Source organism: Eretmochelys imbricata, chromosome 8 (genome assembly GCF_965152235.1).
Source record: "Eretmochelys imbricata isolate rEreImb1 chromosome 8, rEreImb1.hap1, whole genome shotgun sequence".
NCBI classification, from domain to species: domain Eukaryota; kingdom Metazoa; phylum Chordata; order Testudines; family Cheloniidae; genus Eretmochelys; species Eretmochelys imbricata.
The window spans coordinates 80,119,694-80,263,872 of NC_135579.1; the positions used below are offsets into that span (position 1 = coordinate 80,119,694).

General features: G+C 41.4%; 1 protein-coding gene across 1 annotated transcript; it reads left to right on the forward strand.

Annotated features, from left to right (window-relative positions):
- Positions 1-210: 210 nt before the first annotated feature.
- TTLL7 (tubulin tyrosine ligase like 7) lies at positions 211-73,446 on the forward strand. Its single transcript, XM_077825366.1, is given in 20 exon segments — positions 211-235; positions 444-575; positions 4,139-4,260; positions 4,960-5,027; positions 10,616-10,774; positions 11,938-12,154; positions 13,680-13,844; positions 14,568-14,726; positions 36,763-36,857; positions 37,916-38,063; positions 38,151-38,224; positions 44,026-44,161; positions 44,942-45,028; positions 48,094-48,289; positions 49,377-49,585; positions 53,672-53,809; positions 57,699-57,779; positions 63,956-64,116; positions 69,163-69,336; positions 73,329-73,446. Coding segments are annotated over 20 exon segments (2,664 nt in total).
- Positions 73,447-144,179: the final 70,733 nt, after the last annotated feature.

Genomic DNA, 144,179 nt, shown 5'->3' on the forward strand with positions numbered 1-144,179 from the left:
TATACAAGTTACGCTTTATCAGTTATTATTTTATAACGAAATCCTTTTCTAATGCAGATACCTGTCTCTTCCATAATTGAGAGTCAATATAATCAGAGATTGAAATGGTATGACACAAGCTTTGAATCATTTGACTTTGAAGGCCTTCATGGTTTTCTGAGAACTTGGAACAGAATTTGGACACCTGGTTCTGCGCAGCCCCATGTTATAATGCCATCCTTGCCTAATGAGGGAGGTATGTAAATTGATTATAGAACTCTTGTATTTTTAATATGGCTCATTAATGATAATCTTTCAACATGCTTGTAACTGTTAATAAATCTGAATCAAAGTTTACTAATGCCTAACTGACTAGCAACTCACATTGCTTTTGTACTGTGGTTCTTTTAGTTATGTGCATTATTTTATGTATTGTTGATTGTTACAAACATTATTTTTCAAAGATAACCAAGGAACCTCTTGTCTGACTTTGAGTTCAGAACTGCCTTACCAAAGTACAATTAAAAGAAAAGTCAGAAAGAAGAAAAAGAATGGAATCATCACTGCGAACGTTGCTGGCACAAAATACGAAATTGGTAGGAGGCTACAGATTCTGCTTATTTTTAATAGCTACTGGGGTGTGTGAAAAGGGTTGAAATCAGACTGCTGGGGTAAAATAAAGAGTGGTATCAGGAAGGAAGCAAACTTTCACTGTTGTAGGGCCTGATCCAAAACCTATTGAAGTTAATGGAAAGACCCCAGTGACTTTAATGGAGTTTGGGCCAGGCCCATAGTGAATTAATGCCATTGGTTTTCTTTTTGAACATAGGAAACTTTATATGTTGTGTTATAATATATATCTGCTGGTCTTGCATGCTCTGTGCACCCATAAATCCTGTTCTGTTACTCAGGAAAGCATTTCCTTGCCAGTGGAGGTCTCCTTAGTGAATGGCTGAGGAAGGAAACCCCTGTCTCCTTATGCCTCCATCAAGCTATATCAGCGTTTCAGGGAATGTTCTCGGGGAATAGAAAATTGTTTCTGAACCTTATAGTGATATCTGTGAGGCCTGCTATGCTTGTTACCGAGGTGGACTGTTGGTTCAGGATCTTCTACAGGCCCAGCGTTTGAATGGGAAGACAAAAGGTATTAGTGGAATTCTTCTGAAATCTGTCTGCAAAATAAGGTCCATCCAAAGATGATGGTGCATATGATCAAAATATATATGCTCTGCTGGGCTCTGTAGGTTTATTTTCCCTTCATTTGGGGTTCAGATACATCCAAGTTCCTCTGCATTCCTTGGGCTTGATTTTCCCCCTTGGTAGGGCTTTGGTGCTCTGCTAAATGTATCTCCTTGTTTAGGAAAAGTAAGAGGAGGTATCCAGCCAGGATGCGAAAATGAACTGTGACTCAGACTGTAAAATCTTCATAGCATGATTCTCCCTCTCCTTTCTAGGATGCTTTGGTTAGCATTGAAACAGTTGACAAATTTAATTTAGATGCCCAGCATTCATACTTAACACCCCACTGCAGCTGCACAGTTATGAGGGCTAAAGACTGAGGGCTCGGTGCACAGTTGGAATGTAGGTGCCTAAGTCCAACATTTAGGCACAATTGGCATTCACAAAACCACCACTCAGCTTCTGCCTATCCCTGTAGGTGCTTAAAGTCTCTAGATACCCACATTTTCACTGGTAAAATGTTCTAGGTGCCTAAATTTCAGCAGTGACCATGTGTGCAGCTACCTAAGTCCTGAGTACCTAAGTATCTACCGCCCAGCAGCTCAGCACCTTACTTATGCTTAAGCCCTAGCGGGATTCACAAACTAGGTGTTTCCCTACTTAACTTGCCTTTGAGGCCTGATCTGAGTACCCGTTAACCTGTAAAAAAGATGCCAGTGGTGGAGCCCCTTTTATCTGTGAATCCCCTTTTTAGGTGCCTGACTCTCCCCATGCATTGTATAGGGAGTCTGGGAGCCTAACTCAGGGTAGGTGGCTGGGTGCCTAAAAGTTAGGTGCTGCCAGACTGAGTATTGCAGCCCTTCTGTCCCTCTTGTGAATCTAGCTCTTCATTTAAAAAAATGCAACTCTGACTCTAGAGTACAACATGGCAGCTTGCATAGGCAATGTCTCCACATTCCATCAGTTTGATTCTTGCCTTTGCCCTGGGAAAGGAGGCCTCTCAGCTCCTGAAGGAATGGTAATAGTCAGTCCTGTTTCTTCACTCCCCTGCTAATTTCTCCTTACTCTCACCTGGCACGATGGAGCCAGTTTCCCCAGCTCCCTTCTCACTCTTTCACCTTCTAGCACAAGCAGAGACAAACCTGGGTCCCACGGTTCCCTGAGTTCTGGCACACTGCCTTCAGCTCTTCTTCTTCAGTCTGGGCAGGCAGACTGATAAAGTCTTTGGACAGAACAGTCCTCCCCACCAGATACAAGAATTTCAACAGCAAGTAGCCCTACTAGCACATAACAGCATATCCTCTTCCATTCATAGTGACTGCTCTTCAGTGGGAAGGAATTGAAGTGCTGCCAAATTTAGATGCCAAAGGCCCAGACTGCAGTTCAATAAGCGTGTTTCTCTTCTTTTATCCTTGGGGTTTATCATAAATCTAGAATACTCTAAAACCAGCCTAGGACCTAGTCCTTCTTTTAATTGTGGTCTTCATTGTGTAAGCAGACCCTAATCCAGCCGGATGGATGGGAGCTGTCCCATTCTTCAGTCAAGACTATTTGCAACAGTTGGGAAAACTCTAGTGATGGACTTGTTCACCATGAGCCAACAGGAGGGTTCTCATGTTAAACAGCTAATCCAAAGAAAGAGGAGGACTAACAGTCATGGATGCACCCTGTATCTCTAGTCGTGATTCTTGGAGACATTTACTATGAGTCAATGGGAAGAGGAAAAATAGCAGTACTCTTCCAAACTTGGCCTACTGACCAAGCTCTGCTTACATCTCATACCAGAATGAGTTGTCACTCACAGTAGTTTATGTTGATGTTCAAAATAGCTGCTTCTGAGCTCTGGTAGGCTTCCTGGTCTTGACTCCCCGCAGTGGGGCTTGTGTGTACTGTGCATCTCTTCATATTATGACTGCCACTTTTCTTTCTTACATGTTTTTGATCAACAATAAGATCATTTAAATTTCAGTATTTTAAATGTTCTTCACTGGGATTCAGTGTTAACACCCAGTGAGGTCAGTAGGGATATTGTATACCTCTCAGAGCTATTGCTGAGAGACAGTTATGGCAATTGCTGAATGAATATGAGCAGGAAGCTCTTTAAAGCTCCCTGCCTGTAAATCCAGTCTCTGTAAAATGTTCATATAGTAATACACAACCTTCTATAGAATTTTGTATAGATTAGTTTGTATGGTTTTAATTAGTTAAGGTCTTTGACTGTTGAAATGATCAAATGTTTCTAATCTCAAGTAAGTTTTATAGACTTTTGATGGCCATGGAAATATTCAGCTGGAGCTTTGTCCACTAGGCCAAGTTTTGTCATATGGGGAAAGCTTCAAATCCAGAAACTGGACAGTCCCCTTCTGGAGAGATGATATCAGAGCAAGTCTATTATGCAGATTGCTGAATGAACAGTTTTTAAAGAAATCGTACTTATACTCAGGGAAAACAAATCTTGCAAATTCTTCCGGAAAATCTCTTCTCCTGCAACATTACTTATGACTGGCACATCATCATACTTATTTTTTTTACATTAGAACAATGCATCAATTTGCATTTGTAAGTATTAGACCGTTGACTTAAGGGGCATCCTTGTCTGTTGGCTTCAGTGGCACCTATAGTCATTGTTGCTGTAAAATTAAAATATGTAATAACAAAGATAGACTCAGATGGATTTTAGACTAAGTGGGTTGTTATTAAACCATTTTTTGGACAATTTAGAAGCTCTTTGCAGTTCCCACTGCAGATTGTACTTTGCTCCCAGCCACAGTACAAGCAGTAACGACTCTATAATTAGTTATGCAATAGACAGATGTAGACTGTCCAATTAAATATCATAAATTGAACAATATGAACTCCATTAGCTTGTATGCTAATATTGTTCTGTGGCCAGAGGTGAATTTATACTGAAAATAGAATATTAATTTTACATTTGAAGGTTCATTTCAAAATATCATTTAAATGTATCACTTTTGTGTAGTTCGTCTAGTAATAGATGAAATGGGGTTTGTGAAGACAAGAGACGAAGATGAGACTGCTAATCTCATATGGAGTGATTCTGCTGTGCAACAAGACAAGATTGCTGAGCTCCGAAACTACCAGGTAACATGCAGCATACTTTGTTTCTGAATCAGTTTTTTTAAAAAATCTATTTCATTCTGAAGTCATGAATTAATCACTGTGGTACTCTTGGGTCAGTTGCACCCATCACAAGACTAGAAGGCAGAAACATCAGCTGCACCAAATATTTTGATACTAAGGAGTCTTAATTTCTATTTTGTTTTCCCTGCAGTTTCTGTATCACTTGGCCTTCAGTGTCAACATCTTTGGTGTTCTATGAGTGCTTCTGCTTGCCAGTGGTCTGTTGTGAGTGAATGATCAGAGACTGAGTGTTTTATTCAAGTTACAGAAACATTTATAGGATAAATTGGCTATGAGCTTGCATATTGTTAGCTAATCAGAGCCCTTCTCCCTAGTATTTGTCTGTAAGTCATCTCCTTCCTTTTTAACATTAGTTTGTGACAACAGTATTTGTTTACATATAACTCTCTGAGTAAAAGGATCTGATTCTCCTCTCACTTGCCCTGAAGTCAGTGGAGATACATAGGAGTAAATCTGGTGGGAAAGGAGAATGCGGTCAATAACATCTAGAGTACTCTCTAGGATATCGAGCATAATTTAGAATAGTCTTTACCAATTAATGTATAATCAAACTAATTTAATTGACTGTTTGAAATGTTTGTCTATAATATTTGTGCTAGAAATGCATTAAAATACCAACATTCTTTTTCTTTTCTCCAGAGAATCAACCATTTTCCAGGAATGGGAGAGATCTGTAGGAAGGATTTCTTAGCAAGAAACATGACCAAGTAATTTACTTCTTACTAATCTAGGAATGGCATTTGGAATGCAGATTTAAGTTCAGTCACTTTTCAAACATGTGTTTTTGATGTGGTACAATACTGAGTTGTCTTTTATGAGAACTAATTTATTTCTACAGGGTACAGTAACAGAGCCGTGAAATCATTTCTGAGGTTCTCAGTAGTGTTGGCCCCAATCCTGCATGGTATAGCATACAGCTGGACTTCTGTGCCTGTCCTGTTGACTTCATTGGGGCTCCACAAATGCACAGCAGTCTGTCCACACACTACACAAGGCAAGATTGGGGCCTTACATGTATTATAACATGTGCTTTAAGCACACTTGCACATACATGATTTAGCAACAGAAACAGGAGTAGTGGGGACAAAGTATTCAAATATATTGATGTATAATACCTTAGTAACATATTATCTATTTAGAATAACTAGCAGTTGTCTGTATCATGTTATATATATCAAATACATAAATGTAAAGTATCTTATTGTTAAGAAACTAGTCCTTCCCTTTTGTGGGCTATCTTCTAAAATGTCAGTTGTGATTTTTTTTCATTATTGAAAAACATACAAGGTACTCAGCAGAGATTCAGTGTAAATTGACACTGCTCCATTGAAATCAGTGAAGCTACAATGATTTATGCTGTCTGAGGATCTGGGCCAATGAGTATAACCTATAAGAAAAGAATATTAAATGGTGATTAATCAGCCTGTTACTAAGATAAAGAAGAGCTTTCCAAATGTGTACAGAAAGGTTTGTGAATATATTGATATATGTGCAGTAAATTAATTCAAAGTAATTTTAAAATACAGTGTACAGTTAATCTTTAGACCTAAAATTTGACCTACACTATGTCTCTTTTCTTCATGGAAATTTACACGTGTATCCCTATTTTCACATGCACGTACACACAGCATACCATTTATTTATTTATTTATTTATATTACCAAAGCACCTAGGAGCCCTAGTCATGGACCAGGACCCACTGGACTAGAGGCTAGACCATCACAGAACAAAAAGATGGTCTCTGCTTTGAAGGGTTTACAATCTAAGTATAAAACAAAAAGCAGACAGAATACAATGAAGCAGCATTGGCCAGCATGATGGGCAATGTTATGTTAGTCATACTACTTCATGTCTGAGATTTTTTAAAAAATGTGCAGAACAATAAAGTGCTCAGGTTATCATGTATATTACCAGGTTCAACCTGGTATTATCAGGTTCTCAATCTGCTGAAGCCCAAGTGTGGGATGCAATCTCAAAATTATATCTGTGACAATGCTACAAGGAACTGTAAATAACGTGGGCTCAATTTCTTAAGCAGAAATATTTTTGGGTCAAATATATCTCTGGTGTAACTTTACTGAAATAAATGGAATTACAGCAGGGATTAATCTAGTCTATTTTCCATAACCTCAGTATTGTGAGTTAACGTTTAACCTTAATAATTTACAGTAATCAAAGTGCCATGCCTCAAGACCGCTTTGTGAAAGAGGCAAATTTGGATCTAAAGTTAAAGGGAGTTGGGAGATATGGCTGGGAACACTACAGTATGTAGAGTGCAGGCTTTGGTTCGTGATTACTATTCTTCTGTGTTAATATTTGTGACTATGTATATAATAGTACAGAATTCTTATTTCTGGCCTCTTGCTTTTCTGCTGCATACAGTCTCTTCTAGTCCCTTGTTTCCTTATTTGTAGCCTGGAATGATGCACAGCTGCTTTTGTTCATGATCTTACCTCTCAGCTCTGCTTACCTTTTTTCAAGAGTGCGCTGGAATGTTGCACAGGGTTTTCTTTTTGCTCTGTTATGCAGGTCTTTCAGTGATACTCACGCTTGCAATACAATACACATACAGCTCTTGTATTCTGTTGAGACAATGGGGCACCAGGTCAAGCAGAAATAGAGGCCTGTATTTTGCAAATAGAAGCAGCAAATGTCTAGAACACGATGTTATCTCTAAATCCTTTCTCTAAAGGAAACAAGCAAGCAAGTAAATAAAGCAGAGGAGAAAAGCTTTAGAATAAAACTTTATCCTCACAATAACAGAAAGGCCTGGAGCTTAGCCACAAATAGTAAAAGCAACATATTAATCTGGTAGCATGTTTTGCTAAATGTGTTGCTCATAAACACCAGAGAAAAAAGACGGTAATTATACATTCAGGTTCAGAAGAGCATAGTGCATTGTTTAGGGATTTAATCACGTTATTCTCTCAAACACCATTGTGAGTTATATGCAGTTGAGTGTATCCCAGGCAATTCTCTGAAAAGGTTCCTATGTACAGTCTCCTGAAGGTTTCTATTCTAAGCTCAGTTACTAACTTTGAGCAAATCACTTAACCTCTTGCTTCAGTTTGCCCATCTGTAAAATCAGTATAATACCTCCCATGAGGAAAGTACTGATAGTTAGACCTCATAAAACCTAATTAATGGGCCAAACTTTCATAGTATATGTACTAGCGCTTTAACATGTTCAGATGAAATTCCCTATAGGAGCGCAAACTTTTTATGACAAATATTCTTTTATTAAATTCTGTAGGGGTTCTGTACTTATTGGCAATGCACAATTAAAGAAAAAAAGATGAAGATTTTAAAGTTCTAAACTGTTGCGCGTAGCATCATATATTTGAAATTGGTTCACTTCTAACAATTGTATTTATTTTAGTAGATGTGTGATCAAAGAAAAATGGGATCCAAAATATATCTTTGTGCATATAGTCACAGTTCAAAGTATGGGGGGACCTTTGTTTATAAAAAGACTTAGGGATTTGTTTATGTGCCCCCTAGAGAGACAAGGTGGGTGACATCTTTTAGGGTATGTCTACACAGCAAAGAAAAACTTGCTGCTGGCTCGTGCAGCCGAGTTGGGCTCATGGGGCTCGGGCTGCAGGGCTGTTCCATTGCTGTGTAGACATCTGGACTCAGGCTGGAGCTCGGCTCTAGGACCCTGCAAGGTGGGAGGTTCCCAGAGCTTAGGCTCCAGCTCGAGCCCGGAAATCTACACAGCAATGAACCAGTCCCACAGCATGAGCCCCATGACCCTGAGTCAGTTGGTACGGGCCAACTGCAGGTTTTTCTTTGCTGTGTAGACATACCCTTGGTGGACCAACTTCTGTTAGTGAAAGAGACAAGCTTTTTGAGCTACACAGAGTTCTTTTTCCCCTGGTTTCTCTAATCAACAAGGACCAATATGGCTACAACAACATTGCAAACAATGGAAGATGTCTGTGCCTATGACAGTCAAAATGAATAAACATATCATAATATTGAGAAGAGGCTCAGGGGAGAGACGAATTGAACAGATGGGAAGAGGAGATAGAATTAAGAGCAAAACTTTCCTAATTTTTCATGCTAACTGTTCTGTTCTAAGCACCTATGATTTCTTTAGCAGAGAGCACACTCTGAGAATAATACAAATGCATACAGTCTGACTGGATAACCACATGCGTTAGTTAGAATAGCACTCAAAGAACAATAGCTTGTTTTTCCACTGTGCTGTATTCTTCAGTCCTCTTAGTAAGGACTATAGAGAAGCTGAAGGGGAGAACAGAGCAAGAAGAATGGCACAAAAGTAGGTACCAGAACTGGGATATGTAGGAAAAACAGGCCTACTATGAAATAGGCTTGATTCAGGAAAGCACTTGAGCATGTGCTTAAAGCTAAGCTCCTGCTTGCATGCTTCCCTGAATAGGGGCCATAACAAGGGGAAAAGATCAAAGAAAATTTTACATTTTTGTTAAACATCAGTGGGTACCAAAACCTAAAAAAGACGAACCCTGAAGTTCTCAGATATTTAAGTAGATGTGTGATATTTAAGTAGATATATTCATTACATGCTGACAGTTTGCGCAATGGTATAAAAGGCACAAAAAAGGTACAGTCCCTGCTCTGAGAAATGTGTAGTTCTAAAGTAGCACCTTCATTATAATGTCCTGAAACTGTATCCAGCCAGTGAGAAAGCTGAATGTTTAAATCTGTAGGTTAGTTAAATGCCAAGATGCAATACTGTGTTTTCTTCAGTCTGTCATGTACCACACCTTGTGATGTATATACCTTGTGCCCTTTTGATGGTGAAGGAAAATGTAGCACAAGAAATCCTTTTGTGGGTTAAAATAAATCAAAACCCAATAGTGGTTAGATGAGGTATTCACCCAGTAAGGCAGGAATATGTTTAGATGTATAGAGTAAAGCAGCATAGCTTAAATATTAGTGCTTAATTGGTGATTGTGGATGATATGGCACTCTGTGCATGGTGTTCCCCAACTCAAATTTCTAAATGTTAGTTTCAATTAAGGCTGCAAAAATGTTGAGCATGTAAAAACTATAGTGGCTATTGTGGTTTCTGTAATGTTTGTTGCATACTTAGCCAATGGATTCAGTGACAGTGTATCTATTGTACCAATCTTTTTAGTCTTTTGGCTCCCGTCCTTGTCTTGCAGATGTGCTTGGTAATTCTGTCATTTCTGTTACCAAGAGGCAATTAGAAGTCTCTCATGTTCTCATATAGTTGGACTGAAATGATACTTTGAGTCCACATCCAAGTCATCCTGTCCTTATTGTTTTCATTGGCAGAGTAAGAGTATAACTAAATCTGCAATCTGTTAGAGAATTCACTGCACAATGTTATATTTATTTAAAAAAAACCAACCCATTTTGGGTCATATACTGCTGCTAATTTACTTTTGAAACACCCAAATCTTCTTTGAGTGGCCTCTGCACATTCATACTTTTCAGATGTGTCAACTTGCAGTGTGAACTGGTGGAACCTTCTAGTGGTAGCTTTCTTGTATTTTCTTCTTTTCCCTTCATTTTCCCCCAGTGTCGCATGACTTCCTGACACCATTTTGTATCCTCTTTTGGGTGTCATAATTTCCAGTTTGGGAAATGCTGCCATATTCTTGTGGTCTGGGTCCTCTTTCTTCCCTGTCACTACCCACATTTCTTCTTTCTCCATCCTGGAGACTTGAATTTAGGTCTTTTGGTTCCTCCTGACCTTTATTTCACTCTCTCTCTCTCTCTCTCTCTCTATATATATGAACTCTCCCTCCTTCCCCTCTTTGCCACCCAAACGCACACAATTGTCAATATGTATTCTTATGAGTATCTTCAGTATAAACATGCCATGATAGCATCCCAGACTGGCACAAAAATTAAATTAAACCAATGAACTGGGGATAAAATATGGTCAAAATTTTGCCGGCAAAATGTGATAATTAGGAGGATGTCTCTGGCGAACTGCTATATATCTTAATCACATTGTACGCTTTAATATAGGAAGGATAGCATATCACCAAGGACTTTTATTAATTGAGCCACATCTTTTGGAGAAATGAATCCATGCATGAGGATATGCAAAAATGCAATATAGCCCTTTTTATAGTTCTGATTATTTGCATATTAATGCATCATAGACTACTATTGTTAACTGTTTTGGACTTGTTTTCCTGTTACTCTATTATGTCAATAAACTTGCTTTTCAGAGTCCCCATTCAAAATACAATTTAGTCCTGTAGACTGAAGTGTAACAGGTCTAAACTTGAAGGTTGAAAAAGATTTCTAAACTCAGTTTTCCTTTTTGCAGAATGATCAAGTCTCAGCCTCAGGATTATAGTTTTATTCCTCGAACATGGATCTTCCCTGCAGAATATATGCAATTTCAGAACTATGTAAAGGAACTGAAGAAGAAGCGAAGACAGAAAACTTTTATAGTCAAACCAGCTAATGGTGCAATGGGGCATGGGTAGGTCGATTTGAATAGATTATTCATGTTATCTAAACAAAAGTGAAATGTTAAAATATTTTTTTCCAAATAATGGGTGGCTTTTGAGATTAAATCTTAACTTTTGTGTGTCTTATCCCAAGCGACTGTCATTACCTGGAAATTGTGTTAGCAAAAGGTTTAATATGTGAATAGTAGTGTCAGTATAAGAAGGCTCACATTTTGACAAAGGCCTATAGACCAATAACAGCTGAGATATAAGGCGAAATGGAAAGGGTAAAAGGGGAGCTTTGTTCTCTGTGTTACAGAAAGCTTTTGCTGATAAGGGGCTCAAATAGGACTTGAGATCAGGATTCCTTTTGTGAAAATACATATAGGCCATATACTCTTTCATCTACGGGATGGGATGTTACAGGAACAACCAGGTGAGATAAGTATACCAGGTTCAGTCTCAACTCAGAATTTTCACAGCTTTGTTACCTTAACTCCAAACTTCAGTATTTTAAACATAGATTTTAATGTCCTGGAGTTCATTATATCAGTTAGCTCAGCCACTTAGTTATGTGAAACATATGAAATGAAACATGAAAAATCCGTATATTTAGGGCCTAATGTTTTCCAATCTGTTGGGTGTGTGTGTGTGTGTGAGAGAGAGAGATAGAGTGAGAGTGAGTGAGGGGGGTAAAAAAAGAAAAAGAAAACTGGAATATGGAAAAACAGGGGTTTATTCTGCCACCTGTACTCATGTTACTCCCCATTGAAATCAGTTTGGCAGAGAAGTGGCACTGAATCCTGGGTCTGGGGCAGAAGATGAGCTGAAGAAAGTATAGGAGCCAGTCTTTAAATAATAGAAATAATCTTAAAAGCCAGTGACTGGTCACTCTGCCTAGCATTTCTGAACAGCAGAGGGAAACCTATTATGCCAACTTGTTGCTTGAATAGGAGCAGAAAGTTATTTTTAAATGGTGCACTGATTTTCTTCATCCCATTGTAGCACTGTCAAGTACAGGAAGCAATAAAAGCATGTAAGTGAATGGCATGTTTCTGTACCATGCAAATAAGATACACAAATATCTACATAGATAATGGAATTCAGATGGTTCTTTGGCTGGTCAGCTATGAAAATGTACTTCAAAGAGTTGTGTCAAATTTCAGTGTTTTAAATTAACCTTTGTTTTAAACAGAATCTCTCTGATAAGAAATGGAGAAAAACTACAAGCTCAGGATCACTTGATTGTCCAGGAATACCTTGACAAACCATTTCTTATGGAAGGTTACAAGTTTGATTTACGAGTGTACATTCTGGTGACATCCTGTGATCCATTAAAAATATTTTTATATCACGATGGACTTGTGAGAATGGGCACAGAGAAGTACCATCCTCCCAATGACTCTAATTTGGTAAGTGGATACTAGTCCCAATGTATCACTTGCAACAATAGCACTAAATATTTTATAAGGGGATGACTGAATAAATGTCAGATACATAGCAAGATTAGCATTTGGAGAAGGGAAAACAAATGTCCACATTAACCTATAATTTACGTTAGCTTTTCAAATCCAGAATTAGTTTTATATTTGCCAAGCAGGACCTTTCTGTTGTCAGCTTAAAGTTCAGAATGTAAATGAGAAGTTAAAATAAAAAACCGTCTTCAAGACATTTGACTCATTATTGGCTCTGCAGTGCTAGAACATGATGACATATCATTGCTTTTATAATAATCTTCAAACTACTCTACTTCTTCTGTTGTCTCCAAAAGACTTATTTCTAAAAAGAGAGAAAAAGGCAGCAATTATTAACCTTCAAACCTAGACCAGGGAGAACTAAAGTGGATCCCATCAATGACTGTTATATTGAATTTATATTTATTCAATACTTTGTCTTTGGTGGTGAGAAAGGGGAATCTCTTGCCTTATCCTGCATCAGCGAATACTCAGGAAACAAGTTCTGTAAACCATCAAAAATGTTACCTTGAAAATACCATTGAATTTGTGTCCTTCTTCTGAAAGCAGGTTTTGCTTTCATTCAATATTTTAACTCCTTGTTAATCTTCTGTGTGCCTAGTATCCCCTTCAAGCTCTGTCTGATCAGTTCAATTCCATTTTCAATGGCAAAACACAATGGAAAACATAAATCAACTCCTGTTTGCATTTTTCCATTTAAAATAAAAACAAACATTATTGGGCTACATGTCATTGATGTTCTGCCTTGGAACTTCCGTGCCTCTAATGTCTGGTTGCCGGCAGCCAATCCTGAGCCTTACTGACAACTGCAAGGGTGAGGGAATAGAGCTCGCAAGTAGTAGATATTTTTAAGGAGATAAACCGGATCTTCATCATGAGAACATTTCTCATAAACAGAGAACAGTGAAAACTGAAAGGGGGATTGTCTTAGAATGAGACAGGTAGCCAAGTACTTAATAGCATTTTCCTGGTCTACAGACACCTCTGATAGTGGGGATGTAACCGTTCTGTATGTTAACTGCTCTGTAGATACTTTTCTCTAGTTATTGTTTATGTATGGACATATAAAGATTGGCAACACACATAGGCCCCAGCAAAGTACATAGGCATATACCAAGTAGTCCCACTGACTTCAATTGGCTTAAATTTAAGCATATGCTTAAATTCTTTGCTTTATCAGGGCTGTAACATTCAGTATATAATATCTTCCCAAGAGCTAATTATACTTGAGCTTCATGTAATGATAGATGTGCTGTGGGTTTATTTCAATAAATGTCATATGAAACTCAAAATATGAATTCATATATTTAATAGAAATAAAATAAATATTACAGTATGTCAAGGTTTATATAATATTAAAAGGCTTTTATTTCAATTTCTTTAATTTTCTTTTTAAATTATTTTGAACCACATATTCTGGATCCATATTTATGAGATATCTGTTACCTTTCCCTGCTTGCAGAGCCAGTTGTATATGCATCTAACCAACTACTCTGTGAATAAACATAATGAGCATTTTGAACGGGATGAAACAGAAGATAAAGGCAGTAAACGCTCCATAAAATGGTTTACTGAGTTTCTACAAACAAATCACCTTGATGTTTCCAAATTCTGGAGTGATATTTCAGTAAGATAAAACGAATGTGCAATTAATGATTTATGTATATACAGCATATCAATTTAGAAAATTAATGTTACCTGTCATCTCTAGACTTTGCTCGGAAATCACCACGTGTATTGCAGCGTTATTAATCTGAGCTCTCAATAATGCACATCACACAGGACGTACTGTAAATTGGTGCTAAGGGCAAACTGTTGTTTTAATTTTTTTTTTAAGGTTTAGAAGTAGGACAGCTTTCAGACTGAATTAGCCTTCCTCATGGAGAGGCATTTTTCTGCGAGGTTAGCATTGAAGTCATTTTGCTAGACAATGTAGGACAGAGTGAATTATTTGCAATAAGAATAGCAGGGGAGATTTTAATAAATCTGGAGAAAACTCTGCCCTGACCTATATGTCATGTAACCTTTAATAAGACTAGAGTTTCCCAAGATATAAGGCAGGGCAAAATTAGATGTAATGCTATTTTCAATAGTTGCTTAAACAAAGTGCTAAATTTATGCATAAATCCCTTAAAATGGATTTGTTTATATAATTCCCTCAGACTGCTTTAAAAATAGAGCAATCATTTGTTCAATCTTTTTGTAACCACATATGACAGATCTAGACAATTCCTCTTGTCATGAATGTGTTAGAAGACTTGAATATGAAAACCTTGGTTATGATTTATCTCAAAATATGCTGATATCATTCCCTGCGGTTCTAATGCAACTTTGTGAAAAATCCCCACAGGAACTAGTGGTGAAGACTCTCATAGTAGCAGAGCCACATGTCCTTCATGCTTATCGTATGTGCAGACCAGGCCAAGCTCCCGGAAGTGACAGTGTCTGTTTCGAAGTACTGGGATTTGATATTCTGCTGGACAGAAAACTAAAACCCTGGCTCCTGGAGGTAAAGCACTTTTGTTAGACTGTAAAGTGTGCTTATATAAAACTAAGTACAGTCATGCCTAGCCCATACCTTCCTGGGAAAACTCCCAAGGAAAATCCAAGCGTTGTAGGGAGGGGTACTGGTGATTTAAATAGCTGGCACTCATTCTTCTGAGAGTATGTGTTCACTGCATGCTTCTTTCAGCAGCAAGCAGCAAATATACATGGGTAGCCCCCCTAGCACAAGGTAAGTTATAAGTAGAGTGAGTACAAACCCTAAACAGCTTTCTACTTGCCCAAACTGTGCCTCCCCATCTACTCTGCTATTTTTAGCAGGATAGTGTCCCACTGTCTCCTGCTGTTGGAGCCTTTCCCTGTCACAGGAAAAGACTCTGACAGTGGAGAGGGGAGCAGCAGGAAAAGAATGCTCAGACTCAGCCTTTCTCCACTTACTTCCCACTGCCAGAGCCTTTACCTGACACATGTAGCTACACACTGCAGCATGGATGCAGCTTGCTTTTTACTGTGGCATGTAGTCTGGGCTATTACTGAATCGGTGCCCTTGAATGATCCTGAGGTTGGGAAGTTTGGGATAAGGGAAGGATATTGTTTTGCCGCAGATGATGTATTTCACAAGCGATGTAAAACTGAGGTCCTGACCACTTTAAAGTTCACATACAACTTTTTGTGAGAAGAAAGGTGTAACCCTGGCTTCCTGAACACATGCCAGTCTGAGAACCACCCTCACTCAAATGGAGTACTGTTTTCCTCCATTGGCTTCAGGGCAACTGCTCAGTGTGAGTCAAGGTGGCAGAATCAGCCCTCCATTAATTAATTACATTTTGGCCAATTAAGTACAAGTATTTGATAAGTCTGAATGGCGTCTAGTGCAGTCCTCCCTAGCTGGAAGGATGGTGGCTGTGAATGAGTTCAGGCGGAGGTGAAGATACTGCCTTCCATAGGGTGATGTGAAGAACATCCTCAAGGCTTTTGCACCTTCTCCGCAAAAACCAATTGACATATCTCAGCATTTTAAACATTAGCGTTAGTCTGTGGAGGAGGAGACCTATAAATTGCTTTGGAAAGATTTATTTTCCATTTCTAGTTTAGAAACTAGCTTTTTATTTTGACAAAATATTGTCATCTTTTCTCAGTTAAGATAGAGAACAAGCTTGTCACTTTTAACATACAATATAACGCCATGAATCCATTATTTTGGAGATGGCATTTACAGCTTTTGGACTTGATCCTACCAGGTGCTGAGCACTCTGATGTGATCCAGCAAAGTGCGTAAGCATATGCTAACTTCAAGCATGTGAGTAATCCCATTGATTTCAGTAGAATTATTCAAGTACTTAAAACTAAACCCTTGTTTAAGTGTTTTGCTAGATCATGCCATAATGCTTGGAGCCTTGCAGGATCAAGCCCTTTAGTGAATGAACCTTTTCCCCAAGATATGGCTTCAGCTTGTCAGTTCAGAAAAGAAGATGCCCACCCTGCCCACCAGATGCAGCAGGAATTTTTTTTTAATTTTTGACTTGTAATCTTTTATTCTGTATCAGTTTTTAACAAACTGTTTGACACAGAAGTGATGCATTTTCCAGACCAACGCCAGTTCACTTAACATTTTGTTTGACTTTAAAAGTTACTTTAACTCTACACATCTTTTCTATCACTCTTTGCAACTTTTGTTTGACAAACTTCTTTGAAGTACATAAAGCAGCTTTAGGCTATTACCACTTCCAGTTCTGCGGATGGAAAAAAGGAGTCCTACTGAACAGAACTTTAGATGTCTTTGGTAACCCACAAGGCAAACACCAAAGCAAGAATCCCTTGCACACACATTGTTACTAACTACTTGATTCGCTATTTGGGCATACACAAATCAATTGCTGCTTGAACAAAGTAACTGTAATGAGCGTAACTGAGAAGCATAGAGACAGAATGTAGGCACCAGCATGAAAACAATTTTTCACTCCACAGTGTGGATTAGTAAGACACTTTATTAGTAGCGCTTGGTCTACACCTAAAATTTAGGTCAACCTAGCTATGTTGCTCAAGAATATGAAAAATTCACATCTATGCAAAATGTAATTAAGCCTATCTAAGCCCCTGTCTGGACACTGCTAGGTCGATGGAAGAAGTTTTTCATTGGCCAAGCTACCGCCTGTCAGGGGAGGATTAATTACAGTGATGGAAAAACCCCTTCCGGTGCTGTAGCAAGTGTCTGCACTACAGCGGTGTAGCAGCAGCTATGCTGCTGTAGCACTTGTAGTGTAGACATAGTTTAGGTTTACAAATGGATTACTTCTAATCTTGAAACCTAATCTGTTTACACCCAGTCAAAATGTGTTGCTGGTACGGTACTGCCTGTGGCCTTGCCAATATTTTATGAATTTACAATCACAATTACCTATTTTTGAAACACACATTTTCCCCTTCCCTTCATGAAAGACCCACATAAACAACAGATGAAGCTGTTTGACTGATTGAAGTGGGGAAACTGTGAAACTGACTATATAAAGAGTGCTGTCAAGTGAACAAACTTAGTTTCTTCCTCTAATCTCTCTTCTACAATAATGTTACTTGTAAAAATAGTAGGTAACATGTCTCAGAAGCAGGTGTGTGTGTGTGTGTGTTTTTGTTTTCCTTTTACTGGACTCTTTTTAAATTTACTGTTAATGCATGTTTGGGGCTTTGTCTTTTTCAAACCAACTGGGTGATGTCATTATGGCAACTGCTTGCAGTGCTTGTATAGCTTGAGGAATAAACAAAGCATTTTTTAAAAGTTTGTCTACTGACAGTAAAACACGATGATGATGGTATTGATGAGCAAAACATCCATAATTAATATGCCAAATTATAGCCTTATTCTCCAACCATTGACTGTCATTGAGTAGTTTAGCAGGCATATTTCTCACAAGGGTTTGGCATAACTTTAATTAGAAAAACACATGTTCCTTCCCTCTCTTCCCTGTAGAGAGACTAATTTGCTGGCATTGATGCCTTGACCAGAAACAGCACATGACATACAATGCTGTATCTGCATTTTAGAAATGGAAATGTCTATGTTCATACAAGTCACCAGCTCCTAAGCACTAGTAACATATATGCAATTTCCATCATCCTAGCCTGCTATCAAATGCAGGAGAATGTGAAGATGAGGGTTCTGGAGGCTGCCACCTATGATAATAGTTGTAAGGCTAGAATCACACCGCTCCTGGGTTCTGTGTGTGGGGTGTGCACATATGGGATGTCTGGCGAGGTGGTTACTTGCTCCTGCCTGGTGGGGCTTCAAAGCCAGCCCTGAGAGAGAGCCAGGGCTGAGGGCAAGAAAAGTTAGGCTGATTGGGGAAATGACCGCAGCTGGGCCATGCCCCAATCAGGCCGCAGCTGGGACTATAAAGGAGCTGCTAGACTGAAGCTTAGAGTCTCTCTGCATTCAGAGAGGGAAGGGGCTGGTTGCAGGGACATGAGGGAATACCGAGATTGGAGCAGGCTGAGGTGGAAAGGCCTTGGGAGCAGGGGAGCTCTGGCCTGGAAACCCCCAGGCTACAAGGCCTAGATTAGGGCCTATTAGGTACTGGGGTTGCAAGGGGGCAGCCCACGGGTAGACAGAGGCAACAGGTCCAAACCCTCTTGTCTGTGATGAGTGGCTGATACACTGCAGTCTGCCCTGGGGAGCGGGGCTAAGCGATGACTGGCAGTAGCCAAGACTGAGGCGAGGTGGGGGTAGTGGGTGGGGGTTCCCCGGGGAGGGAAGACCATCAGGAATTGTTGGGGGTTTACTGCCAGGGGGCAGCACCCCAGTGGGAGGAGGCACCGGAGCCGACGGTAAGGCGGGTCACCAGACGGCAGAGGGTGCTCCAGAGGCTGAAAAGCTAATTCCCAAGGACAATCAGCAGGAGGCACTGCCCGGTGAGTCTGGCTCTATTACAGGTGGTATTAAGAAACACTGCCGTGGTGCTGGGATTATTGGAGCAGTATTACATATGGGCACGGGGAGTCGTATACTCTTTATTTTATCACATTTTCATATTTAGTTTCAGTTCTTTCCCATTTTGCTAGAGGAAAGAGACATGACTAACCTTAAATCTTGTTTGCCAGACACATTGAGCTAATTTAATGTAGGTTCACTCTTTGCAGTAGATACAAACATCATACTTCACATCCACACCTCCTTTGTGAACACTCACTCTGCTTGTTCAGCTGTTTGCTTGCGGTACTCTCAAGTCAACATCTACTGCTGCCTTTATCCTTCTATAATAATTTTGGTTCCTTCTCCAGATTCACACTCTTGTCCCTTTCCACCCATTTTCCTCCTGCCAAGAACTCCTTAAAAGGAGCAAATCACACTGTAGCACTGGGGACAAGCACAAACCTCGCAAGACCATGAGATTTCCCAGTGTATTGGGAGTGCTGCCAAGATGGCATTGTGATGAGGGATGCAGCCTCTACATGTTTCCTTGGCTTATGCGGTTTATTTTACAAAGGCAGCTGCACACATTATTACAAGAAAACTATTGTGATCGTTTCTGTCTTGGGGAGACCTGTCTCTGTATGCCCCTTTCACTGCTGGTCTTGATTGGGCCGAACATTTGGGGACACCTCAGCTTGCCTCTCCTCTGGCATCAAGCATAAGGCTTTGAGGAGGCAGAGAGTAAGACAGGGCCTTTGTGATGGCGGTCCCGGGGTCTTACCAGGAAAGAGGAAACATTAACCCAAATTCAGGGAATATGGGGGCAAATCTACAGTCTTGGCTCTGAGAGGGCTCCTATGTTGCCAATCCCCAGGACGCTCTCTGGATCTCCCTTTTGGGGATGACATAGGTCCTGTGGTGCTGATGTACTTCTGCTTTCCACATGGCTCCCAAGCCTGCCAGAGGGATCCAGTGAGCAGGAGGAATTGAGGTGTTTGGGACTGCGATTCTTCTTACAACCTCATCTCTGAACAATTGACTCTGGATTTTTTCAATAGTCAGCCCTGCAAAATTACCTTTGATTATTCAAATAGGTGCCCTAAAACATAGATTTAAATAGCAAAGTTAATGCTGTGCAAGCTTACAAAAACAAACTCAAATCCGTGGTTTCTGAGGCTACATCTACACTTGGAGCTAGGGATGTGATTTCCAGCTTGCCTAGACATACTTGAGCTAGCATGCTAAAAAATAGTGTAGCCTCATTAGCATGGAGAGCAGCAGCATAGGCTAGTTGCCCTGAGTATGTACACATCGGATCCAGGTGGGCTGTATTTGGGGCAGCTAGCCCATGCTACTGCTCACAGCTGCCTGTGCTACCATGGCTACACTACTATTTTTAGTATGCTAGCTCAATGAGAGTTAGCTTGTATAGACAAACTTGTGCAAGGGAATTGCACTCCAGGAGCCAAGTTTAGCTGTCGTCTCAATGGTAATTGTTATCCATGCACATCATGCTGGGCTTTCTGGTGTCTTTCTGTTTTGAGAGTAGGCAAGATACTGACATTCATATAAATCCCACTCTCTCTGAGGCACTCCACTTCAGAGGGCAAGTGTGTTGTAAATGTGGATATCCTGCTGTCTTAACAATGCATACTGAGCAGAGGATTGTTTCTGGCTTTGTTCTAATCCTGAGGGCCTATGAACCAAAACAGAGTGGGTTTTAGGTTCACTAGTGCTCTTTTAAAAAAGAGAGAACTCAATCTACTATGAAATGAAGCATCAACATTCTTTACATGTACCAAAAGGTAGAAAATACAATCTCTAAAAGACCTAGAAAATTTAGGTATGCTTTTAAAAGCAAATTGTTGGAAGCTATCTGAATGAAGAAGAGGACCGTAAATACCTGTGGAAATTCTGGATGGTCTGGCATTTCTGTGATTGTTTTGAAATGGAAAAATGAGTTCCTCTTCAAGTGACTGTACATGTCCCTTCCATGCCCAGTGCATAAGAATCTGAGACTTTCCCCTTTACCCATTAGGGCTGTACTTCAGCCACCGCTGCTTCATGATGGTAGAAATCACGTAGCCTCCCCAACCCCCACCTCGGTTCCTTTTTACCACCTACGATCAGTTGTCTAAGCCTTCCCTCTTGGGGCAGACACTGTGTACTTTTGCATCGGTGAGGAGTGCCCTTTGGAACATTGCTTCTGGATGTCAGCACTGATCCCGCTTTTCTGGGGCCAAGAAAGAAGCACAGAAGATCAGATCATTTATGGAAGGAGCTGAATCTTTGTGTCTGCTCAAAGATCAAGGTCCCTAGTACTGTCCACCAGTAAACAAAAATAAGAAGGACCGGGTAGAGCATCCTCCGGGAAGAGACACTCCTTGGTACTGACTTCTCATCAAGGGTCATCTATTATGGCACTGGTGCCTGGCCTGGTGAGACTGATGTCTGTCTGCTATGGTGCCAACTCCTTTAAGGCAACAGCAGCACCAAAAAAAAATCACCCCATACCAACAATGCTGGAGGCCTATGGAGCAGCACAGTACCTACTCTGCCCCTCAGTGCCAGACTCTGATCAGGGAGACAAGCCTGGATCCTCAGACCAATACTTGAACTTACCTCAAAGACGAGATCAGCCCTTGGTACTGGGGGAGGAGCTAGATCTTTGGTGTGTCCAGTGCTTTCTCTCTGGTGAAGTGCAGGGGTAAACCCAGTATGCTGATCCTGGTGTCAACGTCTCCTAGGGTGACCAGATGTCCCCATTTTGTAGGGAGGGTCCCAGTATTTGGGGACTATCCCTACATATCTTCCCAGCATTCATTTTGTCTTACATAGATGCCTGTTACCGCCCCCCATCCCAATTTTTACACTTGCTGTCTGGTCACCCTAACATCTCCAGAGAGATGTCCCTGAACTTCAGCACTACCTGGCACAGCACCACCATGGTCAGGCAACTCAGGGTCCTCCCAGAGTCTAAGGTTGGTTTTTATGCCCTTTTCTCCCAGAATAGATGTCAGTACCATCCTTCCCATTGAGGGAATTCTGTTACTGGTACTCAGCAGATTTCCAGAGACATGGGTGCTTGGAGCAGTTGTGGCCCAATGCTATAACCAATGGGGCATGCTCTTCCTTCCATATCCTCACCCTTTCCTGAGCCCCTGGCTTGAACTGCTTGTGAGTCACCTGAAGTAGCGTGGACGTATGTATGGAACGTACACTGTCTCCTCCTGAGCACTCCTTGTAGCTGAGTGTGGCTATGCAGTGGCCTGCCTCAGTTGCCCCTCCTTAATGAGGTGGTAATGAGGTCACTTAAACAACCTGGTCAAGGAGAAGACACACACTACAGGAGTATATCTCCCTTTAATACAGCCTCTTCTACAGGCATTTAAAGGCTCCTACCTCAGAGGCCAGATAAAACTCGTAAGTCCCAAAGCAAATGTTTCTAGGTCCCAGCAGCAGCTGCTTCTGCTATAAGGCCTTGGGTTTCTCCACAGCCCAGGGAGCTTCTGCAGTTTTTTCCTTGATTGTTTAGGGTCTTTCCCAGGACTCCTGCAGTGGAGAACTTTTTGCCTAGTTCAGGCTCCATAGGAACTCCCCTCCTCTGGAGCTTTCCTTTAACTGAGCTCTCCAGCCCTTTAGACCTATTAGACTGAGGTGTGTGTTACTTTAATTAACAGCCTTCCATCTACTTAAGCAGTTAATTATCCCCTGGTGGATCTGGGTTTGCTCATTCCCTTCAGTATAGTCTGTCACAGGCAGGCTGGGTACTGACTCCCTTAAAGGGACAGCCCTGTGACACTGTGCAGTCCTTCAAAGAAGGAAAAAATGTTTACTAGCCTGTTCTATACCTGTTGTTCAAGTTGTGTTGCGCACCTCCATGCCGTGACCCAACTTCCTTCTCCTCCTAGCCTCTGGGATTCTGCACCCACCGCAATGGTCTATAGGATGCATTACAGTTAGTCTGTCAGGTAAGAAGGAATTGAGGTGGGTCTGGAGTGGCCATGCTCTTCACATCACCATGCAGGAGGAGAAAGTAGCTGAGGGAGGATGTGCTGCCCTGATAGGTACCACTAAGGGAAAAATCTCAGACTATGACCCACTGGAAACATGCACACACCTGAAGTGGACTGGATATGTGCAACACACCTTGAACAAGTTTACAGAACAGGTTAGTAACTGTTTTTATGCACTTAGTTTCTTCCTTGGTGCTCTGGAAAGGCAAATAGTTGAATTATGGGAGCTCAATTCACCTCATGCTATTCATTACCTTCATTTCAAATAAGGAACAGAGCATGCAGTTCTCTTCACAAAAGTGGCTGAAGTGGCATGATGGGGATCCAGGTGTTTTGTGCCTCAATGATTTCCATATGCAGTGTGCTGAATTTACAAGGCTAGAGGTTTTTGGTTTTTGTGAGCCCTGCCAACTGATTTTTGGGGTTGGAGGAATAAGCTGGGTCATCTTCCAGCTCATCTTTAAATCTTTCCCTTAGTTACACTTATGCTGCCCTAGTGGGTCCGATTCATGTTTGCCCTGCAGCCAGCTGCACCAGAAAAAAGGGGCTACAAAGCAGCTGCATAGGTTCCTGGGATTCTGGTTCTCCTATCACAGGGGGCCTTCTGATTGGCATGAAGGAGTGGTGTAGTCTCTGGGATTCTGCACCTCCACAATGGTCTATAGGATGCATTGCAGTTAGAGCACATCTTAAGGCAGCCCTGACCTAACCGTAACCTGTGCTAAAGGTGAGCCCCTAAGTACCCTGCACTCTTGCTAATGCTGGCATAGGGATGCCTTTCCTTCATTACCTTCAAATTATGCTCTTAATAAAGATTTTGCAACTCTATTGCTGTCAGGAGATTTGGACGGGTAACTGATTAGAATTCATTGAACAAATTCTGTTGAAGATGTAGTAGATGGATTCTATTCCTTCTAATCTTTTCTCTGCTGTAATGGCTCTGCAGAGCTAATGGGAGTGAAAAGTAATAAACTTTAATGACTAAAGTTACCAAGTCAGATCCTTAATACACAGGGACCATAGTTCAACAAGGTGCTTAAAATGTGCTTAACTTTAAGCATCTAAATCAGGGGGATTACTCATGTTCTTAAAGCTAGGGACATGCTTAAGTAACTTGCTGAATTGGAGTCTGAGCGCAGACCTGTAAGTAACAAGGTGCCACTTTTGTATAGTGACTTTTCAAAGTAGAATTATACTTCAAATGGTTAAACAGAAACAAATGACAAAAGGTATGCAAGTATTGTAGAAAATCTTGGGCACTGATAGATGAAGATACTCTGTACGGTCCAGCAAAATACTTACTAAAAACTGCTTTGCTTAACTTAATTCTTTTAAATAACAAAATACACTTGGCTCTTAAAATAAAAAAGCAGTATTCTCAACAGTAGAGAGATACACAAGGTAGAAAGGATACAGCTGATGTACAATCAGAAATATATTCTAGCCATATGCCATGTATGGTAGTGATTATTTAGTTGCATTTGGAGGTCCCAAGGAATATTGGGGGCCCATTGTGCTAGGCACTGTTCCTAAATACAGTAGGAGACGTTCCTGGGCCCTGAGAACTTAGGCCAGATCTTCAAAGGTATTAGACACCAAACTCCTATTGAAGTCAAGGGTGTTAGTGCCTAAAGGCCTTTGAGGATCTTATAGTCTAAGCAGCAGTTCTCAAACAGTGTGTCAAAGTGGGTTGTGACCCACTTTGAATGTGGTCGCCGGGGCTGGCTGAGACTTGCTCAGGCCCGGGGCTGAAGCCCAAGCCCCACTGCCCAGGGCCAAAGCCAGAGCCCAAGGGCTTCAGCCCTGGGCAGCGTGGCTCATGTTACAGGCCCCCTGCTGGGGCGGAAGCCCTTGAGCTTCAGGTTTGGGGCCCCCCACACCCGGGGCAGTAAGGATCAGGCAGGCTCAGGCTTTGGTTCCCCCTTCCAAGGGTCGTGAAGTAATTTTTGTTGTCAAAGGGAGTCACGGTGCAAAGAAGTTTGAGAATCCCTGGTAGACAAGACAGATAAAAGGTATAAGGGGAAAGAGGTGATTTGTCTAGGGTCCCACAGCTGGTCAGTGGCAGAGCCAGGAATAGAATGCAGATTTTCTGAGTCCCCTTATTCATGGCTTGTCTAGTTGGTTCACTTCTGTGAACATAGACAAATATACCTTCATTTCTGGTTAGGTCTACATGAAGATAAACATAGATTCAGTCATGAACACTATTTTAAATGTAACTTTAAAAGGATCTTTAAACCTACAAAACTCAAATTAAGCGATACACTAAGATCGTCTCCATTTCATCCCCCATTAGTTATTAGAAATATTCTTGAGCAGCAATGTCTAATCAGGAATATCTTCCCAGCATTCATTAGTCTAAAAATAAACAGAAATCACAGCCTCCTGTCTAAACTTGACTAATGTGAGCTTTGCAAAATTCACAAAAATTGCATGTGGAAGAGTGCTGACTCCTTCAGACTGCTTTAAAGCAAGCTACATTGCGCCACCTAGAGGATGACAATCAGGAACATCTTTTTCAGATTCTCTCCCTGATGTATTTGAACCAATCCCTTTTGCAGAAAAGGATAAATATTACAATATACTTCATGATCTATTGATATACTGGTATAATTTAGAAAGAAATTCTCTTTTGGGCATGAACCGTACATCAGCTTTGTCTGTTGCCATATATTACACTCCAACATTTGAGAGAGCATTTGAAGAGTGATCTTGTAGGATACTTGACTGCTCCCTGCAATATGCAGATTGCTCTCAACTTCCACAGAAGTTAAGGGGGATTTAAAGGTACAAAGCAGTTTGTAGGTTGAGTTTGGAACTTCTTAGCAAGTAACACTAGGGAGCAAGCATTTCTGGGGGGAGATGGCTACATTAAGGAAATACTTCAAAGGGGGACCATAAGGCTTTCTCCCCCTGAAAGTATAAAAACCTCAAATATTTGATTTCTTGCAATCAAGAAAGCATGTTTTAAAATACACACGCAGAGAACCATGCCAATCCATACTTCAGCATGTTGCTATTACACTGTGAAACGGATGGTTGGGTTTGCTCTTCACTGAAGCACAGGCCAGCAAGCTTTCCTGCCATGTCCAGGTGAGTGGGCAAGTGGAAGAGCAGTATGTTGTCCCCTCACCTAGCCCTTTGCACACAGCAACACCCCGAACAGGATTATGATGTTTACTGTTACCTGTTGGTTCTTCCTCCCTTGTGCTGCTAATCTGAGAAGATGGGCAGGGCCAGGCTCTCGTTGCTCCTGTACAACTCTTCTGGGGTGCTGTTGGACAGAAAGAAAATTCATGGGAAGGTGCCTTAGAAATTGGTCCCATTGGAGGGAAGAGGTAATTAGGCTGTTGCTTTGCTTCTCTCCTCTTCAGCTCTTAAAAGGGGCACTGCAGCCATTGCCAGTGGGCTTCTGTGATACTGAAGCCAGCCATTGGAAGTGAATAAACATGGATGCTGAGACTTTGTCGCTGTATGGGAGCGATCTGTGATGCAAAGTATTCTGTGTTAGCCCAGAAAAACTAGTACAATCCCAGCAGAATTGTGCAGTGGGCAGGTATAACATACTCATGCATGTTTAGCAAAAATATTAACAGAAAGCTGTATTTCCCCATGGCTTCTGTAGTTTGTGAGCTCAAGAGAACCTCTGCTTTATATTCCAACATAAAAATGCATTAACTTGGTGTAAATTCCATCCAATTTGTGAAAAACAAGTACTAATGAAACACAAAATCCTAAACTTTAGAATGCATTGTTGCAGGTTTTCACTTCTTATTTATGCTTTTTAAAAATACAGATAATTGATATATTGTGTAAGGAACATAAATGGTTTCCAGAGTTTATGGAAAACTCTTAACTTGGGATTTCCTGTATTTTAATGTGTTCTATTATTGAAGAATGGATTTAAACAATCTTAGTCCTAGGGTAATGCATTATTTATGCTGGAATTTACATGGCTTTTTTGGAGCATAATGGCAGAGTTGAGACATTGAACATATGGACACCCACCAAAAAACCCCCTTAAGGTACTGTCAAATTTTTGAACCTTTTTTACAGCTGTAACGCATTGCTAGTAAGGTAAAAACCTCACATTTATATGAGAAAATGGCTGGGCTCCAGCCGGGAGCCTGATAGCATAGGGCCCTGCTGCAGCATCTTGTTCTGGTTCTATAAAATGCATATTTTCCAACCATAAAGGGCTTCTTGTGATCAAAATAAGAACAGTTATGCTGAGTAATGAGGCATGATTGCCAAAGAGCATAAAATATATTTTATCACCAGCCTGTTATCAATAACTCTCTAAATATGGGCATTTTGAGGTTTTGTAAATTTGTCAATGTTCAGCTAGAGGGATTTTAAACCCTTTTCCCCCACCCCAGAAAATTATTGTAAAACCAGTATGGAATCTGAAAAATGGGCAATTTTTAAATGCCTCTAACTTAAAATATTCACTGATCCATTTAATGTTCTTTTCAATCTCATCAGGAGTCCTTTAGTAAGAGTTGTGAGTTTGGGAAAGAAGTATTTTTGTTCCACTTCTAAAATTCATGGAGGACAGTCCACATAACTGTCCTTTTCAATGCAAACTTACCTGTGATGTTGTGCTCAGCACCTCCATAATAGTTAATGAAGCAATGGCAATAGAGGCATAAACCATGAGCATGAATGATGAGCTAGTGAATGCAGCAGGCCACTAATCTATTACTCAGGTTAATCCTCTGGAAACAGCCTGAGAAATGTCAGCATTTCAATTACATGATGAATGTTTGGGGATTTTTTAAAAAATTAATTTAGAATTATTGTTGCCCGTTGGCCTGAGCAGTTCACCACCAATATTTGGGACCTGGCCTGATTGTGTCTAATAAGAAGAGAATATGATCAAGTTCTTTGATACCAAAATCAGGCCATTTGTCCTATTTGCTCCCTCTGAGGGACACTTCTTCTCACAAATATTTCTCTTTGGTTTTGCTAGCTTTCTCCTTCTCTCTTTTTTTTTTAAACACTCATAGAATCTGAGAATATCAGAGTTGGAAGAGACCTCAGGAGGTCATCTAGTCCAACCCCCTGCTCAAAGCAGGACCAATCCCCAACTAAATCATCCCAGCCAGGGCTTTGTCAAGCCTGACCTTAAAAACTTCTAAGGAAGGAGATTCTACCACTTCCCTAGGTAACGCATTCCAGTGTTTCACCACCCTCCGAGTGAAAAAGTTTTTCCTAATATCCAACCTAAACCTCCCCCACTGCAACTTGAGACCATTACTCCTTGTCCTGTCCTCTTCTACCACTGAGAATAGTCTAGAACCATCCTCTTTGGAACCACCTCTCAGGTAGTTGAAAGCAGCTATCAAATCTCTCCCCCCGCCATTCTTCTCTTCCGCAGACTAAACAATCCCAGTTCCCTCAGCCTCTCCTCATAAGTCATGTGTTCCAGACCCCTAATCATTTTTGTTGCCCTTCGCTGGACTCTCTCCAATTTATCCACATCCTTCTTGTAGTGTGGGGCCCAAAACTGGACACAGTACCCCAGCTGAGGCCTCACCAATGTCTAATAGAGGGGAATGATCATGTCCCTCAATCTGCTGGCAATGCCCTACTTATACATCCCAAAATCCATTGACTGCCTTGGCAACAAGGGCACACTGCTGACTCATATCCAGCTTCTCATCCACTGTCACCCCTAGGTCCTTTTCCTCAGAACTGCTGCCTAGCCATTCGGTCCCTAGTCTGTAGAGTGCATGGGATTCTTCTGTCCTAAGTGCAGGACTCTGCACTTGTCCTTGTTGAACCTCATCAGATTTCTTTTGGCCCAATCCTCTAATTTGTCTAGGTCCCTCTGTATCCTATCCCTACCCTCCAGCGTATCTACCTCTCCTCCCAGTTTAGTGTCATCTGAAAACTTGCTGAGGGTGCAATCCACACCATCCTCCAGATCATTATTGAAGATATTGAACAAAACTGACCCTTGGGACACTCCACTTGATACCGGCTGCCAACTAGACATGGAGCCATTGATCACTACCCTTTGAGACCAACAATCTAGCCAGCTTTCTATCCACCTTATAGTCCATTCATCCAGCCCATGCTCCTTTAACTTGCTGACAAGAATACTGTGGGAGACCATGTCAAAAGCTTGCTTTCACTCACACTCTTTCCCCCCCCCCCCATGTCCTCCAACCCCGCATTTAAACCAATCCCAGGGAAACTCCACAAAGTCACAAACTACATGGTGTCTTTCCCTGCTCAGGCTTTGCAATGTGACCAGTGGTCTTGGGTGGTAGTTGCTATTATCTCCAGCTATGTCACACCAGAAAGTGGCTTAATTGCTCCCTCTTTAGCCTGAAAGAAGAGTGGTTAGCATGCCCATCCGCTTTAATGAGGTCTGTGATTGTCTGTCTGTACATCAGTGGCTGCGAACACCTTCCAGTACAGTATAACAGTATATTTTTGGTGGTTGGTCTTTTTCTTATGACTTTTAAACTCAAGCCATTATTTGGGGAAAGTTCAGCACACATTAATACAGAATGAAGTCCTGTCTAAAATATTTATACCAACTTATGGACTTAATGGAGAATGAAATCCCTGCTATAAAAAGGATATCATTCTCTAATCAATTCTATAGATTTGCAAAGCACTTTACATAGGTTTTAAGCTCTATTAAGTTTGATGGGTGAGTCTACAAAGCATTTTGGAGAATGCAGGAGGAGCCTCCCAGCCTGGAGTGACAGACCTGGGATAGCAGGGCTCGCCCAAGCACTCTACAAATAGCTGCATGAGACAGGGCATTGAAGTTGAGACTTGAACTGGAGTTCAGGCTCTGAAGCCCACCCGCTTCCCTAGGCTACAGAGCCTGAGCCGCAACTTCAAAGTGCTGTCTACACAGCTACTTTCAGAGCTCTTACTCAGGCCTGCTACCCCAAGTCTGGCAACCTGGGCTGGGAGGCCTGCTCCCACTCACTCCAAAATGGTATGTAGATATATTGGCCTATGGGGCTTTTCCCTTAGGGATATCACTGACTTCAGCATTGTGAGAGCTGCGTGTTTTGACCCTCTGCCAGCTCCACAGTAATGGGCTCCAGGAAGAGGAGAGCAGGAGTCTGCTGTTGAATCTTTTGACAAGGATGCTGTCACCAAGCCCCATAGGTCATAAGTGAGAATACCAAATTCAGGACAAGCTCCTGGGGAAAAGGGTAGACACCCCCATCCCCCAAAACTAGTGGTTATTCTTCCATGAGATATACCAAACCAGCCACAAAAGTTAACTTCTGTCTCAACACACTGGCTAATGGGAAGTCCAAACTGCAGCCTCCTTAGGTATTCCAGTCTTGGATTCAATAACCAGACACTAGACTTAATAATTTGGTTATTTAAAACCAATTTCATCAAACAAAGGTTCTTCTGATCCCAAAGGACCAGCCACGTACCCAGGTCAATAATAACACTGTTGTCAGATCTTTAGTATCTAACACCTAAAGGTTTATTTATACAGAAAGAAAAAGGTGAGCGTTAAAATTGGTTAAAGGAATTAAATACATACAACAATTGCAAATTTGTTGGATCAGGCTTGTAGCAGAGACGGAATGAATAAACTGCTGTCTTGTTAAGTCTCTGGCAGCTTCCAAATCATTGGAAGATCCTCAGTCACTTCGCTAGAATGCTCCCCTTAGTACAGAGGTCTCCAAGTCCCAGCCCGGAGGCCAGCGGGGGCCCAAGAACCTCCCCACTGTGGCCCGCAGAGGAGAGACCTAGGCAAACACACTGCCAGCAATGTCTGCAACAGGTGCCGCTCCCATTGGCTGGGGGAGAGGGATAGAGATTCAGCCATGGAGGCAGCATCATTAGTTGCCGGGCAGAGTCAGCCATGGAGGCAGTGTCACTTTTTTCCACAATGAATATAAATACCGAACACAACTATCTGATGGCCACCTTGCTGCAATCCTGAAGGTTTCAACTTTTCAGTCACTAGGGCGAAACATCAACAAACTGACACAACTGAAGTGTTGCCAGGTGTCTAGAAAACACTAAAAACTCTCTAGCAGGCAAAGAATTGTATAAAGTTGTATGACAGTTTTATTATTTCTAAGAAATTCAAAATAAAAACTACACTCAAAACGTTTTTTCTTTTCTGAACCCATCTTCAGTGACATTATTGCCCCACTGGGAGGATTTGAGGACTGACAGTGGCTAGTTTACTAAGGTAAATTGAGTTTGAGACCCCTTCATTAGTACACATTCATAGTCCAGAGGTTTGAGAAAGAAAGAGGCAAAATGCAGATGCTTTCAGGGCCTTTTGTATCTTCTGCCAAGTGAAGGGAAATCCATTGTTCTAGTTTGTGTAAAATTACAGGTAGCAAGATGGGGTTTGGAGTCACTTGGGCAAGTCACATGTCCATACATGCTTTGCTTAGTCATAGCAGAGGCCATTACCCATGTTCTAAACAGAACGTTCACATGAAAGTCCATCAGTTGTGGATGGACGTCTTCCATGGTCCATTGTGAGTTAAGTTTTCCTTAGTGAGCCATTTCACTTGAATAGTTGCTTCAGGATGTGCAGGCTAAATACCTTGTGGGTGTTACCACAGGAGCAAATATTTGAAATACAGGTACATAGTTATAACTTCAGATACAAAAATGATACATTCATACAAATAGCATAATCATATTTGGCAAATCATAACCTTTCCATAGACCAGTTATTTGACATACTTTGTACAAGATTTGTTGCAATTATGTAACTCTGGTAGCAACAATGATCTACATGGTCCTATTTTAATCACATATCATCACAGTTGCTAAATCCTAACCCCAGTGTTTTCATTTTGTGGGTGATATGGTTTCATTTGACTTACTGACTTCTAGACAATTAGTGTTTTATGCATTAGCCAGAAGTTTAAAAACTATTCCTTTCATCTTATAAAATCAGATCCCCTTGCAAATGAAAACATAGATAAGATCTTTAGATAGCATAAATAGCTATAAACTTGTATAGCTATTTATGCTAAGAATTACAGATTTGGCAATTGTGCCATTCTTTCAAATTTAACACCAAGTATAAAATTACATAAAAAGCATGGCAATAAAACTACCATCTAACTGTGTATGCCTGACTTGCGCAAATGTATGCACAACATTTGTGCAACTTTTAATTGTAGGAACAAAGTTTGAGGACTTCAGCTGGCTGATTTACAAACTCTCACTGGAATAAAATAATTAATTCAGTAACTGTTTAAAATTCAGAGCAACTAAAAAATCATGAATATTAAACAAGTTCTTCAGGGGAAAGGAGGGTGAGATTATAAAAAATATAATCTACACCAGGGATTTCAAACTCAAATCACCACGAGGGCCGCATGAATACTAGTACATTGGCCCTAGGGCCGCATCACTGAAACCTTTTCATAGAACGATACAAAAGTATAGTCAAAAATGAAGAGTAATACATTGACTTTTAATAGCATACTATATTAACTTTTTAAGAACAATAATGCGAAGAGGGGTTTTAAGGAATAGTTACAGGTGTTTATATTTATTATGTGGTCAGTAACACCAATGATGATCTATACTAACTGTCTATCAACATAGCTGTAATGGCAGGAACTTTTTAAAGTAACTATTCATACAAAATACGTTGCCACTTTTAACAAACATTCTTCCCAACTACTCACAACAAAGAATCATGCATGCTCAACTTCGTACCTCAGACTGCTCATCTAGTCCATGAGGCCCTGCCCTTTCCAACCCCTTCCCCATATCCCGGCCCCAGCTCCGCCTCTTCTCCACCTCCTCCCCTGAGCGCGCTGTGTCCCCGCTCGTCTCCCCTCCCTCCTGGAAAGTCCTAAGTGCCGCCAAACAGCTGTTCGGTGGTGGGAAGTGCTGGGAGGTAGGCGGAGGAGCGGGGACATGGTGTTCTTGGGGGGGGGGGGGGGGGCTTGGGGGAAGGAGAGCTTGGCTGCTAATGGAATCGGTGCCTATGGCGGGCCACAGGAAATAACTCTGCAGGCTGCATGTGGCCCACAGGCCATGTGTTTGAGACCCCTGATCTACACAATGTCTCAACATACTGGACTGTTGTAAGCAATAATGTGTGTGTACGCATCTGTTATTTACCCAGTAGTTTTCCTCTTCTGTGTGTTATCCCATGTGCTAAGTGACTATAAACTAGCTTGGATGTTGATTGTTCAAATCTGTTTTGGTGATGGTCTGCCCCAGGAAATCTGGAGTATGACAAAGCTAGTATCTTTGTGGGATGAATCCATTTATAAATTAGCACTAATACATTTATTGTATAAATGATCCACCAACAAAAGTGCTAATAGAAGCAGATACCAGCACAGATTAGGCAGGTGGAAGAAAGGTGAAGGAAAAACAGGATAAAAGTTTTAGTTAGAGGGTTTGTTCAAAGTAGACCAAAAGGGCTTTTGTGGCCAAATGGCTCATCAATCCATCCAAATGCAGAGTCTGTCAAACTCTTTCTCTGTTCCCTCTTGGCGAAGAATTCATTCCAACTGAGCTCAGCCACTTCGCTGCCTGGTTAGGTTCCCTGGCAATCTCTGCCTTGGTATTAGTTTGTTCTTGCCAGCTATTGGATGGAGCCTGGAAAAGATATTGTCATGGGTTCTAAAGGCCTGTTAATTCATTGGTAGAGGCTTAAGTACTACTTAAGCAGGGAGGTTTTCTTCCTCAGGACTTGCCTATACTTACAGTACAGACGTAGTACTTAGTAAAGACGCTATCTATGCCAATGGGAGAGCTTATCCCATTAGTGTAGGTGCTCCACCACCCTGAGAGGCAGTAGCTATGGCAATGGGAGAAGTCCTTCCTTCGACAATACTGTTTACACTGGGGGTTAGTTTGGTATAACTATGTTGCTCAGGGGTGTGGATAATCAACGTACTTGTATTGACATAAGTTACTAGTGTAAAACAAGCCTCAGGCTCCTGTTTCCACTCCTTTCCCCCTCTGTGTGCTCAACATCATGAGGCAAACAGCAGGGCCTCTGAAATGTTACATTCACGTGTAGAAGCTAAATTGAGAGCGGCTTCCAAATCCGTTTCTGGCGTAAAACGGGAAAAGAAGCCCAGCCATCAGCAAAGTGGCGCTGAGTGTAGCGGCCAGGCTGGAGGAAGAACTTGGCATCCTGCCTTTGCTGCCACCAAACTTCAGTCAGCCGCAGATCTGAACTGTCTGTTCACAAATCACTATAGCAGGCCTCTTGCATCTTAGGGGTTGTCTACACTGGCGCTTTACAGCTCTGCAACTTTCTCGCTCGGGGGTGTGAAAAACACCCCCGATTGCAGCAAGTTTCAGCGCTGTAAAGCGCCAGTGTGGACAGTGCACCAGTGCTGGGAGCCGTGCTCCTGTGCTGGGAGCCGTGCACCAGTGCTGGGAGCTACACCCCTCCTGGGGGTATTTTTAGAGCACTGGGAGAGCTCTCTGCCGCGACCATACAAGCCATGTTAAAGCGCTGCTGTGGCAGCGCTTTAACGTGGCCAGTGTAGACTAGCCCTCAACTACATAAAGTAACAAAACTTATGAAAATAAATAGGTGCAATATCCTAGACCAGTAACAGATCAGGTATTCAACTATAAACTGATAAAATGAATAATACAAAAAAAAAATCATTTCCTTCTTCATTTTCGTACTAAGTCAGGGAATTAGAGTGACATCTCAAACCCCTAAAGCAGGCAGTTCAGCAGGCATCTGAGATGGCATCAGCGTTGTAATGGAAACCCAGAACCCTCCGCCTGATTTCAGGACTTGGTGCATAAATGAAGACGGAAATGATTTTCCAATCTTTAATTTTTTTTAATGTAGCTGTTTATAATTATGAAGTCTGTACTAATCTTCTGTCACTTAGTGTGAATCTTTAAATAAAAGGTTTTGCAGATCATCTTTACTGCTTCTTTCTAAAACATTATTTGAATGCTGCATACGGTTGCTTTTTGTTAGCTGTTGTTTGTGTCACAGCCATCGTGTGTGTATCTATAACTAAAAAAAACCTTACTACAGTAAATAGGTTTCACAAGTTTCCTTTTTGTTAAAATGAATTTAATAGTCACCTTGATCACCTTGAGTGATCGGTCCTTCAGCCCTCATATAGATTTCATCGATCACAAAACTTCTTCCATTCGTCTCTTATCCTGGCCTTCCTTCTCCATGTGCGGCCTTGCCTTTTCACAGTAAAAACTTCCCATCTCTTTGGAAGTTGGCAGAGTGGTCATTTCAGTTCTCGTGGGTACCACTGCGAGACTGGCAATCCATTGATTGTCAGTGAGCCTAGATGCCCGGCCCATCGCATTTTACTGTACCTGCTTTCAACAACTACATCCTACACTCCAGTCTGCTGTCTGATTGCTTCATTGGGGACTCAGTGGTCGATAGAAATCCCCAGAATTCTTCTTTCCATTGCCCTCTCTGTGACAAGCAGTTGTTGCTCCTTTATCTTTGTCAGCGCCCATGTTTCGCCACCATACAACATTTCATAGTAGCATTAAGATACTGTACTTTAAGCAGTGCATTTCAAACTGACTAGTGCACTTCTCAAGTAGTTGGTCTCTCGACTTTTGACCTTGTGTCTCTTAATTTTGGAGGCTTCTTGGGTTGTTGACTGCTTCTGAATATCTATCCAGTGGTCAGAAAAAGTCAAAGAAGCAATTTTCCACCCCCTCCCTAAGTTTTGTCTATACAGATATTTTTTGAGGGCTAGAGTGAGCCCCACTAGCCCCCATCTCTTGTCCTGGGCTGGGAGTCTCAGTCCAAAATGCTGTGAAAACATACCCACAGAAATCTTACGGTAGCATTTTTTACACTGTGTGTTTTATAATAACAAAACCACCTTCTTCATAAAACACAACTAACATGGTTATGTTTGTTCAGGTTTGCTGCAAACCTTTTTTTTTTCCATATCACCACTTTGTAAGAAATAAAAGGTCATTTAAATCAAGAGTTAGTTTTTGGTGTAATTGAATTTTCCTTTCTATCTTAGATGAATAGCACAGATCCTTTTTATAATAATGTCTGTTAATATATATTAACATATTAAATATATCCATGTGTAACTATATTATTCACTTGTATTACATTATTCTCGTAAAATGACAGGATATAAGATATTAAATAGTACAATGTGCTGTAATTACTTCTCACGTTCACTGCAGGAATGCTGCTGTTAATGCTGCAGCTGTAATCTAAAATGTTAACAATACAGGGATATTTTGAAGGCCCACAATTTCAAAAATCAGCATGAACTTCTGCATGCCATGTTCCCTATTTGCACATGTGCAATCCTGTGTGTGTGTGGGCTCACGGGCTCTGGCTATTTCTATGTGCTATGGGTGCATGCAATTGTGACTTAAAAATTTGGGCCAAAATAGCATTTCAGAAGTCCCAAAAATTACACTATATCTAACTACAGTTTCACTGGTATTTAGACATGCAGTACATAGATAACTTATTGGAAAAATTAATAAAACTACCTGGTGTTTACCTTTAACTTATCCAAACACATCTAATCAATGTAGTTTTACTTTAAATATTTTACATACATAAAATCTTATTTAAAATGCATCTGTCCTGTCGAGTGACAGTTTTCTGTAATATGATGTATGTGAGTAGGGTTTGAGTTCTTGCCCCCAGAGGCCCAGAAATTAAATGCTCCACTTCTTCTTTCAACATTTATCTATATGATTGATTTTAAGCATGGACTACCAACATGCTTAAAGTTAACCATGTGTGTAAGTGTTTGTACTATCAGGGAGCTGAACAACAAAAACTCTTTGGCCTGCGTGCTGCCAGAGGAGACAAGTCTATCAGATTATCTAAGAAAGATTCAGCCTGGTAAATCCTTGGATGGGAGACCTCCCAAGAAGAAAGTAGCCAGTCTTCTCCCACCGTATTTTTAATGACTTTTCATGGTTTTTCTTTTAATTCTGATTGAATGGTATCTCTTCTGTATAATGATAACTTTCATTTCAAATGTTCACTCTTTCAGTTTTCATGATATTGGCTTCCTAACATTTATTTTATTAATCAAATTATTTTTATGTCAGTAAATTTTTAAAAAAGTCTTTATGACAAATGTGTGTATATTTCATATACTGAAATATTTTCTGTTTCAATTTTTCAGATTAATCGAGCCCCAAGCTTTGGAACTGACCAAAAAATAGACTATGATGTAAAAAAAGGTGTTCTACTAAATGCACTAAAGCTTCTCAATATAAGGTAAACTTGCATTTTAATCCTCACCCTACTTTTTTTTTTTTATAGGAGTGTGACGTTTACTGCCCTTTTTTTTCTATTGAATGTGGGAAAATCATGGGATATGCGCAGGATGGAAAATTTGTTACCAGTCTTAAATTGTGTGAATGGCAAAGTTTTCTTATTTACCATTTTTACTATGTGTACGTGACTCAACGTTAACTTTACTCCTCATTAGTGTGCATTATAAAAAAAAAAGTATTGATTACCATTCCTGATTCTTGTTTTAATAATTTTTCACTTGGGTCTCAGTGTGTGGATGGTAAGTGCTGGCATGGGTTCACTGTCACTTTGGTAGTTTGTTCTGACGGCAGCAGCCTCCACAATTGCAATCCATTTCTACTAACACCAGAATGCAGAGGTGGGGTAAAGTGGAGGAAATGGTGCAGTTTTCAGTTGTAAACCTAATAGAAAATAATTAAGTTAAGGTCAATGTGGCACATTGGGTGGTAGCACAAAGTCAGTACAGTACACTTAAAAGCACAGAGTTATCATAGCCGTAAAAACTGATACTACAAGAATTCATTCTTAAGCAGTATTTATTTTTTCATCTTATCTATTTATCTATAAGATTTATAGCATAAAGTGTTTGACAGGAAAAAACAGAGGTTTTCTTTTACAGTCAAAGCATCTCTCAGCTCAAATGTGCTATGAAATGACAACCTGTACACAGTGGTTAATACATTAGGCCCTTGTCCTGGAATTGGATCTGGGAGGACAGACCCCTATGCCTGTGCAGTACCCCATTGATTTTAGTGGGATTCTGTACAGCTATAGCGGTCTGCCTACATGGAGTCCCATTAAAATTACTGGGGGGTTCCACACCTGTGCAGACCTGATTGCATGTTGGGACAGTATCCTGTGACTGTGCCAGATAAATATGAACAAAAGATTTCATTATAAAAAAAACTAAGAATTCAGCTATGTTTATAACAATGTAATGCAGTCTTCTCCTAATCCTGATTAAAAGATATTACTTTCCAGATTAACTGAGTCATATCTGAATGTAATCTGTATTTTAGGACAAGTGATAAAAGGAGAAACTTAGCCCAACAAAAAGCTGAGGCTCAAAAGAGACTTTATGGTCAAGGCTCAATGAAAAGACTGTCACCAGGATCCTCTGACTGGGAAAAACAGCGCCACACGCTAGAGAGGAGAAGAGAAGAACTGGTATAAAGGAATTTTACAAAGCTACTCCTCCTTCCCTCCCAAGGCTCGTACTCAATCAGTTTTAATTCTTTCTTACTTGATTTCTAGAAAGAAAGACTTGCACAAGTTCGTAAACAGATTTCCAAAGAAGAGCATGAAAACAGACACATGGGGAACTACAGGTAACCGTGCCCTCCATCTTTCTGCTTGAGTGGGATGAATCAGTCTAGAATTGAATGATTTATTTAAGGATAATGGAAATGTGAGGCAATGATAGATTTTCTGCAGAAAAATTATTTACAGGAATGTATTTTAAGTATTGATGTGCACCAGATGCTGTCTTTTTTCCCAGGTAATAGAACTTGTAATCCAAGGTGTGTGTTTGCATCTGGCATTTATAAGGCATCAGTTATGTGGTCTATAGGCACTAACATAATTACCTGAAAGACTTGGACATAAATGTTGAGTGCACGTAGAAGCATGGCTGCAGATAAAGGGCCTGTTCCTGCAGCCAGGCAATAATCCTATTGCTAGCAAGTTGTAGGCAGAAAGGGGGTGATGATGATGATGCCTATCTACGGTATGTCTTTAGGTATCTTTGCCTTGAAAATAACAAACAACAATTTTAATGAAGCAAAGATCACATTACTTAATAATATGCTGATTTTGTTATGTTCTAGACAAAGCACACTGTATTGATTTAATATTTGAAAAGACAAATTTAAGTACACAACAATGAGTAAGTATCTATGGTAAATATTATATTTGAAAGTAACACCCTAAGAAATAAAGGGTGTTTTTAACATCAACTCCAGGACTGAGGGAGTACATAGGTGAGCATTATGCCACCGTGCACTCTGTATAATTCGGTCAGATACCAGGATCTGACTCTGTACTTTTAAGATACAAGTAAATTATTGTTTTAAAATGTTAATGAAAAAATCTAAATTTAAAAAAAAAAGCTGCCTTACAATATGGAAAGATGAACAATCCATTACTATTGTTGCATGGGATGACATGAGTGTTTTAAATGAGAACCGCAAGAAACTTGTATGTCTGCAAGTTGACAGACCTGTTTTAGACCTTTGAGTGTAATTGTTTTGTGAACAAATGGTCTCTTATATTAGTCAGAAAGGCATATTTTCTTCTGCCTTTGTCTTGCACTGAAATAGAAAACACTTTGGATCAGATTCTTCCCTCATTTTCACTGATCTAAATGCACAGTAACACTATTGGCGTCATATAATACCTGTATAATTGAGAGCAGAATGTGGCCTATTATCTTCTCAATGTATAAATATAGGGCAGTATCCTGAGAAGTACAGAGGATCTATTAGGCAACTATAATTCCCATTGATTTTAGGACCAACTCCATAATTTTTACTGAAGAGGATATTGATGTGAAATTCAGATTTATTATAGAAGTTATTTTCCAGAAATCAATTATCTGAGGTTTTGTGCATGACAATATCTGGGCAGTAGAATATAGTCTCAATGCTTTCTTTTTTTTATGGGAGAAAACTTACCAACAGATTCATACTGGCTCAGGATGCCTTTTTCATAAAATGAGACTTCACACCTTATATTCACTCACTCTCCCTTACAGTCCTCTTAAAACTTTGGAGATCCCTCAAGAAAAGTGAAATTAATGTTTGTGACAGAGTGGGGAAGCTTCTACTAGCTATTTCCCTTGCCTTCTCTGATGCACTTCTGGCTCCTACTAAGGGCACCCTGGCCCTCTCTAATTCTCCCTTGCTGTCTGTGGAACTTCTATGGTTGCTCCTGATTTCTCCATTGGCACAGCCTTGTCTGTAATGCACACAAAGCATAGCTGCTGAATGGTTATGAATTATGCTAGGTTTTAATTTGTTTTAGACCAGTGAAAAATTTTCCATTGGCCTGAGATCACTGAATATTCACCATAGCATTCAATAGAAAACTGTATGTAACCCTTCTGCCAGATGGAGCCAGCAGCAACAAGGGCCAGGTTCAGTATCTAGGGGTTCCTTTTCAACAATACAACACAAAACTGGCTCAAGCCCCCACCCAGTGACCTGGGACAATTACACACCACCCCCTGGGTGCCTCTAAGAGGCAATACTTCCCCTCTCGCAAGCACAGAGTCTGGGTGTAGCAAAAGCTTTTAATAAAAGGATGGAAGTAACTCAGCATTAATTTGGGAAAACACCGCAACTAGGGTTCATAAACACAAACCATGAGCAAAAGACCCACCCCCAAGTAAGTTGGGCAGTGTCCTTTTCCCCTCAGGTTCTTAAGTCCAGCAACCCAAAAGTCCCTTTAATGTGTCCACCCCTTCTCTGTATCCCACTCACAGCTGCTGTCCTTGGCCAGTGCAGCCCCAAAGTTCAGAGGTTCATCTGCAGAGTTCACTTTCCACCCAGTGTGGAGGTGGGGGTAAGGAGGCACCTTACATGTTTCATTGCTTGGGCACTTGCTCATCACCCCAACGGCCGACTGCTGCTCCTCTGCGTGGCTCTGCTCTGGCCCTGGCTCTCCGCCAGCCATGCTACTGGCCACTCACCAAGACATCTTTTGCTCCCCCCTTGTAACACAGCTCTCAGTGATTTCAGCTGTTAGTGATGGAGCCTCACTGCTGGTGCATACTGGGCAGTGTCTTGCAATAGAGACACTGTCCGAAAGTAGGTATAATATGTAGACTTAGGTATCAGTGATTTCAGCTCTGCAGCGTGTAACAAGACTCTCACTTGAATCTAAATTACTTCTTTTATTATACCATGGAGAGAGGAAGGATCAAATGGTGTTTAGGACCCTTAAATAGGGCCCACACCCTGTATCAACTCATTGGATTTTGGAACCCAAGTCCCCTGCCTAGCGAGTGCTGTTCAGTTGAGTGAGTGTCCCTCCATTGGGGTATGCCAGGTACAGTTCTGCTGCTCTCGGTTCTCACAACAAGGATAACAACCCTTTTGTACTCCTGCCCCAATAACAAGGAGACTGGGGATCTGACACCAGCCACAAGTGATCATTTGGGCAAGCAATCCGATCATGCTGAGCACCTAGGCAGGGTGGGTGTGTCCATGCAAACGAGATCACCTTCTGAAGTCTTTTTCCACAGTTCACCACTAGATATCAGGGGAGAACTCATTAGGACCCTGCTTACATGTACAAAAGTATATCTGAACCAAAGCTAATATGTTTATTTTAAACCAATGTGTGTGAATCTAGACTAATGCAATTTTATGAAAACTGAAAACCAAAAGTTTTTTTCACATACAGTGGGGAAAAAAGACCGTTTGTCCAACCACTGGATAAGGGAGTGCTACATATCGCTCTCCAGCAATCTTCTCTGGCAGATGCCTGGATTATATTAAGTCTAGCGAGAACATGACCACTCTTCTCCATCTGAGTGAAGGTCACTGCAAGAGGTAGCTTTTCAAGGAGCCAAACGTGAGCAGGCAAAAGGGGAGCGATTCTTTTTCAAAATTCACAAGACTTAGTGTATGTCTACACTGCACTGCGAAACCTGCACTTGTGGACTTGGGGTTTCCAAGTCTACGGTTGAGCATGCACACTGCATTGTAAACCCAGGTTTACAGTTGCTGGAACTGAATCTCTCAACTATGCTAACGCATCTACAATGCACTATGCAAATCTTCTGACCTGGGTCTATGGCTTGAGCTGCGTCCACACTTCAAAATGACAGGGTTTGGACCAGAGCCACAGTGGGACTGGGCCTTTGACCCACACCCTGCTCCTGTGTGCTTGTGTAACCTTTGGGTGGGCTAGAGTTCACTTCGTTATCTTTCTCCAGTGCCTAAAAAAAACCTTCCAGCTCCCTTAGAAGAGTAGCTGGAGACCCAGAGTTTAGTCTCTAAGGATTTTCAGCAAGGATTGCATAGGGTCAGCCTCCTCCCCCCATTTAAGTCTCAAAAGGAAATAAGAAATAAATTTAAATAAAAAACTTTATAAAATCTTATGATAAAGAAACAAATAATAATCTAATTTTTACAGCATGACATGACTATTTTATAATCCACAGACATTACCTTCACATTTATACATAAATGTGAATAAAGAAAACAAATTAAAATCTGAACAGTTCAGTCCCCACAGAAATACAGTGAGAAGAACCTGAAAGTTCCCAAAAGCTTAGGTTTTGTTCACCTAAGTCTCAGTTAGCGTCTTTGATCACCAAATGTATACAATCTGCTGAGTCTAAAACCTCTTACTCCACTTGCTTGTAGGAATCTTCGGTTGGAATCCATGCAGACTCTTCCTCTGCTGAAATCACTGCTAGCCAGTCAGCTAACTGATTAACCAACCACTCAGTTAAGTGTATAGATTTGAAGAAAAAAAACACGTTACCAGAAAATACAAAACTGAGAATAGCAAAATAGAAATGTCTCTTTCCCCGTTACTACATTTAAAGAAAAGCTGGTGACTCAGACTAGTTGAGACAATTTAACTAGAACAGTTTGGCTAAAATCAAAACCACATTCAAAGCATACAATTAAAATAGAAGAAATTATTTGTCCCTCCCAATTTCCCCTTGCTATAATTAGCATTGCCCAGGCTTCCCTGTTAGAGGGTTAACAATATCACTAACCTGCTGCAACATGCTTCAGAGTTAGGGACAACAGCCTGCTTCTTGCTCCTGGGCTCAGCTTTTCCCAACTCACACAGGACACATGGCCTTCTGCAAAGCAGGTGCCCTGACTGCTCGCCCTCCTGGAGTCTGACCCCAGCAACAGGGAACCTATTGGAGCAGACCCAAAACTATCACACCCAATGCCAGAAGCGTCTGGATGTGGAGTGCTTAATCTGCCTAGCAACAATGACCCGGACACAGCTCAGTCCTACCTCCCCCAAAATGGGTCTCTCAAAGAGTTATCTCCCTATTAAGCACATGGTTACACTTGCTTACCCAAGTCAGAAAGGCGTGTGTGTGGACAGTAAGGGGGCTTGGGCTCAAACCTGAATCTGAGCCTGGGTTTACAATGAAGTATAGACATACCCTTAGAGACCCACTAAAATACACCAGTTAATGATGCTGACTGATTATAATCTAAAGGAGTACTTGTGGCACCTTAGAGACTAACCAGTTTATTTGAGCATGAACTGTAGCTCACGAAAGCTTATGCTCAAATAAATTGGTTAGTCTCTAAGGTGCCACAAGTACTCCTTTTCTTTTTGCGAAAACAGACTAACACGGCTGTTACTCTGAAACCTGATTATAATCTATTTGCCCACTTAATGTAGATTAGAAATCAGTCACCAGATTTTACAGTCTCTGGCTATGCTTCAGTTTTTCCTGAAAAGTAGATTAGGGATGATTCTCTTCAGAGCCAATTGTTTCTTTGTAAATGTACATAAATCACTCAGTCCTATTTTTGCATTGTCATAATCTTCCTACCCACAGTTGTAAAGAATAATGGTCATAGCTGCTGTAATGGAAAATTGGAGCCACTCTCCATCTTTGTTAGATAATGTTTTTCTAATAGTGAATGTTCCTGTCCATTATGTTAAAAGGGTTACTGGGGTAGTGCAGTATGTCTCTAAGCTTTAATGTATAGCATGCCCATAAAAGCGTAGTAGTTAATCAGTAAGATTTTCAATCCTTTTGTATTGCTTTGTTCCAAAACAAAATATTTCATGCCTCTGAATTCAGCATTTTGTTAATGTTTCATGCCTCATTCACATCTGAAGTTGAAATTTCAGTGAGTATTCCAAGACTCAGTCATGATATTTCTGTAGAAGAACCTGCACTGTCTTCTTTCTTTCCTTCTTTCTTTCGCCAATTGCTGGCTAAAGCATGTGTGTGTCCACTGAGCTAAAGTTAGGTGAGAGAGTCTTATTCACAGTATGCATTTAATAGTAATTACAGACTGCCTAAATCTCCTACATGAGTTTTGTGAATTAGTTACTTTAGTTGTATTCCTTGTGTGGTCAGTAGCTCAACTTTATGTTCTACTTGTCTCCATTTCATTTTTTCTAATTGTAGGCGAATTTACCCTCCTGATGATAAGCTGTTACTTGAAAAATATGAGAGTTTGTTAGCCATTGCTTTCCAGACGTTCCTTGCTGGGAGAGCAGCTTCCCTTCAGCGGGAGTTGAATAACCCTTTGAAACGAATGAAGGTACTAGTGTGCAGAAGTATTGGCTTTAAAGTTATGTATCTTGGAATTCCATGACCCAGCATGAAGTTTTGAATCAGGTTTGAATCATCTTTGCTCATGTGTCATTAATAACAACACCTTATAATTTTTCTGTAGTTTTATTGTTGTTCTTCATGTAGCTTATTGGCCAAATTCCTGAGTCTGGATGAACTGCACTGGACATAAGACCCAGGGTGGAGATAGGAAAAGTGGCTTTAAGCCACTTTTCCATTTTCTTGATCCTCAGCCTGACCTGTGGCCAAACGAAACCCTAGCATAAACCCCCATAAAGACAACTCTGCCTACTGATAATTGCCTTCTTTCTCCCCCAGTAATGGTCCCAGGCTACTCCGGGATGCCCGCTATAGCTGGATGGGACAACAGCTGTCATAATGCCAGCTCCACTATCTTTATGGCCCTCAGTGGAAATTCCTAGAGATAGCCACTTGAAGAATGGATATATTTGAAATGGCCAAATTATCATGATTTAGAAGTCATTGTTCAAATCATTGATTTCCACTGGAGTGGCATACATCAGAGGAAAGAATTTAATAGCAAGATTTTATTATTTTATCAAAATAGTCTTTGGAAGCATGTGAATACACGTATGTGCACACACAAGTGTTTAGTGATTATTTGATCAGAAAATCACTTTTAAATCTCAATCCAAACTGCCACTTTACTCTTGGAGGAAAGGTGGGATGTGTTTTGAGTTGTCGTTTTTATTTACATCGCTTTGCATTAATTAATTCACATTTTCAGGAGGAAGATATTTTGGATCTTCTGGAGCAATGTGAACTAGATGATGAAAAACTGATGGGAAAATCCACTAGGCAACCAGGACCCAAGGTGTGTGACTGATTTTTAAATTAATTTGTGCCAAAGATGATTAGGCTAGCCAAGCTGCAGGCAGCAATGGATGGGTTGGTTACAAGGCACATGCATATTCTTCCTCTACAGCCTTGTGGAGCTTAAGCTGATTTGAAGATGAGCTCCTTGGCCCATCTGTGAGGGGGCAAACCATGACTTTAAATGGAATTATAAAGGAGGAGCTATGCGTGGGGAATTTTCTTCCTCAGAGCTCCCTTATATAGTTTTTTTTTGGGTTGCAGCAGGGGCGAAGATCTGGGCCCAGGAAATTGCCATCTGCCCAACTAAATTTCCAGGGACGTGCTGGCCACCACTTCCTGCAGCTGCCATTGGCCGGGAATGGCGAACCGTGGCCACTGGGAGCTGCGGGTGGCCGTGCAAGTGTAAACAAACCCACCAGTGGATTACCGTGATGGGCCGTGTTCGGGCCACAGGTTGCCCGTCACTGCTTTATATCCTTCGCCTATCTCAAAGGGGTGTTGTGAGCCTTAATTTATTAATGTCTTTAAAGAACTTTGAGGTCATGGGATGAAAGGCACTCTGGAAGTTCAAAGTATTAATTATGATTATGATATGTGTGTGTGACTTGATGTACTGCTAAAAGTGTCATCCTGCTATAGAGGATGTTTCATGTCCAGAATCAGATTTTAATTGAAATGTGTATTAGTTTTAGCGTCGTTCCTGTGGATAGTGCACATAGTTCATATGAAGCCCATTGCATTAAATTCATCTTCTCACCCATCAGCAAAGATTAATTACTGTATTATCAAGCCTAAATTATTTATTTGCCTACATTTTTCAATCCTTTTAACTCAGTTTAGAAAAGCTCACATTTTAGGTGTTTGCATTCACCTGAATTTGTGTGTGTGTAAAGGAATAGAAAAGTTTCACCGCATTTTCTGTTGCTCAAAACATTACCCTCATGTACAAATCTGGGACTGCACTTCCTGATCAAAACAAATGCTAACTATAGACCTGATCTTGTAGTGGAACCTTACACCCATATGGACTCTTACTCTTGTATATCTGTATGCAGGATTGGGACCTAAAAAAGAATTTGTGTATACCCAATTGATATTAAAGGGATTTCTGCAAGAAATCATTAAACTTAAAGGGAGTCTGTAAGCCAATGGGTTAACTCTCTGTTCCATGCACCAAAGAACGCTCTCTAGCCCCAAGATTTCAATTCCTTTTTCTAACTGGGGGGTGGATAATTTTAAAGCCTCCAGAAGGTGCTTCACACACACTGGAAGGTTTATTTCCTCATGTTCAATATGTTGTACTGTTCTTTGTACAGTGTGTTCACAAGAATAAAAAAATTGTAACCTGCAAAATAACAGGTTTTTAGAGGAGATTAGTAACTGTCATTTTCCTGTGGAACAAAACAGAATGGATTTACACTGGGACAATTTAGATTTAACAATTAGGAAACATTTTCTAATAATTAGAATTACTAAGCAATGGAATAAGTTGTCAAGGAAGGTTGGTAAATCACATTTACTGCAGCCTTTAAAACTGTTGTTCATTTATCATAGATGATTTAGAGATGTTGGAATCAATCTTGCCACGATGCAGAGAAAAGGTCCAAATGATCCATAAGAGATCACTTTCCGTGCAAATGCGTTTCTGTCATCTGTGTGTTTTCTCAATTTATTTGAAATCCTTTTTGTTTTTACATTTTTGTCTTCAACTTTTATTTGTATTGCTGAAAATTCTTCTTAGTTAATTGATCCAGGGAAGGTACTTTCTGTTTTTGAAAAAGTACCAACCCAATAATGCACCTAAATTGGTCCTTGTGGCAAGGGAGTGTTACCCTCAAAACATACTTCATTTAACTTGAATAATTACCAAGACCATACAATGGCAATACACTTCTTCCACAGTCTCTTAGCTGGTTTGGATTAAGATAAGCATACTGTGCCTGACAGGTTGCTATTAAAATTTTTTCGCCTTACCTTTACGGAGAAAAGTCTTTGAAAAGAGGTGTCTATTTTTAAAGTTCATGCTACCTAAGTACTATCTAAGGAGGTTTGTACTGCTGCCCATCACCATAGTATCTGAGCACAGTAAGGCACATAACATTTTAAATTCATGCTGAAATATTTTCCAGCATGACTCTGACCTTCCCCAAAACAAATTCAGTTATGTTAACTTTTGCTTTATAAACTTAATTTGCTATCAAATATTCAAATAGGAAGATGAGATGGTGACAATATGGTATAAGCCTTACAGTTAGTAGTCATTGGAAAACAGACATATAGACATCATATGGCTGTTCAACTGGGAAAATGGTTAATTACCAGAAAAAAAAATAACAATACGAGACTTCTTGTGGTGACAAATATAACAGAGGGGATTATTAGCACTGATGTTCCTGCTTTCTGTCTGCTTCATGGTTGGTGGAAGAAGGCGAATTCTCAACCTATGCTTACTGTTTCTACAGCTGTTTCTCAGTCTCCTGCTGTTTTTTTCTCATCTTCCAATTCTTTTTATGATGGTGCAAGATTAATTATCTAATGGTATATGATCCCATGTGCATATGGAGCACCAGAGTGATACCTAGCAGAGCATGCTCTCTTCTCTCTGCTTCTGTTTTCTGCACCATTTATTTTTATTTTCTCTTTCAAAACTGTATTGACCAGAGTTGTCTGCTGTGCTTATTGTCTGCATGTTACTGTCCTTGGTAAGGTATAGCTCCAGCTATTATAAACATATGTAGTGACTAAAATCTATAAAAAATATTACATCATTGACTTATATCACCTTATAGAAATTAGATGTGTGAACTGTACAATTAAAAATCCTTTCATAACATACTGTGGTATTGTGGGAAATAATAAAGCAATTACCATAACAAACATCCCTGCCATCAGTGAGTGAATGAGAGAAAGAGCATTAAGTCCCCAGTTCCGGAAAGCACATACTGAAGTAAACTTGAAATAAAACCTAAAGCATTTGCTTATGTGCTTTCCTAAATAAAGGCCTAAGTATGCTCCTTTTGGGCAACGGAGGAATTTACTATACATTTTATTTTTTTATATTAGCCCCTGTCTTCTATGCCAGAAAGTTCACAGACCTTAAAAAAACAGAGGAACTACAGTAGTGAGAGTAGCTGTGACAGCAGCAGCAACACATCAGAATGGGAGGAGGAAACTGAAATGGAAGATCACAATGAGAAAAAAGAGATGAAAGAGTCATATGAGCTTGAAGAAAATAAGTATAAATTATTAGAGCGATCCAGTAAGTGAATGATCATAATTTTGTTTAAATCTAATGTGCGCAAAAAATCATATAAGATACTTCTGTGCTGCAGAACTTAACAGTGACAAAGTTTTTATTCCTGAAAATTGACTGACTGTACCTTGACACTAGATCACCTGGAGTCACAAATTAGCTTGTTTGATTCTTCTTCTTTAAAACCCAGTTCCAGCTTGATAGAAGAGCTGTATCAAAATAACCTACGCAGGGCTTGCTGCCAGGTTACTACTTATTAAAGAAAAGGATGAACATTAGCTACCATTGGGTGTGTTGTGTATGCTTCTCTTTGTTTTCATTACTTCTGGCAAAGTTGCCAATCAAATTTATTCTTTGTTGTTGTTTTTAATTTCCGTTGAACATGATTTTGTTGGGAAATTAAAAAAACGATCTAGGGAAGTGCAGAAGGTAAGATTTACAGATGGGTCACACTCCAGGTAAATAAGTGGAACAATAACTAAACAGTGTAAGATTGAATATTAAAGTGCTGACATGGTTTGTACAATATATTATTTGTGTTTTTGTAGTTTGCAGTTTAGGAGTATTGCATTGAAATTGTCATCATATAGCTATGTAGTTATGTTTGCATATGGTACTGCTGCCAAAAATTGTTTTGTAACAGAATCTTATTTTTATTATGGGCTGCAGAAGGCCTAAAATGTAGAGGATCAGTGTAGTTCTGCTGTCCAGAAAAGCCAAAGTCCCTACTCCCTTCCCCCCCAATTCTCTGCCCACATAGAGGAAGTCCACATTCCATCTTACTGAACCACAAGATGCAAACACCCTTCGACAAATTTATTTGTACATGGGAGAGGATTTGAGCCTAACTGAGGAAGGCTGATTTGGGAACAGGAATGGGTACTTTTATGGGTTGCATAAAGCATTTATTACTGGAGAACCTTATGATTTCCAATAGACCTATTCTCTAGTCAGTAATGACAGAGGGACGTAGAGTAAATGGATGGAAAGTAATTATATCCTGCATTGTCTTTGTCTTCAGGCAGATTACACTGGAAACCTTTAATTAAAAATATAAAAACTCCATCATATTCACCCTCCACATCATCCACAGGTCCTATAAGGCGTTCTGTAAGCTGTCCCCGTTCAATATCAGTCTTCGCTATACAGTCACAAGCAGCTGAGCAACGTCCCTTTTCAGCCAAACCTGCAGTGCAAATGCCACGTCCGTCGTCAATGAATAGGTCCCATTCTTTAACTCGTAATTCATCTTCAGTTGGAATGTGTAATACTGCTAGTCTGGGCACAGTACACTCTTCAGGGGTAAGTTGTTAAAAACATCACCCTGTATTTTATTTATCTAAAACATGTATTGCAGTGTTGCTTTGTGTATTACTGCTTCAATAAGATTTTGAATTTCTTTCAACACAGTACCGCTGTCATCTTGGTGTATAATAGTAGTTTTCCTTCTACATTACTTGTTTTCTTGATACAATGTCAGAGATCCTGAGGTACTGAAATAGCTTATGTTTTAATAGAATCTCAGGAGTATTGGACTGCTACACCTTTATGCTCCTTAAAATTAGCTCTTGCAGTGATTCTTTCATGTTTCCAGTGCATCCATTAGATTGCAGCCCTGCAAACACCACAACTTATGGGAAAGGACTTCTTAGTCTGTGCCCTTGTGACTGAGAATCTTGAGTTTCAAACACCCTTCCTGCACCATGTCTAAAAGATGGAAGGTTTTTCTCTTCTCCAGGACAGTCTGTGTGAATGATTTGGGAATTATTGATTTCCCAAACAATATAAAGGCTTATCTGCCTAAGGATTTTTACACTGGCAGAACTATGCTGGTGTTTCAACATCAATATAAATCCCCTGTATAGATATGTTGCATTAGAGTAAAGCAGGGCTTGCATTATAAGACTTAGGCTATATCTTCCCTGCAACAAGAGGTGTGCGTATACATTGAGAAACCTATTTTGGTGTAGAAACCTAGTTGACAAGGTAAAGCTAGTTTTGAACTCGATGTAGCTAGCTGAGGTAAAATCTATACCATCCACTCCTGGGATTTAGCTCATCCAGCTATATAAAGTTAAAAATTACAGGATCTTGTCTCCGTTAGGATTTTACATTGAGATAACTAATTTCAATTAGCTGTCTCAGAGTAAAAACACACATTTTCCCCCAAATGAAGACAAAGCTTTTCTCCCATTTTGAAATGCATCCCTAAGGTAGACAAGCCTTAAAGCCCAAGTGGCCTAATTTAAAACAAGATGTATTTAAGAATAAATGGAAGATCAGATTTAAAAAGTTTTCACCACATATCTAGTTTTACACGTGACAGGAATTAAGATAGTTAGGTTTATTGTTGTGGTTAGCTGCAGTGTAGTAACTGCCTTACAGTTCTAGAGTTGGATTTCTCCCCTCTCTGTCCAGCCTATCTGAGATCATCCTCTTTGGTTTCCCCTTTTGTAGTTCCGTTATCCTTTACAGGTTTCTGTGATGTTCCTCATGCCCCACTTATGCCAAAGTGGTGTTCCCTGGGATCTGTCCCAAAATTAATTCAGGAATATGTTAAGTGCTGTAACTAAACTATTTCAATTCCTGTTTTCCAGTCCCCTTTATATCTTATCACCCTCAAATAATCCTTTGGAGATAGGTCAATTAAAATGGGCACTTTCAGTCCACATATGCAATCCCTCTCCCCATCAGAGGAATGTCTGTTGTGAGAAATTATTTTGGGATGCTTATTAACCTTTCTAACTTTTACTCACCCTAACCAAAATTTTTAATGTGGCAAAAAGCTCATTGTCTGCTGCCTCTGAGGCTCTGTCTTGAAGATGAAAAAAGGTTCTTTTTTAAACTGAGTTAGTTGATGTGATGTAAAACATCCCTGACCATCTTTTGTACATACACTTTAACAACTTTAAATTCCGCTAACAGGATTATAAAGATATTAACCTGTGTCTACAGACAGTGTTAAGGATGTTTCCCTTCACATTAGCTAACTCAAGGTTAAAAAAGCTCCTTTTTATCATGAAGACATACCCTGAGAATTTATTGATACAGAGCTAGTATGGACTTCTCTCTTCAAATTAATGCTGATCTATATCAAATACAAATTATTGAGACATTAAAATGAGTCTGTCACAGTGTGCCACTGAAAATGATCTACTCACTTAAATAAACATGAGTAAGAAACCAGATTTACTTTTTCGTTGAGAAAGCTTCAACTACTGGCAGAGATCTTGTATTACAGAATATCCTTGCTTCTGTGACAAAACCGGGGTCGTATTCCTTAAAATAATGCAAATAAAGTTACTTATAGAATAGCAGTGGGAAAGATTTAATGATAACTTTATGGACTGAGTTCCATGCACAGTACTGTATGATTGTTTTTGCAACCAAGCATAATATACTGTATATTGCTGATAGAGTAAAAATTAAAATGGATAATCCATAATTTTTTAGCATGCTCAAAATAAAGTATTTGGAAAGTGTATGTTTATCAGCCCTTCGAGTAGTGAGAAGAAAGTATGTTTTTAGTGTCTTGTATTACCATTAATTAGATTGATTTAAAAACCAAATACATAAAATATGGAAAAACAACCTATACTTGAGCTACAAACTCAGAATTATAAATAGAAATAAACGAGGCATTAGATGCCTCTTTATTTCAGAGCCAAATTATTATATATTATATGGCAACATTATTTTGTTAAGATTTAAAGTAGCTATCACTTAATTCGGCCAAAACAAGCCCTTAAGAGACTAAGGGCTGTACTTCTCCCAAAATCCACAGATGTTAGGCTGTAAATGCTAAGTTAATGTTCAACTTTTAACAAATATAAAATCAAGCCCCATCCCAAGCCTCCAGACATTCTGAAGTATGCGAAAGTGGAGTTATAATCTAATCTAATCTATCTATCATCACAAACAACCTTAATTCTGCCCCCATAGCACCATCCTGAGGGAACTAGAACATCTTAGACAATCTTAACCATCTGTCACATAGGCTCATCTCAATATTGATCAAAAACATTCATAACTTGAGTTTGAAATCCTGGCCCCTTGAAGTCAATGGCAACACTTTTATTGACAAGGATAAGTGCAGGGTCCTGCACTTAGGATGGAAGAATCCAATGCACCGCTACAGACTAGGGACCAAATGGCTAGGCAACAGTTCTGCGGAAAAGGACCTAGGGGTGACAGTGGACGAGAAGCTGGATATGAGTCAACAGTGTGCCCTTGTTGCCAAGAAGGCCAATGGCATTTTGGTATGTATAAGTAGGGGCATAGCCAGCAGATCGAGGGATGTGATCGGTCCCCTCTATTCGACATTGGTGAGGCCTCATCTGGAGTACTGTGTCCAATTTTGGGCCCCACACTACAAGAAGGATGTGGATAAATTGGAGAGAGTGCAGTGAAGGGCAACAAAAGTGATTAGGGGTCTGGAACACATGACTTATGAGGAGAGGCTGAGGGAACTGGGATTGTTTAGTCTGCAGAAGAGAAGAATGAGGGGGGATTTGATAGCTGCTTTCAAATACCTGAGAGGTGGTTCCAAAGAGGATGGTTCTAGACTATTCTCAGTGGTAGAAGATGACAGGACAAGGAGTAATGGTCTCAAGTTTCAGTGGGGGAGGTTTAGGTTGGATATTAGGAAAAACTTTTTCACTAGGAGGGTGATGAAACACTGGAATGCGTTACCTAGGGAGGTGGTAGAATCTCCTTCCTTAGAAGTTTTTAAGGTCAGGCTTGACAAAGCCCTGGCTGGGATGATTTAGTTGGGGATTGGTCCTGCTTTGAGCAGGGGGTTGGACTAGATGACCTCTTGAGGTCCCTTCCAACCCTGATATTCTATGATTCTGTGACTTTAGCAGGATTTCACCCTTTCATTTACTGAACCTGTGCATGGAAGTTTGGTATGATTTCATATGATTGGCAACTTGTGCTAAATTGAGATGCAGGACTGGAAAGCAATGGATGCCTCAGCTCACGTTGGAGGTGCAGTGGTAGAGTTCTGTGAGTTGTTTGTTAGTGGCTGCATAGAGAATCCTCTTTGCTCATAAAATAGTCTTTAAATTTAAGTTTGTGTTTCAACTGCATATTTTAAATGGGGTATATCATAAATCTATAGCAGATTTTTCTCATCTGTCTGAAACAAATTTACCTTCAGACTTCACTTCTCTTGCAGTGTTTTACAAGTTCTAGTCAATACTTATATGTTAATGTACACATACAGTGTATGTATTATGTACATATACTGTTTCTACATTATTTTTAAAAAATCTATTTATTTTCCTCTGTTTGGGAATAAATGTTTTTTTACCATGGAAATATCTTTCACATAAAAGATACACATGAAATCACGAATTCTTTACTAAATCAAATCCATATCCATTTTTGAATGAGTCTTTGCTTCAATAGAGAACAAAAGAGCAAGAAGAGGCATTGACAAGAGAGACACTGTTCATTTTCAATGATATGAGGATCAAGTTCCCAGGAAAAACAGATGAAGAGGCAGAATTAATCATAGAAAATGTAAGTATCTATCAATGAGAAAGGTGCATCACAAGACACTTATTGTTTTATATTCAGTCCCTATGAACTTGGGAAAATAAAAAGTGCATCTAATGATTCATGAGCTCCTATGGCCTTCAGCTCATGGAACTCATAAATCAAAGGATTCCAAAAGCTCAGATTTCTACATTCTACCTGACCTTAAAAGAACAACACTGAAATCATTCTTAGGACTTTCTAAAATGTGACAAACATTTATAATTAGGAAGATTAAGTAACTTAAGTTTATAATTGTGGAGGTTTGTCCTGTTAAAGTTCAAACTTTTAAGTAAGCAAAGAAAAATGTTACAATTAATTAATAGTTATGTTTCACAGAATGTGACTATGGATTATGACATGTTTATCACTACCCCTGAATAGGCATGCTAACGAACTCAGAAAGGTATGCAATAAGGTGAAGTAGAAGCCTGAGTACCAGTTCCGGGAATACCATTTGCATTCTTGCTGGCTCCTTCAGTTTGCCAGCTTGGCTTTTCCTTTTATCTAACATTCTTCTGAGCCTTAGTGGTTGGCGTGAAACAAAGAAGGATATGAAAGAATAAGAGATGAATATTGTGCTTGATGCTAAACAGTAAAGGGGAATCTTAAAAGAAAATAACACCAAATATGAAGAGATGCTGGGAGAGACAAAGTGCAGATGGGAAAAACATTGAAAATGCTGAAGAACAAAGAAATAAACATCAGTTTAAGAAAGGAAAAAAGTAAATAGCGACGTTGTGTTATGCTCTTTCTCTGGCAGAGGTGTAACATACGCATGTTAACATGTCGCAGGTTAAACCAACTGTATCCTGGCTCAGTCAGGGGTCCACTTGCAGGGGAACTGAGCAGCTTTCATTGTTATTGTTAGGGGCTGCCCAGGCTGTTTTCTTTGTTATGATGAAGATATATGCAAAGCTCTTCCTGACTCCAGACACTATCCATGTGGAAATGTCCACTGCCTTCTGGGCCATGCAAATCCTGAATGGCCATTGATACTGGCTTCATATAGGCCACGTCTATGCTACCCACCGGATCAGTGGGTAGTGATCGATCTATTGGGGATCGATTTATCTTGTCTAGTATAGATGCGATAAATCGATCCCTGATCGCTCTGCTGTCGACTCCGGAACTCCTCCACCGCAAGAGGCGGAAGCGGAGTCGACGGGGGGGCAGTGGCCGTCGATCCCGCGCCGCGAGGATGCGAACTAAGTGATTCTAAGTTGATCTAAACTAGTCTTGTAGCTGAAGTTGCGTATCTTAGATCGATCCCCACCCCCAGTGTAGACCAGGCCATAGTAATCCAGCCTCTCTGAGAGGGCAAAGATACCCCACAAATGTGCATACCAGAGAGAGATTTCTGAAACAATTTTTTTTAAACTTTTTTTTGGTGGGAAATTTCAAAATTTCCAGTTTTCCTGCTGAAAACAAAAACTTTTTCAAAATTTCTGAATTTCAAACAGAATGGAAATTCTGAGTTTGAACCAGCTCTACTGACTATAGCTCTAGGACTTAATTCCTGTGTGTGACCCAGAAGCACAGGCATGAGACAATCCTTGGTCAGTCTATGGGTAGGGTCCTACCAAATTCACGGCCATGAAAAACATGTCACGGACCGTGAAATCTGGCCTCCCCCCGTGAAATCTAGTCTTTTGTGTGTTTTTACCCTGTATTATACAGATTTCATGGGGAGACCAATGTTTCCCAAACTGGGGGTCCTGGCCCAAAAGGGAGTTGCAAGGTTATTTGGGGTGGGTGGGAGGGTTGTGTTATTGCCACCCTTACTTCTGCACTGCCTTCAGAGCTGGGCTGCCAGAGAGCAGCAGCTGATGGCTGGGTGCCCAATTCTGAAGGCAGCGCCCCACCAGCAGCAACGCAGAAGTCAGGGTGGCAATACCACACCATGCCACCCTTACTTCTGTGCTGCTGCCTTCAGAGCTGGGCAGCCAGAGAGTGGTGGCCGCTGACTGAGGGCCCAGCTCTGCAGGCAGCAGTGCAGAAGTCAGGGTGGCAATACCATACCATGCCAGCGTGACTTCTGCGCTGCTGCCGGCGGCAACACTGCCTTCAGAGCTGGGCTCCCAGCCAGCAGTCGCCGCCACGCTCCAGCTGCCCAGCTCTGAAGGCACTGCTGCCACCAGCAGCAGTCCAGAAGTAAGGGTAGCAGTACCGCAACCCCCCTACAATAACCTTCCGACCCCGCCACAACTTCTTTTTGGGCCAGGATCCCTACAACTACAACACTGTGAAATTTCAGATTTAAATAGGTGAAATCATGAAATTTACTATTTAAAAAATGCTATGACCATAAAATTGACCAAAATGGACCATGAATTTGGTAGGGCTCTATCTACGGGCCATCTGAAAAACCAAATTCCCTGGTATGTGTGGGGCCTGGCCTAATTCTTGATCACTGAAGAGGAGTGCAAGGCCTGCTACGCCAATTGCTCCCTTTATAGTCTAATTTGAGAGCTCCCTTTGCTGTTTGTGGTGTGTGTGAGTAAGAATGCAAATATTCAGCTTAATAGGCTCCTCTTTTTTTCCTCCTTGGATAAGCTGTGGAATACGGCTGTGAGCCTGAGAGACTTTTTGAGCCATACGGTTCCTTTAAAACACCGTCACTGACTGTACAGCATAGCTAGCGAAGCACTTGCCTTTCACTTTAAGTGAATCCCTAAACATGGTTGCCATGAGCCTGGTGTCAAATAGGCTGGGCAGAATCTCTGGCTTTGCACCTGGGAAATTGATTGACTTGGGTGATGATACTGGGAAAATTTTTCAAAAGCACTTCAGTGATTTCGGAGCCTGAGTCCTATTGAAAGTCAATGGGACTTAGGCTCCCAAGTGACTTAGATGCTTTTGAAAATGGGTCTCAGGCTCCTATGTTTTTGAAAATTTTACCTATAATGCCTAAACCAGCTTTGAGCCACACTGGCTTTCAGTTGTTCCCAAAGCCTTGTCCAGCGGTCAGTGATTACCAAGGTAAAGGAGTGCCACGTAACTGCCTCCATTCCCCTGGGAGCACCCTTATAATGCGGGTTCAGAAGAGGGTGACATAAGGGCTGCAACAGTGGCTCTGCATCACTGGATTCTCTGGTAGCCAAATCCACCAGCTTTGGGTCTGTTCTAGCTGACCACAGAATCTGGCCCTTCAAAGGGAGTTTTGCCTGGATAGGAACTGAGGCATTTGAATGAACTCATAGGTTTCTCCCCCTAGGCTATTCGTTTTCTAGACTTTGAACTAAAGTAAAATGCTTCTTCAATATTTTTTTCAAAATGTACTCCATCTCGTGGCATGTCCTGATATAACATTAAGCATGACAATATGCTTCCTGATTACAAAGTCCCCTGTAAAGCCACTTAGCGAACTTCTATTGGAAAATAAGAATCTCGGGGTTGGAACAGGTCAGATCACAAAGTGATGGTGTGTTAGATGACTTTGAGGCAAAATTGTTAATAGATATTGATCTGGAATACAGGCAAAGGAGCAGAATAGCAAAAAATTAAAAAGATATGTTAATAGTTCATTAATATTTAGATGTAACCAAGGAAAAATAAAAATACATTTTGTATGATTATTAGGAAGAGTATTTTAAAGTTACCTTTAATGACCTGTATGAAGCACAAAACTTCATATTTACTCAAATAAACAATGGTTATATAATATTGAACACTGTGCCCATCCCAGTGCTTTTGCTTGCAGTGCTAGAATGGCATGATCAGGTAGAACAGAGAATTAATTATTTTTTGCACAAAATGCTGGGATTGTTTTTAAACAATTAAGTATTTTACCAATGTAATATTGTTGCTGGAAATGTCAGATTCCACTCTTTATAGATGTTTGTTTTTATCTTTCGTTTTTCAACTAATTCAGATTATGGATAATTGGAAATACCATAAGACAAATGTGGCTTCATATTGGCTGATAAAACTGGACTCTGTAAAGCAACGAAAGGTGAGTGATGCACACGTCAACCTTTGAAAATACTATTAAGTAGTAAACATGCATTTAGGAGCCTACATATGGATTGAGGTGCCTAATTTTGGGTACCCATTTTTGAGTATCTTAGTGTAGAATTGTATGCATAGTGCCAGGTGTTATTTGGAGTATACCTTGGACAGCTCATGTGTGGTTGCAAGTCAACATGTGGGGGAGAGAGAGGTCTTGCAACTGGAGGGTCAATAATGTGAGCTTGTGGAAAAAATGACTGTTAGAACAGTAAACAGTGGAGAATTATCACTTCTAGTACAAAGACGCGTATGCAGCAAACTCCTTCTCCCACCCACCAAAAGAAAAGTAGTAAATATAGCTATCAGGTGTCTGAGTTGTCTGAGTCTGAATTTGTCCCTTTGAGTGTAGTATCTTAGCAGATGGCTTGTTAATGACATGGCAGTGAATTGGAGGTAGAGCTACAAAGATTGTAAACTCAATTGAAGATTACAACATTGTTAACAAAGTGCATGGTAGTTATTCCTCTTCTTTTGCCAAATAGTTTATTCCTACGAAAGATTAGTATTGCTTGTCATGCTTTCTCCAGTTCACAGAAGTAGTCAGTGCTGCTATTGTTTATAGTGTGCTAATGGCTTCATTCTTAATCTCCATTTTTAAAAAATGAACATATTTTAGTCAGTCTCGGCTTTGTAATCCAGTGTCCCTTTTCCTTAAAATAGCTGAAATTTGATTTGGGAATAGGTGAGCTGGTGTCAATATATCACTGGACTGGGAGTCAGGAGATTTGGATTCTCTTTCTGCCCTCGAAAAGAACTTGCTGTCTGACTTTGGGCAAGTCACTTAACCTGCTATGTGCCTCAGTTTCCCAATCTATTTTTTTAAAAAAGAAAACAGTGGAAAGCACTTTGCGCAAAATGCTTAATATATAATATGTATTGTTGTTAGGAAGGGTGAAACATCATTATAAAGGAACAGGAAAAATACGTTGTAACCCCGTTTCAAATTGCCCCTACAAAATCTGCCGTCTCATGTTCAATTGTTTTAATCTCTGTAGTTCTGAATACTGCATTAAACTACCTGCTCTGTGTTTGGAACTGGGTACAGACAAGCTGCTATTTGACCTCAAGTTCATACGTTAGATGGAAGATTTATGCATACAGTTTTATAAAACTGGTGTAGCTGTATAGAGACACAGACATGATGAGAACTTGATGATGCAGGTTAGCTGTGAACTTAATTACAGGTCTTTTGGAATTATATAAAGTGGCAGCATAAATCCACACTTCTGCAGAGATTTTTTTAAAAAGCATAGAGTGAATGTATTGTAGTAGTAGCAGTCATTGATTGAGACTGAATTATTTTATTATCTGACAGCCACTGGTCCCTCTGCTGAGTGCCCTTTGCCAATGATGATCTCTTACATGTTTGTAATGCACTGGGGAGGGTCGTTACCCCAAGATCCAGTGCATAGACCTGTTCCATCCTTCGCAGCAGGGGAGCTTGGCTGCCTCACCAGCACTCTTCTCCATCTTTCACCAAACCTGCATAGGCCTCTCTGCTGGTGTGCGGATCTACACAGTTGGAGTGGTGGGTTATAGGAAGAGCAGGAAGATTTGTCATGACCCACAGGTCTCAAACCTGGGCCTGCCAGATTTATGGGAGCAGCCACGCTCCAACCCTCCACCTTGCAGCCTGCTAGTAATAGCTTACCTGAGACTTACAAAGCCCAGCCCCTGCGTGAGGCTCCACCCATGAGGTCCAGTTTGTGGAGTCCCAGACTGGCTGATTGGTCTGCTGGCCATATGTAAGCCAGCAGCAGGAACACGAAGCTGTCCAAACAACTGGCTCCACCCTGTTCTGAACTGTGGGGCTTGTGCTTCCTGCACCTGCTTAGGGTTGCTAGTCATCCGGTTTTCGACTGGAACACCTGGTCAAAAAGGGACACTGGTGGCTCCGATCAGCACCGCTGACTGGGCCATTAAGAGTCCGTTTAGCAGCACAGCAGGGATAAGTCTAAGGGACACTGCCCAGCTCCATGCGGCTCCCAGGCTCCCATGTCCTGCCTCTGGCTCCTAGGTGCAAAGGTGGCCAGGGGGCTCTGCATGCTGCCCCCACCCCAAGTGACAGCTCCGCAGCTCCCATTGGCTGTGGTTTCTGGACAATGGGAGCTGTGGGGGCAGCGCCTGCAGACGGGGCAGTGCATGGAGGTCCCTGGCCCCTCCCCCTAGGAGCCGGACATGCCAGCCACTTCTGGGAACCGCCTGAGGTAAGTGCTGCCCGAAGCTTGCACCCCCTCCCGCACCCCAACCCTGTGTCCCAGCCCTGAGCCCTGTCCCGCACTCAAAGTCCCTCCCAGAGACTGCACCCTCTCCCACACTCTGAACTCCTTGACCCCAGCCCAGAGCCCCCTCCTGCATCCCAAACCCACTCATTCCCAGCCCCGTACCGGAGCTCGCACCTCCAGCCAGAGCCCTCACTCCTCCTTGCATCCCAATCCCCAGCCCTGAGCCTCCTTCCGCACTATGAACTCTTCATTTCTGGCCCCACCCTGGAGCCCTCACCCCCTCCCGCACTCCAACCCCCTCTCCCAACCCGGTGAAAGTGAGCGAGGGTGGGGGAGAGAGAGTGACAGAGGGAGGGGGGGATCGAGTGAGTGGGGTTAGGGCCTTGGAGAAGGGGTGGGGGTGTGACAGCAAGTGGGGCAAAGGTGTTTAGTTTTCCGCAATCAGAAAGTTGGCAACCCTAACCCTGCTCCTGCTTGATTTTTCTGGCATTCCAACCTGGCTTGACTCCTGACATCTGACTTGTGGTTCCTGACTTCATTTGTTTCCTGCCCGTGACTCCCTGATATCCTCACCTGCCCTGACTCTGGTTTCTGACTCATGGTTCTGATCTTCAGTTTGTCTCTTGCTTCTGATCTTCCTGTATCCTAACCCAGCTGACTCTTGACTCCTGTCTCATGAGTGCAGACTCTGGCTCTGACTACTAGGTCTGGCTGCGTATGACCTGGTCATGACAAGATTGCACATTATCCCCCCTTCAGTGGAGTTTACAAGAAAAAGATAATGGAACGCAGACCCCAAACTTTGCAGTCTTCTCTGAAGTGGAGATCCCTTTGGGGGGAAAAGGTCAGGGTCCCCGGGGCAACTGTAGCTAGGAGGAGTCCTTGATAGCACAGATCTTTTGCACCTAGGCTGCTAGGAGTAGGGGGAGGGGAAATCTGCTGGGGGTCAAAGCTGCAGCAGAGATGTGGGTCCCCTGTACGGAACCTTGGGGAGTCTCTTTCATCTATTCCAACAAGGTTATCCCTTTAGAAAAGAAAAAAGGGCAGGGGGAGGAATCTCCATGAAGGGAAACACTGGCAGAGGGCACAACCCCCTCTTGTGGGCTGAAGGGGGTACTTAGACCTGATATGGCGTCACCACTCCAATATGTTAACAGGTATCTCAGATTGGGAATACTATTTCATTGACCACACAGTTTTCAATTGCCCCTGTTTTTTTTTTTTTTTTTCTTCTACTACAAGAGTTTCAGCCATCCTGTTTAATTTTAGCTGTGGCTTTATCACTCCAGCTGGTGTTTCCCCTGTAACCGGTGTTTTAAAAAGCATGCTAGTGGGTCCTGTGCTTTCTTTGACTGACGCTTGTGTGGCACCCAGGGCATGTACAGTATGTCAGGATAAGACACTAGGTCATTATTATAAAATGCAGTACTGAAAATGTGGATTTCTTCATGTGAAGACACCTTTGATGACTCAGGAGAATAATACTACCTGAAGCATTGATGTGCTCTTGATATTTTGGCAGCAGGGGAAATGATTTGCTGTACGTTTTTGTACCTTTTTAACCTCAACCCCTTCAAGCAATCAGATAGTTAGTTATTCTTAGGGATGTAGTTATACAAATGGCTTCCCTTGGAGATTGACATTGCAGCTAAGGATTTCCAAATGTGACATATGAGCACAAAGCTTTAGTGGAGCTGAGAGCAGAGTGTTTTATATTCTAGCAGGGTGGAGATGGGAGGGAAAAGCAGAAAAAGAATGAGTGTTAGAGAATATTTCTGAAAGTATAAGTATGTAGTTCAAAAGCAGCTCTGCAATTGTATGAAGTTTTAAAACAGAAACTTGGACTCTCTGGCACACGCTCTGGGGTTACTAGGAAATTCCAGAATACGGGAAGGAAATATCCGTCAAATATGCTAGGTTTTCAGTATGTCTATCCCCAACAGGTATATCTTCTTAATGATTTTTCCACCCTTGCTCTGGTTAAATACAAACACCTGTATATAGCCATAATCTCTAACATCAAACAGTGATGCGTTGCAAGGACCGTTTAGCAACTGTATTACCTCAGCTTGCACAATTTCTACTGTATCCACTGCTGCCACACTCTCTGTCTTTGACTGCTCAGTTTATTCACCACCTTGTTCTGTTATATCTAGATGATTTGTTGTGTTAGTGCGAAAGAAAAGGACATTCTCATTCTGCACAGGGAAATTAATTTGGTTGGAGCTAAATGGCTGTGCCCTTGTGCAATGCCTGAAAGTTCTTTAGTTCTTTTTTGGGTACTGATCCGTAGAGGTATTCTCTGTGCGTCTACATGCACTCCATGTGCCCAAAACCAGAGGACTCTTCAATAGCAATATTCATTGGTGTAGTAAAAAGACAACGCTCATCTTACCATGGATAAATTCTCTGCTTGGTCACTCCCTTGTCAGGTATCTTAGGGTTTGGATACCATCTTACTTGCTGAGCAGTAGGGGCAGCTCCTTTCAGAAAATCACTTTAACAGGCTTTATTCTATGTGATGCTGTAAGCATTTTGGGGTCTGATGAACTGCAATATGCTTTTTGGGGTGAAATTTGCCTCTGTTCAGCACAAAGCCTATATAAGTGGTGGGCCACCTGTGGCCCTTCAGGGTAATCTGATTGCGAGCTGTGAGACATTTTGCTGACGTTGACCATCCACAGGCACGCCCCCTCCTGCAGCTCCCAGTGGCCGTGGTTTGCCATTCCCAGCCAATGGGAGCTGCAGGAAGTGGCGGGCCGCAGGGACATGCTGACTGCCATTTCCCGCAGCTCCCATTGGCCAGGAACAGTGAACCACGGCTACTGGGAGCCTTGGGGGCCATGCCTGCAGACGGTCAACATCAGCAACATGTCTTGCAGTCTGCAATCAGATTACCCTGATGGGCCACATGAGGCCCACGGGCAGCAGGTTGCCCACCACTGGCCTATCTGGTACTTAAATTACGTTCTCAGAAAACATGTTACAGGCAGTATTTAAATGGCCATGATTTAGCCCAGATTCTGTGCTGCAATTCTGCATCAATATATCCACACACAACTCCCAGTTAATTCAAGTGTATCGGAGAGCAGAATTGGTCATGTTCTAATGAGGTACTTCCTACTCCATAGTCTACTGGTGTATGTATGCATGGAAGAAAAACCACATGAGACATTGAGCTAAGATGTATACTAGACAGAGGACCAACTTATACACTGTGCAAAAACGTCCAGTTTTCTTCTTTCTCCCCACAAACAATATATGTCCATTACATTTTTAAAAAGCATTTCCTTTTCAAATGTCTCTTAATGCTGATTTTTCTTCAATGCTATGACATACTATTTCCTGCATAAAAGCCAGTCTTACTAAAATAGTGTCTTATGGTTTGATTCTGAGTAGGGCTAAGCACCTGCAACACACACTGAAGTCAGTGTAGACTGTGGGAGCTCAGCTCCTCTCAGGATCATTCTTTTATGAAGTAGATGGTATTCTAAACACGGTAACCCATTTTAAAAGTACTCAGTATTTCTTAAGATGGTATTAATAATAAGGCTCCTTATCAGCTCTGTGTGTGTGTGTGTCTCTCCTTTTCTGTTTTTACTTGTTTTTAACAATCTTTTTTACTTGCTAATACTGGAAAAGGTGGGGGGAGAAATACTAATGCAATAAATATGAAAACTTGTTTTGTTTTTGCAAAATGGGTTTGATGGAAAATGATGCCATAGCAAAGTTAGTAAATGAAACCGCTTGTTGAAATTTAGAAGTGATGATGCTATATGATAATTCTCCGTTACCATTTTTTCTGTGTAATGAAAGGACAGATGTTTGATTTTGAGATTTTGTTATATATGCCTATTTTTTAATGCTTTGATTTGCTTGAAATATTCTTTTCTAGGTTTTGGACATAGTGAGGACAAGTGTTCGTGCTGTTCTGCAACGTGTCTGGAGGGTTTCTGATGCTGAATGTTTACATTTGTACCGTATTTTTAACCGTTTGTTTAATCGCTTACTCTGGAGCCATGGCCAAGGCCTGTGGAACTGTTTCTGTAATTCAGGGTAGGCCTAATAAATGTATTATTGTAATCCTTTTAATAATTTCACAGCTGGCCTAATTTAATGTTTACTTTCATTCAAGAAATTATTATAATAAATAGAACTGTTTTAAAAACCATTAATCAAAAACGTACCATGTAATTACCTATTAACATAGACCAAGCATTTCAATAATAGGCTAGTACAGTTAGGATCTTAGATCCATATGAAGGTATCTAAAGTAAATGATTTGATTTTTCAGGAATGCTGAGCATCCTGCAGCTCCCATTGATTTCTCTCATTGAGAGACCCTTCTGGCTCAGCACTTTTGAAAATCAGGCCAACTATTTAAGTGACTCTGACGGGGTCTCTGGGGTGCTATCTGGATTGTGGGACCACGGAGCCTCCAAAACCCGCCAGCCTGGGGTTTCCCTCACTCTACAAAGCTACTGCACTTACACAGACATCCCCAGGCAGGGACACACCCAACTGAGTTACATGAATGCTTCTCCCACCCACTCATGAAGCTGCAGCCTTGCACCCCAGAACTGTACTCTGTGGCACTGGTCAGAAGCCTGGCCCGTGTCAGCTCCTGACCTAGTTGGCCACTCTGACAAAAGGGTAGTGGATGTGCAACAGCCCTTGATAACCTGAGTTGAGATTGCCTGGGCTCTTCAACCAAACAGGCTTTATATTAGGTAAAATATAAAACAGATTTATTAATTACAGAAAGATGGATTTTAAGTGATTATAAGTGGTAGGCATAAAGGTCAGATATAGTTACCTTAAGAAATAAAAATAGAAACATTCTAAATCCTAAACTTTTAATCTAAACAAGCATTGAATCAAATAGCTTTTCTCACCCTGACAGATGGTACAGGAGGTTACAGTTCCTCAATACATAGACTGGACCATTTTCTAGCCTGTGACCAAACTCCCCAGTTCAAATTCTGTGTCTTGCAGACATGCTTCCAGGTGTTGAGATGTGGGGGGAGAGAGGCCAAGTCATGATGTCACTTCCCCCCTTTTATACTTTCTTCCAGTTTGCTGGAAAGATCCTTGCTGTGAGGAGGGGATCAGGCAGTCGCCATTGATAAAAGCACTCCATTGCAAACATACCTTCTCTAAGGAATCTCTGGGATAGTGGATTCTGTTGTTGATGAGCTATTAATGCTGTCTGGCTATTGGTAGCTACTATTTTGTTGTAACTGAAAGGCTGGTTGTGGGTGTTCCCAACCTCACAACATATTTCAGGAACAGAGCTAGCAATACTTCATAACTTCACATACAATGATAGCACATACAATCCAGTAGGATAGTCATGTTCAACAGATCAAGACTTTTAAAATACCTCCTCACAAGGTATACTTTGTACAAAACATATCATAATTATATCACCATGGTGAATATGAGGTTCCAGGGTGCCACTTTGAGGTACAGAGAGTCACAGTGACTTAATCTTAACTTTAGTTGGCCTCTGACAAAAATCCTGGCCTTATCTGTTTGATTCCTAGAATAAAGAAAAGGAGAGTCAAGTAAAGAGTCCTGCTGACATTTTATACCCCAAGTATTCAGCTTCTGTTGTGTGGTTTAGAAATACAGCAGAATTTCTGAGTTGAACTGTATTTGCTCTTCATTACATATCTGAAACAATTATGAGAATGTGAGCATATGAAAAGTACGAAATTGTGACTCTGATAGGTAAAGAAATGTGTTTTTTGCTTGAAAATTAAGGATGGTTACTGGAAAAGATGCCATGTTTTTAAAATTAAATTAGCCCATTCCCTAGCCCCTGATGCTCATGCAGTTGAAGTCAAAGGACTATTCATGTGAGGAAAGGTCTGCAGGATCAGGTCCTATTTATATAACAGAGCAAAATAGGTCAAAGATCTTTTACAGTTTTTTCCCCATAAGGAAGACTATATGTATGAATATGTACCATATATGCTCTCCAGATAAATTTCTTCGTAAGTATATAGCATGAGGTGACTAATGGGATGTTTTTGAGTAGCTTGCAAAAGAGGATTGAAAAAAGATTTATTGAAAATGAGCTTCAACAAATATACACATGATGATGATGATGGGTTTCATATGTACAAAAAGAAATAACTCATTTGTCACTTGTAGGGAATGCTTGCACTACATTTACAAATGTAATAAACCTTACCTGTATTCAACACAATGACAAGAAAAGGGAGGTGGGAAAAAAATAGGATATTAAAAGCAACAGTCCGAGAGTGAGAGATCCTCTGCTGGCATAAATTGGCATAGCTCCATTGATTTCAATTGACTTTAATGGTTTGATGTCAATTTATACCAGCTGAGGATCTGACCCATAATATGATTGATTCTTCTATAAGTGCTTGCATATGTCCATTACACTGTATGGGTATGATCAAAATCTTAGCATTGTACCTAGTGGTACTTTTTTCCACTTCATTGTTTTAAAAATATTTTATTTCAGAATTTTCAATAATCCCTTAATTTTAGTGTTACAGTTAGCATCGCTTTACACAACATATATGTGAACCTCTTGCTTTTAATATTGAATTTTTTAATATTTAATATTGTTTTGGAAGCCTCAATTTGTAATGATTCTTATTTTCAGAAATCAAACATTTTTCTACAAAAATGTTTTTTGTTCAAAAGTTGATCAGCTCTCCTGTTCAACTGATTCAGGAATGCCGCTCTTGAGCCTGCTGAATAAATCAGTGAAGAGCAGGATCTTTGATATAGCAAAAGCTCCTTTCACGCAGAACAGTGCCTTTGTCAGGGAGCCCAGCTGGCTCAGTAGGGTTGTAAACTATCCAGGAGTCTCCTGAAATTAAAGATTATTTCATGTGATAAAATCTCCAGAAATTCTTCCAACCAAAGTTGGTAAACCTATGCCTCAGGAGTCAAGATGAACTCTGACAAAATTCCTGTTCCTTGTTAAAGGAGTTATTGCTTTGTCAAACATCTTTTTTTAAAAAACCTAAGAAACTAATATATACAAACACTGTGGGGTGTTGAGCTTGCCCTACATGCAATATACCTAATACAAAACCTACAAAGCAAGGAAATAGAAAGTTATGGCTGTCAGCAGTACATATCCTGTTTCTCCAGCCAGAGACATACTTTACCACTAGCCCAATCACCATACCCCCAAGAGAACATGCTGGAGCCTTAACTCTGCCCTAGAGGGTGTGTGCAATTTTACAGAAGTGAATAGTAGGGACACTGGGGGAGTGAAGTTTGGTGTGTTTGTGGTAGAGGTGGAATTTGGGGAAGATTATGCTGGTTTCCCTCCTAAGGCAGAGTTAAAGTTGTGGTGCATTCTCTGTGGTGTAGGGTGGCTGGGCTAGTGGTAAGGTATGTGTCTCTGCGGGAAGAATAGAGGATATTTATTGTTAGTAGTTTTAACTCGTTATTCCCTTGCTGTTTAGGTTGTGTTATATTAGGTGTAGAATGACTAACAGATGCATAAAAAACACTTGTGTATTAATATATGGTGTCTGTATGGCATAATCTAGATGTAACTAATTAATGATAAATTTGCTTTAATCGCCTGCACAAAATCAAAAGGAGTACTCGAAAAGTGATCGTACCAGTTTGATTAAAAATCAAGGTTCAAATAAAGGCTCACACATGATTTAGAATATAGCATACTCCAGCATGGCCTTCCCTTGTTGTATTCCTGTATCCCCTTTCCACGGTGGTGTGCCATGCCAAAAGCAAATTAGATATACCCAAAATTACCTCAGATTTTACTTGTCACATTTCCTGTTCATGCACTGTTATAGCATCAGCCCTGAATTGTCACTAAGCCCTAACAGACATCCTAGTTTATGACTCTTATTCAAAACCCCTATGTGGAGGATAAAATCCTGGCTCCACTGAAGTTTTTAGGAAAAAAACTACCATTGACATCAGTGAGCCCAAGACTTCATTCTGGATGCTTAGAACCTGGAAGAGGGATGCAAGGAACCCTCCCCCCACACCTCTCCCACACATATACTGATTTGTTTTTTTAATAAAACAAACACAAACCCAAGCTTGCCACCCATCTAAGCCATCATAGAGGGCTTTCATTTTTTTTTAAATAGGGAAAGGGGTTTCAAGTATGAATTTTGCCTTTGGATACCCACATAGTTCTCTGTATTCATATCTGAATATTGGACCTATAGTAAGTTGTGAATAAACACAAATGCTGAGTTAGCCCTGTGCACAGGACTAATTCCTCCTTGCTGTGGTGAAACGCACCAGGTTAGACTAGCGTGGGTAGCCTTAAAATTCTGTGCACTGAAAAGCTGAAGGGACTAAACCTTTTTTGGATATACAAGGTTAATGGAAACAAAAGTACCTTGTGTATGGTTATTTCAGAGGGAAAAATTTACCAGACACAAACTGAAAGTTTTAATTATACTTCTCTGACTTGATAAAGAGCAGTCTCCCCTGCCCAGTTAGAGCAATGTGCTAATATTCAAATGGTCTAGACAGAGAAACTCCCATCCCATGACTTTTTGAATAGTTCTGATAGAGAAATGAAATGCTTCCATTTATCTATTTTTTGGAAATGTGAAACAGAGCACAGTATTTTGAACATTTATATTCGACTGTCATATGTATCATTTGTTATTCTCTTCATGCTTAATATCATGGACTTCTGAATATGACTGACTAATGAAAGTATTAGCATGCTATATAATTGCTATTCAGATAGTAGCTTGTTAAAAATAAATCAGTATTTTGTGCATCTCATGATGTAGAACACCATTTAAAATTGCATGGCAGTAAATCTTTACGTGCTAAACCTAAACAATGGTCCTATAAATGCTTTAGGGGACATACTGAATGAAAAATGGGTTGTGATCATTTTGAAATATGAAGATTAACTTCTTAATTTGTATTTTATATTCCCACCATCTGTCAGTATACAGGTTAAATAGCATAGGACTTTCCTGTAAACAGGCAAGGTCACACTTTATTTCTCTTACTCCTCCACTGCTAAATCTGATGTGCAGTAGTAAAGCTTTTAGATTGCCATTTGTAACAGAAAACACGAGGTCATGTCTGTTTCCATGCCAACAGAAGTTCTTGGGAGACCATATTCAGTAAAAGGACAGAGGTGGTGACTCCTGAACAACTCCAGTGTTGTCAACGACTAGTACAACTTTGTAAACACTGCCTGCTAGTGGCTTACAAATATTCAGCAGATTCAAGAGGATCTGTTACTGGAATTAGCCCTGACTGGGATGATACAAGGTATATACTTTCATATTTCTAATTATGAGACATATTGGAATGTATGATCAGATTTTAAATTATATGTGTATACTTTCCTCTAGGCTAGTGGTCTCACCCTGCGGCCCATGAGCTGCTTGTGGCCCAACCAGCACACAGCTATGGCCCATGTGACATCTTCGGGGCCATACAAGTGTATATATATATTGTGTGGATGTGGCCCACATAACACAGAGAGAGCTGTATATGCAGCCCACAATGGTAAACAGGTAGAGAACCACTGCTCTAGGCCTAGGAAAAAGCAACACGAACTAGTTCACTGTCTGCAACATAAAGGATGAGCATTTCCTTCCAGCCCTACTTCCTGTCATTATGATTTCTATAGTGTGGTAGTGAACGCAACAGAAATTATCCTTGCTGGGTTAAGAGGAGACTTACCATATTCCTTTTATTTGAAACTAACTTATTAAAAGTTGTTTGCTTAATGCCCAAATAGCCAGAGTAAGAAAGGCATTCTGTACTTAACTGAATTGAAACTTGCCTTTCTTCCTTTTCCTCAGATTCCTGAGAGTAATTGATTCCTGGTTTGCATTCCTAGGAGTGCCCTAACATGTATTACTCAGCTGGCTTCACAACCACTGTGGGATCCCACAAGAGCATAGCTCCAGGCCATGGTCAGGTAAGTGCCATCTGACTTACTGTGTTGTACAGTTTTGCAAAGTTTACTTCTAAAAACTGCAGACATAACAGTTTTTCTTATTGTATTTCCAAAAGTGTATAAACATTTTGTTAAAACCTTGCAAAACAGCACAATATAGTAAAAACAATAAAAAATAAAAAAAAATTTGGCACTTACCTGACTCTCCATGCGCAGGGTCAGTTCTTCAGCAGAGTTATAATATTGTCAGCATGCTGACTTTTACTGAAACATCACTAGGAGTGGAGAGCCAGTGATCTGTGACGCAATGGTCCTGAATTGCAGAATTAAAGGTAAGTTTCAGATTTATGTTCTGAATGCTTCTCTTACCCTAGTAATTTGGATCATTCAGTACATAAACCTACAAATGGGTTGTTCATTTTAAAAGTCATGCAGTTCTGTGCAAGGGCAGTGTTTATTCCTTAAAATAGCAAATACATTTAGAATGTCCTATAGAAAATAAACGCAATATATATTATCAGTTAAACCTACTGTATGACTTAATTGCTTAAGCAATATGTCTTTAACTAGTTATTTGATATATTAAACTTTCTGCTATTGTCATGTGAATGTTTCAGGGGCTCTAACATAATTTAATACCAGCTGGAAACAGAAGCTGATTGTTCACAGCAAAAGTAGAGGTAATTTAGCCACAAAATGAACCATATGCAATATTCATATACAAATGAGCTTATAATGGTAAAGTGGTAAAATAAAAAAAGATGAAACAAAGTAATTCTTACTTCCACCATTAATACATGGTCATTTTTTTCAATTAAAAACCAGCCATAACTGTTCAGACCAATCAAATCACTGTAGTGTATTGCCTAGCTAACAGGCCTGCATTGGCCATTTTCTGTGACTCTGTTGAAGTCCAATGGAAGTGTAATCATGGATTTCAAATGTGAGCAGAATCAGGCTCTCTGTTTTAGATAAGTGCATAGCAGTTACAAAACAGTAACTTTTACTTCTATATCTGTAGTACCATAGTTGTCAGGGTAACTTTGATTAAAAGCTACAACCAGTCTGCATTTATCTCAAAAAACATTACATTTATATTATGGCTACAACTAACCGTTATGTTCTGGCTAAAAAAGGGGCTTCCTATTTTCTTTACGGGAAAGAAACTTTTATATCAGCTGGGTTTGCTTGTATTTGTCCAGCCAGCCCTAATATGTACAAGGTAACAGTGACGTTATTTCCCTTGAGTAACCACTGCACAGTTTCACATTGCACCTGGGTTTGTATTTTTAAGCTATCAAGGAAATTATATTAAAGGATTTTCACTGATGATAATTTTGTTCACTATTATTGTGATATAGTATAAGTAAGACCCTGTAAACTGCAGCATATGGGCAGAGAGTGATTTAAAGCTATTTTTTTTCATAACTGTAAAGTTTCATTTGTATAGCTCTGTTGGGCTTTCTTGAGAGGGAAACGATTTTCAGGCTACTTTTATGTGCACTTTTTTGGCAGCTTTGTCAGATGCATCTCCAGTTTCAATTGGCTATTTGTACATTTTTGGCACTTTACACATTACTGTACATCTAATTCCCAGTGATACTGTTCCTGATGGAAAACCAGTCATTATTTTAACTTTATTGCATAGGAAAAGCTCAAATTGTTAAACATATTTCCAAAATAATTTTCACTGTACAGTTCAGTGGTCCCAGAGCTCTTGTTATCAGACATTAGTGGGAATACCAAGGTAAATGATGAATTATGTTTTCTTCACAAAATAAAAATAAGAGTAAATGCTGTGAAAACACAGCCAGACTTCTTTTCCAGTCAGGATACTCAAATCTCGTAACACATGCTTTTTTAAAAAACAGCCTCTGACCTTTTGAATCCTATCAAAATTCACTTCAAAAGAAACTTGAAGGAAAGTGGTCATCCCCAACCCCAATTCCCCCTGCTAGTTAGATCCTCAGACAAGCATAGTAGATGTCACATCTCACACCTCATCTGCACTGCTCAGATGTTCTTGCTCCCAAATCTTGTGAGATACTGAGCACCTCTGCACAAAAGGTTTCAGAGTAACAGCCGTGTTAGTCTGTATTTGCAAAAAGAAAAGGAGTACTTGTGGCACCTTAGAGACTAACCAATTTATTTGAGCATGAGCTTTCGTGAGCTACATGCTCAAATAAATTGGTTGGTCTCTAAGGTGCCACAAGTACTCCTTTTCTTTCTGCACAAAAGGTGCTTGCCTCCCATAAGATCAGGCCCTTTGTTTGTAGCAAATTGATTAGCCTTTGGCAATAATGGCCTTCCTCAGGGCTTAAACAAACCAAACATTTACACTTCCTTATAGAGCAGATGTTTCCCATTAACAGTCATGACATTGCCCCTTTCCCTGTGATTAGTAGGATTAATCCTCAGAACTCTTTCAATGCACTCGCTCAGCATCAATCAATATGATTCCCTAGAATGCTGCTACACTTCTTAAAACAATACATTATATAATCTGTGGTGTATGTAATCTGTTCTAGCATTGCCCATCACTCATGAAATTTTGATTTAATGTGGATGTTTTGTATTGTTTTTTGTGCTCATCTAATGACTCCGGCAATTAATTATAAGAACTGTTAATAAACAGATTTAAAAATTAAATATTAAGCAACAGATGATGAATGTTTGTAATGTTGTCTAAAACGTATCCTATAGCTAGTCTGATTTAAAAAAAAAGATAACTGAGTCACTGATTAATGAATGACGAATTAGTAGATTGCAGAAATCTGGGGTGTTTGCATTACTTGGATGGTGGTGGTGGCATGCCAATATTTAAAACAACTAGGGATAGTCCAATGATTAGAGAAGAAAACTGGGATTCAAAACTACATGTTTTTTTATTGCCTGGCTTTGCCACTGAATTTCTGTTTCACTTTTTACAGGTCAGTTAATCTGTGTCTCAGTTTTTAACCCATTTTTAATCTGGGAAAAATAATACTATTCTAATTGAGATCCTTAGGAAACAGATTAGAAATAGCTTTGCATAAGTGACTGTTTTCTCGTTTTTTTCCCTATAAAGGGCTGGCTATTGCAAGCATTTAACATCTTTACCATTAAGAAATCAGTGGCAAATCAGTATGACCCAAAGTAGGCTGCAGTTTTGCTATGGCTGTCTATAGGTTGTAATAAATAATATTTATTTATTAAACCTTTTCCTTTGTCTGAGACAAAGGCCTGCCACACGGTACTCTATGTGAATGTACATAAAGTCTGACATACCAAGATTATAATGTGAGGCACATGCATGACTAATGCCTTTGAATGTTATCTTTGCAGTTAAATTCCACTTTTTTAAAATCATTTTTAGGTATTTACTGCCAGGACCTTCACAGTTAATCATGAAAACATCCTCCAACTTTATCTGCACTTCATCTGGAATGCCTCGCTCTAACATATTGTTTGCACCCAGGTATAGCCACTTGTGAAACAAAGAGAAGAGTGCCACACTTGATAAATAATGGCATTCCATTTTTCCACTTTAAATTTGTGAGGGAGCTGAGTATAAGCACTGTTATATATTTGCTACAGTACATAAAATTTAGCTGAAATCCTACTGTAAAAGCATAACCTTTCTGGAAATGTAATAAACATTGTTAAGTTGTTTACACAAATATGTGAATGTCCAGATCTTGCTAAGTTTATAAGTAATTCCTTCCTACTAGAAATGTTATTTTTGCTGCAACATATAAAATTGAGTTAATCTTGAAGATCCTATTACAGTGTTTAATTAGGTACAATATCTTTTAACTTGAAATATATTTATTGTAAATCATACTGTTCATTCTCTCCTAGATAAGCCTGTTGTAGAACAGTAATGGTAATTAAATATAAGTCGTCTGATCATTTCTATAGCACATTTTAAAATATTGTAAAAGCAAGATCTAATATACAGACGTTTGTATTTCTCCTATGAAATTACAAGGTATGTGTAATATTGTTTTTCAGTAAGGACATAAAGTATCTTTTAGTCTAAATGAAGACAATCCAGAGGGTAAATATTCAAATATGCCAGTTCTGGCAAATAGCTTCTAGTTGGATCCTTGTAATAAAACAGAAGGCAACGGTTATTGTCAGATCTTCCTTCAACCTTCTTGTGTCTTGTGCCTTTCAGTTTCATTTGGGATCAAGTAGTAACCTACAACTCATAAAAGAGCCATGCATATTTTCTTCCATTCTGCTGCACAAGTGATGAAGCAGACATTTTTCAGAATTACTGCAGTGCAACAGTATCCTCTCTAAATCTTAAAATAGTATGATTTGGTTTGGCTTTCACTGTAGGGTGCATTATATATTGTAGAATGTATACTCTAATGTATACTCACAGTATTTTCTAGACTTGCTGAAATCCTAACAAAATGGTTGAAGGTACAATTAATTAGATTTGTTACTCAAATTCAGCTTTGCAGACCTGGCTGAGTGACACAATAAGAACTTGATATGTTCATGAGCCAGATCCTGAAGGCAGAGGTGATTTGAAGTGTGATCTACAAAACATAATTTTAAGAGTCTCCCAATATCCACACTTGTCCCTATACATCGGAGGTCCACAAACTGTGGGGCATGCTCCCCTAGGGTGGGGTACCAAGGAACATTTGGAGAGGGGTGTGGCAGGCTGGGTCACCTCCCACAGGGGGCAGGGAGGAAGGGTCACTGAGCCCTATTGATAGCTTTGTTCCAGCCATGGCCCCAGCTCCGTGCCTGATCCCGTCACAGCCTTGGCACTGCTCTGCATTTGGCTGGGGGCTTGGCTTCCAGCCCGCACCGTGGCCCAGCTGTGGCCCTGCTCCCAATTCCACCCCAGCCTCGGACCCTGGCCATGGCTCCATCCCCAGACCCACCCCCAGCTGCAGCTCCAGCCTCAGACCCTTACCCTGTCAGCGTCCCCTTCCCCTAACCATGACCCCACTCCTGGCCATGGTTCCAGGGGGGTGCAGACAGAGGGAAGGGGGCACAATCCTCAAAAGTTTGGGGACTACTGCTGTACATGTACATCCTAATAAGTAATTTTTAAAAATGAATCCAGTTTGTAACCAATTAACTGCCTTGTTCCTGTTTGGTGTCAAATGCCTGTTCACTCACTAGTGAAAGTGGTCTTCACAAAAACATTTTTATAGTTATTTTCCAGAGACAATGTACTAAATAGGGTGGTAGCCTAATGGTCTTTCTACCAGAGCATTACATGCTTTTTCCTAGTCACTGACTAGGGAGATGAAAATTTCTCTGGGATTGATTTTTGAAACCTTGGCCAGAGCCTACCAAATAGGGAATTTTGACATCTATGCTTTTGCCTATCCAAGTTCCATACCTGTAGGATGACCATTCATAATAGTATGACTGTTTCCTAGATTTTTTAAATGTATTATGCATTTACAATTTGACTCCGAGGCTGATTAGATACAGACAATCTACTAGTCTGACAGAATCTCTTCCTCTTCCATGGTAATGCTGGTTTGCTCACACAGCATGCTCCCATCAGTCCACTTGATGTATCGCTGTGGGCCATACAGTGGTGACAGCCGATAATGCAAATTACATAGGTTTTACAGGTAATCACAACAAAATCCGTAAATCCGTCCCTCCAGGGAGTGCTAATGTACAGTGGTCTCCACAGTATTCTGCTTTTGGCCATAGGGGAAATTTGGATCAGCGTCCAAAGGTGCTGAGCAAGGGGACTGGGCAGTCTCTCTGGCTAATTTTGCCAGCAGTAGAATTTTTAAATATAGGGCATTAAGTACAAATATGCAAGCTACGTAGAACTAGAGAAATCAAGGATATGTGTGGGATGTACACAAATGTATCAAGTGATTGGTTTGTTTTCAAAAATGATTTTAGCTGATATTTCATTGTGTTCTTATTTCTGATGAGCCATGCTGGAGTGGTATATAGTTATTAAATCAATATCTCAACAGAATACAATAATCCTAAATACTTTTAATCTCTGCCAAGTGTACGGGCTGTCTACTCTATAGTTAAAGAGGACTGTGTCAGGGACAGTTAGAATCAGGTTCTATATGGTAATATAAACCAATTCACCAGTCAGTGCATCAAAGCTCCCAACAGCAGCAAAATTTCAGTTCCTTTCTTCAAGGATAGGTTTATAAGTCAAAACCAAGACAGTCTAACTTAAACAAGTAAACCACATCCTGCTGGTTAGCCCATTTCAAAGTCCTTTTCCTTCACCCAGGGCCTCCTGCAGATCTCTCTGTAACTGGGCTGCTTGCTGTTCTTTTATCTGATGAGGAGGTAATCTGCAGGCTATCACCTGATTCCTGACCTCAAACCCGTCACCTGATAGGCAGCTAATTAATCATAGGTGGAGCTAAGCCTATCCCCCTTAAAGGGCCAGCCCAACCTGTGAGCAGGTCCACAACTATATTTCCAAATTGTATTAGAGTCTGAGACATGTTTTAACCAAAAGAGGGGGGATGTGGTGGTAATTGCACTATATGTACAACAAATGACTAAAATAAAACTAGTTGTATATAACTTATAATAAATTATCACAAAGAAAATGCCAAATGATATAAAAATAAGATTTTTGCATAGCTTTAGCATATGAATTCTATACATTTTAGATTAATATGATGTTTCCAAACCTGTAGGATAGACCTCCACTATAGCCCTTAGGGAGGCTTGAGAAGAGACCCACGGGAGGCAGGGAAAACTGTATTAGCCTGGATCTATTCTAACCGGGATTGCAACTCTGAAAGGATAATGAACAGTAGCAGCCCAGATTCTCCTTCTTCTAAATAAAAGTACTCATTTTGCTCAGCCCACTGTGTAAGAGAGTTCACAGGATAAGATACACTAATTACTACAAATAAACTGCAGGTTTCATTTTTTGAAAGTCCTGGAGACAGCCACCTTGCGAAAACAATAAATCCCTTGTTGAGGGACAGACTAAGCCTTCTGCTTTAGTAACTTTACAATCTTGAAAAATTGTCGATATTTAGACAAATTATACATTTTTACAGTGTGTGGGGCAGCAAATGTAGGATTTTCCCATTCAGTGTTATAGCAGATGCTCAGTGAACCAGTGTCCTGCCATCCATTTGAAAACATAACTTATAACCATAGTCCCCTACCCGCCCTGCCAAAACCTAGCCCATTATGTGGATTTTGTGCATTGATAGGAGAGCAGATTTTTTAAAAGTCTGAAACTGTCTGCTTATTCTCTCTCTCTCTCCCCCTGTTCCTCCTCCCACTCACCCTTAATTTACCAGAAAGCAGACACAATCCTCAGGTATCTGGACGTTTATAGCTGTCATATACCTGGGAGCTGACTCTGCACATGTGTTTAGCTCCCATTCTAGACCATCACAGTTACATGTGCTTCCGGCTTCTTTGGAGAATTGTTCCTAGAAATAGCTTCTAAATATTGAAACTAATTTAGAAACTGGTTTGCTGTCTCTTATACTGTGTGCTAGTGTAAAAATGACTATACTTTAAGGCAGGATTGACACTTCTAGGACCACACTGAGAAATACCAATTGCAAAAACTTAAGAAGACTTCACACTTTATTTGTGATGACAAGCAATTCTTACCTTATGAACATTTATGATGATGATACTTGCTCTTACCGCCTTTACTGGGAGAAAATTCCTATTGAAATCTGTAGGTGTTTTGTCTGTATGGACTGCAGACTTGGCTTCTAGGAGCGAGCAAAATGGGTGCCATTTTCCTTTATGGAAAAGCTAGTGGTGCAAATATGTTAATAGTTTGAGTGTTTTAAACAAAGCACTAGGCCCAGTAATTTCCCACCCTAAAAAAAGTGCAATATAAAACTGCTTTTGCAGTTCTTGGTAACAAGCTCAGGAATCCAAATATAAAGGCAGAACAGCATAGAAGGCACTATACGTTAAGCATTACTTTTCCAAGGTAATGTAAGAAAAGAACCTAATAGCCCACTTGGTGGACTTTGGCCTTCAGGGTAAAGTTCTGTCTGAAAATGAATTTCTTGTCTTCATTATAGAAAAATCAGTCTACACTATGGCAGTTACTTTACTGTGTAGGAAAATGTACAGCTAAAATCTGACGAGTAAGTCAGATTGAGTGGGGGGAGGGATAGGTCAGTGGTTTGAGCATTAGCTTGCTAAACCCAGGGTTGTGAGTTCAATCTTTGAGGGGCTCATTTAGGGATCTGGGGCAAAAATTGGGGATTGGTCCTGTTTTGAGCAGGGGGTTGGACTAGATGATCTCCTGAGATCCCTTCCAACCCTGATAGTCTATGATTTCTTAGTCATGACAAGGACTTCTAGGAAAGTTTTTGTTTTTGAATAATAAGGTACAGATTGAGTTTACATTTTATCTCTCTTTCCATATCTTCTAAATGTAAAGACGGAACTGTATTGGAGTTACATAACATCTAATTTAGGTATATCATATGAAATACTGAAAAAGAGCTAACTTGGAGCTCTTTGATTTATTCCTGTTTTCAGATAAAGTTCATTTTTAAGAGCTCTATTAACTTGAATATTTGTCACTTTTCTGACTTGCTACTGTTTTTGTTGCATTTTTTCTGTAAGAAAGTTTTCCTGCATTAATTGTTGTTCTTCATCTAAGTTCTTTGCTCTGTAGGGGGTCACCCCTAGGCAGAAGGCCAATACAAATCTCTGCACCATCTAAATTCCTTATAAGCCCTCAAATAGTGCCTTTAGTGGGACTTAATGGACCATGAGCTTATGCTAATTCTCAGCTCAGGCGTGAGTTTCAACGTAATTCAAGTGAAAGGGGCTGTTAAAGGAGAGTGTTCCCTCAAAGGTAAACAGTCTGATCCTTTTCTCCTGAAGGCATATCCTAAAGGGTGCTGAGTTCCTAAAACGCTAATTGATGCCAGTGGAACTTACAAGTACTCAGCACCTCCACGGAGGTAGTTTATTGAATTCAGTGGTAATTTTGTCACTTATGTCAGCGGGAGCAGGAGTAGGCTTTAATTGTGAGGCTGTGTGGCTGGAACTCTTTTTTTTTTTTTTTTTTCGTCCACTGTTCCTACTTTCAGAAAAAAAGACAACATTCTGTGTTGAAGAGCAACGTAGAAATATTTTAGTCCATGCTGCTAACGTTTGTATTTATATTTATTAAAATTTTCTGATAGGACATACTGAGAATGGTTTCAGGGTCCTGCTTAGTATCGTGTTACATGGGTATAAGCACTGTGGATACTAGACAATATTCTGATTAATGATTTGGATAATGGAACATAGAGTGTGTTTATAAAATCTGCAGATGGCACCAAGCTGGGAAGGAATGCTAACATTCTGGAAGACAGGATTAGAATTCAAAACAACCTCGCCAAATTAGAGAATTGTTCTGAAATCAACAAGATGAAATTCAGTAAAGACAAGTGCAAAGTCCTTTACTTAGGGAAAGAAAATTCCAATGCACAACTACAAAATAGGGAATAACTGGCTAGGTGGAAGTACAGCTGAAAAGGATCTGGTGCTTACAGTGGATCACAAATTGAATATGAGTTAACAATGTGATGCAGGTGCAGAAAAGGGTAATATTCTGTGGTATGTTTAGTCTTGAGAAAAGAAGATTGAGAAAAGAAGATTGAAGTCTTCAGATGTGTTAAGGGATGCTATAAAGAGGATGATGATCAATTGTTCTCCATGTCCAGTGAAAGAAGGATGAGAAGTAATAGATAAAGAAGCAAGGAGATTTAGGTTAGATATTAGGAAAAACTTTCTAACTGTAAATGTAGTTAAGCTCTGGAATAGGCTTCCCAGTGAGGTTATGTAATCCCCATCATTGGAAGTTTTTAAGAACAGGCTTGGCAAACCTGTCAGGGATAGTTTATGTTTACTTGGTCCTGCCTCAGCGTAGAGGGCTACACTGGATGACCACTTGAGATCCCTTCCAGCTGTACATTTCTATGATTCTATGGATTCCTGGATGCAGCTCAGACTCTCATAGGCTCTCTTGCACAGAGCAAAAGTCAACTCCACCTTTTAGACTGTAAGCTCTTTGGAAGGGACTGTCATTTTCTATTTTTGTTAAGTGACACAATAGGGCCTCACCCTGTTTGAGGTCTGTAAGTGGTTCTCACAGTACGAATGATAAATAACAGTTGAAACTAGTTTGTATAGCTCCTTAAACACCCCTGATTATTTCTAATGTATTTACAGCTGTGTGGAGCAAAAAAGGAACATAGTGTTGAGTGAAATGGGGTCTGGCAGCTCCCAGAGCCATTATTTAATATTTTATAGTGGATCAAATGGCTGCATAGCAGTCTTAATCACCCAGAAAACTTACCCAGCCAAGAGCTAGACTAACAGCCACTGTTGTGAAGAAGTGGAGGCCTGTAATTGAGTGACACACACATGCCTTCTCCTTTCCAGTGCATTAGTCAAATAGCTGAGCATTGTTGTTGCAGTAGAAACAACACAGGATCATGGGGACTGCTAGACATGCAGCATGTTGCTGAGCATGGTTTTGTACAACTCATAGCTGCAGATTTGTGTTATAGCAGCATATGCACTGATGTAATAGTAGTAAGTGCAGTGATGTTGCTATGAGGCACTGACTTCAATGAATATTGAGGGTGTTTAGCACCTCCCAGGATCAGGTCCTAAGTGGACAAGAGCTGTCTGATGTGCCAGGCGCATCTTCATTGATCTGCGTATAGCATTTTCACTTAGGTCTATTCTTGTTCTGGCCACATGTATTGCCCAGGGTGAAAGTCCCTCAGTAGGGCATGGAAGACACTGTATTTCTTAAAGCCCTGCTTCCCCACATAATGCAAACAAGGAGCGGGAATACAACTAATAAAACTAAGACCACCTAGTAATGGTCAGGGGAGTATGATTTTCTTCCACACCCAACTGCCCGCTCTCTTAGCTCTGATTCTTGCTTCAGACTGGCATGCTGCAGAGCAGGATGACTACTTCCTCATGCAGGGCTTTCCCTGGGAACTGGAGTAAATTCTTGCCCCACACTACTGTAGGGTGGGCCTCTTGCTTTCTATCCTACTCACTCAGAGTGTCAGAGTACCTCCAGCCTGACTGAAACAACAGAATATAGGAAAGTGGGACAACCATCCCATGGTTTAAGGTCAGCCAGATTGTTACCAGTTGCTGCTGTTTTTAACGCAGTACAAAACCAAAGACACCCCAGAAAACATAGGCCAGTTTGGGAGCAGATCTGAAGACTAAGATGATCTGATATTTGTAACAATTGTTTTGTACCAGTGATGGTATTCTAAGCCTGTTTGCACATCCTCCTGGTCTTTTTTTGTTGACTTGTTTCATTAGTGGTAAGGTTAGCCATGGTGATATCATCAAAACAATGTATTTGGGTAACATTCAACATGAACCAAAGCCTGCATTTGGCATGTGCCAAGTGTGGAGTAGCATAGAAACCCACACGTGGTCAGCAGCCCTTCCAGCACACTCTAGTGTCTTGCTGTTGTCACCCCCATATCCTCCTTTCATCTTGAAAGCAGAACCCCCTAAAGTCAAACACACTGACTCAAATCTGTTGGCAGCTGTTGACTTCCTATCTCCTCCTCCTTGTTAACACCAATGTCCCAGGCCTGCTGATGACAAGCAACTATTCCTCCTTCGCTCCACAGATATGCTTCTGAGGGTCATTAGAGTCCGGCCATGCACCAGGTGTCTTTTCTTTGCTCCATAGAAGCTAGCACCAGTTATAACTATGTATTTCTGAAAAAACAATGTAAGAACTAATATTCTTTATACTTACTAGCTTACAAGCTACTGACATCTTATTTGCTCAAGTTGTTACAACTTTCAGAGTACTGTGGCTGTCTGGCATGATACAGGAAGGCAAAGATACCACTGAACTTTCTTTTGGAAGTGCAAATATTTTCAGACCTCGTTTTTCAGCCCAGTCAACACATGCAAACAGTAAATATTGCATATGCTGTAACCTCCAAATATTAACTGGATTGATACAAATTTGGGGTTTGAGGATAAGGTTAATAATAATGAATTTGCTAACATGATTCAAACTATTCTCATGTGCTTTCCTATCTGTCTTTGAATGCAAATGTTGTTACAAAGAAAATGCTTGAAATGTCAACATAATATGCAATTTACATAGTTTTGTCATGGCCCTGTATATATGAAGCTTATTTCAGTTACTCAAATATGTATAATAATAAAAAAACTGTCTAACATAAGAAGGCTGTAGTATGTAATCAAATGGCTACTTTTGCTTTACAAACACTCACATTGTTTCAGCAGTGGAAAAACCTTAGCTCCCAATTAAGCTTTCAGAATGATGGGATATATTTCATAGTAATTGTCGTCTTCTCCACTGACTTCAACAGCACTACAGGGATGACTTTACCAGCTATTAAAGTCAAGTCAAGTAAATAAAATCTGTATACATTTTTGTTTTAGTTGGCTGTAATATAACCTGTTCTAAAATTCTAGAAGGGCAGTTGTATATCTTCTTTTTTTTTGGATCAAGCATTATAGCAACACCCCGTAGTGCTAAAATAGCTAAGGTTGTGTCAGCATTTCTGTGACATACAAGTTTATACTTTACTTGGATTGCAATTTAGCACACAAAATCTCAGCTGGAAGTACAATACCTTTACTATGGTCATTTAAACAACAATAAATTTGGCAATTTTTAAGTTATGCCACTGTGGTTTTCCTTCTTTAAAGAAACAAAACAAAACTGTTTGAAACGCTGTGTGAGTGTCATTCAAAAGCAACTTTGATTTCTTTGTATAGTAATTGGTGAAGGACTTGTTTTTTAACATAGTCCAGGCATTGACCGGTCTAGTCTTGTTGTCTTCATGCAGCTATTCTCCCATTAACTTCAATCCACAGTTTTATTCCTGTGTGTGAGTGGGATTTTACATGAGGGACATTTTAATTTTGAAAACTGGCTACTGTACAACTGCTTTTTGTAAGGAATCTTGCTACACATGCTCGTGATGCATTTTTATATGGTAAACAGGAATAGCTCCTTGGTGGCCACTATGGATAGAAATATGGTTTCTGTCTGTCTTGTCAACCCTTCCTTCAGACTTGTTTTTTTCATTTTGCCATTCTTTTTAATGATTAAAGATAAATTAGGCACAAACAAATCTCTTAAAATATTGCTGAAGTTAGGGCTTAAATGGACAATGTGGAACATTCAGATATTTGAGATCTGACAGTGTTGTTCATTAACCTGCTCTCTTGTACCTAGATATTGTAAAACATGGCAATTACGCTGATCACAACTGTGCGGTAACGTATAAGGGTAGCGACGGTAGGCAGGTCCCAGGCCACTTAGCGATTTCAGGTCACATCCTTCTAAACTTTACCGAAAGCAACTCGTCCAGGTCAAAAAGCCTGGGTGTAATGTGCTTGCAGTACATAACCGATAGACTTAACTGCATACATTGAGCCAGATGGTTCTATGGTGATCATGGTGGCCATAAAACTGAGAGCTAACTCAGAAAAATCATCACCCATCGGGATGTTAAATTTACTATCAGCCTCAGTGCCTCCAGCAAAACAAAATGAAAGGGTATAGGGTATGGGGAGGCACCCATCTCAAACCATGGAGGCCAAGTCAGAGGGCACAGTCCAGAAATGGGGTCTTGAAAAGCTTTTCAGAGTGTGGCCTGCCGCTTAACAGAGATTTGCTCGTGAACACTTCCCCTCTTGTTCACAATCGTGCAGGCCACCTAGTTTCCAACTGATAGCTGAGTAACGTCCTTGTGGCAACTACATCTGTCATTTAATAGAAAATTAATATTGGCAAAGTATTTAATCTATTTGTAGCAATCTTTTAATGCAGTTTAGTATGTGGGAAGGGGGGAGAAAAAAATAGCCAGCACCATCTGACCAGCCAAACCTCCGCGGATCAGTTTGGTGTAGAGGAGGCCTCAAACAAAGAACGATTCAGCACTCCTTAGAGCTGGGGGCTCTTGCCCTCATCCTAAAAAATAAATGAACAACCCCCTGTTGTGATATCACTTTCTGAAACGCTTTGTGAGTCTGTGAAAGCTATAGGTAGTTAAGCTGCTGAAAAGGCTGGTTTCAGCAGCAGGTGCGAATGGGTTTAAGGCTTCAATATTAAGCTGGCAGGTTGTGATGAAAGCTGTCATGATGGATTCTGGAAAAAGCCATATGTCTTGAATCAAGTTTAGTCAGGCTCCACTGGGTTGTAATATTGCTGAGGCTGAGCAGTTGCTAATATTAGGATAAGATGACTTTAAAAGGGCCAAGGGCTGAAACAAAATGCATTTCCTGTGCAATAGATTGGTGGCCGTGAAAATGCTAATCTTGCTTCTCTAGCTTTGGTTGTATGCCAAGCTTTGAGAGAGATCAGAAGCATGAAAGCTATCAAGCCAGCTCCTGTCTGGTCCTATGAGAGTGCACCAGGGAAGGGAAAGGGCACATGTAGGCTCCCCGTCTGGGTACAATCGCAACACAAGGACTGATGGTTTCTAGTGCCAGCACTAGGACTTCCCCCCAAAAGATACCAAAACATTTGCCTTCCCCCAATTTGCACTGGCCTGGCACAGGGATGGCACATCCTGCATTCTTTCAAAGGATGTGTAGCACAGGTTGCAGAAGCTTTGGGAGCTTCCAGTGGGCACTGTGGGCTGTGATACTGATGAGAGTACCTCCACTGTCCTCTGTATCTCTCGCCTCAGAGCCTTACTTTATTCACAAAATCTCCAGCTCAGTGTATTCCCAAGTCTAGGGCCTATTTCCTAGGTGAGTAGGTTATTCTCCAACACATGTTCTCTCTGAATCCTTGAACTTCCATCTTTCACTGGTCACGTGCCTAAGAAGCCTCTGTGTTTTCCACGAATCTGCTATATTTTCCCTCTCTTCTCAATGGGCCTCCTGTTTCCATTTTTGCAATACTGTACAGATCTACACTTATCATTACTCTCCATCTGCTGCCAGGCTCACATATGCATCCATTATCTTTCATATGCATTAGAGCAACTTCCCCTTGCCTTTTCTCCCAACTGCCTCCCAGCTAAGTAGCCCATCAAAATATGTATGCTTGACTGTCACCTCAACCTTTATTTCACAAGTGAATACAGTTTCACATCAACGTACTTGTACCACTTCACCTTGCCTTAATTGTGATTGTCCTGCCTCTTCTCATCTGTGTTACTTTTCCAGTCATCTTGCTCTGGACCACTCTCAGCTCTCACTGTCCAGGCACTTTGCTCATGTTACCCCCACCCTACCAAGCAAGCTTCCACCTGAACTGTTTCTCAGTGACTGTTTTGACTTTTTCTAATCCTGTCAAAGGCCCTGATTCTGTACCATTAATATTGAAGCCAATTGCAAACTTCCCATGAGCGTATGTGATTGGGTGTACCTGGCCTTTGCGGCTCTCTAGAGGAGGCCCTGCCATCCTACTACACCTACCCCAGGAAAGGAGCAGTGAAGGTGGATCCTCCAGGCCTGCCTAGAGAAGGCTTATTGAAACAGGCAATCAGAGCCTAGCAAACTCAGAAAAAAGGAGCTGTAGGGCCTTAGCAGGTCAGTTCCCACGTGGGACCAAAGGGGCAAGGAAAGGTCCTCCTCTCTGGCCAAAGAAGCTTGAGGGATAAATAGAGATTTGTTCTGGTTGCATTTGCTTAAACTGGGGGAGAGAGGACCTGAGAATTTGAACCCTGAGTTTAGGGGTGAAGATAAAGGGGCAACGTGGGAAGAGACTCAGGGAAATAGCAGCAGCAAATGTGAGTGATATGTGGCTGCTGTTTTTATAGGATCCCTGGGTTGGAACCCAGACCAGTGGGCAGACCCAGGTTACCCCTAGGGTTGCCAGGTGTCTGGTTTTTGACCAGAATACCTGGTCATAAAGGGACCCTGGCAGGTCTGGTCATCACCGCTAAAAGTCTGGTCGGCGGCACAGTGGGGATCTGGTGCTAAGGCAGGCTCCCTGCCTGCCCTGGCTCTCTGCAGCTCCCAGAAGCGGCTGCCAGGTCACTGTGGCTCCTAGGTGGCCAGGGAGGCTCCACGTGCTGCCTCTGTCCCGAGTGCCGGCTCCGCAGCTCCCATTGGCTGGGAACCACAACCAATGAGAACTGTGGGGGCGGCACCTGCAGGCATGAGGGCACAGCACAGCGTGCGCCTAGGGGCCACAGGGATCTGGTGGCTGCTTCCTGGGAGCTGCGGCAAGCACCCCACAGCACCTCCTGTGCCCAAACTCCCTCCCGGAGCCTGCACCTTCCCACATACCCCAACCCCCTGCCCCAGCACTGAGCCCCCTCCTGCACCCCAAACCTCTCATACTTGGCCCCACCCCAGGGCCTGCACCCCGAGCTGGAGCCCTCACCCCCCTGCACCCCAACCCCCTGCCCTAGCCTGAAGCTCTCTCCCACACCCTGAAGCCCTCATTTTTGGCCTCACTCAGAGCCCACACGCCCAGCCCAGAGCCTATACCCCTCCCGCACCCCAACTTCCTGCCCCAGCCTGTAGCCCTCTCCCGCACTCCAAACCCCTCATCCCCAGCCGCATCCCAGAGCCTGCAGCCCTAGCCGAAGCCCTCACCCCCCTCCCGCACCCCAACCCCCTGCCCCAGCCTGGTCAAAGTGAATGTGGGTGGGGAGAGTGAGCGATGAAGGGAGGGGGGATGAAGCAAGTGGGAGGCGGGGCCTTGAAGGGACAGGATAGGATGGGGCCTCAGGCAGGGGGTGGGATAGGGGTGTTCGGTTTTGTGCTGTTAGAAAGTTGGCAACCCTAGTTACCCCTCTGGTAAAGTGGTGTGAACCCTGAGAAGGGGACAAGCAAAGGACTGACTTTAAAGGGCCAAGAGATGGGGCTGAGGACCCTGGTGGGGGGGCGAGGGGGGATAGTTTTGTTGGACTTTTGTTACTTCAGAAGGGTTCATTTTGATGTGTGATCCGGCTGGAGGGCTGAGTCACTGAAGACCCACTGTGGGGGGCACTAGGAGCAGGAAAAGGACTGCGGTACCCCACACAGCAGCAGAAGGGATTAGTATCCCCTGTTAGCGTATGATCAAGCTCTAAAAGCAAAAATTCTTGCTTTTGGCTGGTAACCATTAGCTCACACCTCACTAACATCAAGCTTTCTGTTCTCCCGTCCCCTTTTGTACTGAGACTTTTATAAAATTATGGCTTTTTCCACGCACTGAGGGATTGTGAAGCCTGACTTTCAGAGGGGTACATACCCACAAATCTCATTGATTTCAGCATTTCTGAAAATAGGACATATTTGTATTTCTATTACATAAATAGGGCTTGATCTTGCAACACACTCACTAGGTGTAGTGCTTACTTTCATGAGTAGCCCCTTTGACTACAAGACACTACATTTAGTAGAAAGTATTTGCAGGGTCAGGCCCATGAACTGACTTGTTTACAGCTCTGTGAATAACTAATTTTTCAGTTCACTGGCAGTTCTGAAAAATAAAATAAATAGTTTTGGATCAACCCCAAAATGTTTCATTTGACTCAAAACAAAATGTTTCATTTAGATTTTGCTTTATTAATTTTTTAATCCAAGTGAAGAAAATTTTGAAACACAAAATGGATGTGAATCGAATAAAAATGTTCTGTGTAGAAAATTTAAAAATGGAATGTTTGGATTTTTTTCAGAATAGTTTTATTGAAACAACTTGACGAATTCAAAACAAATTCACAAAATGTGTTGGTCTATCCGAATCTGCATTTCTGCTGGGAAAAAAAAATTGGTTGAAAGTTTTCATACAGCTTTTGTCACATTTCCATAAACTTTAGAAAGACTCAGTGAAAATTTATAGGAAAAGCATAATAAATAGAAGATTGCTGATTTAAATTTTCTGAGTTTTGTGGACTCACATGCAGTTACATCTCTTTACATCTTGTAAAGCAACATGGCCTACCAGTGTCACAGAAAAGTCTGAGGTGTCTGTAATGCTGGAAGAAGATCGTATGAACTACATATGACACAAGAGATAATGTTCTGATTACTGCACACGTGCATGCATCATATAGGTAATCTTAAAAAGCTTTGTGAAATTTGTAATTATTAGAAGGAAAAGAGACAGATTATCAGATCTATACAAAAATTGAACGTTTTTTTCTAATTAGCAATCAGTTAGGGGAAAAAACACTTCTCAAGGGCCCCCACGCCCAGGGGTTACTTATTGTAAACTAGCGATTGCAATCAAAAACATCAAGTAAAATAATAATAAAATGCACCCACTTTTTTCTACTAATATAAAAGCTCCAAAAATCCAAATTTTTTTTAATTAACTGGTAAACTGTAATATTTATCAACTACAGAAATATTGAAGTTACACAGCAATGTAGTATAGGTCACCTTGGAGCTTTTAAAAATCAAAGTTAAAATAGTTATGAAAAAGAGAGAGGCTACATATTTATTTAAGTACAATTTTAAGCTGTACATGTCAATATATTTTTCTACCTACTACAGGTTAGTAGGATTTGTATTTAACCTTGCATTAAAGCGATGTGCTATGTCTTAGAAGACTAAACTAGTCCTGACCTTTAATAAAATCCTAATGGTTTCTGATGTGTCAGGTGTTATCAATCCATGTCTTGTAATTTGCAACTCCATCTCCATACACACATACATCAGTAAGGTGGGGTTGCACACTGGAGAGCAGCTTTGCATTTTCAATCTTGAAGCCTGATCCAGCAAACATTTGCTACTGACTTTGAGAAAAGAGCTTTCTCCACTAGCACTACTCACATGGTAGTAAGTATTATTCTTAGTAATATGGTAAGTGTTTGCAAGATTAGGCCCTTAGGTACTGCAGCTCAACTTGCTTGCATTGGGGTTGATTTTACAAGTGACACAATGATATATGCCCACAGACTTGAGTGTAGGTGAAGGTCTATTCTCCTATCTGTTTGTGAGGAATTTATATATTTTCCCCCCTCTTTTGGCACCTGTGTTCTGGTTAGATCAAAAGTGATTGCATAACCGCAGCCAGCTGTCTACAGAGAGCATTCATGCCAGAAGCACAAATAATCAAAGTGCAGGGCAGTAGCATGGAGGGTTGTGAGTATACGTTCAAATGCATGGATTATGCTCCATAATGTTTCCATTGAGCTGTATCCTGTAGTGTCCCTCCATGGCTTTTGCCCGTGAGGGCTTATAGAATGTGAACTCCTGGGTTTTGGAAGTAGCAGGAAGTGGGTACAAAAGTAAAACCTCACTTGGCTACCTTCTTGTGTATGCATAAGAGGTGGCCCAAGTTTTGCCACTAAGGAACCTGATCTCGCAACTGCCTCTTTGTGGACAGACCTTTGCACCTGTATGAGGTCCCCTGAAAGTTATAGGGATTCAGCTGGAAGAAGTGGGGAGCACCTAAAATGGGCAGTATTAAAAATATTCTCAAAGTAGCTCAATACTCTTTGTAAGAATTCTGCTTTTTGGGCTCTTAGCTTAGTGGGTACTTCTGACATCCGATTTGTATTTGATTTTATCAGTAGCGACTGCAGTTACTGATTTTGTCTGGTGCATTTTTTAAACTATTTTGCCATCTTGCATTTTTAAATCAGATTTTACACTGTATTTACATGTTTCTCATATACATCTTCTGCGATGATTACTTATATTTAGCATATAGAGAAGATTATATTCGCATTGATTGTTCTTTGCTGTGTGATAATTTCCCCTTTGTGCGTTACTGATATGATCATCTTTTTCCTTTTCTGTCAATAACATTCTAACCTTAATCTTCTTCCATGACCAGATTTTTATTCTGGTGCTGTAATGATAAATAAACAGCTCCATCTGTTTCTGTTATTATAGTTTATCTAATATCCTTTTGCTCAAATACACTATTGCTTTATTTCTTCTAATTGTAGACTATAAAGAAATACATAGAACAATTAATTAAAGTATCTATATTTCTGTCCCAGAGGTCTGGTACTGTTTATAAGTTTCTCAGCTTATGCTGTCTCTGTTCATGACTTTGGCAGAATCATTTGACTGAAATATGGCTCAATTAATCTTTCTCCGTTTTTATACATTATAATTAGTTCATTCATTTTAAAAATTTCACTCACTAGGGTAGTCACACTGAGGTATAACAAATCCACGTGAGTCCTGGTGGCAGGAGCCATATCTGGAATACTAATCACACAGTTGTACAATAATTCTCCTCCTAATGCAATGTGCTGTGTATAATACAAGGTGCAGCAACTACACCCTTAACATTATACGAGCACAACTACAAAGGTTTCCAAAAAAGTCTCAGCTGCTTTTACTGTTTCCCTGGGATGATTCAGACTGAGCTAATGAGCAGGCAAATACTCCCAGATTGTAAACCGTAAATGGGGCTTTAATGGTTGGAGAAAGATGTTAGTCAAGATTTTCACCTATCCTAGTGGCTTAAATGTCTGTGTCAGTGGATCTTGTAATGCTGAGTCAGTAGCAACCTTTTCAAATCCTCATGAAGAAACTCTGTCATCGTTTATGTTGGTCCAGAGAACTTTCAGGATACAGTGTTCAAATTCAGACTACATTAGGCACCCAAATCCACATTTAAGCACCTAAGTAAAAGAGGCCTGATTTTTCAGAAGGGTTGAGCACCTGTAATTCCCACTGAAGTCCATGAGAGCTGCAGATGCTCAGCACAGATAAAAAGAATGCCACATTTATTTGGCTGCCTAAGTATCGGTTTGGATGCTTTACTTTAGGCACCTACATCTCCAGATATTGGCTTCAGAGTATAAGTCTTTTTAACATGTACAGAAAATGCAGGGGAAACATCTCCACCTTGTTTAAATACAAAAGAGCCCATTTGCTCACTAAGAATTAATCATTCATTTAGGTTGTTTGCCCTGAGTGAAAAATAGTCTGGAGGTGATTTCACCCTATTTAAATACCACATGGAATTGGTTATAAACGTGACTGGAGCGAAGGTCTGAAAATACTGCACAGCCCAGGAGGAAAGGACAGGGATTATTATTAAACATTATTCTAGCACAGCAGAGGTACATGCAAGCAGTCTAAAGAGCAGACAAAACACAGGGCAGCAATTCAGGATAGCAAGGATGGAGAGAGATGGCTGCTGAGAATATCAGTGAGGGAAGGATTTATGAAAATACTTGGTTTGGAGGACAAAGGCCTTAGTCAAGAAGTGAGAGGTTGTATCAAATGTATTTGGCTATGCGAAGAAGGGTTACAATGGATCACGTCAGTATGGAGTGTGTTAGTGCTGAGGAGTCGTCTGTGATGCATGGTGCTTGGAGCAGTTTGTGTGATGCTTGGAGCATCCTGTGTATGCTGCCATTAAAAAAATCTTTTATTTACAGTATGTACTGCATTGTTTTTTTTAATCCCCCCTCCCTTATAAAGGACATTTATAATGTGTGCGTGTGGGGGGGTAATCACACACAATTAATGAAATATTGATCACTTTAAGAAAATCATGTACGATACATCAGGTACTGGCTAACCAAGGATCCAGTGATCAAAGCAGCTAACTTTTTGATATTGCTGGATATTTTTGGAGTAAAATATTGTGCAAGTCCTTAAATAAATAGCCAGTCTTTAAAAGTATTTACATTTAGAAAGATAAGAATTATTTGAAACAAATTTTAGGTTTGGAATTGATTATTTGCCATATTTCGTCCTCTCACACTGCATGAATTAAAAAATAATTGGATCAGTACTGCATTTTCACCAAGAGAGAGCAACATAAGCACATTATATAAACTTAGTAGCAAGTAGCCATTTTACATCATAGGCAGGAACATATTGTCCGTCTATTATTTTACCTGCCTTTGAATTTGATGGATGTGATGCAATTATTAGTTAGGGTTATGGCTGTTGATGATGTATGTGTTATGGATCATTTTGTTGTCTTTCAGATGTTTTTTTTTAATGTACAATATGTTTCCTCGTTCATAATGATTTCATTTTGGAAAAATGTTTGTGTTTGCTGAAATACTCTGCTGTTCTTCCTGTCAAAAACTTCTTTCAGCAGGAGACTTTGTATTGATGGATTTTCTTCATCTAATGTAATTAAACCAATACTGAAGAATTTCAAGTTTCTTAACTTTTTTGGAATGAAACCAGCTACATTTCATTCACTTGAATTGAACGAATGGTCCTGTAAGTCTAGGAATGTGTTTGGGGAGTTTTGCTAGTGTTAAATAGAATGACCAGAACCCAGTAAGAACTGAAAATCTAGAGACCAGGTTTCATTTGACATTAGACATTATCCTGTTAAGCAGCTGTGTTAGATCCAAAGATAATACATACACTCATATCGTACAAGGGCATTTATTTAGTTAAGAATGAGCTGCTTTCTCCAGCTCTCTTCTGAAGTAAAATATTTTAAAATGTGTTTAATTTGGTCTAACAATTAAATTTGTAAACACAGCTTTTATAAAAGCTAAGATCACCAGAAAGATTTCCAAAATGTAAAAGTAAATTCCAGTGCAAAGGGTTGTTTCTAAACAAGACAAATTCCTCTGCAGTGTCTGACACCTAACATTTCACTTCTAAGAACCTGAAAGTGGAATTGATTATAAAGAAGTGAAACTGACTTTACTGGTCTTTGCTGTACAACTAACTTGGATTTAAAAAAATATATTCTAAGGTGTTGTTAGTGACATCGGTGAAGAAATATCTTTGTCCAGCACATATGAGGCTCCTCCATGACTACTCTCCTGCAGGCCAGCGTAGGGGACATATTAAGGGGTTTGACCAGCTTGTTACTGTATCCCACAATTGTCAGCTGACAGGGCCCCCAAGCCACTTGGCATAGTTTAGAGCATCCCTTTAGACTGATCTAGTGATTAAAGTAGACTGAAACAGCAGGGAGCTCTCACCAAATCAGGCAAATAGAAGGGGGATCTGTGGGAACACCACTTCCCCAGCCCCTAGGAGGAGAGCTGTGTTTCTCTCCTTTTGAGATGAGTAGCTGTTTTCACCACCTTCTTCTTACTTTAACTCTTGGGCTGCTCTAAACATGTCAGGACCAGGCTGGTGTGGTCACCGCTCCTTTGCAGCTCCCCCTCCCACCCCTTCTGTTGAACCCACTGGAAACTGGGTGCAGGAGAATGTCTAGTCCGTGACTTCTAAATTGTGTCCCTTTTAAATATGTATTTCTTCTATACAGCAGTGGGAGCATAACCCCAAGCAGTACACTGGTTCTACCACAGTAGGATCTGTGTTTGAAGAGGCGATGCTGTGCTGTGGGTCACCTCTTCTAGTGCCTATGCTAGTGGCTCTGACCCAGCTGCACAGGTACCTGTGGGGGAGAGGAGTCTATCCCCTCCCAACTCCTAAAAAATTTCCATGGGCTAAATGATTTTACTAGGACTTCACACAGGGGAATCTGGATTCTATGTTAAAGGATTAGATGAATTACAAGTGTTTTAAAGGACAGAGCAGAAGAATATGCATATGAGATGCTCAGCTCTCAATCTTTGTGGGCCATACCACATCAAGGGATAGAATGAAGGAACAATAACAACAGAGTTTATTAAAGAGCATGGGATGAATTACCTTGTGGACCTCAGGATTATGATTCACCATTTCTGATGTAAATTATTCACTGCAATAGAAGTAAAAGAGCAGGTTTTGTGCAGGATAAATCTAAAATGAGGGCCATCTATTGTAATGACTGGGACAGGTGAAAAATGTGTCTAGAGGCAATGCTAATTACTGTACGTTTTTAAAAATTAAAATCCTTGATTTAAAGTCTCTCTGGAGCCAAGGAATAGCTAGGAAAGGGACTATTGGAGAGGGACCCCGTCTTGGAATCTGATGATTGGAATTCTGCTGGGAGGTTTGTGTGCGAGAGCAAACATTCCAGCCAGGCTCTCTCAGAAGTGGCTCTGTCCCCCTCCCAAACCAGCTGCCAGGTAGAGCGGCCAGATGTGTGGGGAGAAGGCGTAGGGGGAGAAGGACAGAGCCTCCCTTCTCTCCCCCTACCTGCAGGTAATGTGGGGTGGGGTGAGCGCTGTGGCCCTGGCCATTTGGCCAGAGAGAGAGAATGACTATCTAAGCTGGTGGGTAGAGCATTCACCTGGGAGGATGAGGGATGTAGGGTCCAGTACCCCTGCTCCAATGTGCAGCTGATGGAGGAAATTCTGGCAATGGGGATTTACTGGTGTCAAGACACTGAAAGGAGTTGGACTGAGGAAGCTTCTGACCCAAGTTCTGGATTAGAAAGTGGAATCATACTAGTTAAGGGTGGGGAGAGAGATGTGTGCACTTGCGTGTACAAGTAAAATAGTGTGCACCCTACCATCTAGAACAGCCTCACAAGCATCTAGTCTCCTGCTATAAGGGTTAGATGACTAACTGAAGACAATATAGGCATGAAAATGAATGGACCCTGAGGATCAGAATGACACTGTGGAACTCGGAGCCAATGGCTCGGTATTTAAATCTTCATAATCCACACTAACTACTGGCTATAAGTGATAGGTTAGGACAGAATTTGACTCCTCATTAACATTTTAAAAAAAGCTGCAGCTTTTCAGCCATGCTGGAGATGGGTTCCATGACATGTCTTCACTCTGGCATGCCCTCAGCAACAGAACTTGAATACTAAATACTCCTGACAAAACAGCTGCCCTTTATGGTAAACGTACAGATGTTTAGCATGAATGGACAAGCATGTTACATACTGTTCTTGACATCAATTGGTCTTTTGCTTTATACTGAAAGCTTTCTCAGGATTAACAAGAAGGCAAAATGTTTTATGCATATTACTGAAATACAATGTGAATTACCATTTCATATTTTACCTTAGCTTTTTGTACTCTGTTGGTGATCTGCAGGTCTAAATTACAGCTGCATCGCTCCAACCCTTGCATACAATCTGTTTGTTGAACAGTAAGCGGATATCTGTTCTATAATCCATACTCATATCATTGGTCCTTTCTAGTCATGACACTGAACATGATTTGTTGCCCGGGGTAGAGAAATTTTAATCTAGCCATATTTTGTATAACAATTTGCCTACAGCAGTGCAGATTACTAAAATAAAACATTCTTGTTTAAATTTTTTTTTTAAATATTCTACAGTAGGGGCTGAACCTGTGGAAAACAGCAGGAGAGTTTTCTTACATAATGATCTGACAGATGTGTCATGGTATCTAATCCCCTTAAGCCCCCAAAGCCCTTTGATAGTGGATGTTCTAAAAGGCCAGATTGGAAAGCATGCTGCTCTTTTATTGAGCCTTTGGCCTTCAATGTTCATACCATATTCAGTTGCTTTATTTTGCTAAAACAGGATATGTGCTAACCTGATGCTTACAGAAAAATACATAGCAAAATAGAGAATGAAAAATGCAATTGAACAATGATTATTGCAAGTGAAATAGCCACATTTAGATCCAGATCTCCTTGTTTAAATCCCTCTTCCAGAGGTGCTTCTTCTGCAATTCCCTCAAGAAGTAAATCAATAATAATTACACACACAAAAATGACCACCGGACTTACAATTGAACCATCACAATGTTTATGTTCCTTAACTGTGTAACCATGTAATCATATTACAGTAACCCTTGTCTCTTCTCATCTCATGCCTTTCCCACTTTTTATTACCTCTGTTGTGTTGTATCTAAAATTATGTTGTAAATTCTTCCAGGCAGGGATCCTATCGTTTTATGTGCAGAAAAGCACCAAGCCAACTTATGGGTGGTGACATTTCTTAAAATAATTGTAAGATCTTAGAAATGGTTCCCGTGTCCCTCTTAATTATGGTAACCTTAAATATAGTACAGCCTTAATTATCACAATATCATGCAGGACATAAATTCAGATGATCAGTTGTTCAGTTAATCACATTAAAAGTTCCCTTAATTATTAGATGTCACAACACACAACCTGCTACCTAAAATAAGGAAGTTTTGGATAACTGATATTTGGATATCCATACTATACTATATCTGTGTTCTACATATTTTGTCATATTATGTGATCCATATGCAGTTGAATCTGAGGTTATAACGATAATTTCAAACTGGCAAATTATTAGAGAGAAAAACTGACATGTTGGGATCTTTGGAGTATTGCAAGGGCACGGCATTTGCCTCGGTCTAGATGAAACTTGTAGAGCATCTTTTTATTTTTGTAAGTTCTCCTAAATCTACCATGTCTTCTTTTTCTTTCAAAGAGGTTTCTTTCTCTTTACCAAATTGTAGCTTTCTTATTTCTTTTTTTTACCAGGCTGTTATTTAGAACTTATTTTAAAAAATGAGAGATCACTGAGACATCATTTAATAAGAGTATACAAGATTTTATGAAGTGACTTTCTGAGACTGAGAAACTAGTCATTGTCTCTTTGACACAAAACATATTTTCTTTTTTGCATGGATGCAGTAACTGACCGTGACTGTACACATGGCTAGTTGCTAAGTTTCCTATAGCCTTAAAAAACATCATTTTTCAACAGACTAATCCTGTATGCAGGGACTTGTTTTCCAAGAAGGATATCTTGATGATTCTTATTTCTGTACAAATCTTTATATAACCAGCTGTCTACACATAAGATGTAAGATAGAAACAAAGGATGAACAAGAAATGAAGTAAGATTAGGTACAAGGGCTTTGAGACTAAAATGCTTCCCTTTGTCTAGCAAATGTATAATGCTATATGTAAAATAATAAAGCCCACTTTATTTAGATGCCACTTGTTGATTTATCAACATGGGCTTTCCTCTCTAGATAACAATATTCTCTAGAGATGCCCTCTGTGTTTCTTGTGCATCTGTTGTTACTAGAGCTCGGTTTATCCAGTACATTTCTCTTCCACATGTGGAATAAGAAGTTTCCAAACATACCAGATTTCCATTTCTGAATACTTCTGGACTTCTACCATATAGATCGAATCACTGTGCTTTCAGTAGCATCTTATGCCTTGAGTAGACTCATTTGTTTCAGTGAGACTTTCTGTGGAATAAGGGTACCTTCAACATGCACGAGGATGTCAGGATCTGGCCCATAATAAATAGCTTCCACTCTTTCTCTGGACTTTGACTACTCCTGCAAGAGTCTTCACATAGAGACAAATACTGTACACAGTGCAAGATGTTTGGGCAGTGAACAGTCATGAAACCACAGATTGTTACTGGGCACATATAGGGGGCTAGAAAGAAGCATTCAACCTGCTCGAGCTGCTCCACAGCCTTCAGGCTACAGTAGGCCCTGCAGTTGCTGTGTTCCTCCTCTGTGAATGAGAGTGGCTTACAAATCCATCTTCCCACTCCCCCCCGTGTGTCTGGGCATGTGAAGACTGTCACAAGAGTGCTGCAGTCTGTACAGGGTTAACAGAATCCTGAGCAAAACATGGCTGCCCAGGACAGAATATAAAAGGAAGGGGAAGCTGAAACTAAGAAGCCTAGTTCAGTTGATTTGATTTTTTTTTTTTTGTCTGTCTGGTGGACAATAAAATAAGTCCTGAGGAAAGGGTCTTGAAAGACTAAGGGCTTGTCTCCACAGGGAAATTGTATTTTGATCAGCTGTTTTGCATTAACTATTCTGGAATAGCTCCTTGTGCGGATGATCTGTTGAAGAATATCAGTGACTTTAGAATAATCATTCCACTTCAGAAGTATTCCAGAATAAGAGGATTTTTATTTTGAAATAGTGTATTCACATGGGAAGTTATTCTGCTGCAGCTATGCCGGTCAATTTCCCCACATAGACAAGCCCAAATGCTTATTTCCTTTCCCTGGGTGGTAATTCTGCCCACCACGATACAGAGCTCCATGTTAGGTAGTGGGTTGTGTGGTCTTCCTGAGTTCTGATTCCCATTAACTCAGGGAAATCACATCAGATTTCAGGGTCTAGAGCCCTCCAATATTTCAGCTGACAGGCAGGGTGGGACTGTCCAATAGGTTTTAGCATAGAGTCATTCTGAAGTCATACCCACAGTTATAACTTCTCACTTGTGGTAAGCCAGAGAGAAATGTGAATAGGGTGCTAGACTGGGACTTGGGAGGCGGGTTCGATTGTCTGCTCTGCCACAAGCTTCCCATGTGGCCTTGGACCTCTGGGCCTCAGTTCCCCATCTGCAAAAAGGGGATAATAGCACTGCCCTACCTTGTGGGGGGTGTTCTGAGGATAAATCCATGTAAGATTGTGAGGCATGCAGATATTGTGATGACGGGGATCAGATAAGTATCTAAGATCAATAGGTGTCAAATGGACTCCCTAAGACAAATGCAGATCTGGGATAAACTGGTATAACTCCACTGTCTTCAGTGGAGTTGCACCCACTTATCCTGGTATGATTTGGCCTCCTGAATCTTTTCAGATTGTAATTCAACCCCATTTCTTCTCCTTGGTCTATGGTTCTGTAATAAAGCAATTAAATCCTACTCCCTGAGCTTCCAAGTTTGCCTGTCCTCATTTTCCCTGATACCTGACCCTTCTGTATCCCATTTATAAAGATCACCTTCAACCTCCTTAGTTTAAATACATAGACCTATGGGATATGCATTGTTGTTTGTAGCTGAGCTGCTCCCAGGATATTAGAGAGACAAGGTGGCTGAGGTAATATCTTTTATTGGACCAACACTTACATAGAGCTCTTCTTCACATGCTCCTATGGGAAGTAGTTGATGAATGAACTTTTGAATGTGTTTTGTCTGTATAACTGTATCTTTGGAAGTGCTTACATTTTCTTTCCATTCTTGGCATACTGATGCACTCTTTGTGAAACATTTTGGGTAGAGTGTAAAAATAGTCTCCACAAAGATTAAGAAGTTCTGCTCTGAAAAAAAGACTAGTAAAAAGGCATTATGGGCATTCCATATTTATTGTCTGGTAATGATTTCCATATCAAATATGCTCAGTTAACAAGCGTGAAGACTGTGGGAGATACCTGTATTACTTTTTCAAATATTATGTATACCTCTGTTTATTAGACTGTTTTATGCTGTTTGCTGCATGGGAGAGCTCTCACTTTGGATAACAGTCACTGGTACTTAACTGACAATACAGTTTGAAGCCTTTGAAGTTTTGCTCTGACCAAGATGGCCCCACACTCCTAGTTTGAGACAGGGGAGGTGCCTTCATGAGGGAAACATGAAACAAAGAACTCTAGAGTACATAAGACCTGAGCTTCAAAAGAGGGAGCCAGTGTCTGAAGTGAAGCAGGTGCCCAGAAGTGGGGATATCTGGGATAAGTTGGACCTACCTAAGCTTGGAGGGAAATGTTAAGCTTTAGGTAAGAACATAAGAATGGCCATGCTTGGTCAGACCAATGTTTTGTCTAACCCAATATCCTGTCTTCTGACAGTGGCCAGTGCCAGAGGGAGTGAACAGAACAGGGCAATTTATTGAGTGATCCATCCCCTGTGGTCTAATTCCAGCTTCTAGCACTCAGAGGTTTAGAAATCCCCAGAGCATGGGATTTATGCCCTTGACCATCTTGACTAATAACCATAGATGACCTACCCTCTATGACTTTATCAAATTCATTTTTGAACTTGTACTTTTGGCCTGCACAGCATCCCGTGGTAATGAGTTCCACAGGTTGAATGTGCATTGTGTGAAGAAGTACTTCCTTTGGTATGTTTTATACCGGCTGCCTATTAATTTCATTGGGTGACCCTGGTTCTTATGTGAAGGGGTAAATAACACTTTCTCCACACCATTTATTATTTTATAGACTTCTATCATATCTCCCTTTAGTCATCTCTTTGCCAGGCTGAACAGTTCCATGCCCCTAATCATTATTGTTTCCCTTCTCTGTACTTTTTCTAATCCTAATACATTTTGAGATGGGGTGACCAGAACTTCATTCAATATTCAAGGTATGGGTGTGTCATGGATTTAAATAGTGGCATATTTCTGTCTTATCATTGATCCCTTTCCTCATGGTTCCTAATATTCTGATAGCTTTTTTGACTTCCACTGCACACCAAACAGATGTTTTCAGAGAACTATCCACTGTGACTCCATGATCTTTTTTGAGTGGTAACAGCTAGTTTAGACCCCATCATTTTATATGTATAGTTGGGATTATGATTTCTAATGTGCATTACTTTGCATTTATCAACATTGAATTTCATCTGTCGTTTTATTGCCCAATCATCATCCAGTTTTGTGAGACCCTTTTGTAACTCTTTGCAGTCAGCTTTGGACAAAAACAACGAGGATTCCTTGTGGCACTGTAGAGACTAACAAATTTATTTGGGCATAAGCTTTCATGGGCTAAAATCCTCTTCATCAGATGCATGGAGTGGAACATACAGTAGGGAGGTATAAATACACAGCATATGAAAAGATGGGAGTTGCCTTACCAAATGGGGGGGGGGGTAAGTGCTAACAAGCCAATTCAATTTAAGTTGGAAGCAGGCAATTCTCAACAGTTGACAAGAAGGAGTGAAAGTCACTTCTGTAGTGTTAATGAGGTCAATGTAAATAAGGTGTATGCTTGTTTGTTGTTTCAACCCTTGTTCTCTCAGATTACTATGTGTTTCTGGAGAAGCAAATAATACTTCGCTTTGGAGAAGTTTTTTCTGAGTCATTGCATTTACCTACTGGTCACAGCTCCAGAAGAGAAGTCTATTGCAGGTGTCTAACCCAGTTGGACCTTCTGAGGAGCCATCAGTGGTAAATATGGCGCCGTAACCTGGTCTGAGTGTTAGAATCATGGGATTCCACCCAAGGACTGGAGAAGGCTACCTGCTACCTGAGGGGATGCTCTTCAAAGAGGCCACTGAGGAGTCAAATGTGCAGCTTACCCTGTAACAATAATAACTCCTTTTTTTTTTCAGATTGGCAGCTATGCAGACTCTACTTTTTCTTTTCTTGTGCCTTACTGGTAGGCCAGACTCACCAGGCCATATTCTACGATTATTTACACCTAGCCAATGGCTTACACCAACAGGTTTATATAGGTGTAACTGAGTAAAAATTACTAAACTTTGTAAACAATTTTACTGATGATTCAGAGGAAGGAGGAGAATCTGCAGCTCATGGTCGCTTTCCTTGGTTAATTGTCTCTGCAGAGCAAACAGAAGTAAAAAGCAGTAAAAACTTCTTTGTCCCTAATGTTAGCAGAAGTTACTCAGAATACACACACGGAGCAGATCATAGAATCATAGACTTTAAGGTCAGAAGGGACCATTATGATAATCTAGTCTGACCTCCTGCACAACGCAGGCCACAGAATCTCACCCACCCACTCCTGTAACAACCCCCTAACCTATGTCTGAGCTATTGAAGTCAATCGTTTAAAGCCTTCAAGGTGCAGAGAATCCTCCAGCAAATGACCCGTGTCCCACTCTGCGGAGGAAGGCGAAAATTCCTTCCTGACCCCAAATATGGCGATCAGCTAAACCCTGAGCATGTGGGCAAGACTAACCAGCCAGACACCCAGGGAAGAATTATCTGTAGTAACTCAGATCCCACCCTATCTAACATCCCATCACAGGCCATTGGGCATACTTACCGCTAATAGTCAAAGATCAGTTGAGTAAGAAGGTAATTTTTTACACATGCACTTTTCAGAATGAAGCTACACTGGTTATGGCTGAAATTTTTCAAAAACATTTCTAGGAGACTGTTTGGCAGGAAAGCTAGAATATTAGGTTTAGTCTTAGTTTCTGACTCTCTTTTGTTACCTAATTGCCATGTTATTGGCCTGCTGTTCATCAGGAAGGCACATAACCGCTATCAATAGCATGCACTTTTGAAAAATCATCACATCTGCTGAATTTGGGACTTGGATTGTGACACTTCGTGGGGTTGTTTGAGGGCAAATTCTTCCTCAAAGGGTGGAAGATATGAAGTTATACAGTAATCTCTTTCCAAGAATCAGTTAGTAAAACTGCTCTTTAGTTCAGTGGAATGGGCACTGTAATGTCTTGTTTACACTAGAGTTTTTCTTCAGCCTCCCACTTCTGCATTGTGATTGGTGCTGCTTTATGGGGGCTAGGGATGATGGGAGTTGTAACACAGAATGCTTGCCAACATTTTAACCATTGTGTTGTCTAACCCTGCTCAGACTGAGTAAGCTGATGTGATAGTTAAAAACCTGGAGGCTTGCAGCAGTCTGTCTATGCTAGTACATCCCCTATTGCTGCTTCTGCTGATAGAGCAACAGAGGGAAACTTGAAGAAAAATTCTATGGTAGACAAGGCCTAGCTAAAAAGCTTTAAACCTGGGTTTAAATCCCAAAATTGATCTTAACAAGTGTGTAACAAATAGACCCTGCTCCTGCAGTAGGCTTTTTGCAGTCAGAGCCCTGCATCTGCGAGAATCCTTGACTTCAGTGGAGCTCTTCACATATTCAGCAGTCTGGCCCTGTGGAGCTCATTGAAGAACGAGGCTCTAGATGTCATTAATTTAATTATGAAAGATTAACAATTAGAAAATTAATAGCTTTGATTTAAGTGCAAGCTCTGTAAATCACTTCAGCAAATTACATAGAGTACCTACTTCACAGAGTCAAGATACATCATATAGAATTAGGGTTATTTCTTAGCACATTGAAGAAACAACCTACGCATCTAATGCAGACAAATTCCAGATTACGACTGGGATTTTCAAGACGGCTTTGTATTGCCATTGCCATTAAAATTCCCCAAGGTGGCTATGAGCATCTCGGCCTGGTATAGTAAACCTGCTGAGTGGCTGCCTTATAGTTTATTCCAGAAACAGTTCAGCTTGGTTTAAAAGAAAACTCCCCCCACAGGACTTCTAATCCCAATGGGCTCTGCACAGGCATCCAACCATGTGGCATTCATTGCAGAATCAGGCTGCAAATCGGGACCACCGCCTGACTTTATTAACAAAAAAAAAAATGGGGACGAGAAGATAGGTCAGTTGTATCTGACAGGATTGGTTTGGCTTTAATCGGTTGTGCTGAAATTTTATATACATAAAGACAGTTAATCCTCTTTGCTGTAGAGACTGTATGCTTAGTAAATAAGTGGCTTTGTTAATTGATGCTACAATGTTTCCCTGTTTAAACCAAAATAAAAGTAAAGAGCTACCCTGGGCATTGATGGAATCTTTATCAGGGCAGTGCATAAGAATCTTCCCTGCTAATTATTTTAAAGAGCTGTCTCTTTTGTTCAGGCTCATAAGACAATGACCGTTTCTTAGAGTTTCAACACTTTTGAGATCAATTCCTGGGTCAAGCCAATTTGAGTAAGATATTTCAGCACTTGACTATTAAACATGCACTTCTCAGACATGCAGGTTAACTTCCCTTTTCCTGTTTGCTGAAATCTTGTAAAGGTGTCTGTCTCAGTTGGAGGGCTTGTTATCTTTGCAGTGTGTACAGTAAAATAATTTTATAGAGCATCTTTCATCCTGGAGGATCACAAAGTGCCTTACATGTTGTATAGCTAGGGATTACTTACCCACCAATCAACCACAGTCAAAACACCTATTTTCAGAGTGGAATGTGTGGTCGCCATTCTATACTACTAACACTGTGTAATAGTTTTTTAGGATAAGATGTGCAGAAAACCTTCTCCATTTTTAACTACATATCAAATTTTAGGCTGGAACAATGTAATCTGGAATTTGGTTGGGACAGCAGGGTTAACACTCTTACTCCGCTGCCTACTGAATGCTAAATTGGTGAAAGTTACCTTACTTTACCACTTACAAATGTGGTCTGGCTAGATAACACCCCTATAACTTACTCCAACATTTAACTCGCCTTTCAGTTTGGCCAGAGTCGGTAATAGATTGTAGATAATATGATTCTGAAGGAAAGAAGGTGATGGTTTAGAGCAGGAGACCATTTCAAAGACACAACCCGATAAAACAAGTGATACATTTCTATTTTACAGCAAAACCTAAAATCAAATAGTTTTGCAAAAAAATATTTTGCAAAGGAAGCAGGCAGCACCTCCAGCAGAGCAAATGTCCCTGGTACTATGCTGGGGCATCAGCAAAGTACAGATTACACAGTCCCTCCCGCCACAGGGGACACCTTCCAGGAAAGCCCACATCTAAACAGCAGCCCGGCTTGATACTGCATAATTTTGAGATGTGGTGACTTCACTGCCCAAGAGAGGCACACACAAATATGCCATCCCTTCCTAATTAAGAAAGGAATATTTAATATTTTGGGGGATATTATAATCTATTTTAAGGACAAATTCTGAACATATGGAATAACCTTGCTATGAAGTTCTTAATTTTTTAACACAAGATTTTTAAGGGCAGTGGTCCAACTATGTAAATTATTAAATAGTTCTGAATTTTTTATAGGCTTCCCCAGCCACGCAGAGTGGATTTTCCTGATCTATTTACACTCCCTAAAAATACAATGGGGAGAGCAATATTGCACATCCACTATTGTTTATTTCACAGCACAAAGGATTAAAGTGGACTACCTAGCCCTGCTTCTTTAACTCCTATGTGCCTGGACAGCAAAAATCCAAGTTCAATGCTTGATTGGGGCTTCTTGGGTAATAGAGCCATAATAGAGCTTTGGATCGGACCCTTAAGGCTAAGGCCTATACTAGTCCCATCCCATCACCGCAGCCGAACTTCTCGGGTCTGTGCTTGAACAAACTGCAAACCTGAAAATCCTTTATTAGCACAGATTTGTGTCTTCCTGAAATATGGATTAGTGAAGTTCTGTTTGTCAGAGCAGAATAATAGTGCAGAGTCCATTTCAACAAGGCAAGGAGAGGTCTGGCTGAGACTTCTTGGGGTTGTAATGTGTATTCACTAGTAAATTATCCCGAAGAAAGGAGCAGCCCCAGGGAGCCCTCTCTACTAGTAGGTAGCAGTAGAATACTGGAGCACTGCTGATATGGATTCCGTTCTGTGGTGAGCACTCGTTGACCATGACAGTTCTGGGTAAATTCCAGGATGGAGTTTCTTGCCTGCTGTGAATGGCCCTGATTGTGTGTTTTATTTCTGTGTAATGTCTATGTAAGTGACTGAGACTGTGGCAGCCAGGCGGGGTGGGGGTGGAGGGGTGGGGGAGTGAGAGCCTGAACAAGGAACAACCCTTAACAAACACTTGGCAACTTGAGAGAAGAAATCGTCTGATGCAGGCTGCATGCTTAGGAAATATCTAATACAGGGAACGACAAGCTGCCAGATATATCTGTGACTGTGAATTGCCCGGAGAACTCTTTTTCCAAGAAACCCATAAAGACCGTTAACAAATCACACCACATCCTCACAAGTGACGTAGTGTGGCTGAACTGAGCTTCCCGGGCTGGATGCACAATTTACAGTCTGTATTATTTTTCCCCTCATACTTCTTGAGTAGAGGGGATTAACAACTGTGAATGCTGGCAGCTTTTCTTTTAAAATTTACTAGACAGAGTGCAGGCAGTGTTTCTCCTCCTCTCCCCCACCCCCTTCCACTAAGAATAAATGGATTTTCCTGGTAACAGCACATAACTAGGAGTATGCAGAATATTGATTGTTGGCGGGATATTACAAACCTACAGCCAATCACAGCATGATTGCTACAGAAAAGGGAGGTTGTAAGTCATAATGAGCCATAATTGCTAGTGCAAAAGTTTGACTTCAAGCTACTGCTCAAGGGAATTCTGAGCTACGCCTCCTGTTTCTCTAATGTTGTTTACTTTACACTAGAAGGAGAAAAGCTGAATTGGAAACATTGGCCTTTAAAGCAGTAACCCTGCTAGATGTACTGTAGCTCTTTGCTACAGTTGTAGAAATTCCCAGATTTGTTTCCTCTTCCCCACAATAAATGTGTCTGTAATAGCTCAAAGAGTTGCCAGCTTGAGACCATTATTCAGCAGAATTAAAAAACAAAAAAATCTGCCTCAATATTAAGGTTCAGCCTGCATCAGCCCATTGCCGACAAAGTAAAAATGTACACTGAGTCTTTGCAACAATAACATCATTATCTGCTTGGACTTTGGATCAGTCTTTGAATGCTGTCCTTACCAGTAACAATCAGTTTGGGGTCTCCTTATCAACAACCAGATCAGCTACATAACTAGCTCCTACTCAAGCAGTAATAAAAAACACAAACACCTGAATATACTAGGCTTTCCCGAAAAGTAAGGCACAAGCAATTTTCTCTCATACTTTTCTAGATGGAAGATTATTAGAAAGTTTGATTATACAAATATTCTGTTTCATATCCTGATGGCACTTTGAGGAAAAATAACTAAAATGTAACCATTTCTACGCTATTCTGAGAGTCTCTTTACATTTCTCAACAACTTATTTGCTATTTATCTGACATAAAAGCAAAGGACAGACTGCAAGATAGTGGGCACAGGACCAGGTGGGTGGAGCAGTGACCTGGCCAGGTGAAGCATCCTGAGTTACCATGGCAACATGGTACATGACAAGTACACCCAGCCTGTCAACCCCATGATCAATACCAGATCAAGTGGAGCGGCATCAAGAAGCATCATATGAGGAATGCTATCCCCATTGAAAATGGCCCACAAAGAGGTGAGCGCACAGAGCAATCAGCCTGTGTTGCAGCAACAGCCTAAATGATTCAGCAGGTGGTGCTGTCCCTCTTAGCCAGTGCTGACCCCAATCATAGAAGATTAGGGTTAGAAGAGACCTCAGGAGGTCATCTAATCCAATCCCCTGCTCAAAGCAGGACCAACACCAACTAAATCATCCCAGCCAGGGCTTTATCAAGCCTGATCTTAAAAATTTCAAAGGAAGGAGATTCCACCACCTCCCTAGGTAACGCATTCCAGTGCTTCACCGCCCTCCTAGTGAAAAAGTTTTTCCTAATATCCAACCTAAACCTCCCCCACTGCAACTTGAGACCATTACTCCTCTTTCTGTCATCTTCTACCACTGAGAACAGTCTAGATCAATCCTCTTTGGAACCTCCTTTCAGGCAGTTGAAGGCTGCTATCAAATCCCCCCTCACTCTTCTCTTCTGCAGACTAAACAAGCCCAGTTCCCTCATCTTCTCTTCGTAAGTCATGTGCCCTAGCCCCTGATCATTTTCGTTGCCCTTTGCTGGATTCCCTCCAATTTGTCCACATCCCTTCTGTAGTGGGGGGGCCCAAAACTGGACGCAATACTCCAGGTGTGGCCTCACCAGTGCCGAATAGAGGGGAATAACCACTTCCCTCGATCTGTTGGCAATGCTCCTACTAATGCAGCCCAATATGCCATTGGCCTTCTTGGCAACAAAGGCACAGTGCTGACTCAGATCCAGCTTCTCGTCCACTGTAATCCCCAGGTCCTTTTCTGCAGAACTGCTGCTTAGCCAGTTGGTCCCCAGCCTGTAACAGTGCATGGGATTTTTCTGACCTAAGTGCAGGACTCTGGACTTGTCCTCATTTAACCTCATCAGATTTCTTTTGGCCCAATTCTCCAATTTGTCTAGGTCACTCTGGACCCTATCCCTACCCTCCAGTGGATCTACCTCTCCCCCCAGCTTAGTGTCATCTGGGAACATGCTGAAGATCACTGTGCTAAAGATCATTGTGCTTCAGGGAGCAGTGTGGGTGACTTAGTACAGAGCACTGTGCCATGTGAATCACGTGCTTGGGTAAAGGTTTCCGGATGACAATTCTGCCTAATGAGGTGCTTCTGACAGCTGCAGTTCAAAGAGCTTAAGTCCCTATCTCACTGGTCCTTGAAAGAGAGGTGATTTTTGGGAAGATGCCCCTCTCCTCTAGATGATTGGTGCAATGCCTTCCTCATCCTCTGTGTTATCCCCATTTTGGAGGTTGGGGAGTGGAGCCAGAGAGTCTCACAGGTGATCTAGATGTAGTCTAGATGAAATTAGTATAAGATGGGTGCAAAAGAGTTTGAAAGATTGTACTCAACCATTGTTCACTGTCAAACTGGGAGGAGATATCTGGTGGGGTCCCACAGGGGTCTGGCCTGGATCCAGTACTAGTCAATATTTGGATAATGACTTGGATAATGGAGTGGAGAGTATGCTTATAGAATTTGTGGATGACACCAAAGTGGGAGGGGTTGCAAGTACTTTGGAGGACAGAAATAGAATTAAAAATGGCCTTGACAAATTGGAGAATTGGTCTGAAATCAACAAGATGAAATTCAGTGAAGACAAGATTTAGTTGGGGATTGGTCCTTGAGCAGGGGGTTTGACTAGATGACCTCCTGAGGTCCCTTCCAACCCTGATATTCTATGAAAGTACTACAATTAGGAAGGAAAAATCAAATGCACCACTACAAAATGGGGAATAACTGGTGTCATAAATATAAAGGGAAGGGTAAACCTCTTTAAAATCCCTCCTGACCAGAGGAAAAATCCTCTCACCTGCAAAGGGTAAAGAAGCTAAAGGTAACCTCACTGGCACCTGACCAAAATGACCAATGAGGAGACAAGATACTTTCAAAAGCTGGGAGGAGGGAGAAAAACAAAGGGTCTGTGTCTGTCTGTATGCTGTTTTTGCCGGGGACAGAACAGTAATGGAGTCTTAGAACTTTTAGTAAGTAATCTAGCTAAGTATGTTTTAGATTATGATTTCTTTAAATGGCTGAGAAAAGAACTGTGCTGAATATAATGACTATTCCTGTCTGTGTGTCTCTTTTGTAACTTAAGGTTTTGCCTAGAGGGATTCTCTATGTTTTGAATCTAATTACCATGTAAGGTATCTACCATCCTGATTTTACGGAGGTGATTCCTTTACTTCTATTAAAAGTCTTCTTGTAAGAAAACTGAATGCTTTTTCATTGTTCTAAGATCCAAGGGTTTGGGTTTGTGGTCACCTATGCAAATTGGTGAGGATTTTTACCAAACCTTCCCCAGGAAGTGGGGTGCAAGGATTGGGAGGAGTTTGAGGGGAAAGACGTGTCCAAACTACGTTTCCCAATAAACCCAGTTAAAGTTTGGTGGTGGCAGTGGAAAGCCAGGGGCAAAGGATAAAATTAATTTGTACCTTGGGGAAGTTTTAACCTAAGCTGGTGAAAGTAAGCTTAGGAGGTTTTCATGCAGGTCCCCACATCTGTACCCTAGAGTTCAGAGTGGGGAAGGAACCTTGACAACTGGCTGAGGTGGTAGTACTGCTGAAAAGAATTTGGGGGTTATAGTGGATTACAAATTGAATATGAGCCAACGATGTGATTAATTTGTTAAAGAGTCTTATATCATTCTGGGGTGTATTAACAGGTGTATCATATGTAAGTCATAGGAGTACAGTATCCAGTTCTGTGTGCCACACTTAGGAAACGTGGACAAAATTGGAGAGAGTCCAGAGAACAACAAAAATGAAAAACGGTTTAAAAAAATCTTACCTGTGAAGAAATTTTGGAGGAAAAAAAGTGGGGGGGGCATGTTTAGTCTTGGGAGGAAAAAGACTGGAGGGGGGGGCTGATAAGTCTTCAAATGAGTTAAGGGTTGTTATAAAGAGGTGATCAGTTGTTCTCCATGTCCACTGAAGGTAGGACAAGAGGTAATGGGCTTAATCTGCAGCAAGGGAGATTTAGGTTAACTAGTAGGAAAAACTTTCTAACTATAAGGATAGTTAATGAAATAGGCTTCAAAGGAAGGCTGTGGAATCCCCATCACTCACGTTTTTGTTTTTTAAGAACAGGTTGGACAAACATCTGTCAAGAATGGTCTAGTGTACATGGTCCTGCCTCAGTGCAGGGGGCTGGACATGATAATCTCTTACTCTATAATTCTATGATTTCTCATTTCTGTATTTCAGAGTGATACAGACAAGCTTGTGCATGTACCCTTTTAATTCTCATTTTTGTCAGGAAATGTTGTTGACCTACCTATATTTCTTCTGTATCACCTTGACTGTTTGCATCTGAAATATGCATTAGAAAGGTGCATAGGGAAATAAATGGAAATGAAAGGGAATTTTGAGAATACATACCTGAGATAAAACTGTTTCACTGCTATGACATTACTACTTATGTAAGCTTACCTCTACAATATATTCCTAGCAGTAGATGCTATGATCTTCAAGACAGTGATCAGATAAACAACTGGGATTTTGTTCTAATTTTGCATGTCTGACAACAAGCAACTTTCACATTCCAGGGATGTGACAGTATATATCTTTTTCTCTGATTCATAGCCTTCTGCTTCAGCACAGCATGGGTCATGTACGTGTAACCTTTGGGTGGGCCAGAGTTTTACTTTGCTGCCCTTCTCCTAGTGCCTAAAAACAACTCCCATAGAAATCACATGGAGACTCAGAATCCAGTCATTGAGTGTTTTCAGCAAGGATTGCACAGGGATAATCTCTCTACAATCAAGTCCAAAAAGAACAGAGAGAATGAACTTAATTCTTAAGCACAAACTTGATAAAATCTTATAATGATAAAGAAAAATAACTTAATTTCTACAACATAACAAGGCTACTTCATAATCCACACACATTATCTTCACAGTTAAACACAAATGAAAGAAAACTAATTAAATCTAAACAGGTCAGTCCCCATAGAAACAAAATGAGAAGTAATTCAGAGTTCCCAAAAATTTCAGCTGAGTTCACCTGAGTCTCAGTGTCTTTGATCACCAAATCTATACAGTTTTGAGTCAAAAGCACTGTAACAACATCTTTCCTCTTCTTGCTTGCAGAAATCTCCAACTAGAATTCATGCAGGCTCTTTCTCTTCCTCTGCTGAAGTCACTCAGCTGGTCAGCTAACTAATTAACCAACCACTCAGATTAAGTATACCAAAAAAAACCCCACCCTGTTATGAGAAAAATACAAAACTGAGAATAGCAAAATATAAATGACTCTTTCCACCATCGTCACATTTCAATAAGAAAAAAGTTAGTGAACTAACACAGTTTGGCTAAATTAAATAACACCCAAACTATACAATTAAAATGAAATAAATTCGCTTTCCCTCCCACTTTCTCCTTTCTATAATTAATACTGCCAGGGCTCCCCTATTGGAAGGCTAACAATATCACTAACCTGCTGAAAAATGACATTCAACTGTGTGTAGATTTTTAGGGCACTTAATAAATATGTAAAACTTGAGCAGTTTCAATTGCCAACCTTCAGAGAGATGACATACTAGGTAAGTGGATCCTGGGTTTTTCTCTGAGTTGGATTACCGATCTGGTTATTGGCAAATACCTGTGACTGAAAGTTTGCAGTAGTCAGTATGCCATGTGGGAGGTACTGCTTTCAATTATTCCCTTCTGGTTTAGTTTCTACTCCTGACGTGTTTCAGAGCATGGCCTCTCAGATCCTTGATAATATCCAGGGCTCATGTTGCTATTCAGATGATATTCTCATCTGTGCTAAAACTCTTTGTGAGCATAATGCCTTTCTGGACCAGGTGTTAACCCGACTCAACAAGCTAACATAAAGTTGAATGTGACTAAATGCAGTTTTGCAAAAGATGCTGTAGAGTTTCTAGGGCACTCTCTGTAGGTCAGTGGTGTGAAACCTGAATGGCTACAAGCTGTTGCTTTGCTACCATTATCCACTGATGTTAGCAGTTTACGTTCATTCCTTGACCTAGCTAAATATATAGGAATCTTGCTCTGCCCCATTTTAGTACCATTGCCAAGCCACTGTGGGATTTAATCCAGGGCCGGTTGGTTTGGACTAAAGAAGCAAAGCAGGGTTTTGAAACTCTGCATGAAACCCTTTGTCTGATCCAATCATGTGCTTATTTTGATCCAGGGAAGCCTGTAGTGATTCAGACTGATGCATGCAATCAGAGACTGAGTGAAGTTCTGCTCCAGGAGGGTTGGCCAGTTATATTTGCATCCCGTACTCTCACCTGACAAAAGCAAAGTATTCCCAGATTGAGTTAGAATTTTTGGCAATGGTTTTGCTATTGTACACTTCAAAGTCTACTTAGTGGGAAGACATTTTACATTTGAAACTGAGTATTTTGAGCCTCTATCAAAAACAGATCAACCTGCTGAGTGTACTGCTGCAGCGGTGGGTTATTCAGTTGCAACAGTCTGACCTTAATTGGGTACATATAAAATAAAGGCGTAATTTACTTGACAATGCCCTTTCAGTTCTCTGCTGGGTTGGTGGCCTCGTATGCAGAAACACCAGAACGCACCATATGCGTTTTACTGAAAGATATGCCAATTGACTTAGGGTGGACTGCGGACTCCACTCTTCAAGATGCTGAACTGCGCAAGGAGATATGTGCTGGACAAGCAGACGAGATGGACCCAGTCTTTGAGAACTTTGTCTACGTTCTACAACATACATTCCAAACGCACAGTGACGATGTGCTACTCAACATATCTTATGCAGAAGACCTTGGGTGATCGTCCCAGCAGTATTGCGACAAACAGTCCCGGATGTAGCTCATGCAGGACATTTGGGAGTTATGAAGATGAAGGAATTTCTGTGTAGTTATGCTTGGTGGCCAGAGCTGCACTCAGACATTGAGCATTGTATGGAGGCAGGCTCAGCCTACACAATGAATAGAACTACTGCTCCTCCAGCCCCTTTGAAACAGGTACCCATAGGCAGACCAATGCAGGGAATTGCAGTGGATATTACTGGCCCCTCAACAGCACTGCATGGCTACAGAGTGTTGACTGTTATAGACTATTACTTGTTACCCCTTTGCAATCATCATTTCACAAAGAACCTCAAAGGAGCTCATTTCTAGCCCAGCCACTTTATTTGAGATGTTTGGCCTACCAGAGACTTGTTTCAGATAAAGGGATACCTTTTTGATCAAAAAGAAAAGGAGGACCTGTGGCACCTTAGAGACTAACAAATTTATTTGAGCACAAGCTTTTGTGAGCTACAGCTCACTTCATCGGAGGAATTTAAAGAGACACCCTTTCCTACTGCATTGAGTCATGGCTTGTATGCTATTTGGAGTACATCTCATGAAAGTACCGGAGAAACCCCTTTCTGTCGGCTGATCTTATTTACCGGCTCCGCTAAACTAGATTGGTCTACTATGTTAGATTAGTGCCGTTCTCAGTGTATTAATTTGTGAAATTGTTTGCTGCCTGTCCCCCTGTTCATTTTATTTAGTAATGCTCCTTAGAAGGTAACCAGTTTAACCCAAGCTCTGATATGTCCATTAGTCCTCAGTTGCCTTTGTTCGTAGGCTCCATGTCCCTCTAATACCATGATTATACTGGTCATTTTACACATGCTGGTCTCTGGAAGGAACAGATGGGGGAGGTGTGGCTTTTCTGGATTGGGCTCAGTCACATACTATAAAGGGAGTTTCGAATTCAGAAGCCTGCAAGGGGAAACATCATACGTAAAATATTTTCTCACATTATGCAGCTATCCAGCACAGTAAATAGTTCTGCAGATTGTGGATCAGATGTTTGTGGTATCTGACACAGAGGGCTTATGACATGACTTTTCAGCAAGCAAATAGGAAATGTCATAAAACATTAATGCAACCATTTAAAATAACAATTTTGGGGGAGGGGTGATTGTTGATGAAATACAGACAGGGTGGTAGAGAGGCTTCAGCCGGGGAGTCCAGAGTCTATTAAAAGAGGAGGAAGTTTTGTAAATAGAGACTTTGTTTATATATTTCCTTTTCTGTTGGGGACCTGGCAGTGAAGGCTTCTGTCTCTTAGCAGACTAACAAAGGGTGCATGTTCTCTTCTACTTGTACGAGGAGTTAAATTAAGGAAGCTCCCTACTCACTCATTGGTCTAGTGAATCTGAAATGCTAGCCTTGTCCAACTGGAGAGATGCGCTTTTCCAGCATTTCCTGAGGAGAGTTCCTGGAAAGCAGTAACTCCAATATTAAAAACCTCTAAGCCACCTTTTTCTTTTCACAGTAAATAACACAATCTCCTTGCACCTATAGCTGTATTTAATTACACACACATTCTTACAGGATTACAAGCAACAGGTTATCTCTGTGAAAGAAGATTGAGAGCCTCCGGACATGGAGGCAGGAGATGGTTGTGGGACCTGGGTTGTCCAGAGTCAGGGCTGTCCAGGGCTTTACCTGTGCATACTGCCATATTTTCCAGTTTCAGTCCTTCAGAATATATATATTTTTCAAAAATGCTGTGATAGCACCATAAAATAATTTGTTTGGGTGGGGGACTTGGAAGCATGTTTGTCTACCACATGCCATAGCATCTAGATGTAATTAAAAATAATCCTGGTTTGTTGTTTTGAGGATGGACTATTTTTTCCCCTCCTAACACATAGGGAGAGTATTGTGGAATGTGCAGGTGCACATTTAGGTGCAGGAATAGTTTGATCCTCCTGCAGTGTGTCTCTGTGTCTAGCCTCCTCGGTTGTGGGAAGGCCTTCGCCTCTCAATGTGCATTGTGTTCTAAAATAGGTTCTCCCTGAACTCCAGTCTGGTGTGTTCCACCCTTTGCAGAATATGCCCTTCCCCTCAGTTCCAGTTATTCTGCCTCTCTTTGCACCTTCCAGATTCTGGGGATGCCAGAGGCTGCTTCCATCTCAGAGACGGGGGTGTTCACCCCACCCAACCCTGAAGGGGTTAAGGTGGCTCAGAAAGGGCTAATTCCCTTGGTAAGCTGCACCTGAGGGAGGGAGACTTAGACTTGACTAGAAAAGGAGTACTTGTGGCACCTTAGAGACTAACCAATTTATTTGAGCATGAGCTTTCGTGAGCTACAGCTCACTTCATCGGATGCATACCGTGAAAACTGCAGCAGACTTTATATACACACAGAGATCATGAAACAATACCTCCTCCCACCCCACTGTCCTGCTGGTAATAGCTTATCTAAAGTGATCATCAAGTTGGGCCGTTTTCAGCACAAATCCAGGTTTTCTCACCCTCTACCCCCCCACACACAAACTCACTCCCCTGCTGGTAATAGCCCATCCAAAGTGACAAATTGGTTTGATTACCATGCACATTGTAGGGAGAGTGGCCACCCCGGATGAGCCACCACCAGCAGGAGAGTGAGTCTGCGTGTGTGTTCCGCGGAGGGGAGCGAGGGGGCGAGAGAACCCGGACCCGCGCAGGAAATGGCCCACCCTGACCACCATGCACACTGTGCAGAGAGCTGCCACCCTGGATGGGCCACCACCAGCAGGAGAGCGAGTCCGTGTGTGGGGGGGTGGAGGGCGAGAAAACCCGGACCCGCGCTGAAAATGGCCCAACCCGATGACCACTCCAGACAAGCCACCACCAGCAGGACAGTGGGGTGGGAGAAGGCACTGCCCCACGATCCCTGTGCGCATACAAAGTCCGCTGCAGTCTCCACGGCACGCATCCGCCGAAGTGAGCTGCAGCCCACGAAAGCCCGCGCTCAAACAAATTGGCTAGTCTCCAAGGTGCCACAAGCACTCCCCTTCTCTTCACCTCGATATGGTGCTCATGCAATCTCCAGAGGGATCCAGCAGAAATAGAGGGGGACCCACGTCCAGGGCCAGAACTGCCTCTCGCGAGACGTGGGCACTCTCCTGCTGGTGGTGGCTCATCCGGGGTGGCCACTCTCCCTACAATGTGCATGGTAATCAAACCAATTTGTCACTTTGGATGGGCTATTACTAGCAGGGGAGTGAGTTTGTGTGTGGGGGGGTAGAGGGTGAGAAAACCTGGATTTGTGCTGAAAACGGCCCAACTTGATGATCACTTTAGATAAGCTATTACCAGCAGGACAGTGGGGTGGGAGGAGGTATTGTTTCATGATCTCTGTGTGTATATAAAGTCTGCTGCAGTTTCCATGGTATGCATCCGATGAAGTGAGCTGTAGCTCACGAAAGCTCACGCTCAACTAAATTGGTTAGTCTCTAAGGTGCCACAAGTACTCCTTTTCTTTTTGCGAATACAGACTAATACGGCTGTTACTCTGAAACCTGTCATTAGACTTGACTGACAAGCACTAATTGAAGATGAAGCCCATTGGGGCAGGAGTAGATGGGAGGCTACAGTGTCAAGCCATGAATTGAGAGTAGAAGGGAGCTGCAGTGCAGATGTTTGCATCACACTTGTCAGCTCTGCATTCTTGGGGAACCAGGGCGCAGTATCCAGTCTGTCTGACTTACGAAGGACCACCCCCTCCCCAGCCTCTGCTTGAACCAAAACCGATCAGAAGAAAGACTTAAAAAAGCAATGAAAAGGCAGTGGGAGACACACCAAAACCACTCCCGACATGGGTGACAGGATTAAGGCAACTCCCCAAGCCTCATTTGCATTGAAGATGGGACGGGGGGCATCTCCATTAGCATATAGAATGGAGAACAGGGATTCCAAGGCAAGAACCGCACTGAAGTTTGGGACCAGAAAAGCAGGGAAGCACTGCATGATGGGGGATTTCTGCTCCAGTTGTTAATGAACCCATGCCTGTACATACCCATCTCAGTAGTTATCAGACCAATTCTAGTAATAAATCCTTTATTGGTATCCAGACTACTGAAGCTCCCTAACTGCATTGTGAGCTCCCTCAAAGGAACATCTCCCATAGCCAGGAATGATCGGCAGGGCCGGCTCCAGGCACCAGCTTTCCAAGCAGGTTTTTGGGGCGGCATTCAGAATGGGGCGGCAGTCCGTGTCCCGCGTTGGCAAGTTGGCGGGAGCTCCGCCGGTGTTGCGGCAGCAATTCGGCGGTGACTGCTTGGGGCAGCAAAATTGGTAGAGCCACCCCCTGCTGATCAGTTTCTATTCTCTAGCCTGCACAAAGCAACTTTGGTATATTCCCTTGAGCCATAAACAAATCTAGTGTTCTCCATTGAACCATTGTTGTTTCCCTACAAAAACCCTTACCCACGCTCAAGTCAGTGTTCTGATGCCTGGATCCAAAATCTGCATCAGTTCCATTGGGACATCCTCTTCTCCTGACTGATCGTGCTGGGGGCTCTGCCTGTCTCCAGCACTCCAGACTCTCAGCTACCACCACCTGGGAACCCTGACCAGTTCAAGCTTCACAGAGTGGTGAGAAACCACACACCATCTCCCCTCCACCCCTAACCGTCTTCTTTTTTTTTTTTCCTACTCTAGGTATAGTTTTCTAACCCTAATTTTTGTAATCGAATGTAAGCTCTGTATAATATTGTAACTGTTTGTTTTGTTTGTTTGGCTCTCCTTGTATGGTTATTACCTGGCAATAAATAACTTTTATTGTTAAGCTGGTTGCTTCGCTTTGTGTTTTTGGCTTCCCCATTTGCTCTGCAGCAATGCTCCTCTTTCCTAAGCTGAAGATCGTCGTAGGGCCTCAAAATCCTGTGAGGTTTGCTCATCAAGCGGGTTACTACCAGAACAATTGTAGTGTGGGTAGGTACGTGCTGAACCTGTGGCATAGGAGGGTGGCAGCTTGGAAGTGCTGTTCGACCCAGCCTGCTCAGACATGCTCTGTTAATGTGTGTGTTCATCTGATTCTGGGGCTGTGTAGTAGGGTGGTGACCCGCTCTGGCCTTAAAGGTCTTAAAACAGCCTAGGAGAGGGCTGTGGCTGGGAGCAAGCAGTTCCCAGGCTGATTGGGGGAAGCAGGCTCAGCTGTGGCCATGCCCCAATCAGGGCTTAGCTGGCCCTTATCAGAGGGCAGTGGACCAGGAGTAGACAGTCTCTCTCTGCCTTTAGAGGGAGAAGGGCCTGGCCGCTGGGGAGCATACCTGGGTACCTAAGGTGGAGCTGGGCTGGGGAAGGCCAGAGGAGCTGGGAGGCTCCAGCCTGGAAAAGCCCCAGGCTGCAGGCCTGGCAGACAGCCTAAGATAGGTACTGGGGTTGCAGGGGGCAGCCCACGGGTAGGCAGAGGCAGCGGCAGCGGCAGCAGGTCCAAACCCACCTTGCCTGTGATGATCGGCTTATACACTGCAGTCCGCCCCAGTGAATGGGGGCTAGATGGTGACTGGGCAGTAGCCAAAGACTGAGGCGAGGTGGAGATAGTGGGTGGGGGTTCCCTGGGGCAGGGAGACCCAGAAACTGTGGGGCACTGCCAGAGGGCAGCACCCCAGGGAAAGGGGCATTGGGGTCTGGGAGGGACATGGGGACCAGTGGCAAGTGGGACACTGGCCTGAAGAGGGCATTCCAGAGCCTGGAAGAGCTAATTCCCTGAGAGACCAGCAGGAGGCACCGCAGGGATGAGTCGCACCCCGTTACAGGCTAGAAGAACCCAGCCCTGGGGAACCTAGGTCCTGCAGGATAGCTCCATTGGGAGGGAACTTGCAGAAGGGAGAAGTAGAGCTCCATATGAAAACACAAGCGACACAAGTAGTACATTGATAGAATGACAGAACCCCCCTGCAGAAGAGTAACCCTAATAAATGAGCATACCCCAAAGTAATGGGCAAATCTGGTAACACACTCCAGGCCTAGTGAGGAGAGAAGGAGGAAATCCTGAGGGGATCAGAAGCGCTGGGATCCTGATCTTGAGAGAAAGGGTTACCCAGAGGTGGGGAAGGAAGCCTGAAGAGGACAGAGTAGGAAGGAGCCCAGGGAAATGGCAGCAAGAGTTGAGACGGTGCAGATCTTGGCTACTGATTGTAAGGTCCCTGTTGAGACTTTGATATGCCAGAAGGGGAAAACTGTATAGTGACCTGGCTGGAGGGCCAAACCACAAAGAGAAAGAACTGCGACTCCTAGAGAGCAAGAGGGCCATGATGTGAGTGACCAAAGGAGGGGCTGTCAGGCCAGGCAGAGCTAATGGCATGAGGAGGTGCCCCAATGGTGAGTTACCCCAGTGTATGTTCCAGTAGCTCCAGGGTCTGTGCCAACTAACTGCCTGCTTGCAGCAGTCTCCAAGAGATCTCTGGTAGCCCAAATGGCCGGAAAACCAAGCGCTTTGACCACACACGCTCACTTCCCTGGGCATACTACTGGCATGCCCTGTTGTAGGAGGGGGTGATATAAGGCCATTCCAGCAGCCCACTGCCACCAGAGAGTACCCCTCACACTGGAGGCATTCCCCTTTGTGGAGATCTGGCTGATCTCCACTGGCAGCATAAATGGGCTGGGCTGCGCTCAGAATATTGTAATTCCAGGCCCCAGCAGCAGCAGCTCCTAACTTTTGCTCTTCCTGTCGTGCCCCATTCTGAGGGAGAAGAAAGTAGAGGTTGTGCAGGGCAGGCATGCCTTCTGGTCATTCGTCCTTCCTTCCCATTTCACTTTGTCCGGCCTACCAAACACCGTGTCTTTGAGTATCGCTTTGAGGCAGAACCCCTTGGCTGTCCAACCGCCTCTTTTTAACTGAAATTCACTGTGCCCTTGCCACTTGGCAAACAGTTCAGTGGGTGTTGTTTATAGTCATAATTTAAAAAAAATGCCATACCACTTATATAGTTTTCCTTATTGTTTGTAATTGCTGGCAAAAGTGAATGTCTGGGGAGAAGGGGGCTGGCTGACACTCTTGTCATTATGCTGCAAGAACATTTTGGATAGGTTTTCAACAGCTCCAGAGTTTGTCAACATCGCTGTGTGGCTTTTTAAAGTTCTGTTCTTTAATAGGTCCCAGAACCCATAAAAACATTCAGGTCAGTTTAGTATCTGAATCTTTCCAAGCAATTAGAAGGTAGAATTACCTGCTAGCAGTCAGTATTTTGCCTGTAATCTGTGGGTAGAAGCTGCAATGGAGTAATTGCTATCTCTAGTGGCCCTACAAATATGTCTAATTTAAAGTGTCAATAGGGATTTTCTTTCTGTTTTTTTTCATTTCTGATGCCAGGTTGTGAATTTTCCTTCCTGAAAGCCAAGCTCAAAGTGAGACAGATATATTGAACATGTGGATTTCAAGGAAATGTTTTTCCCAGCAACTGAAAATGTGAAAAAGTATTCAGAACCCATTCCCCTATCCACATGACTTTTCAGCAGGTTACATACATATGCGTAGCAGACACAGATACTCAGCTCTCCTGTCTGACACTTATTGAAGCAGAGAAATGTTACCAAACATTGATGCACCCCTTCCATAATTCTGAATTGTTTGGGGGTACTCCGGCATTCTCTAAGGCTGACCTGATAATATCCGCTATCGCTGAGACTGGTGCAGCTTTTTATTCTCCCCTCACTCACATTTTCCAGTAGCGAATCAACAGATGTGCCAAAACACAGGGTGTGCATATACTGACATATGCAGGATATTTAGCAACAGATTTTTCTATCAGCAGTTTTATATATTGGCTGGTTCTGCTGGTAGTTTTGCAACTCCCTTTGGGAGCAGTCGCAGTGCTGTGGGGTCTGCCTGACTACTTTATCTCAATAAATGCCCCTTTCTTTTTACCTTTGAGTGGGAAAAATTGTTTTTTGTTGTATAGTTGACAACAAGGTCCTGTTCTTTTTTCATGAAACCCAAAAGCAGAATATTCTTTAATGATAAAAGGGATCATTCCCAGTAGGGACGGACAAAGGACAGATGGACACACAGACACATACACGATACAAGTCTATAGAAAGCCATTAATCTATGTGCATCTCACTGTGTTACCTTCCATTTTTCAATGGAAACCACAGCTTCTCTGGGATTTTTTGTTTTTGTTTTTACAAAAGTTTCTTTGAGAACAGTCCTCAATACATACCATGCCATATTATTTTATTTCTATTACAGTAGCATCTACAATCCTGGCCAGGCACTATATATACACATAATAAATACTGTGCTAGGCATTTTATACAAAATTTTATATAAAGTCCTTCCTGCAAAGTGCTAATAGGGCCAGCTCCTCAGCTGGTGTAAACTGGCAGGCTGCACTGAAGACAATGAAACTATACTGGATATATGCCATCTGATGATCTGGCTCATTGTTCTTGATTCCTTCGGAAACTGTAATCAATACAGATTTGTAACAGTAGGAGTACATTGTGGTAAAGTTGGTCCTAATTATTTGCTTTCTTTCTTTTGAATGTCATTTTAAAATGGATGCTTTGAAATCTAAGATACGGCTGGTGGTATTTAGCATTTGCCTTGATAATAGATGCAAGCTAAATAGACATAGAGACAGAATCTACAGTGAGCATAAGAAAACAGAACATGCAGCACATGCTAATGAATATTCAAGTTAAGACTAATTTCACACCAGGAAAAAGTACGTTATAAAATAACTGAGGAACATGCTACTTTCTTGAATTAAAAACAAAACAAAATTGGGAGGCATCCACACTTTAATATGAAGGGAAGCAAAACTTAGTCTTAGGGCAAGTTCCGGCATTTCCTCAAGTTCCCTAAATCTGTACAATGTGATTACAATTCAGGATAGTCCATATTAGAAGCGAGGCCTAAACTCAGTGTGGAGAACTCACTCAAAACCATTTCTACAACAATATGCAGCAGATTAGAAAATCTAGGTCCTCCCTCAGTTTAAATGGCAGTCAGCAAAGCCACAGATAATCCTTGTAACTTTTTGTATAATATAATAAAGAATAGAAAATAGTGTATCTGTAATATAACTAAGCTTCATTGCATAACTCGCACTGGGATGGAGATTGTGATTTAGTCAGTGGCGACCTGACAGATGTGTCAGACTGGCTAATCCCCTTAAACCCCAAAAGCTCTTTGAAAATGGATGTTTTAAAAGACCAGTTTGGTCAACATGCTGTTCTTTTATTGATCTTTATTCTTTGGTGCTTAAACTGACTCCGGTGCCTTTTCCCTGCAAAGTTTACCATTCTGGATATAGGCTAACTAGCCTTATAAAACAAAAATTATATGAAGATAGCAAGATAGAGTATAGTACAATTGTATTTGCTCACAGTTTTAATGGTGTATTTGTGAGTATAAAAATAAACATGGGGTAGTTCAGCCAATCCTTCCTTCCCACCTCCCACACTTAAATATGGTGTGGCTTTAATATTTCTTTCTCATAGCAATATGAATCAGTTACAAAAATGAATTCAGGGGCAGTCTTTGAAATGGCAGTCACAGGAGAGAAAATAAAACTCTACCTGATTTAAAAGGGGTTTTGAATAAAAAAAACCTTGAGTTAACAACTGTACCTTTAAATGCAGACACCACTTTTGGACCTAGGAAATCCAAGGGCTGAGCAAATAGCTAAGCCAGATTTAAGGGATGTTTCATTGAAACTCTGACACCCCCTGAATTGTATTCAGGGGCTTTTCTGTTGTTTGGACCTCAACCACAGTTGGTAAAAGGAGAAAACTGGGCCAGTTTACATTGTGTTACAGACCAGCCTCTTGGATGACAGAATTCTTTCCAATCAGAGTGTCATGGATTACTCCCTGCTGTAAGATAATAGGGTGCTAATTAGCATATTTCATTTATTTACTTAACTGGGATAAAAACCATTGGGCACAGGTCCCACTTACAATGGCTTCCCAGGGAAGCCACAAGCTGCTGTAAGTGTTACAGTGCTGCATTAAAAAGATACATGCTCACGTAAACATAACACACAGACAGAATACAAACATGTACGGCTGTCTAATCACTTCACACCTTGATAATGGTTTAAAACGTTAACTAAAGCTGCTCTTCTATTTTCCAGAGTTTGCCTCAGCAAATACCTTTGGCAACAAGTCCCGAATTCTCTTTGCAGCTGACATGTTACATGCTGGCTCACCTGTTTCTCTTTAATTCTAGGATACAGTAGTCTAGCGTCTGTCTCCCTTTCTCTGTTTGGCTCAGAAAAACAAATGGCTACTATATGAAAACACACATCCCACTTCTGAGCTGCTCTAGGGAACTTGCAGGGTCCCCAGTCTATCTGAGAGTAGCCAGGAGCTTCTCTGTGTTACAGTGCACCTGCACAGCTACAGACGTTTGCTCAGCAACCAGCAGCAACTCTTGAGAATCGCTCTAGTTGAAGTGAGCTGTAGCCCATGAAAGCTCATGCTCAAATAAATCTGTTAGTCTCTAAGGTGCCACAAGTCCTCCTGTTCTTTTCGCAGATACAGACTAACACGGCTGCTACTCTGAAACCTGGCTCTAGTTCAGTGGTTCCCAAACTTGTTCCGCCACAGGTGCAGGGAAAGCCCCTGGCGGGCCGGGCCAGTTTGTTTACTTGCCGTGTCCGCAGGTTCAGCCGATCGCAGCTCCCAGTGGCCGCGGTTCACTGCTCTAGGATCGACTCTTCTACCATATCTTTTTTGTTTCCAAATTGAAACAACTTTTGGACTGTTATAACATTTGCAAGTTATCATAATCCTATTCTAACCCTTGCATTATTTCATCCAATGAGACATATTTCCCTATCCATGTAACAGCCCTAGGTACGCTTTTCTACTAGTCAGTTTTGCTCTTACTTTTCCCTGTAAATAAAACAGCCACCACCACCCTGGAAGAATCTTGTTCGCCCTGAACAGTGCTGGAAATCAACTGATTCAGTGCAATGCTTCCTGTATTGTATGGAATGAATTACAGTTATAGAACAATATTGCCCTCTCTGCACATTCTGTGAGTACAAAGCAGATTTAAAGCAATCCAAGGATAACAATTTATAAACCAATTAAAGTAAATAGTGATCTGAGCATTGGGAGACATTGCACCTTATTTCAGCCTAATAAGACTTGTTCCCCAGGAGAGACATTTTTTTGTGTTCTTCATGTTAAAAGTAATCACACATCCAGGAAAAGCAGCCTTTTCGTTAGACCAAGCTCTATTTAATACCTGTCCTCTCCTTGGTTATAGAAAAATTATTCAGCTTTCCCATGCTAATTTACCCTTTTGCAAAATCTGCATCTTAAAAATATGTAATGCTGTGTTCATATACAAAAATGGTAAATATGATATTTGATGGTATATCTTTTTTAGATATGCAAAGTGAACAACTTTTGAGTCTTGCATGTTCATTTCCACTGAGTATTCTGCAGACAGTACTCCAGGCTCTGCCTTTGACTCCTGTCAGTGGATCCACTTCTGCGGAGTCCTACATTTAACCAGATTTAACCAAGAGAAAAAACATTCCTTGTTTTGTTTTTCCCTGGGCCTCCTTGAACCTCTTTTAGAAGCAATTGGTGTCTTCCCAGGGAGGCTAGTGCCCCAATTTAAGAAGCTCTGCCCTAGACTTGCCAGCCAATCAGGTATATCAGGGTGAATTCCAGTAATAATAGAAAGCGTATGAAGCTGATGAACACAAGTCCAGAAACTTGATTCTTGAGCTGCATGTGGAAGAGATCATTAGTTATTTTAGCAAAAGCTATTTGGGTTGCATCAGCGGTCAGAAATCTGGTTGTCAGATTCCCTTATAATTTTAGAATGTACCGTATCGGAGAGTTCATCAGTGGTGAATGAAACAATTTTTCAGCAATCTTTATCACAGCAGGTAAAATAGAATCGGTCTGTAATTTGTAATCATTGCTTCTTTGCCTGGAATTAGTCCTGGATCACCCATTGTGAAAAGAGAGATATCTGTTGACCTAGGGAAGGACCATTTGCCATTTAGTAGGCCAGTGGAGTTTCTTTTCACAAAAAACTCACTTTGTCTGACCATCCTTCTTTAGGTTAAATCAACTTATCTATTTTCTGCCTTTTTCCTACCAGTCTGAATCCTCCAGATCTTTTATATAAAGAGATTTTCTCACTTCTTAGTGTTCTTCAAAAGATTTTATATGGAAGAGAGACTTTGGAGTTTCTTTTTCTTTTCTTCAAAGGGGACAAAACCCACTGACATAATGCATGAGTAGAGAATGCACAGGGCCATAGGAATGACCTGTGTTACCTTAAAAGAGCTCGCTCTTAGTACCATGCAGATATCATAAGGAATTGGTATAAGAAGATATTAACAGACAACAATGCACTACATTTCTCAAGCTCACTGGTGGATAATAAGAGCAAAGCATTCAGGACAAAGCATCCCAGCTAGTCTGACACACTACTAAATAGAATGAAACCCATGAATTGGAAAACATCAGATATTCAAACTCCTGCCTTAACTGACCTTTTAAAAAGACTCCCCAAGGTTCCTTGTACAATTTTGTTCACTTTTTAGGGATGTAAGCAGAGTCTGAATGAGCTCTCCCCTGACATCAAGTGGTGAGCTGTGGAAAAGGACTTCAGCTGATCTCCTTTGCATGGGCACACCCACCCTGCCTACGTGCTCAGCATGATAGGATTGCTTGCCCAAATGGCCACTTTTGGCTGGTGTGGGATCCCCAGTCTCGCTGTTATTGGTGGCAGGAATAATAAAGCATTGTTATCCTTGTTGTGTGAATCAAGAGCAGCGGAACTGTACTTGGCATTTCCCAACTGAGAGATTCACCTTCAACTAAATAGCACTCGCTAGGCAGGGGACATGGGTTCCACAGCCCAGTGAGATGAGAGAGGGTGGGGACAGGCCTTTGTATCTGGTTGTGTGTGCTTTGCCCCAGACGCCATTTGACCATTCCTCTCTCCGCTGTGAAATATCAGAGCTAATTTAGACTCAATTGAGAGTCTTACAGAGTGTTACAGGCTGCATAGCTGAAATCACTTATACCGAGGTCTAAGTATTAGACCTGCTTTGGGACAGTGTCTCTGATGCAAGAGACTGCCCAGTGTGCACCAGTAGTGAGGCTCCCGGACTAACAGCTGAAATCACTGAGAGCTGTGTTAAGTGGGGGGGCCCTGAAGACCTCTTGGTGCTGGTGGAGAGGTGTGGTGAGTGGCCAGCAGGGCGGCTGGCAGAGAGTGCCAGAGCAGCGGAAGGCATGAGGTGCCTCCTTACCCCCCCCCCCGAGGGTGGGAGGGGAACTCTGCAGATGCACCTCTGAACTCTGGGGCTGCACTGTCCAAGGACCGCAGCTGTGAGTGGGGTGCAGAGAAGGGGTGGGCACATTAAAGGGATTTTTGGGTTGCTGGACTTAAGAATCTGAGTGGAAAAGGACACTGCCCAACTTACTTGGGGGTGGGTCTTTTGCTCATGGTTTATGTTTATAAACCCTGTTGGCAGCGTTTCCCCAAGTTAATGCCACATTATTTCCCTGCTTTTATTAACAGTTTTTTGCTACAGTGAGACTCTGCGCTTGCAAGATGGGAAGTATCACCTCTTAGAGGCGCCCAGGTGTAATTGTAACAGGTCACTGGGTGAGGGCTCGAGCCGATTTTATGTTGTATTGTTGAAAAGGAACCCCTAGATACTGAACCTGGCCCTTGTTGTTGCCAACTCTGACTGGCAGAAGGGTTACAGGTAAAAACTACCTTTACTAGGTAATTATTTTTAATGGTCCCTGTAAGTGTTCTCTGTAGTCTAAAGTAAGACCAGGTATATAGTTAGTCAACATATGTTTGTCAAAATATGTACTTTTCCACAACATAAAATGTTTTTTTTTTTTTGACCAAAACCAGAATTTTCAAGGAAGACTTATTTTGGTCATTTTTTTCCATTCCCCCCCGAGTAAAATATTGTACTGCAAACTGATACGGACATCCACTTGTGCGAGGGGCGAGGCAGGGGTGGCTTTTCATCCCCAAACAAAAGTTTGTGGGAAATTAAAAAAAAAAAATATTTCATTTTTGACCAGCTGTACCTTAGTCCACCAGCACCAAAGAGCACTGAGCCCACCAAAGACTCCTTCTGCTGGAAAAAAATCTTGTTTAAATTGCTAACCACACCTTACATACAAATTTGGCCCTGATATTAAAGGAAGGTCACTAATGGGCCTTTTTCTGTAATCTGTTTCCTAGGCTTATTCCACAAAATTGGCCTGGAGAGGAGTCAAATGTACCCTGATGGATCAGCTAAGCCCACTCAGACAAAAGGGAGAGAGACTGGTAGGGTTCCATTTGAGTGTTCGGGGCAGTTTTAGTTCACACTCAGTGCTCTGGGCTGTGTGCACTGGAGCACCCACAGAGTCTGTGCCTAAAGTCCCTTGAGAGACCTTTGAGGAGCCAACCGATGTTGTTGCTCCCTTCTACCCAAGGGGCATATGCAGCCCTAAGAGGCTTGCTCAGCCTCTCAGTACTGGTTTCACTGTCAAACTGGTTTCCACTCCAGCGGCTCACCCCTCACACACTGAGAGCCCACAGTACCACTACCTAGACCTCCTCTCAAACCAGTTTTATTGAGAGGACAACCTCCAATGGATTTCTCCAGCACCACTGTCCCTGCGTTCAGGATACCGCTCTCTAGTACCATCTGCATCAGCATCTCCATTATCAGAAATCTCTGACTCCTTGTCCTCAGACTCAGAAGTGCGGTCCTCTGTATCCTGGCTGGAACACAGCACTTACCCTCCTTCAAGGCATTGGCACCATGGACAATGCAGCAGCCCCAACAGTGGCCTTTTCCTAAGGGACAATGGCCCGGACGAAGATAGGTTCCAGGTCCATACCACGGGTCACTCTGGGCTCCATGGGGCATCCCTCCTCCAGCCAGGACCTCACCTCAACCATCTTGACAATTGTGGGGAATGCATCAGACTTCAAGGCACCAGGAACATAATTCCCTGATATGTGATGCTGAGAGCGTCACTCTCCTGTGTATGGTACAATGGTCGGTCCTGGCCAACCAGGTCCTTCTTGAGTAGCTTCTCCACCACAGATTATGGAGTTGCCACAACTTCAGATACTGGTTGCAGCTTCATCTTCACCACCAGATGATGCTATTGATATAGTGGGAGATTCACTTCCTCCAGAAGACTACAGGGCCCACCAAGACATACTGAAAGAGTGGCCTCAGTGCTTGGCATCCAGTCAGAAGAGGTACCTGAGAGTTTTCACAAGTTGGAGGACATTCTAGTGCTTGTCACCCCAGCTAAGGTTGCTCTGCCAATCAACAAGACAATCATGGAACTGGCCAAGACTCTTTAGCAGACCCGCCCTTCCCTGGCTCCCCCAGCAAAATGAATGGAAAGGAGATACTTCATCAACTTGAAGGGGTATGAACATTTTGCCACTCACTATTCCTTGCATTCTCTTGTGGTGGCAGCTGCCAAGGAGCAGGAAAGACAGGGGCAATGAGTCTCCACACCTAAAAGCAATGATTCAAAAAGATTAGACTTGTTTGATCACAAACTTTTTGTTCTTCAGGGGGCCTGCAGCTCAGGATTGCAAACCAGCAAGCACTCCTGAGTCAATGTTGTTACATACTCTGGGAGACCATTGCTAAATTCAAGGACAAATTACCAGAATATTGCAGTTAGAGCTCTCAATAATTGTGGAGGCGGGTAATCTGATTAGTGCAGATTTGGTGGCTTGACCCATGGGATCTTTGATTGCTATGAGAAGGTGTTCATAGCTGCAGTCATACGGGCTATCTGCAGAATTCCAACAGAACATGCAGGACCTTCCATTTGAAGCCCTACTCTGTTCTCCAAAACAAACAAACAAAAACTGACAGGCTTCACAGCCTTAAAGATTCTAGGGCAACACTCAGATCCCTTGGAATCTACACTCCAGCGATGAAAAGAAAGCATTTTTGTCGACAACCATCTTTTCAACACCATAGTGTTACTCCGCATTCCCAAGATCCATCTAGGAAAAAGGGAAGGAGTTGTTATAGAAGGTGCCCTCTGCCACCCTCCTCTTTAGAATCAAACAACTTAACCCATCCAGCTGCCTCTTCTAAGCAGGTATTTTGATAGGGTTGTCAAGGATAATATACCAGTCTCCTCACTGCCATCTGTTTCCCCCCCCCTTTTTTAATTACCAATCACTTTGCACTACTTCCTAAGTGCCTGGACCTCACATAACATCAGACTAGTAGGTCTTAAGCATGGTGGAAGGGATGTGCCATCCAATTTACTCCAATCCCTCTCCCCCACCCCTCCTCCACCTCCTCCTTCTCCTCATCCCTCTTGATGGTCCATGCTCATGAAATTTGACCTCTCATCAAAGGGCAATCTCTCCTTTAGGCATGGGCCATAGCGGAAGCACTGGTGGGCCTTGGGAAAAGGCTTCTATTCCCATTATTTCCTGATTACCAAGTCAAAAGGAGCCTTTAGGCCCAGAGAGTTGAACAAATTCCTGAAGAAAATAAAATTCTGCATGGTTACCCCAGCATCAATTATCCCTTCCTTGGAACAAGGAGAACAAGATATGCTGCCCTTGACTTGAAGGATGCTTACTTCTATATTGCATTATGTCCCAACCATTGAAAGTTTCTCAGGTCATTGTGAATGGCTGACACTATCAGTTCAGAGTACTGTCGTTTGGCCTGGCAGCTGCTTCTTGGGCATTCACAAAAATGCATGGTGGTGGTAACAGCTCATTTTCAAAAATTAGGTGTCCATGTGTTCCCATACCTGGATGACTGGTTGATCAGAGTCTCAGGTCCTGTCTGGCATATCCACTGATTTATCCATATTCAATCTCATGGGCTCCTACTGACTTGAGAGAAATCAATACTGAGGCCTGTCCAAATGATAGAATTAATTGGAGCAGTCCTCTACTCCACAAAGGCCAGGGCTTTTCTGCACAAGCCAGATTCAAAACCATCCGTTACCTAGTACTTCAAATGAAAGCTTACCCGCTCACAACAGCATGCAAATGCCTCAGCCTGTTAGGTCACATGGCAACACATACCTATGTACAGTGATGAGCTGCCAAAATCTTAACAACCGGTTCCCTCCTCACCCCACGAGGGAGTCATGGCCCACCCCCGCGTTCCTTGACGCCCTCCCTGGGACCCCTGCCCCATCCACCCTCCTCCCCTGTCCCCTGACTGCCCCCAGAACCAGGCAGAAAGGTCTCGTGGGCCACCTAGTGGTTGCCCACCCCCCCTAAGAGCCAGAGGGACCTGCCGGGGGGCGAGGTGGGGAGTCCCGGCTGTGCTTACCTGGGGCAGCTCCCAGGAAGCATCCAGCTGGTCCCTCTGGCTGCTAGGGGAGGGGTAGCATAGCTCAGCAGCCGCTCCCCCCCACTGATCACATGAAAAATGGCGCCTTAGGCACCGACTCCATGCGTGCTCCGGGGCTGGAGCACCCACAGGGAAAACTTGGTGGGTGTCGGCAGCTCCCTGCCCCACCCCGCACCCAGACCCAGTTCACCTCTGCTCCGCCTCCTCCCCTGAATGCGCCTCGCCGCTCTGCTTCTCCACCCCCCGGCTTCCCGCGAATCAGCTGTTCGTGAGGGAAGCCGGGGAGGGCTGAGCAGCAAGCGGCGGCTTTGCGCTCAGGCCCAGAGAGGCAGAGGGGAGGTGAGCTGGGGCGGGAAGTGGTTCCGCTGCGCGCCCCCCCGGGTTACCTGCTGTGGTGCGGACGGCCCTCCTTGCACCCACCCCCGCTCCCGAACCCCAGCTCACCCCTGCCTTCCTGGGCCTGAGCACGAAGCCGCTGCTTGCTTCTCAGCCCTCCCAGGCTTCCCACGCGAACAGCTGATTCGCGGGAAACCGGGGTGGGGGGGTGGAGAAGCAGAGCGGGGCGGCGCGTTCAGGGGAGGAGGTGGAGCGGAGGTGAGCTGGGGCTAGGTGCAGGGCGGGGCAGGGAGCTGCTGGTGGGTGCTCTGCCCCTGCAAATTTTCCCCTTGGTTGCTCCAGCCCCAGAGCATTCACAGAGTCAGCACCTAAGGTGCCAGGGCTTCTAAATTTAACAACTGGTTCCAGCGAACCAGTGCGAACCAGCTCCAGCTCACCACTGCCTATGTAGTGCAATATACCAGAGTGCAAGTCAGGACACAGCAAACATGGCTAGCATCAGTATATTTCCCGAATCGTTCACCACTTGGACAAGGTGGTTTAAGTGTCAGAGCCACTCCTGTTGTCTCTGGATTGGTGGACAGGCCCTCTAAAAGTTTGTGTGAGTTCCCTTCCTTCCCACACTGCCAACACTCACTCTTGTCACAGACACATCATCTCTAAGTTGAGGGGCTTGCATTTGTGTATCTGAAGACTCAAGGTCAGGTCTGCCAACAGCAATTTGGGGACCGACCATGCTTTTAAATTGCCTGGGTCTCTGGGCAATTGCCCCCCGCCCCCGTCAGTGGGTCTACTCAAAGTCTTTGGTTGTCTTAAGACCGAGCGGCTCACGTACATGTCAGGTAGTTCAGAGCAGTATGTATACCCTGCTTAACCTTTGTTTCCCACTATGTGGGAAACAATCTATTGACTGATAGACAACTCAGCAACCATATTTTACATAAACAAGCAAAGAGGAACACTGTCAAGTCAATTCTTCCAGGAGGAAGTTCATCTCTGGGACTTCCGTATAATCCAGTCGATTCACCTCAAAACTGCTTACCTTCCAGGGAAACAAAACACACTGGCAGATCAGCTGAGAAGTACTTCATTGTTCAACACAAGACCACAAGCGGTCATTGTACTCAGACGTAGCCAGGTCCATCTTCCAACTCTGGGGGATTCCCCAAGTGGACCTTCTTGCAGCAAGGACCAACAGAAAATACTGTTGGTTATGTTCCCACGGGAGGTGGGGTAATCTTAGTCCAGGCTTCCTAACAGATGTCTTTCTCCTATCTTGGGAGAAGTGCCTTCTATACACCTTCCTTCTGATTTCTTTGCTCCCCAGAGTTGTACCCAAAATAAAAAGAGGCCATGCTCATCTCATCCTTATAGCATTAGTGTGGCCCCATCAATACTGGTACTCAGCCCTACTAACACTGTCTATTAGAGCCTTCTTTATCCCTCCCATTGGATCCGGACATAATTTTCCAAGACTGTGGCCACATTCTCCACAGCAGCCTCCCAGCTCTCCATCTCACAACATGGATGCTCCATGGCCAAGGCCCTTTGAAAGGTCCCGCTTAAGATGTCCAGGATGTATTTCTCAATAGTAGAATTTCTCAGGTAGGATCACTTACCTGGCTAAATGGAAGTCCTTCTTCATTTGGTCATGCGGGAAAGGTGTGTCTCCTTGGCAAGCACCCCTGAATATTGTGCTTTCTTCTAGATCTAAAACAGAGTCTAACGATTAGTTCTGTAAGGGTGCATTTAGTTGCTTTCTCAGCTTTCCATATACAGATGGATAATAGGCCCCTTTTCTCCAACCTCATTGTTACTCAATTCCCAAAGGGCTTGGCCAGATTATACCCTCAAGTGTGGGACCTCATGTCTCTCCTTGGGATCTCAGGTGAGTCCTGGCAACTCTAATGGGGACTCTCTTTTGACTTGTTCTCTTCTGTACCTCTCTCTGAAGGTGATGTTTCTAGTAGCAATCACCTCAGCCAGAAGAGTCGGTGCATCCCTTATAGTTTTTTATAAGGATAAGGTTTTATCTCTGGCTGCACCCAAAGTTTCTTATAAAAGTAGTCTCTGGTTTTCACATTATCCAAGCTATCAATTTGCCCACATTGTTTCCAAAACTCCAGCACCCTGAACGTGAAGAAAGACTTCACTCGTTGGATGTGAGAAGAGGATTAGGTTTCTAGCTAGAGCGTACTAAATTGTTCCAGACTTTTACACAGCTGTTTGTCACAGTCGCTGACAGACAAGGGCAATCCAGTTTTCTCCCAGACAATCTCCTCCTGAATCTCTTCCTGCATCTGTTTGTTACCAGTAGACTAACATGACCCTGCCATTTTACTAGAGCACAAACAACTTCTGCAGCTTTCCTGGCTCAAATAGTTGACATTTGTAAAGCATCAACTTGGTCTTCAGTCCACCCCTTCACTTCTCATTATGCTGTTACCTGTCAGTCCAGAGATGCCAGTTTTGCATGGGCGGTTTTACAATCACTGTTCAGATAGACTCCAAACCCGCATCTGTAGCTGTTTGCTTGTGAGTCACCTACAGTGGAATTGACATGTGCAATCACTCAAAGAAGGAAAAAAAAATGATTACCTACCTTTCGGTAACTATTGTTCTTCAAGATGTTGTATATATCTATTCCAGGATCCCCCACTCCCCTTCCCTTTGTATCAGAGTATATCTGGTATGAAGGAATTGAGGGGATTTGGAGTGGCTCTGCCAAACACAAAATGGTGCATGGTGGTAGGGAGTGCTTGAGCCACCCCAGTGGGTCCTGCTGAGGAAAGAAAATCTCTGACATCTGTGCATGAGGGCCACACACACCTACAATGGAATGGACATGAGCAACACATCTCAAAGAACAACAGTTACAGAAAGATAGGTGACCATTTCTTATGTTAATTGAAGGGTGCATTCACATCTATTGGTCTCAATGCGGTTTTAACTCCGTCCATGACAAGATTTCACCCAGCTCGTAACAACTTGCATGTTAGTGGTGTGATAGTTTTGCATGACAATTCCGTGCTGGCCATTGTGTCTGCCTGTCAGGCCGTGGAGAGTGACAGTTCAGGGAGAACGGAAAGCTACTCCTGGCTGTAGGAACTTATCAGCTGCATGGTCTATTTGTTCCTTTTGACAATAGGATAAAACTGCTCAGAGGGGGCAACTGACTCCCTTGTGCTGGTGCGATCCATCTCTTTCAGCTTCTCTGCACACAAGGGATGTACTCCAATATTTTTAATTCATTAATTTCTTTGTTATTGTCTCATGTGCTCTGTCTCCCTGTTACATAATCAATCTTCCTATTTGAATTCGCTGCTTCTGCTGAAACTGATAGGTACAAAAGCTGTAACAGAGCTAGTTGAATATTTGGGATTTTGGCTCAGTGATTTATTCTAATGTGAACTGAATATATTTTCTTAGCCTCTTTACCCATTAGAGAAGATTTTTTTTTTCTTAAATGTGCAAAATACTTCTCAATCAAAATATGCAATAACAAATTAATCCTTGTGGCTTACCTCTGGATCTGAAAATATCATTTCAGGGATACTGAGTTAAACTATAGTTATCAGATTAGAAATTGTATAGATAATAAATCCTCAAAAATAAAACTCCAGCATCCCATTTGACTAACCCAGCAGCACAGTTAAAATTTAAAATAACTGGAAAAGGCAATGGTATTAGTTTTTAAAATAAATCTGTCGATTTCCTGCTATGAAATAATATCTTCATCTCTCTCTCTCTCTTTCTCTCTCATTTAAAACTAAATCTATATATGTTTTCTCTTAGCTTTATTTTGCAAAATCTGTACGGCTGAGGAGCTTTCTTCTTCCTCAAAGAGGTGTTGTGATGAACTCTTTGTGGCATTGCAAGGAGGCAGTGTCATATATGAGATAGGGCTGCGGTCAAAGAGTAACGGCCCGTCAACGTGGAGACAGCGTACAGCAAACTGGGATGAAAATCTGCATTGCGCTTGCCTGCCGCACGCTAACTTTCTGGGTTGAGCCTGCCATCATGCCCTACAAGTTCTGTCGTGCCCTTTGATCGACTGCTGCTTGTAGCAGGTCAGAATGCATTGTGGAACTTTCAGTAGCAGTGTCCACACGGGGCCTTAGTGTGTAGCTGGCTAATGTGATATAGATGAACCTTCAGCTTGTCACACTCTAAGGGTAGGTCTGCCCAGCAGCTGGGCATTGTAATGCCCAGCTCGGGTAGACATACATGTGCTAACTCTGCTCCAGCTAGCATGCTAAGAATTGCAGTGTGGCATGAGCAGCAGCTCAGGGAGGCACCTGACTACCACCCCTTCCAAGGCCCTAGCCCTGTATTCTGGCAGCTAGCCTGACCTGCTGCCTGTGCGACTGCAGCCATGCTACTATTTTTAGTGCACTAGCTTGAGCAGAACTAGTGTGTTTATGTCTATCCTTACCTTAGGCTCTGTGTGGAGAAGCCTTACAAAAGGCCTGCTTCTGTTCCCACCACTGTCACTCACCTTGGGCAAATCACTTCACCTCTCTGTGCTTCTGTTTTCCTCCCAACTTTGACTATCTTTTCCATTTAAATTTCAAGCCGTTCAGGGAATGTACTGTCTCTTACTGTGTGTCTATAGAATGCCTATGGGGCCCTGGCCTTACTTGAGGCTTCTGGGTGCTACTGTAATTCAAATAGCAACTCTAGGTTGTTTGCTAGTATTATCAACTAAGAGTGTTCCAATAGCTAAATTTTATGTCACTGTTTAAAGCATATGAATCATGTACAGAATACTAGCTGCAGGTAGTTCACATAATAGCAACCCCTTCAGCATTCTCAGTAATTGTTTTTTTTCTTAAGAGCTAAATGCTCTCTGACCCTGGCAATGCAGAATGAGATTCCAGTTTTGCCTCAGTGCAATAAATGACCTCGACTTACAAAATGCTGAGAGTTGACATGATTTTGAGATGTAGAGATTTCTATAGCTCATACTTTTAATAATACTCTATTCTTTGCAAGATGACGTTTCTCAGTTGTTTATATAAGGATCTTCAGTAATGGTTGCTTTTCTATATCCTAGATCAGAAAAATTTACACATCCTTTTGTAAATAAGTAAAGTTAGAGAAAGAAAAGCAAAGCTACAAAGAGACTTGTTGAATCACACAAAGTTCTTTGCCAAACAAAATCGAAGTTCAAACTGCATTGTAGATTTGGATTTCGAAGGGGTAATTTTAAATTGTTGGCTCCCCAGTAATTTTATTTTTAAAATTACTAAAATATTTAGTTTAAAGAAACAATAAATGTGGCCAGCTCTTAACTGTTTTTCTTACTGCCAGCTCAGGACTGTGACTCCCACTTTTTTAGTCACAGGGGTCCTTTTGCATACTTCAGGGGGCATAATCATTAAAATGAAGCAAGATAATCACAATTATTAACTATGGCTATTTTTATTATTGAAAAGGGAAAAGAAAACATTAAACCAAACAACACAAATGATAGAACATAAGTGATAAACCAGTTACCTCCTATTGCAATCTCTTCTGTATGTCTCTCTGTGGAGAACTCTTAGCAGAGATTATATCTCTAGAAGTGGACCACCTCTGGGGGTGTTCCTCGTTGGATAAATTAAGACCAAAATATAAACATACAGAATATTGTTTCTCAAATTTATAGTAAATCCTGGCTTAGCATCTAATTAGATATTTAAGACTGTTTATCCATGGGCAGAATAATTTGTTTAAGGGCAGGTGAAACCTGTCTAGTTATAACCAACTAGTTTATAATTAGGCAAAATAAGCAATCTTAACTAAATCCTATGAAATTCAAGAAAATAATTAAATCAGAATCCATTTAAGAAGCCATCTTGAGACAGGGAAATTACAAATATTAAGACTCTTATATGCCGCTATTTCTCTTTTTATCAATGTTTGCCCCCCCCCCCCCCCCCATCTCCTCTCCAGGGATAGACAGTCTAACCATTTGGTGATTAAAAGGAAAACGGTTAGCGTCTTCAGTTACAACAGCACTTTCATATCACAATACAATAATTACAAGAATTTTAAAGCTAATGCCTTGGCAGTGTCTTAGTTAACTCTTTCACCAATCCATGTTGAAGTCTTGGAGGCTTTCCTGGGGTTGGTTTCTTCTTGAATTTTCTTTTTTTTCCCTTTTCTTTTTTTTTTTTTTTTAGGAGTCTTTGGTAGCTTGCTTGTAGAGATGGACAAGGTACGTTAATGAATGCTGTGTGATTTTGAGCAGGGCAGCTCTGTGTGTGTGAGAGAGAGAGAGAGAGGAGTGCTCACTGCAGAGGCTTTTAGCCAAGACTGTAGCAGGCTCATCAAACTTTAGTGGGTCTAGCTGCCAGTAGAGAGGGACAGAATGCCACACCAAGCAGGCATGGGTTAACATACGTCCCCTAGCTGAGGAAACATCCCATGCTTCAGAGATTTCTCAGCTGATATACTGGAGAAGCCCCTACTTGTAACAGTGACAGACCCTGATCTTTAGCAGCCAGGATCAAACCTGGCACCTCTGGAGCTTAATGCATGAGCCTTTACTGTATGAGCTAAATGACACATCTCATTTAGCCACGGCTGTAGCAGGCTCATCAATCTCTAGCTGGTCTAGCTACCACTAGAGGGGGACAGAGTGCCATACCAAACGTGCATCAGCTACACGAGCATTCCTATTCTATATAGAAAGCTTAGTACAGTTAAAATTTTTAGTTCTCAGTCATTTTAATATTAAATAATTCTTAAATAGTTACAACAGAAGATGTTGATTTTTAAAACTTTTGGAGAGAGATGATGATTCTTGTTTTTCTGAGTTGGGCGAGGGAGTTGCTTGAGCGCTGCCAGTAATTAATTTCCCATTAATAAAAATACTCTATACTCAAATGTTGCTTTTATTAGTAAATCAGTTTAGCAAGGCCATTAGATTCCATGTTGGTACACAAAGCGTTTTACCATTAACATTAGGAGCTATATCAGGAACTAACATATTTGTGAGTCTGCATTTCACAAAGGTATTTGCCATTTCAACATTTAAGAAATAAACAAAAGGTTTAGAACATGTCCAAAGCCATGTTTTTCGGAGAGGCTTTTCTCTGCAGGGAAGGGGCAGGGCTCCATCTGTGGTCTAGGTTTATTATGTCAATAAAACATTCCTATGTCCTTTTCACAATCACATCTTCTGCTAAAGCAGGAATGTTTTTCATGGTTTGTTTCCTTGAGATAAAGATTATTTGTACCAAACTGGTATCTTATACAAGACACACGCTGGTCTTGGTAAAACACTCTTGATTTAGTTGCTTTGATGGGTGTACCAACCTTCACTGGGCCTGAAGGGGTTAATGAGAGCCTGTGGGTGCAGTGAGCCTCATCACACTACACCTGAAGTAGGTGGAAGGAGGTGCTTAAAAGGGCTGAACCTGGCTCAGTAAGGGCCTGACTAAGGAAGAGAGTACATGTCTGCATCTTACTCAGTAACAGAAGCCAGCGTGGAGGCAGGGAGCTGAATGGGACTACTGGCAAACAGCATCACCGGAGGAAGGTACATCTGCAACAGGTAGCCTAAGGCTGTTGGGAAAGAAAGTTGCAGGAATGGAGTCCATCCAGGACGCTGAGTGCTGGTGGATGGTCCTGCAGGAAGACTTCAGCTGAGTAAGGGACTCCCCCTTGCGAAGGGAGTAGCAAAATCTGTCCAGCAGCAGAACCACTTGGGTGTCAGACAGTGTAGTGAACTGGTGGAAGAGGCGAAGAGCGTAGAGCTGATGTGCCAGGAACTCGGGAAGAGGCTGAGGCACAGGGCAGATAAGAACTGGTCCAGGCAGGCAGCAAGAGGTCTGTACAGTCAGGCCATAACTGCCTATTAAACAGTCCTTGGACCAGAACCCAGTGACGAGGGAGGGCCTAGGTTCCCTTATCAGCCCACTGACTAAGATGGTGTGGAATCCCTGCTCCCCTTCCAACGTGAGTCAGGACTACTGAAACCTCCTGATATTAGGGGTAAGGATTTGGACTGAGGGGCCAATGTGAAGCTGACAGACTATAATTGATTGGACTCTTGGTCCATCCTGGAAGAGGTGGGACTATATGTGACCTAGAGAGCTGAATTGTAAGAAGCAGCAGACCACCACAGGACTGGAACAACTGGCAGTAGGAGATGACAAAGGAGGAGAGCCTGCTGGGGTGCGCCAGCCCGTGACTCACACATGTTTGTTGCCTTTTAGACCAAATGCTGTTTTTCAGTTGCAGTATATAATTTGCAGTTAAAAACTCCTATTAAATATTCTATAGAAAGCCCCAATCACAAACAATTTTGAAATAGAAAGAGCAAAATAAAGTTTTAAATGTGGCTTTCTGAATTTGTATAAACACTCTTTGGCTAGTAAACATGGTTTTATAGCTAAGGAGGGCTATTTTGCTGACATTTGCTTGTCTTTGGAGAACCAAAATGCAGAAGTCCCCTGGAATTTCTTTAGCCTTCCTGAACATTTTATAGTATAATGAACTAAAACATACATGGGTACTGTTATTTTTCAAGCATCCTGGCTATAATACACTTGTAACTATATTTTAATAATACTTAGGCACCAAGTGATCATGACTCAATCACAATTATAATGTGAAAGTAGAATAAAGTCCAGACCACTAACATATATACTTGATGCTTTAATAGAGTCAGTTTCACAAAGCTGAAAACAAATGTGAGCCAAATCATCTGGGAGGAAGAACTAAATCAGAAAAATGTGAATGATAATTGGAAATAATTTTAAGAATGCCTTATTAGATGCCCCCAAAGCCACAATTGCAGGAGAAGGCTGTTCTGGTTTTTAAAGCAAACAAGCAACATGGTCTAGAGAGGAACTAAAAGTACCTACAAAAATGATATATAACAAATGGGCAAAAAATAGGGAGGTAGTAGTAATGAATATATAGCCGGAGATAGGAATTGTCGAAAACTGATAAGGAAAGCAAAAGGGTGAAAAGTAGAAATCTATGGCCAGCAGAGTTAAGGACAATGAGTTTTTAAAATATATTAGGAACAAAAATAATCTTGACAGTGGTATTGATCCATTACTGGAAGGAAATGGTAGAATTATCAATAATAATGCTGACAATAATTGCAGAATTGTTCAATAAATATTTATTTCTGTTCTATATTTGGTGGCGGGGGGGAATAGACGATTTATTCTCATGATATGGTGATGATGATACTTTTTCTATTCCACTAGTAACTCTGGGGGATGGTAAACAGAAGATACTAAAGTTAGACATTTTAAACTCAATAGGTCCAGATAACTTGCATCCAAGAATTTTAAAGGAGCTGGTTGTGGAGCTTTTGGGGCCATTAGTGTTGATTTTTTTCAATGAGATTTGAAGCCCTGGAGAAATTCCAGAAGACTAGAAGAAAGAAAGCTAATGTGTCACTTTTTATAAAGGGTAAATGGGATGGTCTGGGTAATTATAAGTCTGTCAGCTTGACATCAATCCCTGGCAAGATAATGCAGCAGGTGATGTGGGACTCAATTAATAAAGAACTAAAGAATGATAATTTAATTAATGCAAATCAACATGGGTTTATGGAAAATAGATCCTGTCAAACTAACTTCTTTTTTTTAAAATAAGATAACTAGTGTGGTTGATACAAGTAATAGTGTTGACGTAATATACTTAGACTTCTGTAAGGCATTTGACTTAGTTCTGCACAACGTTTTGATTAAACAATTGGAATGATATAAACATGGCACACCTTTAATGGATTAAAAGCTGGCCAACTGCTAAGTCTCAAAATAAAACTAAACTGGCACTTGTCATCAAATGGGTGTTTCTAGTGGGGTCCCAAAGGGTTGGTTCTTGGCCCTGAGCTATTTAACATTTTTATCAGTGACCTGGAAGAAAACATTAAAATAATCACCGATAAAGATTACAAATGATACAAAAATTGGGGGACTGATAAATAATGAAGAGGACAGGTCACTGATTCAGAATGATCTGGACTGTTTGGTAAACCAGGTGCAAGCAAACAGTGTATGTTTTAATACAGCTAAATGTATACTTCTAGGAGCAAAGAATGTAGGCCCTATTTACAGGGTAATTTATCCTGGGAAGCAATGACTGAAAAAGAGTTGGGGGTTGTGGTGGATAATCAGCTGAACATAAGCTCCTAGTGTGATGATGTGGCCAAAACCGCTAATGTGATCCTGGGATGCATAAACAGAGGAATCATGAATAGGAGCAGAGAAGTTATTTTACCTCTATATTGGCACTGGTGTGACTATTGCCAAAATACTGTGTCCAGTTCTGTTGCCTACAATTCAAGAAGGATGCTCCTCAATCTATCAGAGAAAGTTATAACACAATCCAATGGCTGGAAGTTGAAGTTAGACACATTCAGACTGGACAGAAGGTGTACATTTTTGACAGTGAGGCTAATTAACCATTGGAACAATTTACCAAGGGTTGTGGAGGAGTCTCCATCACTGAAAATGTTTAAATCAAGGTGGGATGTTTTTCTAAAAATTATGCTCTAGGAATTATTTTGGGAAACTTCTATGGCTTGGGTTGTACAGGAGGTCTGACTAGATGATCACAATGGCCCTTCTGGCCTTGGAATCTATGAACATTCAATAAAAGTGCAAACAAGTTTGTAATAACATTAAAAGTTATAATTTTATCAATATTTTGCATTAATATGGAGGTCGCTCCCCCCAGATATGCAAATTTTCTTTGCAGCCATCAAGACTCATTCATGACCTAATAAAACCTATTCTAATTTTGCTGTTTCTTCAAGACTCCTATCTTTAATATGTGAATCCTTACCAGAATTTCAACAGGCAGAGTGAGATTATGGAACATTGATAGCCCTGGGAAATTGAACAGGATCTGAGCATGTGTAAAAAGAGACTCACTCATACTCCACTTGAAATAGCCTAGAAAATGAAAGGTGCAGTATAAAGGCATAATGTTTAAAACAACTTGTTTATATGACCACTTCTTGTTGAAAAACAAACATTTTAGACTGTTACGATATATTTGAAAGTGTTGAAAAAAAGATCGCATTCACAAAGACTAATTGTAGTTTAGAGATAGGTATCTTCCATTATGTTATACTATTTATTATTTTTCACCACTTGTTTTATTAACATACATCTAGAATTACATGTTGCTTTAATCTTCTTGAAAGGTTTTGTCATTATTTGTCTCGGTGCCTCAGGTCCCACTTTTTGTGTTATATTAGCTATGCCTGCTACTTTTGACTTGAAAAGAAATATTGTTTTAGTAGATGTAGGAATGATTTTTTTTTAATAAAACATAACAGAAAGTTAGTTGTGAGAGCAAATACTATCCTCAGGCAAAATACCACCACTTTACTGCAACTAATATCACACTGTAAATGTTCTCTTTACACAGCTTCTCTGAGCCATTCATTTTTTCTCTCTCACTACCACGAGCTTTGTTCCCAATGTTGCTTTGCAAATTAAGGGTTCATCATTCTCCCCTCCGTTAAATGTGCCTATTAAAAGCAGAATATTCCACAAATTGTCTACAGCCCGGGCCCATTGTCCCTTCAGCCAGGACAAGTTAACTTGACTTGCCAGCACTCTGCTGCTGAGCCACAGTGAAGCAGTTCACCAGGGCGTCATGGTAGTTAATGAGATATAGCATCCTGGTAGCCTTTCATGATTTTATATTTTTTTCATAAATAAGTAAAACTGCATCAGAAGACCTTCCACTTCCTAATGAATACAAATTAAAGACAGCCAAAGAAGCACCATATCTGTGAGATTTGACTATGATTTTATCACTATAGAGGAAAAATGTTTTCAATTCAGGATTTTTCCCCCTTTCGTCATGTCATTGAGTTCAGTAAGGTAGAGTAAGTGTAGAATGAAATAACAGCCCATCAGAGATTATTAGTAAAGGTAATTAGCTCATTGTTAGCATATGCATTGTTCACAAACACATATTTAAGCCTTCCTACTAAACCACTGATCTTTCATATTATAAACTTTGACTTTAAAATGAGCTGTTTTTTCTAAACTGGTTTTGATATACCAGGCTCATGTCAGTAAACATAACATTTACTGGATATTTTCACAAATATCATCTTGGATCCCACATCTACTCACTAGGTATTATAGAAAGATTCAGACTGTGTGTGTATGTTTGAGAGACTGCGAAAAAATCATAATACCTATCATTTAGAGAACAAAAAATCGAATTGGAGAATCAATAACTAAAACTCCATGTAAATATTTTGCTCTATTAATGCTACATGTTAATAAAAAAAAAACTGCCTGCATGAAGATATTTTAGGATACAGATATTTGGAACGGTTGGATTACTTTTGACAACAGCACAAGGAATCTATTCAAAGCCAATTTCCCCCCTTTTGTTCATGAGGACCTGCAGAATTGAAGATAAAAATAGCAGTTGTCCTGAGGGTACCCTGAGGCATGTCATTAAAATTGGAATTTGATCCTCTTTTCATGGTTACTTGGGACAATCAACCACAGCAAACCTGAAAACTCATCAGTTTTCAAAAATATTACATGCTCTTGACTTTGTTAGTTTGGATTCAGTGTGCCAGGCTTGAGTATTTCAAAATCCCTTTAGATGTCACTCTGTCTTCAAAAATACAAACATTGGACCTTATACTAGATAATAGATACAGTTCTTCTAAATATTTCTCTGGAATTACAGAACTCCCTCCCCCTCAATTTATGATAAAGCAGAAATTTCATTATAATGATCAAAAATAGGTAAATGCTTTCTCTCATTTTAGAGCTCTGAACACTTTGCTAATTGCAATAAATAGAAATCTGCAAAGTAATTCTAATCTACCTTTTGAAACCATTAAAATAAGGGTTTAGTTTGTTCTTGAAATTTAAAATTATAGCTTAGACAGTTCTCTCTTTTTTATGGAAAATTTTGGATACTGTCATTCACTGTGAGACTATATAAAATAATTTGGTACTTTCTGAAGCTATGTGGAGCTATCACCTGGTGGAGTATTTTTATTTGATAACTGCTATTTTCATAAATATTTGGAAAATTGATCCAGAGTAACAATTTGCTGTTTCTACCTCAAAACCTTTTGCAAAAGAACTGACAATATTCCAACCCTGAGTCAAAATAACGAATTCTCAGCAATTTGCACGTATTTCTTCAGGCAATTTTTGATAATTTCACAGCAGAGCAGTCAGTTTTTCACCTACCAAAGCTGGGAAAAATAAATAGATAAAAGTTGGCAACAGCCCCCTACAAAAATCCTGTTTTCTTATGAAGTTGAGCTTTTGTGGCTTCACCTTGCCTTATGTTGGCAATCCCATTGAACTCACGTGAGAAGGTTAAGGGGATTTGGCCTTCAGACATGATTTAGTCCTGGTGATAAGCACCTGCATCTTGTGTGAGCTCACATCACAGACTCTGCAAGGCATTTCTTTAGGTGCCAAATCCTGCTTATATGAAGTAGTTCCACAGACAGCTGTGGGACTGTGAAATGGGCTAGATTTAGCCCATATTCTCTGATCTCACTAAACTAAGATTGCTCCCTAGACCTGAAAAACCAAACCACAGGTGAGAGAGGGCCAGGAAGGAGGCATCTCACAGAGGTTTTTCAGATTATACTTGCAAGGAAGATGAGGAGGGGGGTTGGTAGGACCCAGAACTCCTAGGCATACTGAGATCCCTCCAGATTTTAGGAATGTGCAGGAGGTTGGGGGCACTGCTCTAGCTTTAAGTCGTTCTGCTTCTCTCTGGCTCTAATGCAGGCACTCTGTCAGGTTTTCCCTAGAAAGGTTTGTCAAATGTGGGAGGCAGAGCATGGAAGGTCAGCAAAACAAGATAATCACTAGTTATTACATAACGCTTTTCATCAGTAGATCCCAAAGTGCTTTACAAAGGAAGGTCAGTATCATTATCCCCATTCTATAGATGGGGAAGCTGAGGCAGAGGAAGTTATTTACCCAAGGTCACCCAGAGGCCAGTGGCAGAGCTAGGAATAGAATGCAGGGATCCTAAGTGCCAGTCCAGTGCTCTACCCTTACGCAGGCTGTGCTGTTATTCCAGCAGGTTCCACGCTGGTGTCCAGGGTGAAGATTCATGTAACACACCCATCCTGGTACCTTCTCCTCATTTCCCTAGCCAGGTTTCTTCCCATGGCTGAATCTTCAATGCATGAGTCATAGAATATCAGGATTGGAAGGGATCTCAGGAGGTCATCTAGTCCCACCCCCTGCTCAAAGCAGGACCAGTCCCCAACTAAATCATCCCAGCCAGGGCTTTGTCAAGCCTGACCTTGAAAACCTTCAAGGAAGGAGATTCCACCACCTCCCTAGTTAACCCATTCCAGTGCTTCACCACCTTCCCAGTGAAAAGGTTTTTCCCAACATCCAACCTAAACCTCCCACACTGCAACTTGAGACCATTGTTCCTTGTTCTGTCATCTGGTAC